Below are 144,179 nucleotides of genomic sequence, written 5' to 3'. Positions count from 1 at the left end.
TGAAAAGCCAATCAAGCTGAAAGCCAAATCAAGCATTAAATGTGTGCACACAAACACACACTGTTCTAATGTTCGTGTTTGTGGACACTCCTGAGCTCTAGTGTGTGTGTGTGTGTGTGTGTGTGTGTGTGTGTGTGTGTGTGTGTGTGTGTGTGGTGGTCTTGGATCAGAGGAGGGAAATGTAATTCGGAGTGAGCAGCGTTTAATTGTTTTAGCACTCCTGTCTCTTCAGGGAACTCTTCGAGTCCTCTCATGCAGATAAACACACTGCATAAACAATAACAGGCCTAACGCGTTGGCTTACAGCACTCAGGGAAATTCTGCATCGATGCGGGTGTCAGGGAGGGAGTTCTTCTTAAATTGCATTAAGCATTTGTTCTTTCTTTTAATGTCTCGGGTTCAAAGCACAATTACTCTGTGGCAGTACTGTTGGAGTGTCTGCTTTTACCACCTGCAGTCATGGGGTCATATGGCATCTAAGTAGCAAAAAATGCACCTTTGTGGGCTCGACATGCAAATGGAAGTGCGTGTACACAGCATACACACACACACATAAGCGTACAAATACACACAATGAAATGCAAGGTTTGTGGTCTATGCATGCATAATTGAGGTGTACCTTGCTTTGGGAGAGTGGCTGTCATCTCTGGATGCTCATGCCACATTCCAGCAGAAAGCATCTTTGAATAATGAAGAGCAGCAACATGCATGCAAAATGCAGAAGGAAAAGAATCGCAGGGAGAAGCGAGTGTGGTATACTGAAGCTTTCCCTTTTAAACGGCACAGCTCAAACATCGCTTTAAAATATCATAAACACATTATATTATCACCATAATTATATATTAATTTTATACATTTATTAAAAGCTTATTCACATGAAGCACACTGATTAACTTCATAATATTACTAAAATTAAATAAATACTGCATTCAACACTCCAAAAATGAACTTATGATGCGGTTCACTTTATTTAAGCAATTCATATTGATTTAACACCATTATATCAGGTTTCTGGTTCAAATGTAATTGATTCATGTTAAACTGACTTAAAACTGTTACTCTTTGACATAACTTGATTTGTTTATTTTGAAATAACATGATTGAATCAAGTAAGCTGAACAAACAGGACTTTCACTTCCCATCATGCTTTGCAAATAGGCTGAATTTGGAGAGTAAATGTTTAAATAAAGTGCTATTTTATGCATTTCTAATGAGATGAGAAAATGGAGAGACTTTTTAATGTTTTGTTTTGTTGTTATTTAAAAGTTTGTGTTATGTTAGTGTTTTTGGACGTTACCATTGTGGTGAAGTGTAGAGCATGTGCTTGGGCTGAGGATCTGCTAATAACAATTAAAGATGTTTTAAAAAAAAAAAACAGCTACTTTGGGCATGCCATGGATGTAACAAAACCATCTAGCCAATACAATCTTGTAATGTAAAAGGTTTTTTAAATGTTGTAAAAAATAGCATTTCACTAAATAAAAGTAATCAATTAAACTGGATTACTTGTTTTGTTTTTTTATATTCATTTCAGAATAATCAAATGTAATAGTTTTGGACAAAATTAAGAATGTTAACCTGATTTAACTTAACTTATATGTTCATGTTTAATGAACACAAATATTTAAAGCTGGTTGAACATCATCCATTGTTGTTAAGAACCACTGTCCACGATGAAATCATGTTCAACCAATGTGCTATTTTTTTGAGTGAAGTTCAAATAAATATTTTCAGGGTGTTGTGGCATCATTATATAGATGGGTAAATTAAATTTGAAACAATCATGATTTTTTGAATTTGTTTTTAAACATTTTAACATCTTTTGTTTTCCTTTACAAATGCAGTTTTTTTACCCCTGTGGAAACACTATAGGCCTAATGTAATTGCAACAACATTTTGTCTACCCATTTCTATATGTTTTATTCTGAAATGGTTATTTCTAATGTAGTTATCTCAGTAGGCTAAAGGCAGTTGCCCGTATAACCTTGACCTTGAATAGATGGCATATTCTTACTAAATAAAAAATACAAAAATATTCCTGAAATTAAATGGACACAGGACAATATTTATATTGCTCTAAACAAGCTATCAGTGTGTGTTTTTTTTTTTTTTTTTTTTGGTTAGCACAGTAATCATAAAGTTAACCACACATAAAGGATGCTTTAAATATTTGCATAATTCAGATTTCCTCTTCTGATATCCACCAATAGGCAGCAGGTCCATGTGTAGCTTCCTGTGTTTCAGGTGTGTTTTACGTTACTTCCCTCTGTTCGGGGAAGTCAAATCAATGTGTATCGTCAAAGATAAAACAAGCTGAAAACAAAAGGCTAGTATTCATGTTTTTCCTTTTTTTTCTGTCCATCTCCTTCCCTCACTTTAAAGGACCACTGGCCATACAAAAGATTAAATAATAAATTAGAGGGTGGTCATAGAGCACACCGGTCAGAGTGGGCTTCACAGCCAGACTCACTGAGGAATCAATTATTTAGAGACAGGGCTGAGATTAAACAAACGCTCTAGCCATGAGACAAACTCCTCCACGCTAGGGCCCGGGAATCATGCGTGTTTGTGTGTAACAGAGTGTATTTGGTGAGAGTGTGTGTACCGTGAGCAATTCTAAAGGGAAGGGGAGGCAAGGGAGCGTAGGGCTCATAGCTGAGGGAGACGTGGCCATGAATTAGTAAAGTGCAAAAGTAGCTAACCGTGTTCAGAGGCCAACTTTCAGAGATAACAGTATGTACCTGGATGTTTAGTCTGTGTGTGTGTGTGTGTGTGTGTGTGTGTGTGTGTGTGTGTGTGTGTGTGTGTGTGTGTGTGTGTGTGTGTGTGTGTGTGTGTGTGTGTGTGTGTGTGTGTGTGTGTGTGTGTCTGCGTCTGCGCAATTGTGTGTCCCGTAGACATTAACCCTTGTGTGTTTTGTGTGCACTGAGAGACTTCATCCTGGTAGAAGTGCCACGATTCCTTTTTTCCCCAATGTGATCTTTCACCTCCATGTCTTTCCAAACATGTGTGTCTTTTTTTTGGCTATACAGTAAAAGTCAACGGGGTCCAATTTCACTTTGGATTTGAACCCCATTGATTCTCATTGTATGGATAAAAGCAGCTGAAACAATGTCTTTTATTGTTGTTTTGGAACATTATAAGTGATGACAGAGTTTGGGGGGAACTGTCCTTTTATTGAGTTTTTGCACATGCATATCGTACCTTTCTTTTTCAGTGGTGCTTAAAGGGATAGTTCGCCCAAAAATGAATTCGAATTCAAATTAGACACCATTGACATGCATTATAAGAGTATTGTTTACAGTTAAAAATCTTCATTTGTGTTCTACTGAAGAAACAAACATACCTACATCGTGGATGTAAGCATCAAATTTTCATTTTTGGGTGAACTATCCCTTTAAATGCAGAGCTGTGAAAACTCATTATTGTCTTACCATTTAAAGTCTAGAATGATCTAAATTAGAAGCCGAATGCAAGTGGGACTAATTTCATGCATTTAATAATAAACTCGAGCATCACAGCCAGTGTCAACAGCGGCTTTATCCTGAGCATTTTGAGGCTGAGGAGGACCCTGGTGGGGAAGACAGTTGTAAAATGGCATGTGTGGCATCATGTCTTGCTGGTTTAAACTCGTGTCAGTGTTGCTGGGACAAGTAAATGACAGAGTGGCTGTGGTCTCAGCTGTGGGTGAGATATTTTAACTCACGGGGGAATGGCAGTGTAAAATGTGCCATTTGATTTCATTTTACACGGGGTGCTGAGTGTCCATGAAGGGGGGAAATGCTACTCTCCCCAGGCCCCTTGCCCAGCACGGCCCAATATCGTACCTAATTAAGTTTAGAGCAGTGTTTTCATTTGTTAATCACTTAAGTGCTTCCAGGATAACCTGATCTTCAAAGGTCTGGTCCCAGTAGCCCCCAATGTCAAAATGCAATTATATGCATGATTAGCTTGACCTGTTTCCAGACCCCCACCCTGTCCCTCTCCTCCTTCTCTCTCTGTCTCTGTCAGTCTCGGCTCTCTTTCTCTCCTTCTATCCTCCTCTCCCTCTCTCGGCTGATTTGCATGTTGAGAATAGTTGTGTAGGTGAGCGAGTGACCTTGTGTGCGTGCGTGCGTGCGTGCGTGCGTGTGTGTGTGTGTGTGTGCACGCATCTCACTATATGTGCAGCAGGGCACCCCCGTCTGGTGGCAGCAGGAAATGATGCGCTGTGTGTCTGTGACCCTTCAGGCGGATCATATGTCGGCAGAAAGTTGTTAGGAGACAGTCATAGATAAAGGTAAGGCAATCTTGAAAATCAGCTTCAGTGAGTTAAAAAGAGAAAATAAATAAATAAGAATAAAACAATTTATGCTGCTTAAAGGATAATACGATCAGGAATATTAATCAAATCATCTTGATCCTTGCTGCGTGTGCGCTGCAGTGCTTAGCAACGCTTCAATCCCTCTCTAATCTGATTGTGTGTAGATAAGACGGCTTTAGTGACGCCATTGTGCTTGTGCCATTCAACTATGCACATATGTACACACATACTGATCAGTGTCTTTGAGAGTTAAGAAACACACACACAGTCATCATACATATAGAAGGATGCTACTTGGCATTTGCAGCTATTTCTTGAAATCTATAATAATAATAACTACCATTTTTGTATGAGGGATTATGATTTCCCCCCACCATAATTAAATGCCTGAAAGCAATTAAACTGGTGAACTTGTTTGTCATCATTAATAATTTATAATAAATATTAGTATTATATGTAGTGCTGCATGTGCAATCGATTAATTGTGATTAATCGCATCCAAAATAAAAAATAAAAATTGTGTTTACATACTATGTGCGTGTGTATAATTAGAAAAGTGTACACATGCATGCATGTATATATTTATTATATATAAGATAAATTATATATACAGTATATACATGCAAATATTTCTTAAATATATAAATGAAAGAGTGTATATTTATATATAATAATTATACACAGTACACACACATATATTTTGTAAACACAAACTTTTATTTTGGATGTGATCAATCTATTGCCCAGCACTATATTTAATTATAATTATTATAAACTATTCAAAAAAAAATATTGAAATGTAGATGAATATTTAAGGAAAACGTCTCGGTTACGTATGTAACCCTAGTTCCCTGAGGGAACGAGACGCTGCGTCGAAACGCTGTGAGAACGCCTCTGTTCAAATGCGTCGTGAAGCGCCTGTAGAACCATTCCATCGGAAAAAAGATCGATCGTCGGCGTGATGACGTCATCGACCGGAAGCTATAAAACGTCCGTGAAAACAAACAGGAACTAACTTCTGATAAAGCCTGAAGTAAGTGATCACGGACACGCCGGGAGTATGGCAAAGCGACGCAGCGTCTCGTTCCCTCAGGGAACTAGGGTTACATACGTAACCGAGACGTTCCCTTTCGGGGAACTCGAGCTGCGTCGAAACGCTGTGAGAACGCTTATACCCACATCGCCATAGGACCAAGTGTCTCGTATGTGTGAAGCCGAAGCGCACACGGTTACGAGAGTACCTGTGCCCCTACAGTAGATGCCAGGTCTAGTTCGTAGAACCTGACAAAGGTAGAAGGAGACGACCAACCGGCCGCATTACAGATATCATGGAGGGAAGCCCCCGACAAAAGTGCTTTAGAAGCAGCCATACCCCTGGTTGAGTGCGCCCGGACAGCCAGTGGAGACGGCTGCCCGGTAGCTTCATAAGCAAGTGAGATGGCCTCGACCACCCACTTGCTCATCCTCTGCTTGGACACTGGGGCCCCCTTCTTAGGGGGTCCAAAGCAAACAAACAATTGTTCAGTTTTTCTCCACAGGGCAGCTCTGTGGACATAAGTATCTAGTGCCCTCACAGGACACAGCAGATTTAATCTTTCCTGGTCTGACGTCATAAATGGAGGAGGACAGAAGGCTTGTAGAGTGATGGGGCCCCGTGGGCTCGAAGGAACCTTGGGGACATAACCCGGCCTGGGATGCAGAAATGCTTTCACCATCCCTGGCGCAAACTCTAGACATGAGGGCTCTACCGACAGAGACTGAATATCTCCTATCCTTTTAAGAGACGAAATGGCCAAAAGGAAGATGGTTTTTAGAGTGAGGAACTTATCCGAAACCTCCTCCAGAGGTTCGAACGGAGGTCCGGACAAGCCCCTCAAAACAATGGCCAAGTCCCATGCCGGGACCCTCGAGTGCATAACTGGCCTCAACCTTAATGTGCCACGAAGGAAGCGTGTAATTAGAGGGTGTCTTCCCAAAGACACTCCACTGCAAGGGACGTGGACAGCACCCAAGGCCGCCACGTACACCTTAAGTGTGGAGGGGGTCAACCCTGCAGAGAACCTCTCCTGCAGGAACTCCAGCACTGTACCAACCGGGCAGTTAACTGGATCCCACTGGCGTTCTCTGCACCATGCTGAGAAAAGTCTCCATTTCAAAGCGTACAGCTTCCTTGTGGACGGAGCTCTGGAGTGTAGGATGGTCTCTACGACCTCGGCCGAGAGACCCTCCTCTATGAGCCTGGCCCCCTCAGAGGCCAGGCCCACAGTTTCCACATCTCTGGGCGTGGGTGCAGGAATCTCCCGCCCGCCTGAGAGAGTAGATCCCTCCTGGTCGGAATCTCCATCGGAGAGCCTTCCAGGAGAGATATCAGGTCCGCAAACCACACTCGGGTCGGCCAGTTCGGAGCCACTAGAAGTACCTGGGCCCCGTCCCGGCGTACCCTCTCCAGAACTCCTGGAAGCAGGACAATCGGGGGGAAGGCGTACAGAGGCAGCCTCGGCCACTCCTGTACCATGGCATCCAGCCCCAGCGGGGCCGGATGGGTCAGAGAAAACCACTGCGGGCAGTGAGAATTCTCCGCCGAAGCGAACAGGTCTATCTCTGCCTTCCCATAAACCTTCCAAAGGAGCTCCACCACCTCTGGATGGAGTCTCCATTCCCCGGGCCTCGGCCCCTGTCTCGACAGGCTGTCTGCTTCCTGATTCAGGGCCCCCGGGATATATACTGCCCTGACTGACAGCAATTTCCCTTGGGCCCACAGGAGGATCCGATGTGCCAATTTGTCCAACGGACGAGACTTCAGACCCCCCTGGTGGTTTATGTAGGCCACCACGGACGTGTTGTCTGTTCTGACTAGTACATGGTGGCCCCTGAGGTCGGGCAGGAACTGTTTCAATGCAAGAAACACTGCGAGCATCTCTAGCCGATTTATGTGCCAGTGCCGCTGATGCTCCTGCCATAGACCCTGGGACGAGCGACCACTCATGGTCGCCCCCCAGCCCGTGAGAGAGGCGTCTGTCGTTAGCGTTACGCGACGAACAAGAGCCCCCAACACGGGACCCTGAGATAAAAACCCCGGGTTTTTCCACATGACCAGAGCACGTAGGCATCGCCGCGTGACTTTGATCGTGCGGAGCGGATTTCCCCTCGGGGAGAACCCTTTTGTCTTGAGCCACCACTGCAGTGGCCTCATGTACAGTAGGCCAAAAGGTATCACGTTGGACGCTGCTGCCATGAGACCTAACAGTTTCTGGAACTGTTTCACAGTGACGGCTTGGCCTAGCTTCTGTTCTTTGGCGGCTGCCAGGATCGATGCTATGCGTGTTGGCGATAATTGCGCCCGCATAATTACCGAGTCCCAGTTCACACCCAGAAAAGTGGTTCTCTGAGCCGGAGAAAGCACACTCTTCTTGGCGTTCAGCCTCAACCCCAGCTTCGACATATGGGCGAGAACAGCATCTCGATGCTGAACCGCCATCTGCTCTGTATTCGCTAGAATCAGCCAGTCGTCGATATAGTTCAATATGCGGATGCCCTGTAGACGCAGCGGCGCCAGAGCTGCATCCACACACTTGGTGAACGTGCGGGGTGACAGTGCTAGACCGAAGGGAAGTACACGATATTGGTATGCCTCTCCCCCGAAGGCAAACCTCAGGAACTTCCTGTGATGTGGAAAGATGGAGACATGAAAATACGCATCTTTGAGGTCTATGGTGACAAACCAATCCTCCGATTTGACCTGCGCTACAATCTGTCTGAGTGTAAGCATCTTGAATTTGAGCTTGGCCACCGAGCGATTCAATAGCCGCAGATCTAATATCGGGCGTAAGCCCCCATCCTTCTTCGGCACGATGAAGTAACGGCTGTAAAAGCCAGACTCCCTGCTGGGAGGGGGAACCCTCTCTATAGCCCCTTTTTGCAGGAGTGTCTCTACTTCCTGTGCCATTACCAGAGCCTGCTCCGGGCCCACCTCTGTAGGCAGGACACCGGAGAAAGGAGGTGGACGACTTCCGAATTGAATGGCGTACCCCCTTTCTATTATCTGCAGGACCCAACGAGATATATTTGGTAGACGTTTCCACTCGTCTAGAAAATCTACTAAGGGAACCAGCCTCTCGAGGCTGGCCTCTGGTGTATTTTGAGCAACAAGCACAGTGCCCTGAAGCGGCGGACCGGCAGGGAACAACTGACTTGACTGCTCGGGGACCCCCCGAAGGGGGTGCGGACCACCCTCGGGTGGCCCGCGGAGACCGACTGCGCCCCGGCATTGCGGCAGGGTTGGCAGCGCGGCCCCCCGAGGGTGCCGTAGGGAAACGGGTACCGTAGGCAGGGGTAAGCACCGTTTCCCTACGGGGGGAACCACCCTCAGCGTCCTGACGCTTCTGGCGTCAGGAACGCTTCGACGAGGCCTTCTTGGCGATCAGGACTGTCCGCAGATCAGCCCTGCCCCTCGAAGGCCTCGTCTGAGAGCGCCGCCCCTCGTCCCCACGCTGAGGGGGAGCTCGGGCAGCGACGCTCTGTTTCTGCTGAGCCCTGTAGGAGGAGCTCGTACTCGGCTTGGGCTGCTTGGTGGTATCAGCAGCAGCCCCAGGGACCTGGACCCGGAGAGGGAGGAACTGCTTGAGCGCCGCAGCTTGCTTTTTCGACTCCTGGAACCTCTCGGTGACAGTGTGAACTGCGTCACCGAAGAGGCCTCCAGGAGAAAGCGGCGCATCGAGCAGAAAGGCTTTCTCCCTCTCCTTGATGTCTGTGGGGTTTAGCCATAGATGCCTCTCCGTAGCCACCAATGCTGCCATGGAGCGGCCAACACATCTGGCCGTCTCCTTGGTGGCCCGGAGAGCTAGATCGGCTGACGATCTTAATTCAGCGATAATATCACCCCCCACAGCATCACTACCGTCCAAATCCCTCAGCAGGTCAGCCTGGTATGCCTGCACGATAGCCATCGTGTGCAGGCATGCAGCCGCTTGACCCGCCGCCGAGTACGCTTTACCCACCATAGCCGACGTTGTTTTTAGAGGTCTGGTGGGTAAAGTCGGGGCCTTCAGGGACGATGCCGAGGAAGGCGAGAGATGGCTCGCAAGCGTCTCTTCAACCTTTGGCATCGCCCCATAACCATACTGTCTCAGCCCGCAAATGTTGCTGTAGACCGAAGTCTGCGGGCTGAAGACACGATATGAAGCCGGTCTCTTCCACGATCTTGCCACCTCGGTGTGCAAATCGTGGAAGAACGGCAGGCCCCGTCGCTGAGGTTCTGAGGCGCGAGACGGCAGGAAGCGTTCGTCTAGCTTACTATGACGTTTTCTTCCTGCCTCAGATCTTTCAGTGGGCCAGTCGATGTTTAACCTGGCCACTGCTCGCGTCAAAACCTCAACTAGCTCCTCACTAGCAGGGGACTGAAGTGGCGAATCTTCAGTATCGATACTTTCAACGTCCACCTCCTCAGAGCTGGACAGATGAAGTACCGGCGGCTCTCTCGGGGGGGAAGAAACCGCCATGCGTGCTTCCATGCCCCGAGAAGAACCGCTGGATGGAGCAGGTGAGGGCAGAGATAAGGCAGCGCCCGTCTCTAACCCCTCTGCAACATCCAATTGTGATCCCCACGACTGCAGCCTCCGCTCCGCCTCGGCGGCAGCGGGACCAGAGCCGCGGGGAACACGAGCCGAGGCACCCTCCTCGAAGAGTGCCCGGCGGAAGCGCAGCGTTCTCAGTGGCATACGCTCACAGTGCTCGCAAGCAGCCCCCTCGAGGGCTGCCTGGGCATGCTGCGCTCCCAAGCATGCAACACAGAGAAGATGTGTGTCCCCGCCCGTGATGTAGCGTGGGCAGGGAGGAACACACTTTCTGAAATTGCTGCTTTCACTCGCCATTCTATCTATCTTATTTTCTCTTTTTTCTGTTAATATATTGAATATTTAACAAAAAGGGTGGAAAATCTCTGCTTTCTAGTATAATAGACAGACAAAAACACCAAATAGACAGACAGGTTCACACAGATCGCTTGCTGAAGGCTCAGAAGCTAGTTCCTGTTTGTTTTCACGGACGTTTTATAGCTTCCGGTCGATGACGTCATCACGCCGACGATCGATCTTTTTTCCGATGGAATGGTTCTACAGGCGCTTCACGACGCATTTGAACAGAGGCGTTCTCACAGCGTTTCGACGCAGCTCGAGTTCCCCGAAAGGGAAGTTGAATATGTTAGTCTCATACAACGAAAGTGAGTGGGGTCTGACTTTCATTATATGGAGAAAAAAAAATTATATATATATATATATATATATATATATATATATATATATATATATATATATATATATATATATATATATATATATATATATATATATATATATATATATATATATATATATATATATATATATATATATATATATATATATTTAATATCTACTTTTGAAGAAGGAAAGAAAGTAATACAGGTTTGGAATGACATGATGGGGAGTAGCTGTAATTACATGCTTTCTCTTTAAATTATACATTTTAATCATCCATTTTAAAGATTTTTTTCCCCCACATCCAGTGTTGTACATTCCATGTTTACAATGATTATATAGTTTTAATGTTGTGCCAGATTTCACACCAGTGGTGCTCATTTTCATGATCTCGTCCAGGGCCCTACAAACACACAGGCCAGCCCTGCTAAAAAAAGACAGAAGTAGGACGGAAGTTAAGGTTAAATATATGGTTTGAGTAGATTGAAAATAAAACTATACTGGCTCGTAATCTTTTAAGCTCAGAGGCCCATCATCCTACAGGAGAACTAATGAGAATAAAATAGATAGAAAGGTGCAGGTGCTTTGCTGACGACTCTCTATATGCACAAATGCATCTTCAAGCAAGCGCACTGTTCACGTGCTTCTTTCCCTTTTATTATTCTCTGTTCTATCCTCACGTTGTCGAAAGCCTGTGTCGGTGTGTAATTGGTGAGAATGAGGGGGAGGAGTTAATTACATTTAAAGGAATATGTGAATAGGAGGTCTCATGTGCTGTCTGACATGCAGTCACCCTCATACACTCAATGTGCGTCTCTCAGGAGGGACACTACGGTCCCTAGGTGCTCCATTAGACAGATTCACAATGAGAGAAGTTGAAGAAGGAGGGGTGATGGGGGACGTTGGCAAAGACAGGATGTATGCAAGTCCTAGAATATTCACTGTGCCCTCTGTCTGTGTGTGTGTGTGTGTGTGTTTGTGTGTGTTATTCTCAATACAAATGCACACATATGCACATTCAAACTCATTAAAACAAAACAAAACAAAATGAAAACAAAGGCTGTGCTCCAGCTACTGACTTTCCCTTTTGTTTTCTGTCTATTGTGAATTTTAGATGCTCTGTTTGGTAGAGCAGTCACACAGAACACTAATAAAACATCTTTATGCATGTCCTTCTCTGTGTTTTGCTCTATTTCTCTCACATATACACGCACTCTGAACCCGCTGTTCCCAGCGATGTAGGTTGTTTCAGGTTTCACTGTCCTTGTAGGAATATTTGGACTCCATAATGTAGGCAAAACCTGATCCACACAGGCCGATCCATACATTCAAAAAAGCATGCATGAATCAAAAATATTCCCACCTGCGTATCAAGAGATGTCTGTAACATGTTATGGCAAATCGTTCTCAGTGACATCGCCCTATAACCTCTAACTGCGGCATGACAAACCGTAATAGCGCAGACACACTTTTTCATCAGTGCTATATCAACTGTTGGTTTGATGCGTTCTGCTGTAGTGTGGTTTTGGAAAAAAGTCTTTGTACTGAATTCAGTAGAAAAATGTTTTATTAATTGCCATATGTTTATTGACTTCTCTTTCATGTCTGTTCTTTTGTTCTTTCTTTGTAGTGGCAAAAGATCCCTGTGCATCATAGTTTGGGAGCGATCTGAAATGTCAAAGGTGTCCTTTTGATGTCAAGTGTGGGCCTCATGCAAGGCAGCACCTGTGTGGGACGCCGTCTGTGTGTGTGTGTGTGTGTGTGCGTGTGTGTACGTGTGTGTGTGTGTGTGTGTGTGTGTGTGTGTGTGTGTGTGTGTGTGTGTGTGTGTGTGTGTGTGTGTGTGTGTGTGTGTGTGTGTGTGTGTGTGTGTGTGTGTGTGTGTGTGTCATATTCACATCCAAACTGTCAGGCTGCTCCTGTGGGAACAAGGGATAGTAAAGAGACGAAAAGAAACCTGCTTGTGCAATCACCTGCTTTCTCTCTTACACTCTCTCTCTCTTTCTCTCTCTGTTTCTCTTTCTCTCATTTAGTAAGTGAGTGATTGTAATAGTTTGTAATAGAATGTAGATAGAATGAGTATTGAATGTTTAAGATGTATCTCTTTGATCCTGATACGGTACAATCTGGCTTACACCGAAGCCCTTCCCACTGTGTGCTGCAATGCCTGTTTTACTATCAGTCCAACCATCAAAGTCCTTTCTATACTGTGTGTGTGTGTGTGTGTGTGTGTGTGTGTGTGTGTGTGTGTGTGTGTGTGTGTGTGTGTGTGTGTGTGTGTGTGTGTGTGTGTGTGTGCCCTTGTTTATATTACATTGTGGAGACCAAATGTCCCCATAAGGATAGTAAAACCTGAGATCGCCTACATTGTGGGAACCAGCCAGCGGTCCCCACTTTTCAAAAGGCTTATAAAGCATACAGGATTCGCTTTTTTAGAAAGTAAAAATGCAGAATGTGTCCTGTGATGGGTAGGTTTAGGGGCAAGGGCAGTGTAGGGGGATAGAAAATACGGTTTGTACAGTATAAAAACCATTACGCCTATGGAGAGTCCCCACAAAGAACCAGACGTGTGTGTGTGTGTGTGTGTGTGTGTGTGTGTGTGTGTGTGTGTGTGTGTGTGTGTGTGTGTGGGTTTCAGCTGCCGTAACATGTTGCGAATCTAAATCTGAACTTATATCCACTCCATCTGCTGGTCAATAAGATGAACACACAGCAATAAGCTAATAACCGTTACAGTCTCACAGATTAGTCTTTTCACATTTTTGAACAAAGCTAGCTTGTTTGTATGAAACAGTAGTACAAACAAGTAAAATGCAAATTGGAAATACAAAATAAAACATACAAATGAGCTTTTAATCCATTGCCATTGGTTTTACTCTCTTATAAGCCAGTCCAACAAACAAGTGAAAAATACCTGAAGGAATTGTATTAATGTTCTTAATGAAAACAACCAGCAGCAAAACAAACATGTTGTTAATTCTCTAGGTCTTCGTTGTGTTTTATAACAGTTCTAGCACTACACATGCGTTTCCACACAGTGTCTGTGGAGAGTTCTATAAAAAGTGAATGTTAAGAGTGTGTGTTGGAGGAATAGGGAGAAGAGAGCGGTGGACTGGTCTGTGTGTCTCTTGAGGAAGGATTTCAGCTGAAGCAGTGGCATAGACATTTTTTTTTTGTGACCTTTTTGCAGTCTTTTTTAAATTACAGCAATAGATATAGTTCTATAATAGGTCATTAAGCTTTCACAGTGGTTGTGTTAAAGTTTGGGTTAAATACACACTGCTTGTCATCTCTGTTTATCATAGCCAGCATGCAAGGCTTTGGCCTATTGTAGTCTGAATAATGTCTATAAGTACACTAGCGTTGATCCCATTATCTGCCTGTTAGAGGGGCGATGAATTGAGAAAACAGATTTCCCTTGAGCCTTTGACATATATAATAGTTCATCATGATATAAGAATATCCTGTAAGTTTTTGGAGCTGAAAACGTCCTTGTTAGTCAAAGAAAAGCTTTATTGACACCAGGCCCAGAAAACACTCAATCTCAGAATATGTCAACCCTTGACGTCATTGTGTGGTGAAACACCGCCTCGACAGATAAATATGTATGCTTCTGTAGCCCCCCCACCAACTCGTGGAGCTAAACGGATCGCCCTAATGAGCAATAAACATGCTCATTGCAAACAAAGCAAGATATATTACGCTGTGCCTGGTTGCGGAAGAACAGTCGCTGCATAAACTTCCTTCGGATTCTAAGATTAGGAATGACTGGTTGAACTTTCACACTTACGCAGTTCATTTGCATAAGACATTGCACGCTTGTTCGCTTCATTTTGCTGTGGAAACATTTGTAAACAAGACACAGGTCAATACTGGATTTGCAGACATATAGAGATTAAAACACAATTCTGTGCCTTCTATATTGGATCAGACATGAATGGTGCAACACACTTATGTGAGTAAAACATGTATAATATATATATATATATATATATATATATATATATATATATATATATATATATATATATATATATATATATATATATATATATATATATATATATATATATATATATATATATATATATATATATATATATATATATATATATATATATATATATATATATATATATATATATATATATATACACATTAGAAATAAACCAAGGATAACTTACCAAGCTGTCACAGGCTATAATATCCTTTCTATATGAGGTGTTTTTGGTTCATTGTCCTGCGATTCAGGATCAGACTCTGGGTCGAACATGTTTGGGCAAATCATTACATTTGCCATTTTTTCCACTTTGGACGTTTTCAAAAAGATTCCCCACGTGTGCTGACAGGGGAGTCGAAACTCATTATAATGTACTGTTATCCAATCATAGCAGTGGGCGTTTACTTCCAAGTCTTCAGTGCGGAATAAGAACCGATTGTTCAGGAGAGAGGCTCAAAACCAAGCCTATTACTTATTCATTATGATGTTTTTGAATGTAAAAACCATGCAAATGTAATAAGTTGACCTCAGACAACAGTATAAAAATGAATAAATAAAAAAGCCAGTTCATGACCCCTTTAAGGTATGGTCACATTTATAGTTGTTTGGCTACATTTCTACATTACATTTTACGTTTCAATAGGAATCCACACGATTGGAAATGACGGTGAAGGATTTCCCCCACAAATGGTTTCAAAGTTGGTCACGCTGCATTGAAATCTGCTTGGTTTGAAAAATAATTCAGTATGAGTTGTGCTTCATATAACGCTACACACCGACATAGACAATAGACCCTTTTCCCATAAAATTTTGCCACAATTTTGCTAATGCGACCCATCTTTTGTCTAACTTTACTTTGTCAGACAGTCAAAGTATTGTTTTTTGGTTGTTTTTTCTTGTAAAAAGATAAATTGTTTAATTCAGACTGAAATGCACGTAAATCTACTGCACGTGAATGTACTTACTGAGAGAGTGATGGCAGTGGGACACGACACACTAGTATGTAGTTTGCTAATTGATAGCATCAGGATTAATTAACTGTGATGAAATCACTGACTCCTAACAATAGTTTACATCTTGGGAGAAATCAAACAAGAGACAGATGAAACTAAGGGGATCTCTCTCTCTCTCTCTCTCTCTCTCTCTCTCTCTCTCTCTCTCTCTCTCTCTCTCTCTCTCTCTCTCTCTCTCTCTCTCTCTCTCTCTCTCTCTCTCTCTCTCTCAAAAATCAGTTTGCTGGTGGCAGTTAGCTGACATCTTTGTTAATAGATCCCTAGATGAGAGGGATTGTTCTGTGTTTTACTATGAGATGGCATCAGTCAGTAATGGGAATATGGATAATTACTTTTTCATTTATCCTTCTTGTTTCAACATGTAAACCCTCCTGATGATTAAATACCGTACAGATCTGTAGCACACTGCATACTTGCTTTGTTTGGCCCATTTTTCCCTTTTGTACCTGTGTCTTAAAGCACTGGTGTCTAACCAACACCCATCCCTCTTTGTTGTTTCCTTTGATTATTTTCTGTGTTTACATGTTAGTCATTTGTTTTTATTGAAAGTAGTGCCAAAGTTATTTGGACTCAGTTTGTGGACACACACAAATGCTCTCCATCACTTTGCTTGTTCTTTTTCTAAACATCTCTAGGCAAAACACATTTCAATGGCTAAATTTGTTTGCATGTGCACGCTGTTTATCAGTATGAAAGAGTGCTGTTAGATTAGGATAAATGACCAGAGGTGAGAGGTCAAAGAGAGGGGCTGTTTGAACCTTTGTCTCTTTGAAGGTCAGAATAAGCTTTGCTCTGAGAGACATGTATGACAGCAGGAGGAATAAACATAAACTGATAGTCCTACTGTATTTGATTAACATGACTCAACCCAAACAAGTCACAGAGGTCATTTGCATTTGAGGAGTTGTGAATTTTTATTGTAAAAAAAAAAAAAAAAAAAAAAAAAATCTGTCATATTAATGCTGTCATATTTGAGTTTCTTTATGTGAGTATTTATGACACTTAGCATCACCCTGTATCACACTTTCTGATTACTGAGGATTTATTAAACAAAACAGAGACAGTTAACGATTTTGCAAGGGATTTGTGACTGCATAAATGATTAAACAGCACGTCGTATGTATGGAATTGGGATAACATGCGTTTCATGTCTCTGTCATTTGGATCCTGAAGCTGAGGAGCTGCAGCTGTGTCTTAATTCATCAATATTTCATAGTTAATTATTTTCTCAAGATTCTGAAATTCATTAGTTTTGGAGGAATGGGAATGACTTTTGTTTATCTTTTTCCTTCATTTTTTCTTGATTTTCTGTGTGCAGATATGAAATAAAATCGCACGTTCTTTTATTATAAGGAATAATTGATGACGGGCCGTTGAGTTATAAGAAAATAACGCACAGCCGAGGTGGTAATACGGCCACGAAGTGTGAGCGTTATTTTCTAATAATTAAACTGCCCAGAGTCAATTATTCCACTTATACTAGCTACCACACCTCAAGACATTGTTCAGATGTTGTATTTCAAAATCTTTGTCAGGGTTTTGTGCCTAAAATGCTCTTGTGTGTAGGAATAATTTCTTACACATCTAATCACAAACCTTTGCTGCTGATTTCAAAATTTTAGAGCTAGTAATGGCCACTGATAGCAGACTAATGCAGTTATTAATGAGAGAGAGAGAGAGAGAGAGAGAGAGAGAGAGAGAGAGAGAGAGAGAGAGAGGGGGGGGGGAGATTAAGCAAGTGGGTCTGTTGCTTATCTCTCAACAATATTCAGTGGCATGGTTTCTACTAATAATGAAACTGTAAGTTTATCTGCTTCAACAACAGCATCTTTATTACTTTGCTAGTGAGAAATGGCATGTAGCTTTTAAGTTGTTAAACTGTTTGCTGATAAAATCATAAGGGCAGCGCATACCATGTGTTTCTGTGCGAGTGCGTGTGTCTGTACTGTATGTGTGTGTGTGTGTGTGTGTGTGTGTGTGTGTGTGTGTGTGTGTGTGTGTGTGTGTGTGTGTGTGTATGTTTGAGTGGGAGAGAGAGAGAGGGAGAAAGAGAGTTTGTGCTTTCCATACATAATTAAACGTCCTTTTGTGGCAAAAAAAATCAAACAAACATAATTTGTCGTTTTATTTACTATATATTTGTATATAGGTAGCATATTTAAAGTGTGATTTAACACACATGCAAAGCTTTTGTTCATTGATTATTATACATTGTACTTAATTAGTGCATTACTCATAATATTTATTTAACTTTTGCACACTTTTTAAACTAACAATTTTATATTTTACATTTCTTTTACTTTTTCAAACGTCATTTGTTGCAACACACATTATCTTTAGATAATGCCCTAGAAAATGCTTGTAAATTTCAATGTTATGCCAAAATGATCTCTGACCTCGAAAACTGTCTGAATAAAAACACCACAGCTGTGTTTTTTTTAAAGAGCCTTTTAAACGTCCTCATCAATGGCATGAACGTGGTAATTGACTGACAGATACAATCTGAGCAATAATCTATCACTAGCAGACTGTATTGCTTTTTTGGGAGGAGCTGATGGTCCTTGTCACTAATGGCCATAATCTGAGCGATGACAAAACAGCCGGAGTATGTGTTGTGTTTTGCCTGGTGTTAATAGCCTGATTGTGTGTGGGCGGTGGGGTTAATAAGATGATGAAGGTGTTGGGGAGTTCAGGGGCCAGGAGGGAGCCAGCTGCAGGCCCGAAGGCCTCAGTGGCCGTCCCAGACAAGGGCTAGTGACCAAAAAAAAAGCCTGAGGCCACCAGTGTCACTCCAAGACCCTGCCTGCTCCTGCTAGAGGAGTGATGGATACTCAGCCCAGAGGGGAAATGACCCCAAAACAGCCAGCTATGAAAACACTGGGACACAATATTGCATGTTTGAACCCTGTTCCAGCTTTGTCGTAGAGAATAGATAGAGTATTGTATGAATAGAGAACAGTCTGGATGGATGGATCATTGGCACTCGTGATGAATCACTGAGCATGCAGAGATGTTTAGTCCACTATTGTAAGTGTCTTCTTAACAAAGGAAATCATGAGGATGCCTAAGGCCACTTACGTTCCTCCCCGCTGCTCCTTCATCTGTGCTATCCGTCTATTAAACTAACACTAATTAAAATTGTGCCTGAAAGATAAACTCAGACCTCCAGCGCTGCAAACATTGTTTAACCCTCATGTTCAGTTTAGGTTCTGAGAGACCCCAAGGACATTTTAATAGCTCAAAAAATACTTAAATAGAAAAATACTTAAATCTTAAATACACGGTTTATTTGTCATGATTGTTAATGATAATATAACATAACATGGAAAAACATGCTTTAACTGTCCTCCATGAATAATTTAACATTACTTACAGTATGTGAGGGGTCTAAATGAATTTCACATGATAAAGAATAGTCTGTGATAAAAACGCCCAATGTTCTGTGTTAATATTTTCCCAATTTATTTTTTACTGGTGTTGGACCCATGTTTTGAATTCCACATTGCACTTTGTTTTAGGGTTAAAGGAAATGTCTGTTAACTTACCAATAAAGGAAATGTCTAGGTCCTCCGCTAGTACTCCTTTCCCTAATTTAATTTTTTTTTCTTTCTTTCAATGGTCACTACCATTCAAAACGTTGAGGTCTGTAATTTATAAGATTTAAAAAAATTTTTTTAAAAAGAAGTCTCGGTTACAGTTTATTTGAATGTGTCCTTATTACAGTGTAATTATATATTTAAGTATTGAGTAATAATAATTAACAACATGTACGTATTATATTGTTAGGATCAGGATTTGGTTTAGTTTAGTTGCATGTAATTACGCATAATTACTACAGTAAGTATAGGTTACATGTAACAAAGACACTAAAATAGTTTTACCAAAGTCTCATATGCTCACTAAAGCTGCGTTTATTTAATCAAAAATATACAGTAATGTTGTGAAATATTACAATTTAAAATAACCCAAAATACCCTAAACAACTGCCCAGAAACCACCCAGAATGCCAAAGCAACTGCCTAGCAACACCCTAGCGACCATCTAGAAAACACTCGGAACACCCTAGCAACCACCTGGAAACACCCCAGCGACCACCCAGAACACCCAAGTAACTGCATAGGTAGACTATCTATCTAAAATTCTAGCTCTTAAAATTACTAAATTAAAATAACTGCTTTAATCTTTCTGGCTTTCTCAAAGATAAAAAGTTTGTCTGCATTCCTGCGATGGCAAAGTTGAATTTTAAGAGTAAGTCACATGATGCTTCAGAAATCATTCTAATATGTTCTGAAATATTTCTTATTATCATCAGTTGTGCTGCTTAAATTTTTTGTCTTTGCTCTGCTGTCACTTTTGCTCAATAATGCATCCTATACACACACACACACACACACACACACACACACACACACACACACACACACACACACACACACACACACACTATTATTTGTATATTTAAACTATTGGGGTCTCTGTGAACAAACATTAAAATCAGTGAGTCAATCTCAACAGAACACGAAGCTTAAGGGGAATAAAGTCCATGACAGAAGGAGGAGAGCACTGCTCTTCTCTAATATATAATCACACACATTATCATACCAGCAGTGTACTTATACTCTCTTTAATATCAATATTCGTCTCCCTTAAAGCCTTTAACACTGGGAGGTATGTCTGCTCATTGGAACGTCTGAGCTGTAAATGCTGTAGTTTTAACACACCCGGTAATTATGCCATCGTGTTGCAGTGAAGATTTGCATTATTACAGATGTCAAAGAAAGGGGGTGGGGGGGGGTGAAGTGCTATTATCATTATTTAACCTCAGCGTGTTGCCCAATGCATAACTGTATCATTATCATTACATTTTAATCATCTGTGCAACCACCTTCAGTGTGTGTGTGTGCGCATGTAAGTACATGTTTTCGCAATCCTGCTGAGCTCCCTTTAATCGTCTGGCCCTCTTAATCGTAGACATGCTTGAAAGAGACAACTCTTAAAGACTGTGTGGCATACTTGATTACATTCTCCTTACTAATGAAAGAATGTGATAGAGGCAGACCGTGATCCAGAGAGGCAGCGGGGGGGAAGAGATGAACCGCCGATCACATGACCACTGAGGACTGAGTGTGAGCCGCTTGGGTGAGGAGACGTAGAGAAGACACCTTCAGACTCTCGATCTCAAGTCCGCTTTGAAGTATTTTTGTATATGTAGAGAATTCGCACAAAACAAAATTTAGATCCCGCAGACATAAACATCCAGCCTCTATTACAAACTGTTTAGCGTTGGATTCGTTTCAGGATGGTTTTGCTGTGGCTTCCGTTTCTCTCGCGTTCCTAACCCCCGTCATGTGTTTCCAGAACACAAACAGCACCACACCGCAGAGCAAAAGGGAAAATAAATCTAACACTTGCTAAAGGAAGTGTAGCATGAGGCACGTCAGGTGAGCTTTCAAAAGTGACAGCAAAATTTCAAAGCGGGGGGCGAGGAGGGAGCAGCGACAGTCAAAAAGGCAAACCTGTGCCGGGACATTTTCCTCTACAAAGGTGTACAGATGAACAAATTAAAGACTAGAGAATGACAATGCGACTACAGATGTTTGCTCTCCCCGCATCTCTTTTTGCATAATCCCAGATAAGGAGTAGGTAGAGACCGAGTGCGGTAAAAAGTCCAGGTTTTCAGAGAACAGTGGGTTGCTTATTAGAGAAGCTTTGATCGTGGAGCCTTTGATATCTCAGTGCTCATCAAGAATTCACTTTCAGCCATAAATATAGGTAGCTCAGAGAAGAGTTATGACACACACACTTACTCTCTCACAGCCACTTTAAGTTATCAAAAACATCGCAAAATATGAAGGGAACTATGAGGGGGGGGGGGGGTCTAAAAGAAAATGGGGGGAAGCGAAAGACAGAGAGTTGTGTGGCAGGATATTTTTTAATTTATTTGTATTATTCAGAACCAATAACTAATATCATATACTTGTAATGACCTATTTAATGTAAACAGTTTGTGTATTTTGATCCATATGCAGACATTACATGAGCTCAAGAAAATAAGAAACATCTTTGAATGAGGTGCCTAGGGCAGTATGAATGTGAATGATGGGACAGAGTCTATATATGACACATGCGTGACTTCTGATCTGACCCTGACCATTGGTGTGTTTATGTAGGCAGGTCACGACTATAAGAGTACTCTGTCATACGGACACATAAAGGAAATAATAACAAAATCAAGCACAGAGTTCATTTGAATGCGCTCGCATCGAATAGTGAACATCTTCTCTCTGGCTTTTCTCACAGAAGCCCGCACACACACACACGCACACGCGCTTTAAGCTACATATCGTACACATCCACATGTTTAGTGGAATTTTGTCCTCAAGATAAAAACAACAAACAGACCTCAACACAACAAGAAAAGACAGATATTCTCAGCTCAAGTAAAAGTTTCCTTAATTGGCCTTGTAATCCTATCGGTGTCAAAAACATAGCAATACCAAAAAAAAACCCTGTCCTCATTAAAAAGTACAACCCTGCTTTTGAAAGCTCACACACAGAATTGATTAGAAAGGTAACGCTGGGTGTGATATTCATTTCTTTCATTGTTCTATACTGCCAGCTCAATGAGACAGGATTTTTCTCCCTGCATCCCAATTACAGCATTGTAGATCAAGCAAGGTGCAAGATTAACTAGAGAAACCTCACTAACACAAAGAGAATTCCTAACTTAACAAGGTGTCATTCCTCATTGATAGAACCCTACACCGTCTGTCCCAGAGTAATTATGAGAACTGCATTTGAATGTAAATACATGCACACGGACCTCTAAAAACAGCAGTGCTGTATTTAAGATACCCTTTCTCGCTAGGAAGCCGTAGATTTCCCCCAATAAACTCAGTTACATATTGTGGGTATGTCATTATTTTTTCTCAGAAATAGAAAATTTTGAGAGCATATTGAAGTTTTAAAGTTTAAACCCTAGTTGAAATTATAGAACTCACTTTGATCAAAGGGATCAGAGAGACTGATCAGAGAGAGAGTGGCAGGATCTCAAAGTTCGTCGGCTGAATACTTAAGCGCAGTTTCTCTGGGAGGAGGAAACGCACGGCAATGTCCATGGCAGCCATACCTCCTCATCCCTTCCTTCTTATCTATATTCGCCTGCTTAAGCGCTATAAAGAGTCGTTTTTCATAGTTTCCAGCGCTAAACACACAATTTTCTTTTTTGATATACTGTACTGTCGCCTATAGCTGAAACTACATACACAGCAGCATGCGAATAAGTAGTTGCTCTCTGACTACCTTCTGAATACCTTCATAGATTCCCCCCCCCCCCTAAATTCATATTAAAGATGACTTTTTTAGATGTGAGTATGACTATCTTCATTAACCTCACTTTAGTCTCTAATGCTCATGCTTTTCATCATTGCTGGATATTTTATGCAATTAATCCCTGAAGCTATATTTGTATAGAGAACGCAGAGTGGGGGGAAAAAAGGCACAGACACACACACACACACACACACACACACACACACACACACACACACACACACACACACACACACACACACACACACACACATACAACACCACATCCGTAAGCACACTGTGGGAGAAGATTAATCTTTCTATTTCTGTATTCAGAAGCAGCTCATAAACTATTTAGACTTTTCAGCCCTAATGGAGATTCTGGAGGCACAGTGGGGCATCTTTTATACATCAATAAGGCCAATTATCTGTTTAACTGGGAGAGGCCACGTTGCCAGATTTGCCCTTCCCTACTGTTTACATTCATTCTTTGCTTCCTCAACACCAGAGGGCAGCCCTGGCACACTGGCCCCCACAACTCCATATACCCCCCCCCCCCCCCCCCCCACACACACACACACCCAATCGCAACATACCCCATATATGGTGGGAAAGGGGCTCAGTCTTTATACCCTAGCTCCCCTGTTTGTGTGCCCTGGCAAGACTGGCATGGCAACATTGCACAGCACAGCTGGCAGTATTATAAGACTAAGTCTGGGTGAGAACGCATCACATGCACACAGCAACAGTCAACCATACAGTTTCTCTGAGATGTGGATTTAAGAGAGAAACGAGGATAAGAGAATGTGAGAAACTAACATTTTTTTTTCTTGTGTGATTAATTTAAGACGATTAACATGTAATTAATATTTGTAAAATTGTATAATATGTCTACATTATATTTTAAGTTATATTTATATTAGGGATGCTAATATATATTGCTATCGTCACTTATTGGCTGATGTGATTTTGTTCAATTGTGCCCTTTTTAATTTAGATTAACTTTGCCATCATCTTACAGTCACTTTTAAAACACTAAGAACACTGGTAAATGTAATCTTTAACATATTTTTATTTTGTGATGCCTAAATTAACTTGCATTTAAAATGACTGATTAAAAAAAATTATGTTTGTCATTTATGTTATCAATATAAAAATAATTATCAGCATATTGTATTAGTCAGAATGGTGAGTCCATATCCCTAAGTCGTACTCAACAACTCAACTTTGAATTCGACAAACTCTTTGAAGGTTCCGAGTAATGATTCTAGAGAAACTAGTGATAGACTGCAGAAAGTCAAACATTGGCTGACCTACTCGTATGCTTCTCTTCCAGACAGGGGCTTGTCAGGGCCCTTTTATCCATTGTAGCCATTCCAAGGCTAGGCTTGCATTGCCTGCCCCAGTCTCCCTCATCCCAAAAGCCAAAACACAGCCATCCAGCTGAAGCTTTGCCCTGTCTCTTCTTTATTCCAGAATCCTGCCTCATCGCTCCACGGTTGACATGCCAACCTTCACCATCCCTGGCCGTGCTCAAACTCTATCTTCATGTGCTCTGTGTTCTAATCAGGTTCCAGAAGCACAGACAGGTTTTTGAGCACATCCGGAGCTGTGTGTCTGTCCTGGCCCAAACCTTTAGCATTACATTCCCACAGTCCAAAGAATTACTTCACAACATGGAGGATTCATACAGCCCAGGGCTTTGTGTTTGTAACCCACACCAGCGTGACCACGGCTGGTCCATCAGCAGGCCTCATTAGCTCTATACCCAGAGAATGTGCGGCCTGCCTGGCTCCAGATGGGTTCGAGCCAAGCTTTTGCTGCCAAAAATGGCCTGCCAAGCAGTTGTTCTGACAGTGGAAGATGGGAGGAAAAGAGGTTTGCCGGATTTGTATATTTCTAGCTGGTGTGACTTCAGTGTTATATGAACTGTGTTTTATGAAGAGGGGCACAGATGGATCGCAATATGGTGTTTATATAGTCAATGACCATCCGACTGCCAAAATAAGAGCCACTCAAAGGCATGTTCTTCTCAAATTGGCTTGGGTTTAACATATTCATAAATGTCAAACAACAGTTCTTGACTGGAATGCACCATAAGAATGGTATAAGAATTCAAACAATGTGATAATTAAGGAAAACATGGTGTGTCAATCCTCAGTGGCAGTGTATAATTACAGTGCAGAAAGTCTGTGCTGACGGATTCGACCTCACCACTTGCCACAACAACTTGACAATTCTGATTTCCTCATGCTGCTCCATGTTCAGGACAGATTAAATGCAGCTAAACATCATCTGCCGGACTCTTGAGAACCCCGTCTTCGTGTATATGTGTGTAGCTTGGCATCTAAACTAGGAAAAGAGCGGGAAAGTACGTTCTTCAGTGCCAGTCCAAACTTAGACTAAACCGGCACAGCCACTTGGGGTTTTGGGTCAACCAGTGATGGTTTCTCTGCGGTGTTCTCCATAGGGGTGAATTAATGTAAGAGTTTTTTTTTTCTTTCGTCTAAATAACATGTGGCCGCAAGTAGGTATCACTCATGGCTGTCCTCTGGTTAGAAGCCCGAGAAAGCCACAGGCTGGTTAAAGCTGGCGGGGTGGATCAGTAGCCCGCTCTGACTGCACAGAGAGAGAATAACTGCTGCTGACACTTGCCGCTCCTGCTGGACAGATGATGTCATTTTATGGCCCCTTAAACATATGATCCTAAATGCTTTTTAAAGCCGGGGATGATCTCAGAGGCATTGTATATGCTTAACCTTTGAGTTATTCCTAATGTGTTTTATTATTTAACTGGGGCTCTAAAGTATTTTTGCTTTGGCCAATGAAAAGTCCTTCACATGAAGCTGTGGTGAATTAAGCTTACGATGGGACATGTGTGGGTAAAGTCTGAAGGCCATAAAAATAGCATGATTAGACAGGCACTCACTCACCACCTGCTCTTTACACTGGACGGCTACGGCATCATTGTACAGAACGCAGATGCCACAGTGACACCTGTGGACCCATTTTGCTTATTGAAACACGAGCAGAATGAACGCCTGCGCAAAAAGTTCATAAATCCATTCACACATAAATTGTCCCTGTTGAATTGAAAGCTTCATTTTATGTAAGCAAGGCTTTAAGCATGATTTACACAGAAATTTGTTATGCCCATGTTTTATGGATAAGGCCCATTCTATCAACCATGGCTGTAATTACCCTATACTCTCACACATAAAGAGATTTTGATGGATTTTGGAAGGGAACATTTAATGTGTGTATGGAAGCACGACTGGCAGTTTGTCCCCACCGACCTAGTTTACGTCTCTCCCAGCCTTTGTAGCTCGTCCAAACTTTGACCAGAGAGTCATCCGAAGCCCAGGACTCTCAGCCTGCTGCAGAGCCTCAGATTTGAGACTGAGTGAATGAGATCAGGTTACAGCAGAGATAATCCTTCCAAAGCTGTTTTCTTCTACCACTGTAGCACAGAATATTACTCTGGCAATAAGTGATTTTAATTGGTTGTCTCACATGACATGCAGACAGGCGCGTGCCTTTGAGTAATTCCTCTTTCTCTATTGCCCACTTTGTCTGCCTCACTGTTCAAATTAGAATGACTGTGCAGTAATGGTTTTGTAAGGGTGCCGGTTGGTAAGCTGATGTCCGGGGACTTAGGGCTGCTGATTACAGTTACATGCACAGTCACCGTCTGGCCTTTTGTTTAATTTGCCTCCTCATTGTCTGGCTTGTGGGTCTGGTATTCTGGACAGTGATAGTCTGGCTATCCACTAATTGAGTGCCAGTCTCCCAAAATGTTTTTGGATCGCTTGGTAAGAATTGTAGTCTTGCCCATGATTGTTTTGGATAGTTGCAATTCCAGTCAACGGCAGGACAGCTGCCTAGAGCTTTTACACACTGAAACCTGGGCTGGGTATGGCTCTTGACTTTTCAGTCATGAAAAAGATTTCTAAGAGCCAGGAAGCTGTCGATTTAACGCACTTATTTGATTATGGGGGGAAAATTATTAACACATTTAATGCAACCACCCTTAGACCTATAGGTCATCTTACATTTCAATTGATTTTTGATTGGTTGATTGATGATGTACACGAAGCAGAGCAACAACTACAAAGCCTATAGAATGCAGCCATTCTATAGAATTACCCTAAAATTCAAGATATCCAAGTCAAAAAATGCCCCTGTATGAGTTGTCTCATTTTTTTTTATCATGATATAGTTAAGCAATATCTCATGAGTACCAAGCACAATATCATACGAGTGATGCTTTTGACCCGAATAGCATGAGTGAAAATGTGACATTGATTTTATACAAGAGTTCAATAAAGGATTGAATAGTGTGTTCGATATCTTAGACGTAAGCTTTTGCTTAGTTTTACCAACAAAAAATATTACCTATAAACTAAGCCAGAGCAGAACTGTTGTGAGTCTCCGAGCAAAACACAACAGTGCTTCGTTTTTGAATGAATCCGCATTTTGTGTGTATCAGTTGGAAGAACCAATGATTTAATGGCCCATTCATTTACTTCAAAGAGAGTAATTTACTTCATTTCTGAATGAATCAACCGTTAGAACAAATTGAATGAATGAATGAATGAATGAATGAATGAATGAATGAATGAATGAATGAATGAATGAATGAATGAATGAATGAATGAATGAATGAATGAATGAATGAATGAATGAATGAATCACTCACTGGCTCCATCCGAAATGGCGTTCTCCCTTATACTATATAGTATGCAAAAGATTATGTGACAAAATAAGTATGTCTGAAATCACAATACTCATAAATTGTAGGCAAATAACTTTACTATCCCATGAGGCAACGGAACACAATTAATGAATGGCAGTGAAGCAACTTAACTGACACCAGCTGGTCACATGATAATGACAACATGGCGAATTAGATTATACTTATACTACACACATTAATACTATATGGAAAATATATATATATATTTTTAGCAGCCATGAAGTAATTACTTATTCAAAACATGGATCTAAGCAAGAAAGTAATTTCGGACGCAGTCAATGACTTCAGATATTTACTGCCACCTACTGGCAGTTTCAGTTTCTTATTTAAAGTAGCCTATCATTTAATTAAAATAATTATTACATTTTTCGATATAATTTTTTTTTTCTAAAAGATCCCATTAAATGTTTTATTTTTCAAAAATTATGTTCTGTTCAATCCCACCCTCATGGCTGTCGAATAATAAAGGTTTGTGTAATAAATGATATGTGCATACATTTCTAATTTAACACAATAATCACATTCATTTATCTTTTGGGGGCAACTTATCAGCCAACATAATTATTATAAATAACTTAAACCCCCAAGATATAAAGTAGTTCAACCTGAACTAATTAAATGAACAGACTAAGAAAATGATTTAATATGGTGCCTTATATATATATAAGTATAGTTTTAAAGCTGTAAAGATCATTGGAAAACTTTTGTCTGGTAATTTGTATATTCCCAAATGTCAGGGTGGCACAACTGCAAACATGTCTCTTATATTATGAACTGATAAGGTAATAACAGTAAACATGATAACAGCAAACTTTGTATCTCTCTCAAATACTGGTAAAAACTGCTGATTTCAAGTAGGTTGGTACAGTACATATAATGTGAAGCTTTACCAACAATTAAATATAGCAAAACATGTTTGTGCCTAAAAAAATCCCCTTATCCTTTTTTCAATAATTGTATTTTCCTGAGGTTAATCATTGTGAAATGTCTAACACATGCAAAAAAGGTAATCAATTAGCTAATCGGTTTAATTTAAAACAATTTTAATGAAAACGTACTGTACTTCTTTTATGTATACTACATAAAAGAAGTAAAGTCAACTTTTCCTTTATGTTTGATAATAATGTCAAGATGTAAATATGCATAAAAAACATATCAGCTTTTTTTGGGGGGAAAAAAAACTGGGAATGCTTATCAACTAGTTGCATTAGAATATTTTATTTTGTAGATCTTTTGTGTTCCTTCATCTCCCTGTCACTGTTTATTGTGATTTCACTGCACTGCCAGAGCAAAATCTCAAAACAAACCAAAACCAAGAATGAGAGCAGAAGTAGGACACCACACACAGTTTGGCGAGGACTGGTAAAAAGAGAGAGAGAGAGAGAGAAAACCCCAATAAAAATGCAGATTTTGTTGTTTCTCTACCCCTCTTCTCCACAACAAATGTCCTCAGAGCATTGGTTTGACATGATTTCACCTGATGCTTAGAGAGCCAGTTTAAGTGCTGGAATTCACTTGGGGGCTCATTACCAAAACAATAGGCCTTAAATTATTTTTACAATATTTGCATGACTTGGGCGAAGAAGCTAACGGGGATGGAAGAGAAAGGCGCATGTACAGGTCTCTCGTTCCATCAGGGACTCTGCCTCTGGAGTTCTGGAGGGAAGGAGGAGCCGCACTAGTCTCTCTCCCCTGGGACACGCCTCCTAATATGGGTTCTCCTCCCCCTTAGTCACCCTTTGGCCCTGAGGGCCCTGTGGAGCCTGGACTAACTCTGGCACTTTTACAGCCTCATCATTACTGAGATCATAGACTGACACAACCACTAACGAGATTCTGTATAACTGCCGGAGAGAGATCCAGACACTCTGCCACTGTAGGCAGGACTGAGGGTGGAGAGCAGGCCTGCTCTCAAGAGCAGTTTCCTTCTCAAATGATGACAGATACACTCTGTGTTCCACCTAATTTGAGGTGAGATGTACAAAAGTGTACTTTAAACTCTTCCCGTAGCCTTTGGTTTTGCGTAACAAAAAACGATACAGTTAAATGTACACTCCGAGTCAACAGCGGCAACAGAAAAACACATTTTTACAATATTAACTCAACATGTCTTGAGGGTGGAGTTCGTTGGCTGCGCCAAGTTACATGGGGAACAATTGAAGAGATGGAAGTAGTTTGGGATAAAAGTCTCATGAACAGCTGCTCGAGCAATGGAGATATAACAGCATGTGATATGCAGTCTCCTGACTTCCTCTGTGATTTCTGCAGATGCCAGTTCTCCGATTTCAAAGGGAATACCCAAATGGTGATATCACGTTAAATCAAGACAAAGCTAAGGCGTGACTTTTATATGTCGAATGCCACTTTCATCCACGTTTGAGCTATTTTGATCTTGACTAAAATCAAGAATGTAAAGAACTGGGGAATACATGTCACCGCGCAGAAAATGATAGCACAGACAGATGGCGCTCATTAGGCCTGTATTGAAGGGAAAGAATGGCATTAAATGAGATCATCTTCCATCTTGAGTCCATCCTTTGTCATTTTATGCTAAACTTCATTTTTTTTTTCTTGATTGCAAGCAAAAATAATAGAGAGATCACAACATATGACTGAAATGTGACATCATATCCCCTTCTTTCACAGACATCATTCAAAGCCTTGACAAGATGATTGGTGTAATTAGCATAAGTAGCTATAGCAGTACAACAATATGGTGAGTTTATTCTTTCCTTCTTGTGTGCCCATGTTTTACATTTCCATTCATGTATAGGCAGTCTTTCACATTCCTTTAAATAAATGGCTGTTGTAACTATTAAAGCCAAAGCAAAATATCAAAATATTATCTAAAAAGATAAACTTTAAAATGGTTAATGTTAGTTTTTAACAATGCCAGTTCTCCATGAAGTTGGGAATGCATTCCCAGAATCTCCCAAATGTTTCCAACTATTTGTAAATTGTGAGAAAATCGCTATTTTAACCAAGGTAGTCGCCTGTTAATTGCGTCATGTCTGCGTTACCCTCGGTTTCGGTTTTATTCTGCAGAAATGCTTTACTCTTAGCAGTGTGCAACAGGTGTCACAGCAGCCACTGAGCGAACCATAGACCGTAAAAAATATGGATGATGCGACTTTTCCGTTTCCGCTGGCCAGAGTTAAAGCATTTAGACACCCCGCACGGCGCTGACATCTTGGGACCATAGTCTGCGCAGTAGAGACCAGGAAGTACAGTCGCGATATCAAAAGCCCGCCCACACTGTCACAGATGCAGAATAATTAATTATGTTGTTGTGAAATAAACAGTTATGGAAATTTAGAAATTAAAGCTAAAGCTAAAAAAGTCGTTAGTGCCTCAGTGACAACTCTCAGAGAAGACGTCAATATCAGTTGTCAATCATGACGTCACACACCCGTTTTTATAGCATCAAACAACTAACTAAAACTAAACTCATTTAAAAAACGAACACTTAAAAAATGAAATCGTTGTGATGAGAACTGCCTACAATGACATAAACTAACTGTGGGGAAAAATATTTGAAATGTAATTGCATTTTTAGTTTGCCTCCCTCGCGTCCATTAGAAAACACAGAGGGACCTATACTGGGACCGGTCAACTGGGGGTGATGGAGGCTCAGTTTCTGTGCTGAAGAGGAGTGCTGAAGGCTTGGAGCGAACTTACAGAGTAACATCATAACATCATTTTAAACACACTTAAATGTATCTAATATATGATAAACAGAGCTGTGTTACCTCATACAGGAAAAGTGGAAATGGCTCAGGTGACCAGGTGTACTGTCATAATAAAAGTATCGCCGCTCGTGAGCCGTGTGTTGTGTAACAAACGCTCCAGCGTTCTTGCTCTGATTCTTCAGCATTTGGTTCTTAATAACCACATCTATGAACATGATTTCTGCCCGATCCCTATCGCGATTCTTTTCCCCTGGTTGTGAGGTGAAGACCACGTCCCAAAATTCTGAGCTCAAACTTGGCATCATCAAACTATGCTTTTGTTTTGAATAGGTGCCCTCTAGCGGACGGAAAAGTTACATAGTGTAGATGTAAGCCAGGATTAGGCCTTAGTTAAATTAGGAAATTTAGCTTTTAAAAACGTTTCTTAGAAGAAGAAGAAGAAGAAGAAGAAGAAGAAGAAGAAGAAGAAGAAGAAGAAGAAGAAGAAGAAGAAGAAGAAGAAGAAGAAGAAGAAGAAAAAAACATTTTTGTGTGCGAAAAGACAAAACAATGAAATTACATATTTTAAGATTTGTCAGTGCAAGTTGTTTTCAGTTAAAATAGCTCAGTAGGATAATTATAAATATTTTCCTTTTCACTCAAATTAACTTAATTTAATTTAATTAGTGCTGTAGTCTGGAGTCATTGGGTGGTTTGACATCCAGCTTCAGACCCTTGCTCAAATGACCCACTCAGTCATTTTCCAAGAAGCATGTTCAGGGAATGATTTACTTCTGATTAACAGCCTTATAAGGCTCCATAAAACAGCCTGTTGTATCTCTGATATCTTCTTTTCATTGCCCATTGCTTCCCAATAGGCTGTAGGCCATGTGTAAAATAACCAAACTCCACTGCAGCCTGCACACTGTTCACCTTCCTCCAGCGACCATTTCTGCATATTGGACTGTTTTTGGCTCCTCATAGCATTGGATCAATGGGTGTTCTCATCTGCTATCAATGTGAATGCTTCAGACGGTCACTGCAGTGATGCCTGAGGATCATGCCTAGGACGTAGGCCTTAACTTCATCCCACCAGTGACGTGATTTGTTTTTTGCCAGATGTATGCACTTATTTTGGGTGTCACTGCAGTGTCAAATCTTAGGCTCTATAAAATATTATTAATATTCGTTTTTGCCATGTTTTATGGATTATTTTATGCACATGTTTTTCCATATAATTTTGCACTGTCCTTCATTATGACTTGAACGCTGTCAAAATAATGTGTAGCAGAAGTTCCGTTCTTATTAGGAGTAATAACTCTGAAACCTAATAGATAGTGAGAGAAAATGAGAAAGAGAATGCAAAAAAAAAAAAAAGACAGCAAGCAAGACAGAGAGATGGGTAGGGTGGTATCAGATAAAGGGAAGCTGGGAGAGGAAGTGCGAGAGCTTCAGTACTTTGGCTTGTCTTCCTTTATCGCATGAGGATCTGAGTGGTGGAAAAGAGGGGAGGAAGAATCACTGCGCCACAGACAGAATAAATAAGAGGCTTCTCTTGAAAGCTCTCACTTGATCTCATCGCTGTGTTAGTTCACTGGCTCCTCAGCATGGCCGCCGATGTGCTGAGGAAAGAGAGAGAGGTCTTTGAAGGGAAATGTGGGTGTGAGTGTGGGCTCCAGCATTGTTCCAGACCCTCCCAGGGATGCCTACCACCCTAACCCCCGCTGTCACTGCTCGATAAGGGGAAAGGAGGGGGAAGGGAGGCCTAGTACCCGGCAATCTGTCAAACAGAGGGTTTTCATAAAGGTGAGCGTGAAGGCAGGGAGGGGAGGATGAGAGAGAGAGAGATCGAATGGAACTGTGACAGGGAGATGAAGATGAGACTTGACAGTTCTCTCTGGGTTTCTGTGATTAATTGGGATCAGGTCACCTCTCCAGTGTCTGGACAGTAATCATATGCAGTTTCATATGGCGATTTACATAGACACCCTCTGTCTCCCTCACTGGGGGGAATCTTGTGAAACACACAATGCTCTGTAGCTCGCTTGTCACCTTATTTATATTACCGCTATGAATGTGAAGAACGCGACCCGAAATAAAAACGCAGGATTCTCTGTGCTTAATTTGTATGCTGTGTTGTTGTGGAATTTTTATTTAAGGCCGTATTTGGATAGTAATCTTAAATAATACATCCGCTTTATTTATTTTTTTATTTATTTATTCATCTTTCCCAGACTCGGCTTGGATGTGCAAGGTAGTGCAGGATATCTTTTGCAAGTACTGCTGCTTAGAAGGTGGTTGTCATCGCTGCTCTAACTTTCCCTTTCACAAACTCTGTCTCAAAGCAAAAGGCCTTTCAGAAGCCTGGATGGGTACCTAGACAATGGAGGTGCAGGTAGTGAGAAAAGACACAGGATGGTGAATAATTTATGGCAGAGAAAATCTAAAGGAAAGCATGTGAAGCAAGAGAGTGTAGACAGTGGTGACATATCAAGCAACAATAAAGACATAGACAGAGAAGAGGAGAGAAGACACCGGCGAAAAAAAAAACACTTCAGAGTTTGTTGCTGTCGAAAGGCATGGCCACTTTTTAAAGTTGTGATTCTGTAAGTTGTTTACGAGACGCCGCACAGCCCTAACAGGTAGAAGTTCTGCTATGAATCAACTTTTTTTCCCACCTTTTTTTTGATACCAGGCTTTGGCTTGTACAGACACATGTATAGCCGTGCAGAGCAATGCTTGACATTGCTGTATTTTAAAGGAGAAAAGATGGAGCTGCATTAAGCATGCATTGGCTCCAGATCCCTTCTCCTCATTTAAAGAAAAGAAAATCTCTTGTTTATACACAAAACTTTTCAAATGTTGAAGTTCCTGATGCAGTGTGCACAATCCCAAGAGGAATATGTTCTCAGTGAGCAGTGTTGGATGAAACTTTTTCAGTATTGTATGTTTTTTTTCCTCCATCCTAATTGTTTCGATACATACTGTACATAAAAAAATAAAAATAAAAACACTCTTTTAAAGGTTTAAAATTTAAATGAAGACTTTTCAAGATGAGAGATCTGGTCAGTTTTAAAGAACATGAAATTAAATTAAAGGAATATTCCGCTTTCAAAACAGTTTAAGCTCAAACGACCGCTCTTGAGACAATGTTAATATTCTCAAAAAAATCTTTCCCCCCAAATCCTGGGTTACAGTGGGGCACTACACAGGAAACTTTGCTGCCATGAGAACATTATATGATGCCAGAAAATTTTCTTTCCTTTTTTTATATAAAATCATAAGCTTCACATTTCTGCTTTTAAATTCCCCAGACATTGGCCCTTTTTACTTCTTTTGTAAGTGCCTCACCATAACTTTTTTTGTTAAAGAAAAGGGGGAAAAAGTCTATATAATTTTTTGAGGTAATCAACATTATGCTGCAAATAGTACAGACAGACCTAAATACGTGGAAACACAGCTGAGTGTGACTTTTCATTTGAAATGGCCAGGTGTCACCCGTGCTGCAGAAGCCAAAGTGTTCATGTTGGTGCTCAGATCAGTAACAGCATGTCATTACGGGGGTTGCACAGCGGGCAGAACAGGTGAACCAGACGTACGTCTGACACTCAGGCCCCAGAGATCCTGTCCCACAGACAGCTGCCCAGACGGCCAGCGAATCCCCGACCTGCCAGTCCAGTTCCATCGCCGATTCTACTGGTGATGGCTGTGACACACAAGAAAACTGTCCGTGCCGAAATCCGTCACTTCCTTGCTACTTTCATCCCCCGCGCACTTCAAAACGTGACATGTGTCATCTGTAAGAAGCTTAGAGATGCTGAATTCCCCCCCCATCTGACGCTTTGATGGTGATTCTGCCCAAGGCGTTTGTCATACATAACTTAGCCTGTAACAATGAGGAACGGAGGCTGGTTGAAGGATGGGGATAGAAAAACTGTGTAAGAATGCATATATTGTAAAATCCCTACTATCACCATGGGGCAGGAAATCAAAGTATGCCGTGCGAGAGTGGAAGTGTGTATCACAGGCTTGTCATCGTTCCTCTTGTTCGCCCGTGATTTCGGTGGCTGCCTCTGGTCTTACGGAAGAACGTGGCTGTCAAAGACTCCGTAGAGATTGTCGGGCATCTGTGTCCCAATTTTACTGCAGCAAATCTTTCTATCCCATTGATACCCGATGAACTACACAGCAGTCAACCACTTTGTCAGGGACACTCTGCTTATGGATGGGTGAAATGCTTTACATTACATTGACTGATGTCTTCCAATATATAATTCTGGATTAGAGTAAATATGCCAATTCATGTCTTAGGCCTTTAGATGTTAAATTAACAGTAAGAAGTTACAAATTATGACTATAACCTAAATATGGAACACAGGCCTGTGGCAGAAGAGCAAATATGACTATGTTCTTGGCAGAAGATGCCTATGTTTGTGGTTCAGCTAATGTGTCCCTCTTTGGTTTGGACGCCTGCACTCATTTTCAATCTCTCTGTGTGTTTTGTGCTTTAAATGTTAACCTTTGGCTAAACCAGTCCCTGAGCTAACATCTGTGTGATTGAGATGGCTGAACTCCGGAGAGCTGAGGACAGAGCTGCTCCTGTCTCTCCAAATTAAGACAGCCTCTATGAATGTATCAATTAAAGGGCCTTTTAAGATTGCCTCCACAAATATGCATGTATCCGATTAACACTGGTAGCCCACATGACCTCATCTGTAAACAATTAGTCGTTTCCTTTACAGTTTCCTTGATTAATTCTAACTTCTTATTTTTGTAATGATTTTGAAATCACATTGAAACATACTGGTCTCAGACTGATCTCATGAAATGGCGTATGTATGACACGCCAATTCGTATGCCATTTTGGCGTGCTATAAAGACGCATAATCGCTTTTTAGTGTGTTTATCAACGCCGTTTCTTTCTACCCCCCTACACTGACCCTACCCCTAAACCTACCCATCACACACACACAGCCCTTAAACCTGCCCATCATATACACACAGCCCCTAAACCTATACCCATCACACACACACAGCCCTTAAAGCTGCCCATCATATACACACAGCCCCTAAACCTACCCATCATATACACACAGCCCCTAAACCTACCCATCACAAGAAACATTCTGCATTTTTACATTTTCAAAAAAACATAATTTAGTATGTTTATAAATCCATTTACCTTGTGGACACATATTCAGACACATTTTGAACGCGTAACTCAAACGCTTCCCTAAACCTACCCATTTGTGAAGAAGAAGAGACGTCAGGTCAGCTTTGACAGCATTGGCTGTCGTGTGTCTCGTGACCAATTGCGTCATTACGTCAGCTTTGATTGTAAAATGCCATTGGCTCTCGTGTGTCTCTTGACCGATCGCATCATTCTCATCATTCTCGCCTCGTGTATCATTTGAATCAGAAATATTAACGAGTGCGCATGTGTTCTGTTCACAAAGGTACGCGATCATCATTTCAATGACTAAAACATTAATATCAACTCTGTTCTTCACATGGAGATATCGTATGACTTCAGAAGACCTGGAATGCAACATGAGTTAACACTTTTATACTATTTTTGGTCCGTTTTTGCAATAAATACACTAATAAAAACAACTTGTAGGATTTACTTGATAAAATCTTTGTAACAATTTGCACTCAATTTTTCTTAGTAAATTTTACTGCTGTAATATCAAGTACACATTACTTGCCAGTATCAAGTAAAATGTACTTAACTATAAATGTAACATTTGCTAAGACATTTAGTAAATGCTACTTAATTATATGTAACTTAGCAGGTTGTATTTATTAAAAGTAATCAAGTAAATTAAAATTTAAACGGTGACATGCTTCATGCCACAATGCATTCGGGAATTTTGCATGATGCACCCAGAATGCATTGTGGCATGAAGCATGTCACCATTGTTGAGATTCTTAGGCTGAATCTTGATATCTGTGTGTGAGAAAAGCTTGCAGGTGTTCAAAGTGCTTAGTGTACAGTCTGTTATACAATGTATTCAACTTTTCTGGTTAAAACTGTGCTGGATCTTTTCTAGAATAAAACAAGGTTAATAGTATATTGCTCATATTCACGTATAAGATTGGTGAATTAAGCCACTACACAATGATCAAATTCTGATCATCAAGCGGCCAAAAGCATCTGATCATGTTTTCTCTGCTTTTCTTGCCATAGCAAACTCAGTCACAGCAGTGAGAGAAACACTAACATTAAAACGTCGCCAAACTGCCCAACTAAAGAAAACACTAATCGCCATAATGGTGACATAAAAAAACTCTATTAATTCTCAATAAGAACTTATGTAGCGTTGGCTACCGTTATTGTGATTAAAACTCACGTTCAATGAAAAGTTAAAACTTATTGAGAATAAGTCAGCCACATAAAAGCAACATCCCAAAATGACCATCTCTGCCACCACTGAACAAGTTGGATCTTTGCGAAAAATCTGTGCGCATTTTCAAATGCACTTTGCATTTCAGATTAAAATTTACTTAATATTTTAGGTGAATGTGCTGTGACTATAAAACATTAAATATTATTTGTAAGTATATGATAAAACACGCGTAGATGTAAATACATGATAGAACACGCGTAGATGATGGTGCGTTTAGGCGTACACGCGGAATCACACGGCGTTGACATACACGCAGAATCACACGGCGTAGACATACACGCGGAGATGATGGTTCATTTAGGCGTACACGCGGAATCACACAGCTTACACATACACCCGGATAGCTCAAAATGCGTATAGATAACACGCCACTTGCCTTTAGAAAGTGGCGTGTATGTTTACGCAAAGTCATGATGTCATGTTGCAGGTCTTGTAGTTATATATACATGAAAATCAATTTACTGTGCCAGCTAAGTACAAACCCAATTCCAAAAATGTTGGGACTCTGTACAAATTGTGAATAAAAAAGGAATGCAATAATTAAAAAATCTTACGTCATTTGTATAATATTTGTCATGGCAAATATTGGCTCATTTTGGATTTCATGAGAGCTACACATTCCAAAAAAGTTGGGACAGGTAGCAACAAGAGGCTGGGAAGTGAAATGTATATAAAAGGAACAGCTGGAGGACCAATTTGTAACTTATTGGGTCAGTTGGTAACATGATTGGGTATAAAAAGTGCCTCTTAGAGTGACAGTGTCTCTCAGAAGTCAAGATGGGCAGAGGATCAACAATTCCCTGTCTCTTTCAGGGAAGACCTTGCATTGCTGCGGAAAAAAATAGTGGAGCAATATCGGAAAGGAAAAAAAGAAAAAAAGAGCTTGAAAAAGAGTTTGAAGTTATCATCTACAGTGCATAATATCATCCAAAGATTCAGAGAATCTGGAACAATCTCTGTGCATAAGGGTCAAGGCCTGAAAACCATACTGGATTCGGGCACTTAGACGGCACAGCATCACATACAGGAATGCTACTGCAGTGGAAATCACAACATGGGCTCAGGAATACTTCCAGAAATCCACTGTGCCATTCGCCATTGATTGCTAAAACTCTATAGGTAAAAAAATAAGCCATATCTATGATCCAGAAGCGCAGGCGTTTTCTCTGGGCCTAAGGCTTATTTAAAATCGACTGTGGCAAAGTAGAAAACTGTTTTGTGGTCAGAAGAATCCAAATTTGAAGTTCTTTTTCGAAAACTGGGACGCCCTGTCATCCGGACTAAAGAGGACAAGAACAAAGTTGTAATCCGGGCTCAGTTCAGAAGCCTGCATCTCTGATGGTATGGGGTTACATGAGTGTGTGTGGCATGGGCAGCTTACACATCTGGAAAGGCAACATCAATGCTGGAAAGTATATCCAAGTTCTAGAACATCATAAGCTCCCATCCAGACGTCGTCTCTTTCAGGGAAGACCTTGCATTTTCCAACATGACAATGCCAGACCACATACTGTATCAATTGTAACATCATGCATGGCTGGATAAAAGAAAGATCCGTGTCCTGAAATGGCCAGACTGCAGTCCAGATCTTTTACCCATATAACATTTGGCGTATCATAAAGAGGAAGATGGGACAACATTCCTATTCCTCCTAAACTTGAGCAACTTGTCTCATCAGACTCCAGACAACTTTTTTGAGATGTGTTGATGCCATGAAATTTAACTAATTTAAAAGGGTGATGAATTGAGAAATCAACTTTCCCTTGAGCTTGGGAAATACTTCGTTACTTTACTTAAGTACATTTTTCACGTATCTGTACTTTACTTAAGTAGATAGTCATCAATAGTGCATACTTTTTACTTTTACTTCGTTACATTTTGCAGCAAATATTTTGCTTTCTACTCCACTACATTTCTACAGCGTTTCGTTACATTTTCGTTACATTTTCTGATCAGTTTCAGGGCTGATCAATACCATCACGACTGAAAATGTGACACTGATTTCAAGACAGTTTCCAAGATCAGATCATTTTTCCACATCAGAACCCCAACGCATCTCACAGGAATAGTGTGTTAATGAATGATTCAGCGTTTGAATGAAACGGTTGAATCAAAGATTCAATGACCTGTTCGTAAACGACTGCCTCATTCATGAACGAATCAGCCGCTTGAACGAACCGACTCAATGACTCACTCATTAATACCTAATAAGACATTGACATTCTGAAACACAGTTGTACTAATAAACATATTAGGGATATTATAACAGGTGAAACAGCTACTCATAAAAGTTTATTATGGAACAGTGTATTTAGGAATATAAACTGGAATAAAGCTTGGTGTATTTGTGAAGCATACTGCTTAAATAATAAAGTAAAAGAAGTTACATTTAAAATTTTACATGGTATATATCCAGCTAAAAATGTATTAGAGAGGTTTAATTTAGATATTGATTATTGATTGAATAGAAAAATAATCTATTATTGATCTCTTTGTGATTGTATATACACAAAGATTTTTTGGGTGGACATTGAAAATTTCATTAGAAGGAAAACAAATGTTATATTTAAATTAAATAATTTTGATATATGTATATATAATTCCAATGAACGTGATAATAATAACTTCACCTTTATTGTACAACTTTTTATTATTTTGGGAAAATTTCATATACACAAGAAGAAATGGATCCAAGCCACATTTTATTCATTTTCTTCATTCGTATGTATAATACGCCATAAAATGCGTCTCATATGCACGCGAACAGTCATTTTGGCAATAAAAACAAAACAAAAAACAAAGATTAACTGCACAATGTGTGTAAACCTCCAATACATCTATAAAGTAATCATTCCATCACAATTCACAAATAAATCTCTCAACCAAGTGACTGTGTCTATCTATAGTATTAAACACAAATTTTACACAACATTAAAATATTATTTTCAAATAAACATTTATATTTATTATTATTTTAAATTATTATTGCCCCTGGTTCAGTAATAAACTCTTATAATAAAGTAGCAGTGGCTGGGACAGATTCACCTCAAGATGTAATCTAATCCTGTTTACATTAAAGGGCGGGTGAAACACTCAGTTTCAGTCAATCTCATGTCAATCTTGAGTACCTATAGACTAGTATTGCATCCTTCATATCTCCGAAAAGTCTTTAGTTTTATCATATTTATAAAAGAAATATGGGCTGTACCGAGTCTTTCCGGAAAAAACCGAGCGCCTGGAGGCGTATCTTGTGGGCGGAGCTAAAGAATGACGAATGTGCACAAAGCGGTGACATCCTCAAGCGTGGAGAAACCCATGGCTATCTCAGCTAATACAGATAATGATCCACAATCAAATCTGAGGCTGAAATAAATTGAACAGGAGAAACGGCAACATCAGGATGTCCGTCTCTGTGGTATGTACTGTATTTAGGGGCCTTTGTGTGTCTTTACGCGCAGTTTATGAGGACATGATTTGGTTTATGGACTATTGTATGTGACTAACGTTAGACCTTAGAGGTAGCAAGCAAAACGGTTTTGCACGTCAGAGTCAGAATAGTTTAACGTTATACAGAACAACAATGGAGTAACCGTTAGCGCATTTGAATGACGAAGCACGCGATCGTATCGTTTACTGATGTTTACTCATGCGACGGTAGCCAATAGCAGAGACATTTGAAGTTGATCTACTCACCGGCTGCTTCCAAGGACCGAACCTTTATCGCTGGGACCGCTCTGTCAAAAACACACTTCTTTGGTATGATTTGGTGAAGTCCTGTGACAGCAGTGACCGTGGAAATCCACTTTGCGACGCGACTGAAGCGATGCCTTGAAGCTTCCCGTCATTTCTGCGTTCAAATCGGTTCAAATGCAGCGCTGCCTTCCCGGAATGCTGTGCTGAAGCGTTGAAGTCGCTCGACGTCACCCATATAGGAATAAAGTGGAGCGCGGCGCGTCATAAGTGTTCACGGACTACTGGATCTGCACCTGAGAGACTGTTTACGCCGTGCATTTCCTCTCTCTCCCTCTAGTTACGCGCACGCGCACCCTACCGGGAGAAGAGCCCGTACGGCCCATACAAGGACCTTCCGATCTATTTAACGTCAAGTAGACCCATACTCGGAAAAAACTCGCCGAAACTTATGAGAAACCGGAAGGAGTATTTTTAACACAGAAATACTCCATCAAACGTCCAACATTAGTTTTTGAAACTTTGTCTATGTTTAGGATGGGAATCCAAGTCTTTAAAGGTGTAAAAAGCTCAGTATGCATGAAACAGCATTTCACCCCCCCTTTAAATAAGCCTGCTCACAAGCAGGTTTAAGCTAACCGACCTGTTGCTATGACAGCAAGACCAGGATGAGCTTCGAAGAACCAAACAATCCGAGATCAAGCCAAATCGTCAACAATTAAATCCAGCTAACTGAGTTAGCGACGTACGAAGAACAGGCCCCTTATTCACTTATTTCACCGCGGGATCGTTTGTAAACAAATCTCACAGTCACAATGCTATTCTTCTATATTGGATCCGACAGGAGGAATCTTGCAACACACTTATGTGAGTAAAACGTGTTCTTTTTAATATATGTAATAGTATTGCATTGTTATAGATCGTTTTGCTTATGTGTACTTGTCTTACAGAGCATAAGTTACCTTTAGCACGCTGGACTCAGACACGTATTCGCCAGGGCTCGCAAAGCCAAACGTCTCAGAGCTGTGCGTTTTCTACAAAACAAAAGCCCGTCGGCCAGCCGATGAATCTCCTAATATATTCCTTTTGTTCTGCTGTTCTCTCTCGACGTGACATTTGAAGGCCACGCTCGTGCATGTGTAGGCCTATGTGTGTGCGCGCGGTTTGCGCTTATATCGGCCGATCGTGCGGGCCATGTAATACAAAAATAATAGTCCAATCAATCGCGGGTAGATGAGAAATAAATCATTGTGTTTGTTTGATAAAGACGAAATCAGTCCGGTTACCGCTTTCAAATAACCCCTCCCTCATGTGAACTGAACTGACAGGGGCTATGACAGCGTAGTTGAGCTCATTAAATATGCAAATCTTAGCCAATCCTAGCCGTGGGCGTTTACTTCCAAGTCTCCAGTGCGTCACGCCCATCAAAACCCAGCGTTTAGAAGACAGCCTCAAAACAGTGTAGAAAATAGTCTATTACTTATTAATGTTTGATCAGGGCTTGACATTAAGCATGTTCATGTGCTTGTCCTTCTAACAAGTAAATCATTCATTCACTTGTCCGAGTAAAAAAATTGCTTGTCCGGAAAAAGTTCGATTTTTTTTTATTTTGCGTGTGTGTGTGTGTGTGTGTGTGTGTGTTTTAACTATAATTTATTCTGAAGCAATATTCTCACCAGTGTTCAATCAGCTTTGACATATTTAAATCTGCATATTTGTGAATTTTTACTGAATCATTTCAAATTTTGTGATATTTTTACCTTTTATAAAGGTCATTTCCCCCCTAATCTTATTAAATATAGGCTATGCTTCAGGTTTAATTGTATATTGTTAAATTTGATCAATACATTAAATTACATTAAGACACTATAAGGGCTGTTAACAATAAAATTAAATAATTTACACTGAAAAATTACAACTGCATTAAATTATGTTGATTTTGTAGTTTTGAATACACATAAGAAATGTTGGAAAGTATGTTTAAACATGAAACTAAACCTCCAGAAGGTGGCAGCAGGTGGCCATCTTAATGAGTCAGCCATTGAGTCGTTCATTCAAACGATTCATTCAAACACTGAATCATTCAGGAACACACTTGTTGCTGTGAGGCGCATTACGGTTCTGTGTGTGAACGATTTTCGCTGCTGAAATCGAACATAAGCTCTCAATATTGCATCTAAAATGTAAATGGCTTTAAGTGAATGTAAATGTAAGTGAATGTTAATTAATTGTTTATGAAACTGTCATATGGTATTCAGGAAACAGCTTAAACGCTCTAGAGTTGTAATTTCTCCTCGAGAGGCTGCACGAGCGTCAACAGTGCTACCTTGTTATCGTCAGTTCATCATATATTATTATCCACCACTATCAATCGCCATAATGGATTCTTGCATTTTGGTGATTTGCTAGTTATTTTTTGTTTTAATAAGGCTCTTGTCCGTCGGGCAAGTAAAATTCTTTTTCACTTCTCCCTTCAAAAAATCCACTTGTCCCGGACAAGCGGACAAGCATTAATGTCGACCCCTGTTTGATGATGTTTTGGAATGCAAAACACACACAAACGTCATTAGTTGACCTCAGACAACAGTATAAAAAAATTAAAAAGCCAGTTCATGACACCTTTAAATTGATTTACTTGTTTTTCCCTTAAAGTTGTACATTTTCTTAGCTTAAACATTTGATGTCATCTATATTGTATTCTGAAAAAAAAGATTGAAATTTGAAACCTCCACATCATTGCATTCTGTTTTTTATTCTAAGTTACAATACAGTACAGGTCAGTACAGTACGCAATTATTACCATTTTGATTGTCAAAAGTTGTGAATGGTACCAAAATACTGAATAATACCGAACCACTTTTTTGAGACCCTTCCTTTGGGGTACCTAGCAAAGTAGCCTGGTACCTAAAGCGTGGAGCTAGATTCATTTCAGAACGGTGAATGTTTGACAGAGAATCGTCACTTGAATGCAACAAGGGAAATTATAAAATGAGGCACATTTTTTTTTATATACAGTTGAAACAATACCGTTGGAAAACTGTTTTTTTGTCTTGTGACAAACAGCCACATGCTAAGAAGCAAGAAAAAGATTTGCTGTATGTCCCCCATTATTGTTGCTGTTGTTTACTGTGTTGCTTTCTTTGCGCAAGAATGACTTTGATCATTACTTTCCGGCATACATCACGCCTATCAAGTAAGAGTACTGTTACCAGTGGAAACACAAGCCAGATTAGGGTTTACTCACTTTACTGTTCCGGCTGCTCACATTGACATCATCTGCCACACTGGAAGCCAGTATCAAATGCCTAGTGACTGGCGGCCATGAAGTGAAGAAGCTCAGCCAGTGACCCTCAAGGACTGAACATTTGGATTGGATTGAAAATTATTATTGAGTTTATGGCAGTAAAAGTCAAACGAGATTGAAGTCCGGAAAGTCTGGGTGATACGCCATGTCCAAAAAGTTTCTGGTGTGGTCCTCAAAGATGCTTTGACGAAGCTGGATTAAACAGACTGCTGGATCCATCGTCTAAGTCTTTTGACATGTAACTGCTCTGAAACACACAGGTTAAGGATCCAAACGCAGTCATTTATTAAGGAGTAATCCAGAATTGTAAATCCAATTAGAACAGGACAAGGTAGTGATTATAGGTACCGAAACCTGGTGCCAATATAGCCACATAACCAGTATTTACCAGACCGAATCAAAACTCAGATTTCGGTTCCTCATTTCAGTGCCATCAAATGTGCTTTCACGCTATGGCTGGCGCTAAGCCAGAGACAGAAGCACTCGTCACATATCACAACTATTCAGTGTTTTCAACCACGTCATGTTTATTTTAGGTTTCAGAAATTGAAATGCACAGAAGTAGCTGCAAAAACACGCTGATGTCTATAGAATTGGCAATAACACCTTTCTGACACCTTGGCAATAACACCTTTCTGTTATAATTTGACTGCGTTTTATCAGACACACATTAAATAAGTTACTATATAGTTTACTCTATTCTTCTCTGAGTCAACCAGTCACTTACTTTCATGTATTTCGTGAGATGAGGATGAATTTATGTTATGTAACTAACATGGCGGCGCCCATCGCACATTATAGATCAACTAACATGATCATTATGGCAAAACACATTCACTTACTCATATTTGAAAATCAGAATATCAGATAGCTCATGACATTGGTAACAAGTTTGTAAATATATTTAAAATAAAAATGAAAAAAAAACTAGTGCTGCAACTGTTATTTAGTGTTAAATTAGGCCTATTGTAGTTGGGTTAGGTGGCTTAGCTTTTACTGTGAATTTAAGTAAATTGTGTTTTGTATCTATTTATATATTTAAGAATACTTTAAACTTTTAATAAATCGTTTAATTTAAAGAATTTAAAAAAATCTACAAAAAGCAATTATTTAATGTCATCCACCGTCGTTTTGTTGCTCTTTTTTTTTAAAGTATCGGTTCAGGCACTGTTTAATCGTAAAAAACCCAAATGATACCCAACTCTAGTAGTAATGTTAACTTCTTGAACAAATCATTCTTTTGAGCCGGTTCTCAGCAAGTAACCGGTTGAGCCGGTTCATTAATCCAAGTGAATCGAACTTTAGTTCCAGGTTGATGATGAAGAAAAAAGCCGAAGTAGCACGTCCGACTAAAATAGAACGGAAAGAGCCGGTTCAACCAGCTGTCGAAGTTTGCAGAGGATTACTGAGGCTTCAAAAGGACACGAACAAGCCGGTTCAAACATCTGTTGAAGTTTGCAGAGGATTCTGATAATTGAGTTGGTGATGCAAGTCAGCAATGTAGGCTACTGGAAATGTATGACTAGCTACTCTTATTAAATAACATTTTATTAAAACCGGCAAAAACCTTTCTGAGAGATTAAAATACATTTTACTGTAGTTTATTGTGCATGCAGATTATATTTTAAAGGGATACTTCACCGTTTTTTCATATTAAACTATGTTATTCCCTTAACTAAAATGAGTTGATACATACCTCTTTCATCTTAGTGCGTCATGATGTCATGTTGGACGAGCGGTGACGATCTGATAGCATTTAGCTTAGCCCATTAAGCCCAGTTCATTCACTATGGTACCAAACAGAGATCAAGTTAGAAGCGACCAAACACCTCCACGTTTTCCCTATTTAAATACAGCTACACGAATAGTTGATGACCTAGTATGGTGACATAAAATAAAACGTGGGATTTTTCTTAGCGGGTTAAATAGGAGAACTATAATGTATGGCGGAATAGCACTACTGAGAGTACTTTGACTCGGCGCAGTAAAAAGTCACGCCTGAAAAATCCTCCCTCACATCTACCCCTCCCCCCTATTGACAGAAATGAGAGGGTGAGGGTTTTACACGTGCAAATTATATTATAAATCAAGGAGTTGTTCTATGGTATACTTTAGACATAAAGCACATATATTTGTTGATCAATGCCTGTAATGTGTGCTGTAGTTTGCAATTTTCTGTTGAATCCAACGTGAAGGATAAATGGATTAACAGAACAAACACTATTAACTTAAGTGAATAAAAGGCAATAATGAGGAAAAGGCACTCATGCAAATAACTTTATTTAAATTTTTTCAATATGCATTGACACAGAATACTTTATTTGAATGTTTCCAACAGGCAGGAAACAGAGGCAGACAGGGTAATCCAAATAACCAGACAAAGAAGTCAAAACCATATACTAGTGATGTTACGTATGACCGTAGCTGTGTCTCATTTCAGAAGGCTGCGTCTTCCGGAGGTCGCATTTGAAGGGTGCATACGTCATAAGGCCATCTCATTTAAAAAAAAGTGAGTAGGACACTCCAAATGCGACCTTTGAAATGCGTCCTTCTTTCACAGGAATTCGGAGTGTGCATGAGGTGTATCCTTCACGGCTGGAGATAACCAAGGGGGTAATCTAGCGCTCGGAAAGCGTTCCACCCATAGGGGCTGCCATTGCTAACCAAGCCATCACCTGCTGTTAGCATCCCATTGACTCCCATTCATTTTTGAGTCACTTTGACAGTGAATAACTTTACATCAGAGGCGTTTAAAGACTCCATTTGTCCATTGTTTATTTATAAAGAAACACGACAATGTATAAAAGGCTCCATTACCTTGTATCTTACACTATCGCCCCGCAGAAGCTGTTTTTGTAAAAATAGGCTAACTATTGCGTCATAACCAACGCGACTCTGTCGCACTGTTGAGAAATTACCGTATAGACCTGAGGGGACGCTCGCAGACAATCTTTTACTGTCTATGAGACAGTCGGGGGGACGTGGAGACATAAAGTCTGATAAAGTCAAGGGAGAAGAATGGGGAGAAGCCCATAGTGAGCCAAAAGCAACGGGAGAAAATATTTAAACAACGTGATTCAGATTTCACTTTCCACAACTACTAGAAGACCTACAGCTGTCAGACAGGTTGCTCACGTCACATCTACATCGTCAAGCTCAGTCTGAGCCTGCGCAGTTCGCTCAGCCATCAGGAAGTGAGTGCTCCTTTACTGACATCACTTGCCGCCGTTGAAGTCAATGGGATAGCTCTGTCCATTTCTTTTACTGTCTATGGAGATCACCCACAATTCTTTGCGTCTTTGTTAACAACCATCATATTTTTTATATTATATGAAAAAACGGCACCACCACCGCCAGTAGGTGTGGTGTTTAAATTAAGTAGTTCAAGCTTTTTTTTTTTTTAAGCTCTATTACCTCAAACAGATAGTTGTGGTAAACAGGATTACAACAGTTTGGTGCATTTTAAACGTTTAGAACAGTACATTGCTGTCAAGACAAGAAACATTTCATAGTCATTTTCAAGTTATAAATAATTTTCATTCATATATTCCGGCGTGAGTGCAATGAGACGGAACTTGTTGGCATAGTGTAACCCTGGTTAAATAATTATTTTATAAATATTATTTATTTATATGATTGCTTGAATATAACATTATTATTATTCATACTTGTGAAATTATAGAAGACTAATACATAAAAATATGTATATATAAACATATATGCATTTGGAATTAGTTCAAGAAATGAGAAACAGCCAATCGGAGCGTTGATTTGTTGGCTCCGCCCCCTTGCTCACAGATCGCGCGTTGCGCAGGCTGGACAAATAAAGAATGACAGGAAAATCCGATCTGACAGGAGAGTTGAAAATGGAAAAATAGCAATCTTAAACTGTTTAAAGTTCACTTAAACTGAAAGAATCAGTGTGTAAATTCAAGATATTGGATGATCCAGTGTGATTGTGTCGATCAAGCACTTCAGAGCTACATTTTGAATCGGTGAGTTTACTAATGTTATAATTAGCCTTAAAAACGAATGACAACACATTTCATGTGATAGTGTTTTATTTGTTTCATGCATTGGTGACAAAATAGTGTTATATTGCGATGTAGTATGGTTCGGATTGTTAATTTGCGGTGTGGTTAAGTTCAGACCGCATGGTGTATTGAGTGTTCACTGCCGTTCGCTGACGCCATTTTGGTTTGCGCGTGCCTGTGGAAAAAAAGAGAAACACGTGAATTGACGTGAAAGTAAATGATTATAATGTCATTTGCTCTGATAATGCTATGCATATGTGTATTTAATTTGTTCCCGGTGTAATATATTTAATTGTAGATCATTATTGATATACAATATTGAATGCATATTCTGGCCTGTGATCAGATTGTGTGTGAACATTTTTTTTTCCAAGTTGGATTTCCATAATTGATGGCGAGCCTCCCACTTCGACCCTGAAAGGATCACGAATCTAGAGGAAAGGACAATTTTCCATTTATTCTTTTCTACAGACAAGTAAGAGAACACTTCTCAGAGACTGGTTCTGTATAGCTTTGTTTATGGGACTGAAATATCTCAGGAGCACAATAGGAGAAAGTTAAGACTGATCATTCTTCCAATTGACACAAAGTTGAACTTGAAAGACTTTGTGAGTTTCATGTGATATCACCAGTGATTGTGATTTAATTTGTGTTTAATAACAGTGATTGTGATTACTGTTGACTGAATAGGGTATACATTTATTGTTATTGTAATTTCTCTGTTATTCTTTGGGTATGTGATTCATGTCGAAAAAGAAAATATTCAAGGAAAGTAAAACTAAAAACACTACAGTAAAGTAAAGGCCTATATTTCAACTTGCCTTCTATCTCTGCCTGTTAGTCAGTATCACCGCCGCCTTCCTACATGTCCCAAGCAGTCTTCTGATCATTATTATCTGGCCCATTAGTAAGTGAGTTCAGACCCACTACAATAGCAATGAGATACTTCCTGCCTGTGTGTCCTACGAAGGACATCTCGTTTAATTCTGATTGAGGACACTCCGTATACTGCATCCTACACTGGATGTCTCCTCCAGAGGACGCAGCCTTCGAAATTTAACGAAATGAGACACAGTTACTGAAGCTTTGATGCGCGTATTGCACATGCGAGACCATTTCAAGTGAAGCTCCATATTGGGGTGTGTATTGGTTTCTAAGAGTCACGTAATCGATGACAAATGAAGCCTCACTTTCTTTCCAATCACGTGCGCTATTTGCTTTGCGTCTCAGAATGTTCGAACTCCAGATCGAGTTGTTGGCTCAGTCAGTCTGGTTGATGTATTTTGAGGAGAGGGTTGTACTTTAAAAGTTAATCAATAAATTACATTTAGATTACCAAAATGTATTTGTCCCTATTTATTTATTTGCATTTTTTTTTAGGTAATTTGGTGTTTAGGTAGTGTAATAGGGTGTAAGTGTTTGTATAGCGTAATGGGGGAAAAAGAGTAATGGCCTTTCCCTACCTGGGAATATGTTGAGTTTATAGCTTCCAATGTGTGTATTCTTTACAAAAGGAATAAATGGGGAACTAGGGTTGTTCTGATTGACGATAGTATCGTGTATTGACGATAGGCAGAGAGATCGCCGAAAGCTGAAGCTGTTAGCGATTTCAAGATGATATGATTATAATATAAAAATATTATAATCATAGTTATTATTATCATCATTACATTAATTGCACTTATTCTGCTAGCCTAATTCAAATCACCATCAAAGCGCGTGGTGTTGGACTCGCATGCTATGTGCTGCATGCCAGTGCAACACCACGCACTTTTAAAATTTAAAAAGAAGTTACTCTTCAGTGAAAAAAATTTTTTTTTTTAAAGATTACAAAACTATGTGTAGTTTCAGATTTTAATTGCAAGGTGATCAACCTAGCCCTACAGTCACAAATTCACATGAGCCATGGCGAAAACGGCATCATCATCAGGCTAAAGCAATTTTTTTTTCTTCATAAATGTAAATTTATTTTATACTTATAGGCTAATAATACAATGACAAATTGCTATATTATAATAATAGGCTATATCCGAACAGAACAATCAGTCAAAAAGTAGGCTAAAAGCAGCTTTATTTCTTAACTGAACAACAATGAACAAAAAATATTGCACATAGGCCTTTAAAGTAAGATTTCTTGTTAAAGTGCAGTGATACTTAAATGTCAGCAGACAATGTATTTTTATAATAAAAATAATTATTTTAGCCCTTGCCCGCTGTATGGGCTACAAAAATAAATAGTCCATTAAAATAATATTAAAATATTAAAATAAACAAATAATAAAAAATTAAAATAATAAATAACAAAATAGGCTTTAATAAAAGAAAAAACACAATGAAAACACTAAAACGAAACGGCAAAAAGAATCACCTCAATTGTAGGATACTCGAATAAACTTATTGCTAAAACAAGGCCAGAAACAATTAAAACAACAATTATTTTTATGCAATTCAGGCATCCATGCCTACAGATTTTTTGATAAGAAAACCAGCTGGTTTACTCTCTCAGGTTTGAGAAGGTTGCGGTGGGGAGTTACTATGTTGCCCACTGCACTGAACACGCTGCACCGATGGAGTGCTGGTTGCGGTAATGCACAGGTATTTTCTAGCCATGTTTGCCATTAAAGGAAAGCGGCTTCCGTTTTCTTTCCACCATTCTAGTGGCTTGTCATCCCCATCAATGACTTCCTCTTGCAAGTAGGATGTGATCTCCAATTTTGCTCGCTGGTCTGCGGGTATTGTGGAAGTAGACTGCTTTATTTTGCCCAGAAGACGTCCCAGTGTTTTGGGCCGCTTAGCCGGCTGCATCTCAGCTGCTGCTGCACCATCTACTTCTTTTTCGTCGTCCTCCTCCTCCTCCACTCTGATGCGTACAGGTGGCTTGTTTTTTTCTTTCCAGAATGTTACCATTTCAATCTCAAGCTGACTTTTGAGCACATCAAGGTGTTCAATATGGCATTAATATGGCATCAATATGGTCCACCTTATAGCGTGGGTCAAGGAGGGTGGCTTTGCGCAACAACTGAAGTGTGCTGTCATCATATTTCGACTGAAGTTTCTGCAAGATTCCACTTTTAATTTCTGCCGTCATCTTTACATCAGTCGTCTCCTCTTACAGAATATTCGTCATTAGACACAGCATCGGCTGCAGAGATGATACGGTCACGTAATTCTCAGCTGATAAAATATCAGTAAATTCTGCTACAGGCTTCAAACCATCTTTGACAGCCTCTAGTACCGCAATGTCCTGCCAAGTTACGTTTGGGAGTGTGGGACGACTCTTGTCATCAGCAAAAACCCGTTTGATTGCAGGGAGTTCCAGGATTTTTATTATCATGGCATATGTTGATCCCCAACGAGTTGCACAATCCTACAATAATAATAACAATAATATAATTTTAATAATAAAGAAGAAGAATTAATCTAGCTATTAAAGTTTTCATTATTTAGTCTATCAAAGGATTAGGCTATTTATTATGGTATTACTAGGAAAACATTAAACCAATGAATTAAGATTTGTTCGTTGACGTACCGTTATCAGCAGAGTTTGAGGTAGATTGAGCTGTTCCTGCACCTTGCGGAGTTCTCGTCTTCTCTGCCAGCTGTGAGAGAGTGCTCCATTTATTGAACGACAGATGCCAAAAGCACGATCAGTTTTTGGTTTTTCCTTTTGTAGTGAATAATTCACTACCACATTCAAGTTATGGCCAAAACAGTTTAGCCATGGCCATTTGAGGTCTCTTACGGCCGCAACAATATTGGCCCCGTTGTCAGTGGTGATGCAGGAAATTTTACTTTCTTCTATGTCCCAATCGAGCGCAACCTCTTTAAGCGCCTCGGACAGTACACCTGCAGTGTGGTTCTCCAGGATGAATGTTGTTTCGAGACATTTTGCGTGCAGTTTTTCAGTCCTCAGAAATATAATGGACTGTAACAGCCATGTAGGGGGTCTATTTATGCTTGACCACATGTCTGTTGTCAAAGCGACAAAATCAACCACTTTCAAATCTTTTGCGATGACCTCCCTCGTTTTATGGTACAGATCAGGGATGGCAGTTTTAGCAAAGTACTTGCGGCCCGGCAACTCGTACTGTTTGTCAAATGTCTGAAGTAGTTCTTTAAAACTTTGCTGACCGTTACTGCAGCAGCTTCTTTTGGGGCTAGTTTAGCAGCCTCGGTGGGGTGGTGAGTTCGCAAATGTACGAACAAGTTTTTCGTTTGAGACTGTTACAGACACAACCTTCATGCAAACTTTGCAGATTGCTTGCGTTATGTCCTTGGGCTCTCCTTTCTCATCTGGTTTAAATCCAAAAAACTGCCAAATAGGTGATGTCACGTTTTTCTTGTTAACCAACTCCATCTTTGCTATTAGCACTTTTGTGAACAACAATTAGTCTACAATTTCCGGTCTGTCAATTCCCAAGATAAAAAGTAATGTAAATATATATTAAATATATAAATAGGCCTAGTAAATTATAAAAAAAAAAGTAAAAGATGCAGACAAGTAAATAAACAAGTTGATGAATTATTAAATAAATTAGCAAATAAGTTAACTGATTGCTCCGCCCCAACGCGATAAGATCGTGTATCAGCGATCTCACAGGCTGACGAAATGGCGTTTGGAAAATTAGGCATATCGCCCAACACTGGGGAACTACTGTCTAAAGCCCTATTCGGACTGGATAAGATTATCATGGGGACGTGGGGGTAAAGTAATTATTACCAGAAATTCTCGGTGATTTTAGTCCCGTCCGAATGTGCCATCTCGGTAATCATTACGGACAATGTCAGATTACCAAGACTTTTACCTTCAGTAAAAAGGTCCGGAAAAATGACCTGGGGTAATACTAATCCTGTTCGAATAGACCCGCTGTTAAAAATGTGAGCTAAAATTCCATAATTTCCTTTATAAAAGTAAAAAAAAAAAACTTTGAGCTTTGAGGCGCTTGAAGCATTCGGTTGCGTTGTAGGTGGAGGGACAACTCTGTGGCAAACGTCCAGTATTTTCCGCATATATCATTTAAAACAAAAAGATCAAAAGCACTTATTAGAGGCACAACACTTATTTTAGCTCTAGGAAAGTGTCTATTACCAACACAATCCAATCAGAATTGTTAGACTGAATCTAACTGTTTATTAAAACAAACATTATATTGTAGACAGAGTTCAGACTGGTGCTCATGTGTGTTTGCTCACGTGATAACAGCAACGTCATTCGCACATGAAGACACGGAGGTTACTGTGGTCTGTAAAGCGATTTACTCCTCCCACTTCTGCTAATTTTACTTAGATGTCTTAATCCCGTGCGAATTGGCCATTAATATTACAGATGTCCTGAGGTAAAATTACTTTACCCCGACGTCCCCATGTTAATCTAATCCTGTCCGAATAGGGCTTATGAGGAGAAATAGACTCCCCAACACTGTAAAACAGCTTTTATGTCATAATAAAAATAATTCAAAACTTGAACACTTTTCTGTCATTCACTGTACACAAGCATTATCATTGCTAAGTGTCATAAGCACATTTAATGATCATATCACACAATGGCCTTATTCACTGTGTGTATGGACAATATGCCTACATTAGATCTTCTTAAATCACATATATAGCTCATATTTTATTGTCACACTTTAATTGGTAAATTCATTTATTTAATGGACAAATTAAACACAAACATGTAAGGCTTTTATTTGTACACACAGCATTGAAACGATGGAGTGTGTTGTGATTGCTTGATCGGACAGAGATTCGATCTTGCCTGCTTTATTTTAAATAAGCACCAGATGGCGCTGTTCTTGACAATCGCGATACCTTGAATCTTTTCCCGAAACAGTCAGGGTAGCCTCACTGCTTCATGAGCCTTCATTTCCCCATCCCTAACATATACACAGGAAACCAAAATAGCTCTCAGAATTGCAGTATGACAACAAAAAAGACTTAACAAAGAATAACTGAAAACACAGGGCTTATAAAGGCAGACTTAACCAGGTAAATGACACACAGGTGGAAGTGATCAAACACTAGCGAGTCCAGGCAATGGGTTATGGGAATTGAAGTTCATGATGTGAAAGCAAGGGAGACGGGAGGAGTGCCCTCTGGTGGCGATTATGGGCATTATGGGGAGAGAAAGCAGAATCCCGGTAAAAGAGATTAATCTAAAAGGATTTTTTTTTTTCTGTCACTTATATAGGCATATGAGTATTTACATTTGTAACTGCCCATAATTGAAGATACTATGTCATAATAGTAACACTATGAATGCAAAGTGAATGATTTCACTCAACTAACCTATAAGTTTTAATGAAAGGACATTTATGGAAAATACTGAATAATAAGCCCATTAATTACAATAATTATGACATTTAAAATAACACAAGTAACAACATGCAACTTTGGGCCGTATGTGCCAGTTCTGCCAATTCAAATTCAACATTAATTAAAACAGACACACTTTAATATTCAACATAATAAATACAATTCCAGGTCACTAATTTCCAGAGACACAAAATTCAATCAATTAACCTCAAAACTGTTTTGCCAGACTTAATCGCACAGATTTTGATATTCAGATGAAATGACAAAATTAAAAATAGCATTGCCATTCATCAAAAGTGCTGATGAGATTGTCATCTATGGCTATAGGAGAAAAAATGAAGGTGGGGTGGGGGGCGGTTTGGTGTTTATCTTACCTCCATTACATTTTAGGTTCCCCAAAAGAACCTTCCATGGAACAGTTCTTAAAAGAACATATTTCTAAGCATGATCTCTAATCTGAAGAATTTATTTCCGCATTTTCCATGGATGTTTAAGGTTCTTCTTGGAACCTTAGTTCCCAATTAAGAACCTTTGTTTTTATCTTTCTACCAAGGGTAGCATCGTTGCCAATAATTTGCTAATATTTTTCAAAATGTATTCCTGAGTCGCATATAATGTAATCTTTAAATGTTAAAATTTATTTTTTTAACACTGTACAATCTCAATTTTCTTTCTTCTCCCTGTCTCTTGCACCATACATCTGTTCATTTTATTTTCTTCTACACCATGCACTCACTCTTTCATTAATAAATCACTGTCATATGATTAGAGGTATCCCATATTGAAAAAGGCATCAGAGAGAGAGATAGAGGATGCATTATGCAAAATAAGATAAACACTGAGGGATAGAAAAAGAGAGATTTCATTCGCATAATTAATATTTAAACTATTTTATGGATGCCTGTGACCCAAACAAAGTGCATATCAGAGATAACACCGTTTTGTACAGGGAACACATTTCTAAAATGATTTTAAAAGCAAACCAAGACCAATATTAATATTTCTTTCTGCTTGTACATCTTTAGGAGATCCAAGTTTCATTCTTAGTGCTGTCACATTTTCAGTTCACATTTGATCGAGTGGTGTGATAAACAAAAACAGCTCTCTAATTCAAAGATTTTCTGGTAACTGTCAAACAGTTTCACTCTCACAGATGACAGGGAATTCCAAATGGAAATGGAAACAAGGGTTTGTATTATCGGAGTGTTATCCAATACAGGAATTCAAGCACACTTGAATGACAGCTCTCCCACTGAGTTCACTCTCTCCAAGTTGAGCTGTTCAGTCCAAACGTCACTTTCCCAAACAGCTAATCAAGTTCATGGGGAGTCCAGGAGAATGCTCACTTGAAACCCACAGGCCAGCACGCTGATAAAATAAAAGACATCCACAGCACATACTCGAATTTGAGTTAGGGGTATGATGACATTCCTACAGAGAGAGAGAGAGAGAGAGAGAGATGGAAAGAAAGCATACAAATAAAATAATGATATTGTCTAAGACCTTTTTTTGTTCACTTTTTGATTAAGACTTGATCTAAAACAATTTATTTTGATCAGAAGCACCTCATATATATGAGCGGAGTTCACAATTCTATAAAAAAATAAAAATAAAAAAATAAAAAAATAAATATATATATATATATATATATATATATATATATATATATATATATATATATATATATATATATAATTATTTGATTTCTCTAAAATGTCAGTTGTTTGCTGTTCTCCAAACCAACAAATATCATAATGTTTTGCAAGAGCTGTTGGGTAAAGGAGTAAATATACCAAAACCACACTCAATAATTATCAATAAAATTCAGACAGCTTTCAAATAAAGGTACATTTGTAAATCAATTTATAATACTGTTGAACGCACGCACGCACACACACACACACACATAGTGTCTCTGGAAAAGTTACAGTTGATCTTGTGAAGAATAATAAAACATTGCCAAATGTGGGAATCCGTATGCCATTCCATTATTTTGAAATCCAGTCTGGTGCTACTTTGAACTCCATGCTAACATTTAATGCGGATAACATTTAATCGCAAATTAATCAGACCTGCATTTCCAGACAGATTTCTTCCCGTTTCAGCTCTATACTGAAAATCAATCAACATGCAGTTAGACTAAAGTTGAAACGTTGTCCATTCATTAAGCTCTGATTTTACAAATCTCCCCACGTTTTTGAGTTCTGCACAGGAGCACGTGGCTTGGAGGAAACACTGGCTAGGCCGTTATAGGTGAACCAACACAGAACTGTAAAGTAGGCCTAAAAAATAGTCATAGTAAACATGAAACTGTTGATATTGCCAATCTAGGCTCAAGAATGCTCAATGGCATATCAATTGCCTGGGCCGCCTCAAAATGCTGCTACATGGCAAGCACGTTCTGGTCCGTACGGACAGCACTGTGGTTGTTGCGTACACTAACAAACAGAGTGGTCTACGCTTCTGTCGCATATCACAACTCTCCCGCCATCTCCCTATGGAGTCAGAAGCGTCTGCGGTCGATTTATGCCATTTAACATTTCGGGCCTGCTCAATCATGCGGCTGAAAAGCTCTCGCGACAGCCAGTGCTCCTGGGAGAGTGGATACTCAATCCCCAGGTGGTCCAGCTGCTATTCGCTTTGGGACAGCACAGGTGGACCTATTTGCCACCCCCGACACGGCCCATTGCCAGTTGTTCTATTCACTGACTGAGGAGACCCTCAGCTCGGATGCCCTGGCACATAGCTGGCCCCGGGGCCTATGCAAGTATGCATTTCCCCCAGTGAGCCTTCTCACACAGACACTGTGCAATGTCAGGGAGGATGAGGATGAGGTCCTGTTGGTCGCTCCTTATTGGCTAAACAGGGCTTGGTTCCTGGAACTGGTGCTCCTCGCAACAGCACCTCCTTGGCCCATTCCTCTGAGAAAGGACCTCTGGAAACTCCATGTCTGGTCCCTGGACAGGATGTGGAAATTCTTGGTGGCCTACCACAGGCTGTGGTAGACACCCTTACTTACGCTAGAGCAACTCGTACTTGTGTTAGGCTGTGTTTCATATGTTGTGACCCCCATGGCAGTCCCATATGTGTATTCTTTCACGGTATTCTTTCCCTGACCAAAACAGACGGGGTTTGAGGGGCTTTTGCGGGGCACTGGAAGTGGTAGTAACTGTGGGGTTTTACAAAGGGATCCCAATTCACCAAAAAGGAACGGAGACGTACATCCTGTCGCCACAGTTGCTGTACCATCACTGCAGGCCAAGTCACTAGTTTGGCTAAAAAAACAACAATAGTGCGTTACAATCGCTTCCGCCTTATGCTTGCGCTGCAGGGCGGAGCATGAGATGCAAGTCTCGCACGGCAATAGTCATTGGCCCATTCTCTATATCTCGAAGCTGATAGGGGGTCCCAGAAGTGCATCCAATTTGTCGATGACTTCTGAGGTACGTCTCCGTTTCCTCCTTCAGGGAAGGACCCACCCATCTTTAAGAAATGTTTTGGTTTTGCTAAAATCTTTTTTCAGCATATTGTATAATGAATCTCCCTGATCAATTTAATTCTGTCATAAGTTAAATGTTATAAATGGATGAAATGCTAGAGAGCGAGTTGTTGCAGTTTGTAGTGTTGGAAGTGTATGGGATAAGTGTTTATGTATGTGACCCGAATGAGGAGGCTCTGGCACTTAATGCCTTTTAAAACCAAAATCTGTCAGTCAGAACAGATTTAACAGTTTAAAAGCAGGAAAAATGGTTAGCGGGCCCGGCCCATGGTCTATAGCCCAGGACACACTGCACGATTTTTGGCTTTCCCAGAGGAAAGATTTGCCATTGTGAAACAATCGTGGTGATTTCTGTGATCATGGCTCCCTATGTCATACAGTGAGAGAGGTTTAAATATGGACGTCTTCACAATCTTGCGACCAAAAATGGCCTACGATCAGTTTCTGACAGTGTCAGAAATTCAGCATGATCAGCGCACAATGTGTTTGCTAAATCTAAATCTACTGAACAGCCGATAAAAATACAACATGAAAAACCGGGAGCTCCTGGCGATTAAGCTCGCCCTGGAGGAGTGGAGACACTGGCTGGAGGGAGCAGAACACCCATTTGAGGTCATCACCGACCATCATAACCTAGAATACCGTCATGACGCCAAGCGTTTGAATCACCGTCAGGCCCGCTGGGCCCTCTTCTTCACCAGATTCAATTTCAAGGTGACGCACCGTCCAGGGGACCAAAACAACCGGGCAGACGCCCTTTCCCACCTATACCAAGCCGACCCGGAACCCGAGCACCTTGAAACTATCCTCCCTCCAGCCATGGTCGTCAGCCCGATCCAGTGGGCCCTCCACGAACAGATCCAACAGGAGAACGCCCAACAGCCTCCTCTGCCGGGAGGTCCAGAGGGGCGTCTCTACGTCCCGCCTCACTATCGCCTGCCCCTTCTGGACCTAGCTCATTCATCACCGGGCTCTGGACACCCAGGCAGGAGAAGGACCCTGTCGCTCCTCCGTCACAGCTACTGGTGGCCCGCCATGCCTCGGGACGTCTCCCGATTCGTCAAGGGATGTTGAGTCTGTGCCATTGCAAATACTTCTAGGAGACTCCCAGAGGGCAAGCTGGTTCCCATTCCGATCCCCAAGCGTCCCTGGAGCCATCTGGGGATCGATTTCATGACCGACCTACCTTCTTCCCAGGCATTCACCTGCGTCCTAGTAGTCGTCGACCGAGTTTCCAAATCCTGCAAGCTAATCCCCTTTAAAGGCTTACCTACCGCATTGGAAACTGCAGAGGCACTCTTTACCCAAGTCTTCCGACACGTTGTGCTTCCTGAAGACATAGTATCGGACCGAGTACCCCAATTCATCTCTCGAGTGTGGACTGCATTCTTCCGTCTCCTAGGGGTATCCGTCAGCCTCTCCTCAGGTTACCATCCTCAGACCAATGACCAGACTGAACGGAAGATCCAGGAGATCGGGAGATTCCTGAGGGTCTACTGCCACCAGAACCAGGAGGGCTGGAGCCAGTACCTGCCCTGGGCCGAATACGCCCAGAATTCCCTCCGGCAGTCCACCATAGGGCACCCCATTCCAATGTGTCCTCGGCTACCAACCACCACTCTTCCCCTGGATGGGTGAGCCCTCGGAGGTCCCAGCGGTGGATTACTGGTTCCGCTAGAGCGAGAGGGTCTGGGACTCAGCTCACGTGCAACTCCAGCAGGCAGTCCGGAGACACAAGCACCAGGCTTACGTCAAGCGAGGACCCATGCCGCAGTACCAGCCGGGCCAAAAAGTTTGGCTCTCCACGCGGGACATCCGTCTCCGGCTGCCATGCCGTAAGCTGAGTCCCTGGTACATCGGACCGTTTACCATTGACAGGCAGTTGAACGAAGTCACATACCGTCTTCACCTTCCCCCTTCATGTAAGATATCACCTTTCCATGTTTTCCTGTTAAAACCCTTCACTGACCCTATATCTTCTTAACCCACAGATCCTGATGATGGTGCCGTACCTCCTCCTCCTCCTCCTCCTCCTCCTCCTACCATCGACGAGGACCCAAATGTCTACCGGGTGAGAGCCATCCTCGACTCGCGGTGACGGGGGTCTCGGATGGAGTACTTGGAGTACCCCAACCTTCTGACTCAGTTCCATCAAGACCACCCTGACCGACCCGCACCTCGGGGCTGTGGCAGACCCCATCGCCGCCCCTCCCAGCCTTCAGGAACTGCCCGTGGAGGAGGGGGTACTGTCACGCCCTCACAACCATCGGACACAGCCACGCCCACTCGTTCACCATCACCCGAATTCTGAACACCTGGGCACCATCACCAGCCACACTATATAGACACTCCTCACCTTCCCATTCACCATCTGGTCTCGCACCGATCTACCCACGACTACCTGTCCTTCCAAGAAGCACTCATCGTCATCCTTCCTCGCCATCTTCATTGTCATCGTCTTCCTCATCGTCCTTGTCTTCACCATCCACGTCCATCGTCTGAGTGTCACCAACTATTCTAAGTATCACCTGTGTCCGTACCTCTGTCAATAAACTTTGCACTATCACTTATCCATCTGTGTCCTCGTCTGTCTGACAGTTTGCTTTGAGTTTAGTAAGGCTTGTATTTTTTATATATTTTTTTTTTCTGTTTCCGCTTAATTTCAGTTTTCTCTGCCTTAATTATCAGCAGATGTGGTTAAATATACTTATTTATTAATGCTAATGTGCCAGATTTGTTTTCAGCAAAATTCAGCAGATGTGCTTTTCTTTTTTTTTCCTTTCTTTTTCCCCCCTTTTTTTTAAATATTAGTTCAAAACTAGGATTACTCTACAAATGACTTGGATATAAAATATTGGATGACCTGTAATGTTTCCAACTAAACTATCCAATTAAATTCAGATAAGTCTGAGGTAGCTATTACACTGTAAAAAATAAAAAAAATAATCCAATTGAAGTATTTTCTGGTGACTGATCACATCTACATTTTTTAGTTTGCCGAATTGAAATTCTATGAATTGATACATTTTTCAGTTGGCCAAATTGAAATTCAATGAATTGATGCAATTTAACTCACAGAAATTAAATTCGGCCAACTGAAAAATTTAGATGTGATCAGTTACTTTGGTCTGATCACATCTAGTCTATTGGAGATCACTCCATTGGAGACCTGATTTTTTAAAAAAAAATTTACAGTGTACTTATTGGACCAAAAACTTTTACACAGAATCTCTTGGAATATAATATGCATTTAGAAGGATGTACTGTTACTTCATCCTAGTTAAAGACCTGGGTGTTATATTAGATAGCATTCATGACCTCTAGACTAGATTATTGTAATGCATTGTCCTGCATCCTCAATAAACAAGCTACAATTAGTCCAAAATTCAGCTGAGTTCTTACTGGGTCAAGAAAATATGATCATATAACAACAGTATTATCATCTCTACACTGGTTGCCTATTAAATTCTGTATAAATGATAAACTATTGCTACTGACCTATATGGCCCTAAACGTTTTAACTCCTGGCTTCTGGTACCTAGGATATCTAAGTCCACTAAAGTATGAAGAACGTTTTCACATTTGCCTTCTAAACTCTGGAATAGCCTTCCTGATAACGTCCGGGGGTCAGACTCACTCTCCCAGTTTAAGACGCATCTCTTTTGTCAAGCATTCACATAATGCATCTCATAACCTTGCACTCCACTTATATCAGTGCACATGATTGTCTTTTCTTAATGCTTTGAGCAGCAGCTACGCTTATTATTTTCCTGTTCAGTTTTTTCTTGCGACGCCGAGGTAATTAGAGGCTGTCAGCTCCAGTCTGGATCCAGCCTCTTATGAAGACTTCAGATGACCATCACCTATGAAAAGACGACTCCAACTCCTGAGAGGACTTCAGATGACACAGCTCTGCATCCTCATGCACCCATGCTCAAATTTCTATATACCCTAATCATGGTTAACAACATTGTATTTACTTCACTGAGCACTGTCACTGCACCAGTGGTGATAACTCACGAAGACGAAGAAGAAGAAGAACTTGGAACAGGACTTTAATAGACAACTCTTTCATAGAATACTCACACACTGATTTACATAGACGTATATGGGGATGTGGATGGAGACCGGTCTATAGACGTCGACGGAAAAAGACAGAGTGACACTGAGGAACTAAATACACACACTGATGATAGACATAACGAGGGGGACAGGTGACACAGGTGATGAATAATAAAAACACAGCTGGACTGGATGAAACAAATAATGGTGGCAATAGACATACATGTGACAAGCACATTGTTTGTGTCTTTAATTATTACATTGATTAATAATACATTGTTAGCTAACTGTGTGCTTTGTATACTTTTACACAGTCTCCTCTGATAAAAATCACTTTAAATTTTAATGTAGACGCATGCATTTTCTATCTCCAATATTGTGAAAAGTGCTATACAAATAAATGTGAGTTCAACTGAATATGGATATGTTTTTGTTATATATTGCTATTTATTGTTATATGCTGACGGTGTTCGTTGAACCTCTAGAACAATTGCTTTATAGAGGAGGCAGAGGTATCTGAGAGTGGAGGAATTTCACCAATAACACATGAAAGTCACAAAAAAAACCACAGTGCAGAATTTAACACCATCCAGAGACTGCTGTCCAAACTGTAGGAAGTAATCAGATGTCGGATTAAATGACTTAGAGCAAAAAGGCTGGTGCTATTTTGACTTTATATGTAAAAAGAGGCATTGAGGAGAAGTGTTGTGTACACAGATGCAGTATTTTTGCTTGTTTTTAGCTCATAAACCAGAGTGGATGCATAGAGCTTGTTGCCATCACACTAGAACAAGTCAACACTGATTGTTTCTTGTTTCTTTGCTCGCGTAGACGATGTCAGGATTCTTTTTGAAGTGGGTCTATTGTGTCCAGTTCCTGGGCTTTTGTTCCAGATGAAAGAGATTCTGTATAGTGAGGATTGGGTCTGTGTTCTCCATGGAGAAACCTGTTTTCATACACGACTCACTGTAGCACAGACATGCGAGCTGCTCTCTTTTGCTTTTGCTCAGAAATTTCAAATTTAATTTTAGGGAAGTGTGTCCAGGCAAAAATCGTTTACCCCCATAGGCCTCAGACTGCAGTCAGATGCTTCAAAAGGCATGTTGGCGAGTTTGTTCTTTCTTTGTTTATTTCCAGTATTGAAAATAATAGACTGGACATGTGTGAGAGGATTTGAAGAGGAGCAGTTTCTGTGTATGACAACTGTCATATTTAGAAAGAGCAACTATATTTCAACTGAAAGTAAAAGCTAATTCTCTTGTGAGATGTTTGGTCTTACTTCAAGTCTGTTTTACCAGAGATGCAAACATATGTTCTCTCAGGTAGAGCCTTTATCTGTGGTGTGGATCCTCTAAGGGTACAGCAGGCCTAGGGGTAGTGTTCTTGTGTATGTGACACTGGATTCGGAACACACATCTCTCTCTCTCTCTCACACACACACACACACACACACACACACGCACGCACATACTCCAGGCTGTGGCACTGTATATCATTTCTTACACTCTGTATTCCAGATCTTCAGATTTTAGCAAGGCTAATGCTAAGACAGCAAACACACACACACACACACACACACACACACACACACACACACACACACACACACACACACACACACACACACACACACACACACCCTTGCTCTCTCAGAGAGCTAGGGTCCTTGGATTCTCTCCCCTCAGAAGAGTTTGGATCTGTGTCTGTGCAGTAGACAGGCAGAATGTTCAGAGCTCCTCCAGCTCGTTTCTCTTCCGGGAATACTTGTCCAGAATTTTTAAGAGATTCCTGCTCCTCTTCCTTTGCTCCTCTTCCAGATGTGAGCCTAATTCAAAGTCATGCATGTCTTTATCCACATACTGGGCACGGAATAGTTCAGTGAGCGAACGCTGGAATATGTGGCAAGTCTTCTGTGGTTTTCGAGGAAGTTATCAGACAAGTTTGGTGTAGCATAGTGTATGTTCGTGCGTGCGTGTGTTTTTTTTTTTTTTGTCAGCACTCTAATTTTTACAGTGTTGTTGGCTAATGAAGTATTAAGGCATTGGGAAGTGTTGCACCAAGCTTTATTAGAAGCGTACTTCTTACGGAATCAGATAAAGCTCTGATAATGAGCGGGGAGAACAAACAGGACCTGCTGCACCCCTGAGATTGCTTGCTGCATATAAAACAGTAAAAGCATCCTAATATGAAGCCTCTTAATTTTTCAGTGGACCTGATGAAGTGAATTTTTGACTGATGTTTTCTGAAAGTGGCAACACATGTCCCCTATTTACACCCCCAGTGCCCTCCACCAGCCCCCCTCTCCCCTTACGCCGCTCCGACTCGAATCGGGTAGATGTGTCGCTTGATGTTCCTGTCAAATGGCACCGAACCGCTTAATAAAATATCACTCCCCCTCCATCAGCCTGCTTTAATTGAGTCCCTTGTCAGTTTTATCAAACTGTGTGTTATCGTTGCTTTTTTCCTCTTCCTCTGTTTCTTCTTTCTCTTTATCAGCCCCTCTCTCTCACTCTCTCGCTCTTACGGAATAGACTAGCAGACGGATCCTTAGTAACTTTGTTTAACGGAGCGAGAGGAGTGATCCTCAAAGGCAGGCTTGTCATTGGATCCATAATTCAGACCCCGTGATTTTCATTTCCCTCAGTTCTTTCAAAGGAAAGTTGGGTTTTTGGAGGCAGGCTGATCATTAGCAGGCGAACAGCATAGTGGATTAGGAGAGGTGTAGCGCCAGGACGTTAAGCAATACGCGGCCGACATGGAGATGTGCCAGAATGAAAGTGACAACATCAGCATGAGGAAAAAGCTGCTTGCTCTCTCTCAAACGGACGCGGGAAAAACAGATGCGCACACGCATCTGAACGTTGTTTACAAATGGAAAGAGTAGATGTGTTTTTGCACGGGTTGCGAAACAGACTTGGAATGTGATGCTACATAATAGGGTGCTCACAAAAAAAAAAAAAAAAGATATCGCCTGTTTCCTCGCTCGCTCTCACCCGTACACATTCTTCATGAATAACTTATGTGTCACCGGCAGACAGCAGCATAAAGCAGCATGGTCTGATCAGACTGTTCTTACTCCTTAAATCTCCAAGCTGAGTCTGACATTTCCCTGTCCCAACCTCGCTGGTCCCAGCGATGGCAGTTCTGGTAGTACTAGAAGCACTAGTGTACTGGTGTGACTGGAAACTTCAAACACAGACTGTCGCCAGGTCCCCAGTGAGGCCGTGCTCTGATTGGCTGTGCAGGCGAGAGCTCTTCTGCCTGTGCCACTGTCCCCATGGAGAAACTCAAGTCCCGCCTCTTCCTTTGAAGTCACAGGAAACTCCACTCACAGCAGTGGGATGTTTTGATGTTAGTCGTATTTCTTCTTTTTCTTCTCTTGTTTTCTTTTCTCTCTCTCTCTCTCTCTCTCTCTCTCTCTCTCTCTCTCTCTCTCTCTCTCTCTCTCTCTCTCTCTCTCTCTCTCTCTCTCTCTCTCTCTCTCTCTCTCTCTCTCTCTCTCTCTCTCTCTCTCTCTCTCTCTCTCTCTCTCTCTTTCTCTCTCTGTAAAGCCGAGGGTCTAGTGGTTACAGGATTCTGCCGCACCACTGTACATTTCAACATTGCATTTGATCTTTAATTTATCACAGTTCCAGCAGTTTGTTTGACAGGTGCAAGTGCTTTCATCTCGAAGCTACACGGCTAGTGCACACTCCTCTCACTCTCTCTCTGTGTTTGTCTCTTTGCGACCTCTATGGGATTTATTGATTCTTTTTTTCTTCTTCTTTTCTTTCACTCTGATGTACATTGAATATGTTACATGCTGCATTCATGGCCCCCTATATGTTGTTGTCCGAAGATGGTAGTTTAGCAGGTGTTGATTAAAATGGGGACTGCTGTAAGATTTGGAACTGTTGTTGTCAGGGTTGATCCAAATATTAGCAACACTAATGATCAATCAAAATCTTTGAACACTCAACTATGAGCACTTTTGTTGTGAGGACTTGGAGGAAATAAACTCTCCTAGAACACTAGTACTACTGTTACTATTTAATTTTTCCACTAAAAATGTCGAACATATGCATCCATCACAGGAAAAACTTTTTTTAAAAGTCATGAAATTTTTTTTTTTTATTCGCAATATCAAATTTCTTGATCAATTTGACACTGTCCTGCAAGCAATAGCCTTCATGTCACCGTCTCGGTTAACTATAGACCCGATATAGTCCGGCTATGAGTAACCCACTTCTAGCCAAAATAAACTTGAATTTAGTTACACGTAGTTTTTGCCAAAATAATATCCCGTCATGTATGCAAAGTCAGCAATGATTATAAAGTGTTTGGTTGAATTTCTTTGACATGTTAATGTTCTAGATGACTATTCTATTTTTGGGCTTTGGTTAGATGTCTATTACATTTTCAGCCAAAATCTTGTCATGTTTTAGCCTAGATGTCAGGGCTGTGTTTGTATGGCTATTAGACAATCTTTTAAACACAAAAATTGCTTGCTGGGTGTTGTTTCACTGGTAATAATGTACACTAACTTTAGACAAAATATTATTGGGGTAAAATGTTTCATTTGTGGTGGAAATAATACCACCCTACACTGTAAAAAAGGCAAATTTTGAACATTTGCAGTACAATCGACTTGGATGTTTGGAAGTTATTTTGACTTAAATTAAACTGACTTTAAGAAAATGAGTTACTTCTTGTATAACTAATAAAAAAGTTTAACATTTCTTAACTTATTTTGATGAGTTAAAACAATGTAAAGACATATGTTGTCATAACTTATTGATCATATAATTTTTTACAGTGTAGTAGCACTAAAATGCACAGTTGCAATTTGTCATTAAATGATAAATCCTTTTACAGAATATGGCTTATTTCACTTCTTGTTTAGATTAGCAGGCATGGTTATATATATAGGAATATTGATTTATATAGTAAAAGTAATTTAGCCCCTTTGATAACTGATTTCTAGTGGGCAGATTTCTAATTTCTATGTTTCTAATTCTTGACTGCCAAAATCATTGGACAACATAGTTAGTTCTGTAAATTGAGTTCCTCTTCCGTAGCCACATAGGTTTCAGTAAAACTCATTTTCTCCTCTCTCTCCATGTCTCTCTCTATGTCTCTCTCTCTTTCACTCTTATTTCCCTCTCAGGGATCAAGCCTCACCAAGGCACCTCTTAAAACAGGAACTTCCACAACTATTTTGGCATCAAAGCTTGGCACGAGGGGCTAACCTTCTGAAGCAAACTTGTGAGGAAAGAAGTCAGAGGAGGAGAGGGGGAAAAGAGGAGGAGAGCAGGCCTGTGTGTGTGCTTTAAGTCTATAGGGGGGCAGTTGAGAGAGTGAGCGAGGGCTGTTCTAAAGGGAAGGAGGCTCTCTCTGGGCTCTTGGAATCAAATCCTCCCCTGGTGCCTCAACCAGAATGGAAATGTGCAGCTTCAGATGATTTGCTGAAGCTAATAACAAGGCATAGTACTACAGTTTCTTTAAGGTTGAAGCTTCTGTCTGACTGAGTCAAACTTTTTGAGATGATGGAGCTGATGCGGTTGTCTATACTTGTTTATGCTAGATTTTGGATTGATAACTCAATGGAGGGTTCATTATGTCGAACTGAACATTTAAAGATGCATTTGTATGCAAGGCGCATAGTGTAAGCCCAAGTTGGTACGACCTATAACCGAGATTCCCTTCCAGCTGGAATGGATCGACATTTTGCTTTTTATGAGAGGCACTCTCATATTTGATGGTCTATGGCTGTTTTCACACTTTGATTGGTTGCTTAGTCCGAGTCTGATCCATTTATTAAAGTTTTTTTTTAAATCCCTTAATTTAGGTCTTTGTGCAGTGTTTAATTAAATATTATCTCTTATTTTCTTTTAAGCTACAAAAATCAGGGTTTTTATTAATTAAGTTTTATTTTATTTTAATTTATTTTGTATTATTAAATTTTAATTTACATTTTTATTTTATTTTAAATGTCTTCACATGTGAGACATCCTAAGAGAGACGTACCAATCTTTGGAATAACCTACAGCGAGTATATCTAATTTAAACAAAAGTCAGCCAAGAATATATTGAAGTTATCTACGTGTGAGATCTAAAGTGATCTAAGTGTGTATGTAGTCATAAAGACAGATTTTTCAACGTGACTGGTGTTGATTAAAAGTTGACATTTCAACACTTGGCAGCCATGATGAAACAGAACCTTGAGATCAAACGCGTACAGTGATAATCGCCCACTGGCTCCTGTCTGCAAACACCTAAAAAACACATGAACGTTTAACTGAGCATGAGAGTGATACGGCTCACCACAAAATGTCGTCAACACAAAAATGCAGCTGTTCATTTCATCTGCTGCCAACTCCTTTAAGTTATTCATCTGGAAAAAAAATGCATTCATCATTATATTTTTAATCACAGAGACGAGATAGAGAAAAGGAATGCCTTCGGGAGGGTGGGGGGTGTACACTATTCCCATAACTGATCCGGCATTGTTGCCCGCTTCGCCAAACATTCCGCAAATTGACTTTGAATGAATTTATTTTTAATGTGAAGTTGATGCTGCTTCTGCAGAAAGTGCAGAGCACGAGTTAAAAATTGTGTGTGTGTAGAAGAAAAATCGAGAGAGAGATTCAATGAGAGCTAAAAGTCAAGAAAAAATGACCTGTAGTTTTCTGTAGTGTGGCCTTTGAGTTGATATGGTGCATTGAATAATGTGTTTAGTTTTCTACATTTATGCTTACCCTGATATGTATGTACAATATGCATGCATATTCATGTGTGTACAGTTTTCTGATCTATGATGCATATATAATGGTCCAGTAAGAAATGGACAATTCTCTGTCCTTCCAGATTTCAGAGGCTTCTTCACTTTTTCTGGTTCTCTCTGTCTCTTTGTTCTTTCCCTCTCTGTCGCTGTCAGTCCGGCCCATACAAAGCAGCTCTCTCATCACAACATCCTGCTCCAATTGTAATTATTAATAAATTAATTATCAGCCCTTCTCTGTTCCAGACTAATTGAGTCCCATTGCAGGTCTTAAGTAGGACACGCTCCTATCAGACAAATGGAATGATATCTAGGGCTCGTTCCTCAGGGTATGAGTCTTGGCTTCATCCCACAGAATGCACAGTGCTTAGTAGCATTTCAACTGTCATACAAGAAGAGTGAGATGTAAACAAAAATGACTTTGTTCTAGAAAGTGGCGGGGACGGTTGCGTCCAGGGGGGTCATGTTATTGATATTCATCATGCTAATAATGGTGTAAATTCATGTCCTGTCCTGATTGGCTTCATGCCAGTTTGTCACTAAGAGAAAATATCAGACAGATTTATGTTTGACCAAACATGAATTAACATTTTCTTAATGTGTTACCAACTATGATGGAGAGAAACATCATGTATCAAAATGAATGAAGGAGTGAAGATGCATACCTCTGTTCCAAAATAGTTTTTTCTATCATCACACCATAGACAAGCTGTCAGTGTTCAAAAGAGTGTGAGTGATGGATTCTTATGTGGCAAAGATTCATATCTATGCAGCAAACTTTAAAACAAATTTTTTGGCAAGATAGGTGAGCAGGTGGTCCATTATGTTGTTATTTGAGATTCAGGATAATGCATTAGTGTTTGCAAGGGCTGTGTGATTAATCATAATTGATTTTCTATTTTGATTTGGGCTTCCGACGATTATGAAAACAAGGGTTGTGTTCAAATAGGCATAATATCATACTATTATTATTTCTGCAGCATCCAGTACTGTGCGTAGTATGCACATTTTTCTGTACATGCAATACCCGGATAACCTACAATACTTACCAGCATCTTAAATACAACTCAAGAACACAAAAATCAGTGGTTGGAATGGCATACTACCATACAACTCCCAACTATTTTTCAATATGCAATGTGTATACAATGGTATAAATGGAGTCACTTTTCTGTAAATTCCCAGATTACCTACTGCATTTGCTGAAATCTGATGTTCGTTTGCATCCGAGGGCAATGGATGGCGTTCCGTTTCCCACATTGCAACATGCACCTCGTGACGTTTTATCTTTGTGAAAAATGCATATTATTATAAATTTAACATTTAACACATATACATATGTGCTTTTGTAAAGTACAAACCAGCTGTGCTACTGAAAACAACATCATTACATAAATTGGACTTTATGGAAAGAAAAAATAATGATTGAATGATGCAAACAGAATTCAGTGCTTCAACAGAGCTAAAAATAAAAGATAAAAATATCGTTTAATTGTTCCACTAAAGTCCGTTTAGTGTTGAATCAAATCTCTTTGAATCAATTGACCCTTTGTAAATTAACGATAGCCATTACGTTCAATTATTCTTCTGATTTTTGTGTTCTTATAATTTGCAGCGCAATGCACTTTTTTGGACATTTATTTGTAAGGTAAGCTGGACAGATATGGTAAATTAATTTTGAATATTTGTCATGTGACAACACTGTAGCATACTACTCTGAAACATTATTTGTTGCATACTATATACTATTTTACACACTATTCTTAAAAAAAGAAGAAAAATGCAGGCAGTATGCACTGTGTATGGGTCTAAAGCAGACACATTCCAAACACATGATAATCGAGGTAAAACAATTATTATGCCACTACCACATTCTGTCCAGCGCACCTTGCTTTTCTTTCAGAGCAGTAGACTTTTGTTCCCCCCCAAAAGCACAAACTTAACATCCAAATAAATGGGTGTTGTAAAATGCAATCTACTTTTGCTAAACCACGAATGTGTAAATAAAGAAATCACGTGTATAACAGTATACTAGATCTGTGCAGCTCTTAAAGTGACATCTTCTGCAATCTGTCATTAATGATAATCAAACAGTTAATGATCCGTCATTGATCTTGAATGAATAACTCAGGTAGCTTTAAAATCATGAATCTATATTTAATGTACAGTAAGACAGTGTTATATACAGTGTTATCTTACATTTGATTAGGTGTTTTTTTTTCTCATAGGATATTACTTCTCTGAATACCACTAAAACACTGTTTATTTAATTCGTATTTTCATTCTGTTGTGTTTATTTGGCAACTCCCACGCTTCGGGGCTGGATTAGTTTGACAGGTCATCACCCTAAACAATACTTGTGTAATTACACTGGCATTTAAAATGACTCATATGCTGACTTTGATCATTTCTCCCACCAATAGTCGTGTTAAATAATAATGATTTCTATATTGACCGAATTAATCGTGATTACGATTTTTGCCAGAATCAAGCAGATATAGTGTGTTTACACTACAAAAGTGATGTATGTGATGTGATGTAGCCATTTGACAACCACCAAAAATAGTTTGATTAATCAGATCACAATACACCTGACCCATTTAAACCTTTATGCAATCTTTGATTGGTCGCCTGAGATGGATGTTAATATCAGCTGCTTACACTTCCTCCTGGCCGTCCAACACCACTGGGGTGCACACCCAGCTCAAGAGCAGAAACAGTTCTTTGGAAATGTTTTGAGGTGTAGCCTTCTGAAGAGAACGACTTCTAAAAACCATGTTGTGTATCAGGATATACTAGTTCTGGCCCTGGATGGGATTTGGCAGCTGTTCTATGATGTTCATACATTGATCATTACCTCAGAAGAACGGGCCTAAGAAGAAAAAAAGATTTGGTTGTAACTTTTGTTGATCTAATATTTTCTCTACTATGGTTAGAAAAATGAGGTGTGGACAAAAAATGGTGGCATTGCTAAAGAAGGGCTTTATTATTCACTCTAATGAATAGGCCGTTGAATAAGTGAATTTGCTGGCTTGGGTTTTTAAGGGTGGTGCAATTTGGGGTGTGGAGTGAGTTTAGAGATATGGAAGAGGGTTATGAGAGAAAATTGGATTGGAAGAAATTAATGTGGAATAAAAAGGGTGGGTTGATTTGTCCCAGTCATGGAGGTCGACGTGGTTGAGCAGGGGAAGGTGGAGGAAGGAAGCCTATAGCCTAATGCAATCACATTAAATTTTAAATAATGTTATGCAGATAAGAAATGACAGGAGATGATCTCTTTGGGATGCTGAAAGAAAATCGCTCAATTATAATTCCAATACCCGCTTTTTGCATTTGCGTGCAAACCTGGCAAAGCTAAAGAAAACATAAAGAAAAACAAAAATAGAAGGCGAAAATGGGTTGGTTTGAAGGTGTTGATGGAGACAATTTCTCAATAAGAATCATTCAGTGGTTAAATTTCATAAAGCTTTCCATTATGTCATGATGAAAAATAATAATAATTATAAAACTAAGGTTCCGAAGACTCATTCGTTCTCTCTGGCATAAATAATGAAAGAAATGTTAAGAAATGCACCAGAATCAAAGCCATTACAACCTCTCTCGAAACCTCCTGCTTTGGAGGGATTTTAATTCGGTGGCCATTTGAAGACAACATTGATTTTCCCTTGTGGCAAAATGTTAATGAAACGGGAAAACTCCTACACTTATGAGCTTTTCAATTAATACTCTTCTTTCTTCCATTGCCCAGAAGTGAGAGTGTGTGCTTAGTCGGTTTCCTTCAATTTCACCGAGGGCAAGACTCAGGCATTGAGTGCAAAGGTGCCAACTTCCATATTTAGTTAGTGAAGAGGCCATCCATTATTGAGCAAACAGAGAGCTGTCTGTCTCACTGCTTTGGGCCAACAATTAAATATATCAGGCACCATGTGGAGGTGGGGTGTGGATGGGTGGAGGAGAGGCTCAGAAGAACAGGGCAGATGCAATATTGATGTCTTTAATTGAGGCTTTAAGTTGTACATGGTCAGTATTTCTGTGTGTCTTTTTGTCTGGGGTGGTTTGGAAAGGTTGTGTAAATTACATGTCCTACATTGGTAAATGTGTGTAAGGCCATGTTTTGGCTAGATTTAGAGAGATGCATAGCCAGGCACAAAGGAAGTTCAGTTAGCGATACAGGGGATTATACAGAATACATTATTGAAAACCCTGGGTTTGGATACAGTCTGTAATGCATTTCAGGTTTCGCCCTTCATTCGCATATTCATTTTGTTGGGTAATATCTTGTTTTCTGTCTACAATGTATTGTGTCAAAATGCAATAATAACACGATTATTAAATGGGTAGTGCTTGTTGGACACACACATACACACATGTTGTGTTTTTGTGGATTATGGGGACTTTCCATAGGCGTACTAGTTTTAATATAATATATACCTGTACACACACACACACACACACACACACACACACACACACACACACACACACACACACACACACACACACACACACACACACACAGACACACACTCGTTTGTTTTTGTGACTTATGGGGACTTTCCATAGGCGTAATGGTTTTTATACCGTACAAACTGTATTTTCTATCCCCCTACACTGCCCCTGCCCCTAAACCTACCCATCACAGGAAACATTCTGCATTTTTACTTTCTCAAAAACCTCATCCTGTATGATTTATAAGCATTTTGAAAAGTGTGGACATGGCCAATGTCCTCATATTTCACCCTCTCTTTGTAATACCTGTCATACCCATGTCATTATACACATTTGTGTCCTCATATGTCACAAAACATGGCCACACACACACACACACACACACACACACACACACACACCCCATCACCATCTATTTTGGTTTATAATATATGCCATAATATAATTTCACCTCCCCTTTCCATCTGTCTGTTGTCTTTCTCTGTAGCCTCCCCTTTTCTCTTCACTTGCATGGTGTAAGCACTCTGCATAAGGTGGTTTTAATTTGGTGAGATAAAAACAAGTTGAGAATATTGATTTCAAAAGTCTGCCTCTGCCTTTAAACGCAGCCGCATGGCATCCTGCAGCCTTCAATTGAGGCTGAGCATGTAGGTGTGGGTGTTCTCATTCAGGCTCCGTGTTCACACAAAATGATACATTAAAGGCTGTGTTTTACTTCAGTCAGACTGAGAGAAAATAAACGAACACAAGAGATGTCTGTTCACAGGTACACAGGCACACAAGCCAGACAGAAAGGCCTAATTTATCTGATCATTATATATGTGTTTCATTTCCTTGAACAGTTTACTGACTGCTTGAGGACCACCTTTCTGAGGTTTGAGCAAAATGTAGAATTGAAGAACTGACGCACTGTCACTTTGTGACTTTACATTGGCCACATCTCACAGGAAGTTTAATTGGAATTAGGGGTGGGTGATATGACCAAATTCTATAAGAAATTTTATTCCACAATAACAATATATGTCACAATATAGTTATTTTAGTGTTATTTTATCTAAATAAGAAAAAAAAAGCAAATTACAAACAATATGACAAATACAATTTAACAAAAATATGATTTAAAGTTTTTTCGGGTACAATAAGTTTATTTATTGTAGTTATTAGTACAGCAATGTTATAATCAAATGTAAAAATAAAATATTATATACCTCATTAATTAAATATACATGTGTTTTTATTAAAGTAAAAAAAAGTTATTCAGTCAAATTCAAATTCACATGAATGACAGAGCAGCAGGTTTAAGCTGCTGTCACTTTAAGACCAAACGCACAGATCCATTATACTAATACACATTTGGTTTATGCCCAACTCTTTACTGTCACTTGAGACAAAATCACCTGTGTTTACATGAATACTCCACATGATGGGCATTTTGAATTCAACCATTCAAATGCAATAAGACATGAAAGAGAGCTGAATTTATGACTGCATGCTGAGAGACACGGCTTTCTCTCTGCATGAGCACCGCATTGAGTTCCTTTTCAGGATATATTGCATTTATAACTCTTTAACATCAAGCATGCTCTTTATATTTCTCATTCATGCATTTCATCACTCTTGGCATTAGTGCTATACTGTATACTTACACACCGCAATAAACACGATATAGCAAAATCTCTAACGATAGATGTTTTATACCATATATATCATTATAATGCTCAGCCCTAATTGGAATGAAGAAAAGTGGTGGGGCCTGGCCCAAAAAAGTTTTTTTTTTTTTTTTTTTTTTTTTAAGTTCTTGAAAGAAGTTTACCAAGGTGAACGTTTATTTGTTGTTTATTTGTTCAGACATACAGTAAAAATTGTAATATTGTCAAATATTATTACAATGTAAAATAATTGTTTTCTGTTTAGATATATTTTAAACCGTACTTTATTCCTGTGATGGCAAAGCGGAATTTTCACCATTACTACTAGACTTCAGTGTCACACGATCCCTTAAAAATCATTCAGTAATGCTTAGTTGGTGCTCAAAAAACATTTAATCAAAATAACTTTTTTAAGAAGCACTTGAAACTTTTAAACTTATACCTTATAACTTCTACTTATAACATTTGATGGATGTTTGTCCTGTTTTTAGTTGCATGATGATGATAATGATGATTATTATTATTACTATTATTATTATTATTATTATTATTATTATTATTATTATTATTAAAATTGGACCCACTTTATATTAGGTGGCCTTAACTACTATGTACTAACATTTTAATTAATCATTTGATACAATGCACTTATTGTGTACATACATGTTTTTACATTGTACTTACATTTAAAAAAAATTTAAAACGTCTGTAATTAATTTCTGTAGTTACATTTGTAATTACACGATTGGCACTTCCCTTACACCTAACCCTACCCTTAAACTTACCCACACCACCACACCTGTCCCTAACTCTACCCGTATCTCACGTCAAAATCAGCAAAGGTGTTTTTCAATACAATTTGAACACAGTAAGTATATTGTACTTATTTTTGATGTAAGTACACAGTACTTAAGGCCACCTAATATAAAGTGGGGCCTTATTATTTTTATTTGTTTTAATCAATCATCATGCTTAAATTCACAATGTTTCTGTTATAGTTGACATCCTTATTCATAGCCCCTTGAGTAGATTTATTTAAAGTCTCTCTATAAACATCTTAAACTTTTCCTCTTACAGACCCATTACACCTCTTTAATATCTTCATCTCAGTTTTTCCTGGCTTTGCCTTCTCTTTTCACTCAGGAACAAGCTAACCACAGGTTGTGTGTATACATATCCCACAAATCTCTTGCTGCACTAGCTCTGATCTGTGGATTACGCTCAGAATACTCCTCACTGAGAAGATGGCACATGTAGAATTGAAACACATACACTTGCTTTCTCTCTCTCTCTCTCTCTCTCTCTCTCTCTCTCTCTCTCTCTCTCTCTCTCTCTCTCTCTCTCTCTCTCTCTCTCTCTCTCACACACACACACACACACACACACACACACACACACACACACACACACACACACAGACAATCATTCCCACAAAAAAAAAAAAAGAGCATGTGTGCCCTACAATCCCTGTAGCTTTAAGAAGACAAGTCTCTAATACAGACATTACTAAACCCCTGCCATCATAGCCACAGAATGACACCACAGGACGTTGAGCGCTAACGCCTACAAAGCGCTTAAATATCTTAACATATTTAATGCATAATGAAAGAAGTTTCTGCACTTTGGGTGAAGTATTCTCAGGCGGTATTTATGCATTAAATAGCATCTATCTGGTGGGAAACCTCACTCTTATTCACTGCTTAAAACAAGGTAAAGTTAGAGTCAAGGGGTTTGGAGAGACAGATAGAAAGCTTTCTGCTGCACATCTAATGGAAAAAAAAAAAACACTGTACACTGACAGTCATTTGTTTGAGATACATGTTCATCATATAGTCACATGCTGTGAGTGTTTGTTTTTAGGAAATGTCAGTGGGCTGAAGAGTGCCTCTAGTGGTGAGCATGTGTGCATGCTTTTTCTTTTTTAAGCGCAAGGCCTCCTTATGCCATGATCATTGAGGATATATGATTGTTCTACATAGTCATCTCATAATTTGATTTAATGATTTATTTGTTGCGTGTGTGTGAAAGGAAATCACTTTAATAAAGTAGTAATTAAAAATATGTCTAAACCATAAGGCTGTGAATGAGGTGCGGTGAGGGCGGCGTGAGTGTTCTGGACTCTATTTCTACCAGCCTCAGGATCTATCAAGTGTAATTCAGCTGATTGAGATGTTCAAGTCTCCTTGGAGTTGTGTTTGTTGTTGTACTCACAGGTCTGGACTGAAGCAGTGGGAAAGATCAGGGCAGAGCACCCAACAGCGAATAGATTCTTTGTTTCACAAGGTGATTTATCAACACACTTGTCTGTTTGACTGTTCTTTTCATACGTGGAGAAAACCAGAGGACAGCACAAGGAGTTTTTGGGCACTAGGTCAATGCACCTTTTAATTTCTGTAGTGATGCACCAATGTTAAAATTCACTAACAGTAAAAAAAAAGAAGAAGGGGGTTTTAAAATAAGGTATCACCACATTGTAGTGCACAGTTTGAAAAATTTATATCCATTATGAGATTTGCTAAAGATTACATTCAATTGGGAGTTTCAACCCGTTTCAAACCTGTTTGTCTTTCTTTTGTGCAACATATTTAAGTGTTTGTTTGTTTGTTTCTTGTCCATTCAATGGAAATTAATGGTCACCAAAATGGTGTGTATACCAACATTCTTCGAAATCTATTGATGTTACACAGAAGAAAAAAAGTCATACAGGTTTGGAAAGACATGAAGGTGAGTAACTGATGGCAGAATGGAATTTTTTAGGTGTACTGTCACTTTAAAAGTGTTATGACATTATTTTTATTTGACTCTAATATAGCCAAATAACCATTATAATAACGATATGTTGTGTGTGTCCGCTTATAAATGTCTAAAATGCATCCCTTGGCATCATCTGCTGATTTTCTGTATACAAGATATCCTGAATGAAGAAAGTGCATGTGCTTGTTTTAAGCCTGTGTTTATGGGCCACAGAGGCCTCTGCTTTTTCGCTCCTCACAGGAAGTAATTTTTCTCCCGTAGCGTAGCCGATGATAAGGCCATGATTCCTGCTTATCTGTCCCCCTTTAATTTCTCCTGATCTTTAAGTGTTCTTAAAAGGGGCCTCTGAGGGTGGTGATGAGCTCGCTCTAAATTGATTACCTGTTTCAGTGAACGCGCCGTTGCCTGCAGATTCTATCAGCTCTGCTGTCAGGACCCTCGCTATTTCAATTTGATCGGATTTAATGAGGGGGAGGATGGGAGCTGTGTGTCTCTACGTGTGTTTACGTTTAAGTGTGTGTATATGCGCGCTGGTGCCTCGACACAATCGCATTTGTCAGCATGATCCTTTTTAAGTGCATTTCAATTAGAGAACGATTCACTTGATTCTATTACTCCTAACTCTGGTTGCCCTAATGTGTGCCACTGCTGGAACAAGCCACGTCTAATGTACACTATTTAATTTCCTTAATTGAGCTAACGTGCTTTTCATATCCTAATTCCTCGAATAATCTTTGATTTGTGCACCACACATGCTGGGATGTAATGAAAGGGGGCAGCCGAAAAACATCTGTTAGAGCTGTGATTGAATCAGCTCAGTAACATCTGCAGTTATGAGGGCGTTAGCAGCCAGCCTGGCCCTTTTATCTACTTACGCCAATTATCCTCAATGACGGCTGACTGAACCGATATTAATATGGATGTATTTGAGGATCTGGTTTCCTGAGCCGTTGTCAGGCATTGTATAATGAGTTGGATGTTCGTTACGTTCTTTGATTATGTTCTTAAATCCTGAATAATTTCCACCTAACAGTAGTAGTTCATTGATTTCTCATGCAGTGACGCATCCATAATTGCAGTAGCCTACACGCATATGCTTAGGACTGGTTTACACAAAGCATTTTGCGCTGCTGTGCTTTTTTTGATTTATATACACATTACGTTTTTTAAAGTTGTTTTTGGCCTTTTTGTGCCTTTATTGGATAAGTTGGTAGAGATTTTGACAGGAAAGCGTGGGGGGGGGAGAGAGGGGAATGGGCAAGAGGGCAGAGATGACAACAGCCAATGCCATAGTTAAGGAGAAATGCTAAGATAAGGTCATAGAGATAAAAATGGATCTATAGACAAGGAGAGAAAGATTCTTTGAAGGCCAAATTTATATAAAACTAGTAAAAGAGAGACTAGGCTTAGTACTTTAGACTAATTTGAAAGTCTATACCAGAGGTGTCCAATCTGGCCGGAATCGGCAAAGGATCTCGAGCTGGGAATCGAACTCTGGTCGCCGGAGGTGCTGTTTCGCTATATGTAGGCGCTAACCACTATCCGCGGTGACAATACTCACCGTTTTTGAAAAAAGGGCCCACCGGTATGACATTTAATTGATAGAAATACATTAAAAATAATAATATCATGAAATTATATTACAATTTAAAATACCATTTCTATTTCAATAGGTTCATTCCTCATTCTGGATATGTTATCATATCATCCTATCTGTATCAAATAATCAAATAGCAGCAGCCTTGTTGAGCGTAAGAGAAAAACATGTAATCCTAATTATTCCAAACTTTTGACCAGCAGTGTATGTGGAATCAAAAACTTCTGTATTTGAAAATGCATTTCAATTAATTTTCAGTTCTGCTGTTCAGCTTTTGTAAGTCGGCATCGCTTGTAATCAAGACCTGCAACAAAATTACCTCATAGGAGGTCATAGAGAGCCCCTTTGGTTACTGGACTCAGCCCAGGTCCCTGAACAATGAACCCATTTTTCCTATTTGTCGATGGGCAAGACTTACCCAACAAACAAACATAAAGCAATTAGTCCATCAGCATTCTGTGGGTGTAGACCAGGAGTGTCCAAACTCAGTCCTGGAGGGCCACTGTCCTTCAGAGTTTAGCTCCAATTTGCGTAAGCACACCTGCCTAGAGGTTTCTAGCAAATACGAATTACACTGTACTGTACTCTGTATCTCTTACCATTGGAGAAAATTTAACGATTAACTTGGATCACATGAGGCACCTCAGCCTATCGTGTAATGGCAGTGATGTCAGTGCCCACTGTTAAATATTTTTGGACAGTCAGTGACAGTTTGTTAATCAATTTGTTGTTGATTAGTGCGTTAGTCATGTGAATAGATGTTTTATATTTGGTGTTATAACGCTAGTAAAAGTGCGGTAGGACTGCATTGTTTGTCAAGAAAGAGTGAATATCTCTATTAGCTGCGAACTACAAGTCACTGCAGGGCGATTAAAACTACATTTAAGAGCACACTAAAATCATAACTGTAATTTAATTAATTTTATATTTTGTTTACTGGGACTAGATATTACAATCCCTAACGATTCAGCACTACCAAAGTTCATATTGAAGGAATCTTCTTTGGTTGGTTGAGCAGTTGTGTACCACCGATTCACTGGATGTTTCAGCCTTTTTTCAGAAGACATCCTCAGCAGAGGCAAGCCCACCACAGGCTGATCAGACCTGGGTGTGTGTCGCATGGTGACTATATTGATAATTTGGCAGCCCACACTGTCGCCTTTCTTTTCAGCCACAGCCAGTTCCTTTGGCGACAGTGGCAAATTCTTTAATTACTTTCCGCTGGGCCTGTCCTCTGATACCCACTTCCTTCAGCAGCCTTCTGGTGGAACTGGCGACAAAGCCCCTGTAGCCCACCTCCACTGATGCACCTTCACCACCACCCCGCTTCTCTGCTTCAGCTGCCAGTGTGGCATACCGCAGCTTCTTCCTTTCATAAGCCTCCTCGATACCCTCCTCCCAAGGGCCTGTCACAATGAAGACACAATGACAGGAGTTAGACCAGAAGACCTGGTTGGTCATCACAATTTCGAGTAGAAAGGTTAGTCTCTGGTTTAAGTCAAAATGTGTGTCGCGATCAGTCCCTATCTATATTCAAGTATACATATTTAATTAATTAAAATGATGTGTATGCATTTTTTTTTTCATTCATTAAAAAGCGTTATATCATCACAGGCACATATCAGTCATAAATCATTATAATACAAGACTAACCTGGCAGTGATAGAAAGAACAATTTTTTTTATATATATTTTTTTAAATTAAATAACATACAACACAATAATACATTTTTTTCTTTATTTATTAAAATGCATAATATCAGTGTCGTATACATGCAGAAAATTACATTACATCAATGTAATTGTGATAATTCAGATAGAGATAGTTTGATTATATCCGACAGACATGATTACATAAAGCTTTCTCAATGTAGTAATTGTGTGTGGAAATTTGCCACATTATTAATATACATTCACCTGATGAGGGAATAGTAATCATTACAATTCAAGTAATATCAGAACTGGTAAAACCTTGTACTGTTGTACTGTTCCCTGATTCTCCTGTACTTACCTTACTGCGTGGAAGTATGGGGAAATAATTATACAAACGTAATACAATCACTATTTATCTTACAAAAAAGGGCTATACGTACCATACTCAAGGCCGAATACTTAGAACACTCTAATTCACTTTTTTTTAAATTTTATTAAAAATATTAAAAATATATGACCTTGTTAAATTTAATACAGCACAATTTTGATTTAAAGCATTTTTTTTATTTTTTTTTAACTTATTACCTGCTAACATACAAAGGTTATTCACACAGAGAGAGCAGTTATAGTATAGTTATATAGTTCTGTATGGTATAAAAAAGTTTCTGTGTCTGTATGTGGAGTTAAGTTATGGAATATGGGGCTCGAACATAAACAATGTAACAGTATTCATCAGTTTAAAGCACCGTATAAACAGAAGGTCTTGTCTTATTACAAGGAGTGTGTGGTTTAATTGTGTGGCGTAAAATCTAGTGTCACAGACACGCCAGGCTCCAACGTCACCCACTCACAACACACACCCTCTCCCGAATTCTAATCACGCACACCTGATCCTCATCACTATCCCAATCTACCAGAGCACAAAAGACACACACACCCCATCAGTCACTGTCCAGTCTCGTCTATGAGAAGGTACTAACGCTCTTTGCTTTACCTCAGGACTCACTCGAAGTATCCCTGTGATCTTCTATGTCTCTTGTCAGAATCTCCTTGTGTTTCCCTGTCTGGTGTGTGTGTCTCCAGCGAACTCTCCAGCAAAGTCTCCATTGATTATCTCCAGCGATCTCTCCAACGATTCCCACTACCCTCCCGAAAACTCACATTCACCTGCCCACCTGCACTTCACTTCAGTTTCACTCTCTGGTGCTCAATAAACTTAGCTAACTAACACCTTTGTCTCCTGCAGTCTCTGTACCCGTGACAGAAGACCACACCGACACTACGAGCACCAGATGAGTTCCCCAGATCCCTTCCAGGAGCTGGTGGATGCGGTGCGCCGCTCGCTGCCCTCACCTCCACCGGCGCCCGCTTCCGCAACCGCCAGCACACCTGCCTCAGCACCGCTGATCGCCAGTCCAATGGCCAAACCAGCTCCCTTCTCTGGATCGGCGGAGGACTGCAAACGGTATTCTTCTGCAGTGCTCGCTGGTCCTGGAGATGCAACTGCACCTATTCCCTACTGAGCGAACATGAGTGCCTTTCATCATCTCCCAGCTGAGCGGCAAGGCACTACGATGGGTGGAAACCTTGTATGCTCAAGAAAATGAGAGTCTCGATTCCCTCTCCAGCTTTACGGCTCACTTCAAGGAAGAATTCGGTAACCCAGCATGGGATTCTTCGGTTGGTGAGCAACAAAACAATATGTCTGTACATGAGTATGCCTCGCAGTCTCGCACATTGGCAACCGCCAGCGGATGAAATGAACGAGCCCTTTTGACCACCTATCGGCAAGGATTAGATCCCCGTGTGCGGTTGCATCTCGCTGCATACGAGGATTCCATCGGGCTTGAAGGTTTCATCCAACTCTCCATCCGGTTCGCCACCCGTATGCATGCGTGCCTCGAAGAGCACCAGGACCAGTGTCTGAGCCTGCCGTACCTCCGTCGAACAGAGCCCATCAGCCCTTCAGAACCAGTCCACGAACCCATGCAACTGGACCATCACCGATTAACCCCAGCGGAACGGAGAAGACGGTTGGCAAACGGCCTGTGCTTATACTGTGGGGCTGCCGACCATTACATCTCCAAGTGTCCTACACGTCCATCCAGGCCTTTGGTGAGTGTGATCTGTCCAGCTACATATAAGAGCCCTCCTCGATTCCGGTTCCGCTGGGAACTTCATCTTTGGCGCCCTCTGTCGTCAGCTCCGCCTCCCAACGACCCGTACCCCGACAAACTTTCAAATTGAGTCCATCACCGGCAAGCCGTTAAGCAGACGGTACGTCAGCCTCCTGGCTGGTCCATTGAAGCTTCAGGTTGGGCTTTTTCACGTGGAAGAGACTTAGGGTGCGTTTACACTTGTAGTTCGGTTAGTTTGGTTCGTTTGGTCCGAACCAAAAAACAAAACATATAGTCCTGGTCCGCTTAGCGTTCACACTGGCATTTTTAACAGCGAACCTAAAGTTACTGAACCAAAGGCATAGGGAGATGGTCACAACCTGATTGATCGGCTTATATGACGTAGGAGCTTGCCTACCGAACATTCAAAACAATGCTGTGTGCTGCATTAAACGCGATCATTTTATGCATATAGGCTACATATGGCATTATTTTTACCAGCTGAGAACTCATGAAGAGCTCATAAAATGTTCAAAACAATGCTGTGTGCTGGATTAAACGCAATCATTTTATGCGTGTACATATGGCATTATTTTTACCCGTTGAGAACTCATGAAGAGCTCATAAAATGTTCAAAACATTCAAAACAGCAGCAGCATTTCCTCTGTTGTATGCAGAAAAGAGACAGCCGTCTCTTATGCAAAAGAGATGGCGCAGTTCTGTCGTCTGTACCGACTAATGGGCAACACGGGTCCTTTCATGAGAAGAACCAGGTATGCTTTTTGTGTGCGTTTCTTCTAGCATTTACGAAACATGCTCGTCAGACCAAATATTAATGAGGCACTTCCTTGTTGCTCTACGTTTGCCCTCTAACGTACATTATTCATTTTGGATACACTGATCTTTCCGCGTCTTCAAATCAGCTGACTATGCGTTGCATCTTATGACATTACGTCCGGTTTTTGGTCCGTTTACATGTCTTTGGTCCGTGTTGCATTCATATATCAATCAAACCGCACCAGAGTTCGTTTGGAAGCGGACCGAGACCCATCTTTTTAGCGGTCTCGGTCCGCTTGTTTAGTGCACACCAGGGTTCGGATGGCAGCGTTCACATATGTTCAAATGAACCGCACTAAATGAGCAATCGCACCAGGGTTCGTTTTAATCGAACCAAACATGACAAGTGTGAACACACCCTCATTTACTGGTTCTGGAGGAATCCACCGCTGACGTGGTACTAGGGCGTCCGTGGTTGGAGCAGCACAGTCCTGTCATCTCGTGGAAGTCCGGTGAGGTCCTCAAATGGGGAGAAAGTTGTTTTAATGGATGTCTTTCTGCTCTGCCTGTCTCAATTTCGTCTCATTCCAGAAAAATCGCTGTCTGTGCCACCTCTGTAGAAAGCCCCGTGGATCAGCGATCTGTTTACATTCCCGACTGTTATTCAGACTTCCAAGATGTCGTCTGTCCTCACCGGGCTTCCAAGCTGCCTCCCCACCGGCCATGGGACTGCGCCATCGACCTGCTTCCGGGTGAGCCAGTGCCCAGGGGAAAGATTTATCCCCTTTCCCTACCGGAGGAGAAGGCCATGGAGAATTACATCAAGGAAGCACTCGACCAGGGCTACATTCGACCATCCACGTCCCCTGCTGCTTCCAGCTTTTTCTTTGTTGCCAAGAAGGATGGAGGCTTGCGGCCCTGCTTCGATTACCGAGCTCGGAATAAAATAACAGTTAAGTTCAGATTTCCCCTTCTTCTCGTCCCATCCGTGCTAGAACATCTCCGGGGTGCCACTGTCTTCACCAAGTTGGACCTCCGCAGCGCGTACAACCTCATCCGAATACGTGAGGGGGACGAGTGGAAGACCGTCAACACCCTCAAAGAAGCCTTCACCACCGCTCCCCTCCTGGTCCATCCCGACCCCAGCAAGCCCTTCATCGTGGAAGTGGACGCCTCCACCACCGGAGCGGGAACAGTGTTGTCGCAGCAGCAGGGGACGCCAAGTAAGCTCCATCCATGCGCCTTCTTCTCCCGGAAGTTCAGCCCGGCGGAGTTCAACCTTGAATCGGGAAAGTTACTGGCCATCAAGCTCGCCCTAGAGGAGTGGAGACTTTGGTTGGAGAGCGCCCAACACCCTTTCCTGGTCCTCACCAGGAAAATCTAGAATATCTGAGAGACACCAAGCGACTGAACCCACGCCAAGACCGTTTGGCTCTCTTCTTTACCCGGTTTAACTTTACCATCTCCTACCGTCCGGGCCCCAAGAAAGTGAAGGCGGATGCTCTCTCATGCCTGTACACTTCAGAGGAGCACCCCGTGCACACCGAACCCATCCTACCCAGTAAGCTTTTCATGAGTCCCATTTCCTGGTCCGAGGATACCTTGCCTTCCTCCAATGCCTCCACCAACGCCCCGTCGGGCTGTCCCCCTTACCTCCACTACATGCCACGAGCACGGCGAACCCCCCTCATTCACTCCGCTCACACTTCATTGGGCACTGGCCACCATGGGGTCAATGAAACCCTCTCGTTGCTGCGAGATCGCTTCTGGTGGCCCAACATGGGAGGTGATGTCAGAAGGTACGTGAGAGGGTGTCGGGAGTGCACCATGTCCAAGAGCTCCCGGCCCCTCCCTGTAGGAAATCCTCCCTTTAGGATTTCATCACTGACCTTCCCGTCTCCGATGGTAATACCTGCATCCTAGTAGTAGTGGACCGTTTTTCTAAGTTCTGTCATCTTATCCCTCTGAGGGGCCTGCCCATAGGCCTAGAGACAGCAGAGGTACTATTCCACGCCATCGTCCGATATTATGGGATTCCTGAAGACATGGTGTCGGATCGAGGCCCACAGTTCACTTCCCGGGTATGGAAGGCTTTCTTCACGCTCCTAGGTGTGACCGTGAGTCTGTCTTCAGGATACCCCCCACAGATTGTGGTTCCGGGAGAGCGAGAGGGTCTGGGACTCAGCACACCACCAACTCCAGCGAGCCTTGTGCAGGCGCAAGATGCAGCCGACCTTCGGAGGTCCGACACCCCCACCTTCCAGCCAGGACAGAAGGTCTGGCTGTCCACTTGGGACATCAGGATAAGCTATTTCCAAAAAAAGGTCTCCTTCCCTGCGAACTAGTGTTAGCATAATCTGTTATACTTTTTTGGCTAAAGCTTACAGGCTTGGCTTCCAGTGGCTTTGTTTCTACTATGCCTAGTAAGAGTTTGATTTGCTGTTGAGTTTATTTAGGGTTGGAGCTGAACTCTGCAGGACAGTGGCCCTATCAATTTCTATCTCTATGACCTTATCTTCAGGTTTCTCCTCAAATATGGCATTGGCTGCTGTTATCACTGTCCTCTTGCCTAGATCAAGTAGCACAGTGCAGTACTTTTACATGTAAATCTGTATGTATTCTGTAAAAAATGATGCTGCAAATATGGGAAAGACTCTGCTGTACATTTCTTTTGTGAATAGAATATGCTATAGACATCACGTTGCACATTAATAAAGTGATCGAAATGTATTGGCAAAAAACTCAAAGAAAAACTCCCTACCAAAGGAAAAAAAATGCTCTTGTGGGATAGCCACTCAGTTTGTCTTCAAGTTTGCAAGTTCACTTTGGAAATAGAACCAGTGGAACAGAGGACTCACCACCACGGTTTATTTTATTGTAGCTCACAAATGTCATTCATTATCCCGGTGCGGGAAGCAGCCCTGGTGCTCTTCTACATGCACCCCAGCTTTGGCTAATCACTTCTATTCCCATCATCTGTAAATCCACACTTGTGGGTGCATAGCTAAGTAGCCGAAGAATAAAACTCATATGTGTCTACACTGGCATGTGCTTCATGTGGCAAATGCGAGATTTGTTTCTGTTTATGAGACATAATTGTGTTTTTCTCTCTGCTTCTTTACTGGGCCTGTCTCTCTGTTTGGGTTTGTGTTTCTACATGGCAAGTTAAGCTGATTCAAGTGTGCGGTGGAACCAAGAAGGTTTGCGTTCCCATTCATCTCAGTGACTGCTGTCATGGGCCTTCCTGGATGTATTCGTACACCTTTGATTTATCTATGTAAAACATTATATTTTTGTAAAAATGTATTTAAAATGTATATTAAAAATATCTTTAAAATGTTTATACAAATATTAGTATGAAAAAAAGCATCTACTATAATATATTTGCAATGTTAATCATTTTAAAAAGTCAGATATTTTAAAGTCCTCATGAAATCAAAATGTACCCTATTTACTTTGTTAGCACATAATGATTAATTGTAAACATTAATTGTTACGGTGAACAATTAATCCGTGCAAGTTAATACACAGAATTTTTTTTATCAAAATCTGAAAAGTAACTTCCGGTCTGGAAATGGTGTTCCTTCTCAGATGACAGCAGTTTGACAGCTTGGGTTTGAAAATGCTTACCCACTCCCCTCCAATTGTTAGTCTGCTATGAGTGAGAGATGGAGAAGAGGAACGCTGAAGTAAAACACTGCCCTTAATTCAATATTCTGTTTCACTTGGAAATACGTCACAGCATTGAAAAAAAAACCTCAATTGATAATTCCAGTTCACTGGGACTTCAATAGAAAAATGCCTTCAATAGAAAAACCTGCTGTTTAGATAAAAGCCTGAAATGCCCTAATATATTTCAAACAACTATCAGACAACATATGGGTGAGATGTAATTTCGGACATAATCTTGTTCATATTATCACGTTTTCTTAATCTTTTTGCATCGCTGTATTTGTGTGTGTGTGTTTTCAGTAAGTTACTGAGCCTTAACGAAGGAATGCTAACTAAATAACCCCATGGGTGAGAGTTGTTCTACTATTTAGAAATTGTGGGATTGGGTATATATAATTTTCTATTCAAAGAATAAAGGAATGGATAGTGGAGTGTATGTGCTACATTTGCAGTATCAGTTTATGCAGAAGCAATACATACAGCAGTACATGAAGGTCTTGTCCTATGTCCGATAGTATTGAGTCTGTGCTACTTGATCTGGGTAAGAGGGCAGTGAAAACAGCAGGTGATGCCAGTGAATGATATTTGAGGAGAAAGCCAAAGTCTGCATGGTACCAAGCCGACATGATATAGATTTAAAATAACTTCAAAGGTGTCTACATTGCTCACCCCTTGCATGATTATTAAATCGTTGGGCTAAATTTGAATGAGCAATAAAAGCTCTATTTAACACACTTTATATATGATCAATTTAGCAGATATTCCCCCTAAAATCAGTGCCGAAAATGTGAGGAAAAAGTTTACACTCTCTCTCTCTCTCTCTCTCTCTCTCTCTCTCTCTCTCTCTCTCTCTCTCTCTCTCTCTCTCTCTCTCTCTCTCTCTCTCTCTCTCTCTCTCTCTCTCTCTCTCTCTCTCTCTCTCACTCTCTCTCTCTCACTCTCTCTCTCTCACTCTCTCTCTCTCTCTCTCTCTCTCTCTCTCTCTCCTCTCTCTCTCTCTCTCTCTCTCCCTCCCCTCTCCCTCTCTCTCTCCCTCCTGGACTTGAATAAATGGGTATCGCTTGCTTGAATCCAATCTGAACATATAAACAAGTTGAATTTAGCTCCCTCTCCTGTTTAATACTCCACCAAACTTCTTTGATCCACTCAAAGGGAATTATTTTCCCCCTTCCATCTATATGTAGCCTACGTTTCTCCCAGTGAAAAGGAGAAAGGCAGAGACTTAATTCATTTAGGGAGTCTCTAGAGGCAGAGCTGGTGTCTAGACAGGCCTTTACTTTAATGTGTAAAATGGTCTTTCTCTCTTCCTCCAGCTCTCTGTGACACCTGTGCAAAGTCCCCACCCAACCACCCCATCCTCAATCTCTAGCTCTCTATCTCTCTCTCTTGCTACACTCTCTCTACACTCTGGACACGGCTCTTTCTTCACGCAGAGGACGGGAGCGTGGGCTGAATCCTTGACCCTGCATTGAGCTGTCCTCTCTGGGCAATCTGGCCAGCGCTCTCCCCTGCCTGACATGCCCGAGTACTTTCTGTTGTGCTATTATCAGCTGAGTGTTATTACCCCTCTTTGCACAGGAAAATCTGCCCTGATTTTCATTGACCCGTCCTGAATCAATGCTTTTAAAAATCTTAGACACCTTTTACTTAAGAGCAAAAGCATGCATTTTATGTTTTGACATGGTAGTATTGATCCGACGGGCGGCAGAGGAAAGAGGGGTGGGGGCTGGGCTAGTATGACAGCGCTCTCCTTCCTCTGTCTTTTTGTCTACTTTCTCTTCCTCTCTGGCTTTTCTGTTTGTCTTTTCTTCACTTTTTCAACCCCCCCCATCTTCCTCCTCCTCCTTCTCCTCCTCCTCCTCCTCCTCTCCGTGTCTGGTAACATTGCCATCCTTAATGGCTTTCTCATGCTGGCTCTCTTGGTGTCCCCAGTGTTCCTCTAGACTTCTTATCTCTGATCAATACACCCCCCCCCCCCCATTTGCCCTCTGATAAATTATGGATGTAGCTCTCACATCACATATAAAATTTCTATTGTGTTTGTCAATGGCTGATCGATATTCCACCTCCGCTCATCCTCAAAGCCCCCTTTTCCCCACTTCTAGCTCGCCGTCTTTCATCTCTTTTGCCATCCAGGTTTGTTAGCGTGCCTGTGTATGTTTGTTTATGATTTCTGTCTTTTTTTTTTTAAATCTGAGGTCTCCTGGGCTAAAGGCAGAGCTGCAATATGTAGCAGACAACAGAGACAGTAATGTTCAAATACGAGTATCCACCTTCTCGCTCCCTCTGCGCATTCCTTCACCCTCCATCCTTTCTTTCCATCCTTTCTTCTCCCTGAAACGTCGTTAACATGTGTAGACATCAGTTTCAGACAAAATACTAAGGTTTGGAGATGCATGCGGCTTTTCTCGGGGTGTGTGGATGAGGGGTCCCATTTGACATGAACCACAGCTCTCTCTCATCCCTGCAGGCAGCGCTCCGGCTCAGCCCACCGCCAGGAGAGACTGCTGCCCCAAATAAACAGCTACAGGAGAGATGAAATAAAAGAGTGGATTACAGCGAAGGGAAAACAGGTAAACTTGCTCAGAGCTGTTGTTTGTGGGAGAGGCCACAGTTTGATTCTCTTAGATCTAAGATCTTGTGGTTGTTAAAAAAAATGGAGAAGGAGAATGTCAAAAGAGAGTGTATGGCTAATGTAATTTATTTATGTCTGTATTTCTACATATGCAGTACATACCATGTTGCATACGCCAAATTTTTGTTGAGGAGAATTATCGAAAATGGCCCTAGAAATTTGCATAATTGGATGAAAAATCATTTTGACCCATGATCAAAAGTAAATGAATGCTTTTTTTTCATCTTCTTCTGGAAATGCCACAATTTTTGTGTTACAGTCAGTCTATACTAATTATATTTAGCTTTATTAAAATAAATTATTAGGGTAATTCCATGTATCTTTATGTTTAAAAAATAAAAATAATAATTACTCGTATATAGATATCTGAGACTAACACTATTTTTTTTTCACTGGATTCACACCAATGACGTTAACAATAACTACAAAGTTGTAATGATAGTTCTAATTCTATGAGAATATATAGTCCACACCACAGTTATAACAATAACGATTGTTATGATAATATGATAATCGTTGATAAATGATAATCATTTAGAGCCAATCAAAATCCACACAATTTTAAAGAGCTAGAGCATGTAAAGTGCAGGTGTAGAGTGGACTTTAATATTGTTTATTGTTCTTGGTATGAACAAGCCTGTAGATGCTGTCAAGGACATTTTCTTAAAGGGACAGTTTCTCCCAGAATTGAAAATTGTCATACTTTACTCACTCTCATGTCGTTCCATTTCTATATGACTTTCTTTATTTTGATAAACACAAAATAAGATATTTCAAAAAATGTTTTTATCCATATTAACGTCAACGTCAAATATCATTCAAATATTATATCAAATATTGTAATTGTCAAACCTCATAGTTTCCTACACATTTGACTTTTTGTCACCATATTTTATATAGAGTCTGTATATGGGTGTTTTGGTTGACAAATTAATTTGAGAGTGCGTAAAGAATTACATTTCTATTTGTTAATCTCACAGAGTGATTGTTTTAATTCAGAAGACTTTACCAGCTGAGCCATACATTTGATTCATTTAATGCTTTTTTTTGGTCCTTTTTTGAGGACTTGAATATTTTTGACCCCTTTTGTAATATGGACAAGCAGCTGAATCATTCTTCAAAATATAATCTTTTGTATTCCTTATTAGAAGGAAAATCATTACAGAATATACATTTTTGCATGAAATATTTTAAATTGAATAAATTGTGCTGTTTACCTTTGTAAATATTCCCAATGCTAACATGGTGTTAAAAATTCAATATACTATTTTTTATCCTTTTAAAGTTAGTCCACTTTTATGTAATGCGTTTACTTTTTATGAGTATTTTTAGGCAACTGGCAGGCATTTGGAAGAGATATGAAATAGGGTATAAGAAAATATTAGGATTTGTATCCAAACAATTTGCCTTTTTCAAACAGAGAGTTAATGCCATTTTTTTCCCGCTTCCATGAGATATCTGTATGGATTGTGTTTGGATGCTGTTTCAGAGAGTTCTTTGGCAGGGATACAGAGAGAGTGATGTGATGAGCTAAAGAGACTGGGTGACGCTCAGAGGACTTTCACATTTTGCTCTCCAAAGTGCTGGTGAGGTGAGAGGTCACTGATGTGAAGTACAGAGGAGCAGACAGACAAAACACATGCACGCATACTTGCTCACAAACAACTTATTATAATTCACCTTCTCTTTCCCCCTTCTGGTTTACGATTCCATGGCAGCCCTTTGTAATGTGACTATTGTTTTCAGTTAAAGTTTTATTGAATCATGACATTTCTGTGAAATCCTTTGCGAGTGTTTTTGTCATTCACAGTCTGCTTCTGTTCACATTGTTGTGTAGTCGAGAGCCTAATTTCAGAGGGAAACATAAATGCAGTTAAATCCTTAGTGTTGGCCTGCCGTCCTGCCTCGTAGCCATGATGAATAATTCAGAGAGAGATCCTCTCCGCTGGAGGAGAGGGACAGTTACACACATTCCTGCTGGCAGAAAATCCATACTCACTGACATCTTGCTTCAAACTGCAATTAATACAGACTGAAGCCGGATCTGTTTGAGCCGGTAATTGTTTTTAAGGTGAAGTGTTAAATGTGTAATTGTGGTTGAAGGTTAATTTCTGGAGAAGTAGAATGAAAAACGGAACTAAAAAAGGATGAGTGTGGTGTGTGGTAGCCAACGTAAAAAAGTGAAGGTGAATTTTTCAGGACCAAGCTAGAGGTTTTCATTTTTCTTTCTCCGTCTATTAGCCAAACGCACAAACGGAAAGGTTGGACTTCATTCACACAATATTTGTATGTCAGCTCCTTTAGCAGTGCATGTGTCATTATAGGGGATAAACAATATATTGATAACTTATTGGCTATCTGCCTGTATTATGGATTTTTATTTATTTATTTATTACTCTCGTCAATTTTGGACACTTAATTGTACAAGCTATTTTCCTCTATTTTTTACATTTTATTATTGCCATCCTCTAATACACTTAAAGGGGGTAAAACACTCAGTTAAAGTCAATCTCATGCCAATTTTGAGTACCTATAGAGTAGTATTGTATCCTGTATATCTCCGAAAAGTGTTTAGTTTTACCATATTTATAAAATAAACAGGAGCGGAAGCAATGCTTACAGCAGGATGCCTATGTAACGTTAGCCTAACTTACTAAAACTGTATTTGCTTAGCAGCTCGTCATGCACAAGTTTTTACAACATTTGTGTGTGGTTACTCATGGTTTACGATGAGATGATTTGGTTTATGGACTACTGTATGCGATTTAACGTTAGCAGTAGCAAGTGGAGCGGTTAGTGTATGTTTACATAAAAAAATCGAATAGTAGCGTATTTGAATGAAGAAGCTAATTTTATTTAAACATCCTCTAGGTTCAATATGAAATAACATTGCATGATCCATTGATAAATTAACTATACGTGATCGTGTTGTTTAGTGATGGGCACTTACGTGATAGATAACAAGAAGTTTTGCTCAACGCCCGAGTGTGAACCTTCATCGTTGGGGCCGCTCCATCTTTTAGCTACAAATCCGGTGTTGAACTGGGCCTCGTCTATAAAAACAGTCGCAAAATTCAGGGAACAAACAAAAACACTTGCACCGCTGCTGCTCTGGAAAAATAAACTCCATCCATTGTCCCATCAACGTAAAGCTCCATCGTCCCAGCAAGTTAAAGCTGTTTGGAAAGCTGTCTTGCCCTGACAACCAAAAAAACACTTAATTGGTGACATTGTTGATTTGGTAAAGTCCTGTGACTGCAGCGCAGCTGACGACTTCCCTAAAGCTGAGCAAAGCGCGTTAATGGTTGTGCATTTGCTCTGGCTCAGTGTTGCGTTCCACTCCAGCTGGGTAAAAAGATGCATTGGTGGAGGAAGTACTGAATCTCAGTACTTAAGTAAAAGTACAAATAACATATTTATTTTCAGAGCCATATTTACTTAAGTAAAAGTAGAAGTACTACAACGACAATCCTACTTAAGTAAAAGTAAAAAAGTACTTGATTTTAAATGTACTTTTAGTATTAAAAGTAAAAGTACTTGATTTTAAATGTACTTTTAGTATTAAAAGTAAAAGTACTTGTATAACAATTTATTCTCTTAAGGTCTATACAAAGAAGAAAACAGTAAGGGCTGTTGCGTTTTAGTTAAGTTAGTTTTGGCTTAATGTAGGCTAATTGTGCTTATCATCTGTTGCCCAGTTTACATTCTGACTCACAATATCAGGGTGATCTGCAGAGTTAAATATCAATATTCAGAAATAACATTTTCATCAGCTTTGATGTATTTAAATCTTCATATTTATGAGGATTAATCCTAAATGCTTCAGCTTTCCTTTTATATTCTTCAATTTGATCAATAAATTAAATTAGAATAACGCTATAGGGTTGTTAAATAAAATAATTTACGCTGACAAATTACAACTGCATTAAATAATGTTATGAGTTTGTTTTAACTAGGCCTATATATTTTTAATACAATAAGAAACGTTGGAAAGAATGTTTAAACATGAAACTAAACTACCAGTAGGTGGCGGCAGGTCTTAATGAGTGAGTCATTGAGTAGGTTCGTTCAAATGGCTGATTCGTTCATGAATGAGGCAGTCGTTTACGAACAGGTCATTGAATCTTTGATTCAACCGATTCATTCAAATGCTGAATCATTCATTAACACACTATTGCTGTGAGATGCATTGTGGTTCTGATGTGGAAATACGATCTGATCTTGGAAATATTTTTGCTGCTGTAATAGAGCAAAAGCAGTTTATATTGCATCTAAAATGTAAGTGACTAATTTTAATGAATTGTTTATGGAACTGTCATGAAATCAGTGTCACATTTTCAGTCGTGATGGTATTCAGGAAAACAGCACTGTAATACAGTTCGTAGATGAAGGAAGGAAGAGGACAAAGGGGTCGGCTTTGGACTGCTGACGTCTTTTATTAAAACTCAAATAATAACGTGCACACTTCAGTGTGACTCTTTTCTTCATTCACTCAATAACAGTTTCACTTCCGGGTCTCGGCACTTCCGGCTTCCGGGTCAACTCAGAGTCTCAGGGGGTGCGTCAGCAGTCCGTCTCTCTCCCCCATGCTTCCGATTCTGCCAGCGTTTTAAGCTCTCACCACGCCCATTACTGGAATAAGAGACAGGTGTTATCAATCTGCGTCCAACCCACTCACTTACCGCTCGTCCCGCGGCTCTCTCTCCCGCTGCAGACCTCGCTGAACCACGCCCCCCTTGCCACAAGCACTCTTGGTTGTGTCATGTGATGTTTTTTAACTGTATTATATGTTATAAAATATAAAAACCTTCACATTTTGAATATTTACTGCAGTATGTTACTGAGTTTCTCTGTATGAGCAGCTTTGGTTTTGTTTCCATTTTTCCTTGAGAGTCTGCGCGATTGTCAACAGCGCAACGGTCAGTTCATACATTAGCCTATTATTATCCATTAATTAGCCGAACAAACCTTAATCTCAAGCCCTGAAACTGATCCCAAAATGTAACGAAAATGTAACGAAACTTTGTAGAAATGTAGTGGAGTAGAAAGTAAAATATTTGCTGCAAAATGTAGTAGTATCAAAATGCACTATTGATTCTACTTAAGTAAAGTACAGATACGTGAAAAATGTACTTAAGTAAAGTAACGAAGTATTTGTACTTCGTTACATTCCACCACTGAAAAGATGGCATCCAAAAGTTACATTTGCTGGTCAAATTGTGTGTAAAGATATGTTTATTTTATTTTATTTTATTATTAATATCTTTCACTCCTGATGTCATTTCTAGCAAGAAATTACTAATGTAGTAATTAAATATTTGTTTAGTTCTGACCAAAGCGCTCTCTATTTTGCTGCAGATCATTGAACTGTTAAACTGCCTCAGATGTCTGTCCGAAATTAATTTTGTAAAATGCCTTCACGCACAAAACGCTGCCTTACAAGCCATTGCTTCATAAGGCAGCAAGGCAATGAGTCAGCTGACTAGGTTTTTGGACACAGCCATAGAAACACACTTGCGAAATTCCCTAAGCACTTCCCCTTGGGGGAATCCTCGTCGCCATTTTGAAGTGCATTCCTCTGCGTGAAGTGGACAAGGGAAGTTTATCTGGACAGATCCTTGCTCCCTCAATTTTGACCAAGGGAGCAAGTCTACTTCATATGTACTCTTCAGGCAGCTTCATTTATAACAATTTATAACAAATTAACAATTTTGTAAAGGAAAAAAAATAATAAAATAAATCATATCCAAAATGTATTCCAAGTGATCAAGGGCTTAGGACGTTCCAGTTCAGTCCATTGTTAAGGTTCTGCTGTAGTGGGCACTCATACAACGTAAGCAAAGCATACACTGTAAAAAATTATATGTTCAATAAGTTATGACAACATATGTTTTTACATTGTTTTAACTCATCAAAATAGGTTAAGAAATGTTAAACTTTTTTTATTAGTTATACAAGATGTAACTAATTTTTTAAAGTCAGTTTAACATAATTTAAGTTGAAATGACTTCCAAGTCGATTGTACTGCAAATGTTAAAAATGTGCCTTTTTTTACAGTCTAGAAATACTCCATTAAATGTCCAACTTATTTTTTTTGAGACTTTGTCCATGTTTTGCCTAGGACTCCAAGTCTTTAACAGTGTAAAAAGCTCAGTATGCATGAAATACCCCCCAGAAATACCCATCAGACGTACATTTTCACAACTTCTGACTAATCTGTTTCATACATTTGAGCATTGTTTAGGCCCTCAAAAATGCATTTCATTTCGGAGAAGAAGAATAGAACGAACAATTCCAATAGAGTCCTGACACCAGCAGTGCTCTGGCCCTAATAATTATTGGCATATTTTTATTGGACGGAATTTTAAAATTGGTGTATTCCTGTTTTGTTTTTATTATTATTTTTATGCACTGTAATCCATTCTCCCCTAACCACATTAATCATTGATTTTATTTTTATTTTATTTAGACAAAATAGTATAACTTTTTTATATAGACTAACTGCATATGCTCTGAACTGCATGGCAAAGGCAAAACCCTGACACTAAAAGAAAATGAGAGGGGGAAATACAGTTTAAAATGTGGGGCGTTATTTATTGTGCCACTGGTGTTTGCCCCTTTTCTCCGAGGCAATGTTCTGTGCCTTTCCAAGGATCTTGTGTGACGCACCTCACTGTCGTGCCAACACAACGCAAGCTCAGCACTGAATTCTCCTTCACCCACACAAACACATTGATGCTGATTCCTCTACACACTAAAACCTGACACTGTCCCAAGTCCCATCCGTAACTTTAGAGAAACGAGATCTGAAGTGTCATAATCACTTCACACGTGCCAGATGAGAGAGGAGCCAGTGAGGATCTATATGACTGTGTATGAAGTAAAAACCGCAGACAAATATAGACATTTGAATGCATAATGACTCACACAAACATGTACATGAGCACTAAATGGACAGCAAATGGCGACTTTTGCTTAAGTCATCTTGTTTAAAAGGCCCTAGTAATCTCACATGTGTCTCCTCTAGAGTTTCAGAAGAGATCTCTTACACTGCCGTCTAATGACAAGACCAGCACCGTCCGTTTCAGATGAAGGATGAGAGGTTCATGTAAGCCCTGCTAAGCCACAAAACTCTAAATTTGTTTGTCCAGCAAACAAATGACTTAATGTGAATTTTGTTTAACTTAATGTGGTGTCTGGATATCCTGGGATATACACACAAAAACCACTGCTTTCAAATGCAGCATATTGCACACACTCACATACTGACATCCAAGCCCTTTTCCTAAAGACATATTGACCAATATAATTAGTCCATGTTCCTTCCTGACTCCCTCTGAGTGTCTGGTTGTCTCCTTCCTTTTGGCTTCTAAAAGAGTTACCGAATTAACAGCAAGATTATTTTTCCAGTTCCAAAGCCTTCTTTAGCACACTAAGGATAATGATATGTTACCATTCTGAGACATTAGATACACGCAACTTATCACGCAGATACACAGTCACACATCCAGATCTGTGCATTTACAATGTGTGTGAGGTTGCCCTCATTTCCACTCTGCTATGGGAAGATTGGTTTACTTTCTGAATGGTTTATGTCAGCTGGAGCACTTGATGTATAATGAATTTTCACTTGTGTGTGTTTTCTTTTAAAATATTTTATGGCTGTTTAATATTGAGCATTCAGAGTTCGTCTTTATGACAGAATGAAAGTGGTACAGCAATGATCAAACACTCACTCTTGTTCCAGGTCAGAGTAGAGATGAGTCTGTGGTAGTGCGACTCCTGAGAGAGATCAAATGAGAGAGAGAGATCAGAACGCAGTAGGGCTGAGGGACTCGCAAAAAAACAGTCCAGCCTTTTCTGTTTTTGTCACTAATTGTTCACAACATGTCAAAACTTTTTGCTTTCTAAATGTAGAACGACTTGCCTTTGATGTGGAGAAGTGTTTTTGAAACGGCAAGATACTTTTATTAATTCCTTGGTCATTTAACAATAGCTTTTATTTTAATGTAATCACCTCAGAAAAGCCAAAAGGTTTCTTCAAAATTGTATTGTATTGCAGTTCTTTAATATTTATGATAATTCGTATTTGTCCTATATTATTCCTATATTAGCAATAAAGGGTTAGTTCACCCAAAAATGAAAATTCTGTCATTAATTACTTACCCTAATGTCGTTCGACACCCGTAAGAATTCTGTTCATCTTTGGAACACAAATTAAGATATTTTTGTTAAAATCCGATGGCTCAGACAGGCCTAAATTGACATCAGTGTCATTTCCTCTCTCACGACCCAAAACCGCTTAAATTCCAAGACCATTTTTTTGGGATTTACACCTGGATTTGGCCTACCCAAATTGAAAGGCCTCCCATACACGCATACAGTGGTCTAAGTTCAAAATGTTGTTGTTATTTTACAGGAGCCATAAAAATGTAAGTATATGGTTTCTAAGCTGTTATAATCCCCAAAAAAGTAGGCGCCTTGTTTGTTTTTTTTTTTTTTTTTTTTTTATAAATTAATTTTTGAAAGTGTGTAACTCAGGCCCTGTGAGCTCTAGAACCCTGCAGACAGTTTGGGCTGTTTCCACTAAATTTCAGAAAATAGTGGGAAAAAATAAGTTTGTCTGTGTCATGTTGTATGCCAGATTTATTCAAATTGGTCTGAAGGGATGACCCCCCTTTTCCCCCTCCCCAAACCCTGCTACCCCCCTCCACCACAGTTATAACAGCTTAGACAACATATACTTACATATGTATCGCGTTTAGCAGTGTTTTATGTAACTTCAAAGGGTTCCTGTAAAATGACACCAACATTTTGAACTTAGACCACTGTATGCGAGGCTTTTCAATTTGGGTAGGCCAAATCCAGGCGGAATGGGTAACATGCAGAGTAATTTAGTGTAAATATACATTACTTGGTCTAAAACAAATCCCAAAGTGATGCATTTCTCCAAAAAGTAGAAAGTAGAGACTCTAAACTTTTAAATGGTACCACATATGACATCATAGCTCCTACACAGACATTTAAAAAAATTGAAAGTATATACATCACAATGTCTTTCTCGACCCTGTACAGTGACCCTGAGTTTAAGTGGATAAAATCAACCCATTCTCATTCCCAAGGCATCAAAATCCGAAGCATGGTCAAGTGCCTTCTGCGTCACAATGAAGACGCTAAAGGTGCCCCTTGGCGTCATTTTTCAACGCGCTGGGTGCTCCATTCATTTCAATGAGAAAGATTTGGCGTCATGCACATACGCACTGGGTACGGGAATGTTATCGTCATGGTGAAATTTTATTGGTTTATAATTTTGCCATTATGACATGTTGGAGTGTGATTCTCAATTTAATCAGCAAACATAATTTAATTTACATTTATTTTATTTACGCTATTTAGACACGTTTTAACATGTAACCCAACCCCACCCCATCCCTAAACCTACCCATTTGTGTTAACATGATATAAAACTCAGGATATAACATATGACTGCATCCACGAGTTATTCAAAAAAGTTAAATAATCCAAGTTTTCTGAGGCCAAACGATTGATTTGTATGAAGAAACTCCCCAAAAGCGATCAGCATCTCCATCCGGCGAAGATCATGAACACATTAAATTTCAAATATTGCCGCCCGTTACATCAGATTTCATAGTGAATTTGCATTGGCTCTCGTATGTCTTGTGACCAATTGCGTCATTACGTCAGCATTGATTGTAAAATGTCATTGGCTCGTCTTGTGACCGATTGCGTCATGCTCAAGAGTCTTTTGAATTATTTGAATGAGATGATGAATAAATACTTGTGACTGTACATTTATTTGCCTGTTATGTGTTTTATATTGTTTAGATGTGGGTAGGTTTAGGGTAGGAGTTTGGTTAGTTGCTCCAAAATATAAAAGTAGCCTTTAAATATTAATAAAATCATGGAAGAAAAAAAGTGTCCTGGGTGCAAGGAGTTAGAAAAGGATTATTTGAAGGTGCTCTTTGGGGTCGGGAATTCAGTATAATATAGTAGAAGGAAATCCAAGGCACTCTTCTTTAGAAAATTATAAAAAGCCTTTATTAAACTGGCTATTTCATGATAGAAAGTATAAAAGACATGGCGGAAAAAAAACAACCCACGCGTAGCGGCCCAAACAGCCTTCTTCTGGGTTTGTATTACAATCAAACAATTTACTCTTTTATAGATATTGATTAGAAACACCTGAATGACAAATCATATGCACATACAGACAAGGTCCACAAGGAGGTTACATAGCAACAAAAGGCATATCACAAAAAGGGGCTGAAAATTAATGAATTAATTAAAACTAAAAAAATAATAAAATCATGTTTGCTTTTACAAACGGAAAAAATTAAATGCATCTGTGTCGGTCTATGGTATGTGTATGACGGCAAATGTTTCTCACTGAAATGAATGGAGCACCCAGCGCGTCGAAAAATGACGCCAAGGAGCACCTTTAGTGTCTTCATTGTATCGCGGAAGGCACTTGACCATGCTTCGGATTTTGACGCCTTGGGAGTGAGAACGGATTGATAAAAGGCACTAAAGATGTCATTGCAAAGCCCATCTCAGTACAGTGGTTCTACAATAATTTTATGAAGCGGCTAGAATAGTATTTTGTGCGCAAAAAAACAAAAAACAAAATAACGACTTGTATAGTGATGGGTTGTTTTCAAAACAAAGTTTCAAACCGTTATGAATCACCGTATATTGATTCATGATTCGGATCGCATGTCAAACTGCCAAACTGCTGAAATCACGTGCCATTGGCGATTTGAATTCTAAATCGATAAGCTGATTCATAACGGTTCGAAACTTTGTTTTGAAATCGGCCCATCACTATATAAGTTGTTATTTAAATTTAAACTATTCTCGTCGCTTCATAAAATATTGTAGAACCACTGTAGTGAGATGGACTTTGTAATGATGTCTTTAGTGCCTTTTATGGGTCTTGAGAGAGGAAATGACATTGATTTCACTGAAGGCCTGTCTGAGGCATCGGATTTCAACAAAAATATCTTCATTTGTGTTCCGAAGATGAACAGAGGTCTTACGGGTGTCGAACGACATTAGGGCAAGTAATTATTGACAGTATTTTTATTTTTGGGTGAACTAACCCTTTAAACTTAATCATATACAAAAATACCACTTTACTAGCGAAACAATATTTTCTGTTCTATGCTGCCTATCGTTTTTGTGCACTGGACAAAACTTTCAGACGCTTTATCAGGAGTATGACAGAAAATGCTATATATGCCCTCTCTAAAAAAGTGTCATGGCAAGGAAAACTTTGCTACTTTTCTCCGTGTGACCAACTCAATTTCCTTGGCAGGAAGCACCGCTCTCTTTTCCTGTTGCACTTCCATGGGGCTTAGTCTGCATGTGAGCTTCTGTTCTGATGTTCCAGTTCCGGGTGTGATGTATAGACCTGTCGATGCTGCACTCAGCCTAAGACAGGCTCACTCCAGGGTTCCTATTTCAGTGTCTTTCCCTGAGCTGCACGACCACTGATATGAGTGCTGTCTTAGGGTGCGGGGCTTGATTCTCTTCCTCATACCCCTATTGAGAGGCTCAGAGTGCAAGGCTACTAGAGTGACAGACAGCACAGGTAACTGCTGTCTGCTCACACCTGTAATAGGTGAGATCAAGAGTAGTGTATTAGTGTCACCGCTGTCGCCCACAGGATTTGCGCGCACACACCTGCACTGAGTGTCTTTCTGAGAAGCTTGTGGGTGAGGCATGTCAGATGCATGAGGGTGATTGTCATCAAGTGTTGAGTTTAATCTCTGAAACTTCTGCACTGTGTGGATGTTTCACCGTATCATTGTGGCTCACTCAGCTCGGAGGTGGGCTTGATAGTCACACAAAATGCCATTACATATGGGTTTTACACATGTACATGCATATGGTACATAATTTAATTATATTATTGATGTAAAAAAAAAATTATCTATGTTGCTGATTATTTTAGGTCATTGTGAATTTATACAGTATATTATTGCTTATAAATTAGTGTTCATTCATAATACTTAAATGTCAATTAATACAACAAAATGTAAAGAAAAATCATAACATTTAAATTAATCAAGAAAATTGTTAGTTCATAATATTTATTGTTAAACAAATATAAAAGAAATGTCAAATAAACAAATAAACATCCATATCATAGTAATTGTATTAATCATATTACAAAAACATATTGTACTTGTCACAGGTACATGCAGGAAGATGAATCAAGTTCTAAACTTAGTTTAATCACAAACAGTCTCAAGGCAGGCAGACAGGTAACGGTAGCAACACATCTAAACACAATGGTGACCAGACAAAGACTGAGCGAAAAGGGAAGAACTTAAAGGGTTAGTTCACCCAAAAATGAAAATTCTGTCATTAATTTATTACCCTAGTATCGTTCAACCCCCGTAAGACCTCCGTTCATCTTCTGAACACAAATTAAAATAATTTTGTTAAAATCTGATGGCTCAGACAGGCCTTCATTGACACTAATGTCATTACCTCAGCGTATCGATTCATGATTCGGATTGTCTGTCAAACTGCTGAAATCACGTGACATTGGCGATCCGAATCATGAATCGATACACTGATTAATAACTTTCGAAACTTTGTTTTGAAATCAGCCCATCACTATATAAGTCGTTATTTAAAGCTGCAGTCCGTAACTTTTTGCGCTCTAGCGGTTAATAAACAGAACCGCACGTGTCTTGCGGAAGAACATTGTAGCTGGAGCTACTTCTCTCTGTTTATGTATATGGCGAGTCACACAAGGACCGTGCACCTCCGCACCAGTCTGGCCTGAAATAGTCCCAATATAAACACTTATTATAAATGTACCATAATAATTCAGGGTAAGACAAAAACACAGTTTGGAAAATGGATTCATTTTGTACGTTCTCATTATATCATTTTTGTAAATCTTGATCACAAAAAAAGTTTTTTTTTTCAAAAAGCAGCTTTAATTTTTTTTTTTGCGCACAAAATCTAATCTCGTCACTTCATAAAATGATTTTAGAACCCCTGTAGTGAGATGGGCTTTATAACGACATCTTCAGTGCCTTTTATGGGTCTTGAGAGAGGAAATTACATTGATGTTAATGTAGGCCAGTCTGAGCCGTTGGATTTTACCAAAAATATCTTTTGTTTTTCCGAAGATGAACAGAGGTCTTACGGGTGTCGAATGACATTAGGGTAAGTAATTAATGACATCATTTTAATTTCTGTGAGAACTAACCCTTTAAGTAGCAACACTAATGAGACACACAGCTGACACATATGAACTAATAATGACGTAACTAAACGAAAACAAACTGAAAGTCTATGAACAAAACTGAACAGAATTGTGACAGAATCTATTTTGTGCGCCCTGGACAGACTGCTGTATTTGTGTGTCATATGCTTTGCTTTTTCTCTCTTTATTATAGTAATTACAGTCCATGTTCTCATGCAGGTTATAAAGATGTGGACTTAAACTCATTACATAAACGTGAAGATGTTGGTGCCATTTCATAGGTAATTGTCCCTTCTGGGCCAGGATGCTGAGAGTCTTGGAGGAGCCTAAGCTCAAGATCATGGCAAGTGCTAATCTTCTTATACTTAAGGTATCAGGTTCCCCTTTGATGTTTCTAAACATGTTGACTCCTATCTCGCCCAAGAAGGCAATCCAGACACAGCCTTGAGGAACATGCTTTCTTTCTTGCTTTCTTGCTTGCATTACCTTTCCTGAATTTGATTAATGTTGCACAAAAACACACACAAAAACAGCAGTTTTAATAATGAATGTTAGGAGAAGTGTAATTCCTCATCATCATTGTTGTAATTATCTTTAGTATGCTACACATTTTGAAGATTTCACAGTCACAATTATTTTAGCTTGACTTTGTTTGCATTTTGTCTGAGGAGCTGGAAATCTTTGTCGTGGGGACACCATCAACTCAATGAGGCGATTTATTCTCAGGACAGCCTATGTGCCATAGCCCACAGGTAAACGTGTAGGATGACTTATCAATCAATTTCAAGAATCAATCAAACTGTCATAGATTTTTCCCCCTTGGAAGCGATCATAAAAGGCCTGGATGAAAGGCGTATATGGGTGAGATGGAGAAGAAATGTTGGGTGTTGGTCATTCATAAGAGTAAACCAGCTGAGATAACTGACAAGCTCATGTTCTCTAAATCCCTCTTGAATATAAACACATTCACCACTGAATGCGAGTCTACTTCCTGTATAATTACTAAGCGTCTGACATGTACACTTAAGTCTTCTCACACACTAGCAGTATAGTTCTCCAGTCAATGCAATCAGAGCCTAATGTCTGCTGCATGACCTGGAGGGATTCCTCTAAAACGCATCCTGGATGCTTTATGTGTGAGTTTAAGTCACAATTGTTTGGATCTGTAAAAGGCTATAGACAGGTGTGGAGCAAGGGCATGTTTTATCATTTTGACTGTCTCTATCTGAATTAGAAGCATTGTGTGGAAGGATGTGTTATTTTATGTTAAGACCCACAAAGTATTTGAACTGTCAACTTGTCTAAGGATAAGAATGCTGCTTTGCTATCTCAATAGATTCAAGATAGCACAAACATATTGAGTAGTTTGTTGTATTTGTAGATTGACTTGCCAATGTAATTGAGAAACGGTATGATTTGTATGTTCAGCATTTGGTGTCAAAGGTCACATCTTCCCAATCATGCGCAGGTGTCCATTCTAAATTTTAACCCATAAATAGTGATTTGTATGAGCAATAAAACTGATCAATACAGCATCAGTGTAAGTAATTTTGCATGCATATCAGTATTCTATGGAATTGATAGAAACTAACAAATGGGGTTGTGCACCGTTCAGAATTGAATTGAGAATGCTTGTTAAATTGAATCCCTGAACTCGAAATGAGGTTACAAATAGTGATCATGCAGAATTGCAATTAAAATTTTATTGTAAAGTAGTAAAATAAAAATTAAATGAACTTTAATTCAAATAAATTATTGCCTTTACTAGAAAACCAAAGGTTTTGAAAAGAGAAAAAAAGAAAATTTAAAAAGCCTTGGTGTTTGTAGGCCATAATAATCAGCGTTTGAAATGCAACATTTAGAATTTGCTTATATTTTATATTTATATCTGTATATATTTTGTCATATTTAATACATTAATTCTCTCCCCAGAGTGCTTTAACTGTTGACTTTCTTTTGGTTTTAAATTCTGTAAATTCCAATTCAATAAAAAAATCTGAATTTTGCCCAAACCTGCTGAGAAAGGAACAAACCTGAATCCCTCAGAAGCTAAATGTTGCTATTAATTAATTTTTTAAATATTTGAACTTCGAGTATTTTAAAACTGCTAAATTAACTTAAGCGGCTAGACGTTTTCTATATTGCATTACATTTGTTCCTCAAGTATTGAGAAAGTGTTATTATTAAAATACTATCAATGCTAGTCCAATTCCCACTTTCAAAATCAAAAATTGCTACGAGTTTGGACCCACTAGGGCTTTGCGTTCTCTGTAGCATCTTCCCTGGGGTCACAGCACAACTGGCAGAGTACGCCTTTAAAGCCAGACACTTTGAGCACATTAGCATAGCATTAGCTTGGTAATGACAGATTTACCAAGCTGAGTCACCATGTAGCTACATGATGCTGGTCTCATGTAGAGAGCTGAAGCGCTAGATTATATTCAGAGAAACAAATAGCTCTCCTCCCTGAAGAGAACTTGTCATTATGGAGAGAGGGAAAATAAGTTAGAGTAGGATAAAGCCCTGCTGAATGAACTTAAATGGCATAACGTAAACCTTTAGAAAAGCCCAGTAATGGTTTGAGGCAAGACTTAAGTGCTCCAGGTTTGATGCTATCTAAAACTTGTGAATAGTATTGGGGGAAAGTCATGAAGTATAAAAGAGACGTGTGTGTGTGTGTGTGTGTGTGTGTGTGTGTGTGTGTGTGTGTGTGTGTGTGTGTGTGTGGTTTTACAATCTAACCACGGTCTCTGTGCAATTGCATTATGTTATGTATTTATGTTGCTATCTACAGTCCGTGTGTGCATTTTAGAGCAAATCTTTCTGCAAGCGCTATGCTTTTTAGTGTGTGTTTCTGTGTGTTTTGAGTGATCTTGCTGAGAGCCCTGTGCTGTTGTGGTGTGTGTGTAAACTCTGTGGTCTGGTCTGTTTTCTTACTCCGGTTTCAGAGCGCAGCCTGAAAACGTTCATATTTTTCATGGCAGCTAAGAGAGAACCATAAATTCACAGCGTGCGTTTGTATTTTTATCCATTTTACATAATGAAAGTTCCAGAGTGTGTGTGTGAGAGAGAAAGAACGAGGCGGGGAGAAGGGTGGGGTGTGAGTTTAGAGCTTTGGGATAGCGTGAAAGGGTGGATGTCACAAGTAAAACAAAACTAACTCTTGTGGCAATTTAAGTGGCTGTTAAAAATTTGGCACTTGTGAAAGCTCACATGAAACAGAATCAAGGTTTAGGCTTCAGCGCTCCGAACCAAAAAAAAAAAAACCCTGAATAGACTCCGACTTTCAACCACACATTACATGCCTCGTGACAGCTCTTATTGTGTAGCGCTCCTTCGAACAAGGCCGAGGTAAACTTTTCCGGCACCATCACAAAGTCTCTGGAGCCAGTCAGTCCAGACACTTTGCTAGTGCCACCTGTTGCCACGTTGCTCTGTAACACACACCTGCTCTGCAGGTAACACACACTTGAAGCAGATACCTGAGAGGCAGGGCAGCAGACCCATATGGCCACAGGGTGGTGGGCAAGTCTAAGGCTCCCATCGCACACACTTAAGAGATATTGTGAGTACAGTATAAGAGAGATTTAAGGGGGATTACGGTGTTGCCTTTAACTGCAAGGCTAAACTTTGACTGCCTCAGTAACTGATACTTACTGATCCACCTTTCATCTCACTGAGTCCCTGATAGCACATCAACTCCTGTTATATAACAGCACAGCCCTTTGTGTGCAAATGAAGGTCTTATCTCAACAGCCCATAAATGTTTATATGCACCTACAATGTTCCATTTCAGTCAGACTATAAAAATAATTTGTCCTTTTTAAATACTCTAGCCCAGTCGAAATTGTACCAGTCTTTTTTTTTGTGAGGTCAAACTAACAGACCTTGATACAGTAATGTGATTGTACATGTTAATGAGACTGGCCTCTGCCTGTGCATTTGCTCCATAAACTCCAAAAATAAATATTTTTGATATGTAAAATGTCCACCCCTGTAGCTTCATCAAAGACAAATGCAAAAATACTAACTTTTAAAGACAACCCCATCTGCCACTTTCTGGTAGTTCTGCACCAATGCTATTGTTGCTATAGTCAGACTGCTCAAACAAACAAATTAATTAAAGCAAATTCATTTTTACACTTCATTTTTTTTTTTTTTTCAATTGAAGTTGAGATTGCTGTAAATATACACTACCAGGCAAAATATGGAGGTCAGTAAGATTATTTATATATATATATATATATATATATATATATATATATATATATATATATATATATATATATATATATATATATATATATATATATATATATAATTTTTTTAATTATTTTTTTTTAAAGAAATTGATCATTTTATTCAGTTGATAAATTGATCAAAAGTGACAGTTAAGACCTTCGACAGTAAAGGACATCACCCTTCACAAAAAACAAAAACAAGTCATAAAATAACATAAAATAAAATAAAATAAAAAATTTGTTTCCACAAATCAAATTCCATAAAAAGCCCAACTTTCAACATTGGTTTAAAAAAAAAAAAAAAAAAAAAAAAGCATATTAAATTTATTTCTGAAGGATTGTGTGACACTGAAGACTCGAGTAATGATGCTGAAAATTTTGCCTTGCCATCACAGGAATAAATTACATTTTAATATTTTAAATAGTAATAATATTGTAACAATATTATAGTTTTAACTGTATTTTGACCATAAAAAATATTACTCCAAATAATGTTTATACTGATTTAAATTCATTTTGTACATATTTTGAGGAACACTATATTTTATTCATATGCTCATCCATGCCTCCATGGAGAGAGAAAGAGAGAGCGAGAGGGAAAGAAGCTCCTGTGTAGAATGATTTCTGTGGTGGAGGAAAGTGGAACCAAGCCTCTTAAAACATGAAAACATTCCCCCTCAAACCACCATGACTTAAGCGATTAGGCTGCATCCATAGCAAAACACTCCTATTTCCCGAAGATATTTGGGGCGTTAAATTCTTAAACAATATTGCTTGGTGTGCGGTGTCTCTCCCTTTTTTGCAAGTGCTTTTTATTGCTATTCTCATTGTAGTCGCTTGAGTAAAGCAAATGAGTGGTGTAGTGAGGTCCCGACTGAATAGATTTACAATAGCCTCCATTTAATTATTTCCACAGCCGTTTCTGTTATGTCAACACACATTAAAGGCAGGAAATAGGGAGAAGGAGGGCAGGAGCATGGATGATACTCCTTGCGAGCGTGGCACGCATGTGCGGCGGTGGCAGACAGTGACATAGGATGGTATGCATATTTTATACACTGCATGCATTTTTTACTGGGTGGATTCTATGAGTGCTGTGGCTTTGTACTGTGTCTGTCACCGTGGCTTTGGGTGTGAACGAAACTCTGCCGTGTACAATTTCACTGCAGTGTATGCTAGGAAAGCGTTTGTATTCTGTCCCGCTCTGTGGAGGCTAGTCAGGGGAATCAGCGATAATGAGGTTGCCAATTGAAAAATTGTACTTTGGTTTCTTTTCAGTCTGTGGTGAACACATACATGGAAAGCCACCATTTGACAGACAGTCAGTCTGTTGTAAAAGGATATTTTGGAGGATTAGGCCAATGGCAGCAGCTCAATACCTGGGAATCTTTTCCCATGGTGCCGCCTAAACGCTAATATCGTTGATGGATTGGTACCACACGGGCAATTTACAAACACAGACACTCTTTTAAAATATAATATATTGATGTTTAATTCAGCTGGGTATCGGCATCATAGTAGGCCTGTCCTCTCTGGCAATTTCCTGTGGTAGTGTTCCCAGACTGCGGTTCGATGTCTGATTATACTCTTCTCCAACTTTTTTTGTAGTTTTTTTAATATATGCCTTCACCAACGACATGAGAACCAGCAGCAATCAAACATGCAAACGATCAGCAGGCAGATACTGTTTGGGTTAATGTAGGGGTTGACAGAGCCGCAGTGTTTCCAGCATAAGCCTGGAGAGAACCACATTCACTGTAATGATTGGCAGGGTTTTTAAGCTGGAATTTATCAGCGGGAGGGGGAAGCCGTGGGCACCAGACGGGTATCTAGTGTTCTGTCGTACAATTGCCCAAATTTGAAAGGTTACACTCTTCCTCTCCCTCCTTTCTTACCACAGACAACGTCTCTGGAGCGGCCCAGACTGTATCAGTCTGCTTTAATTGTCTGGTTTGTGTTGGAGTTGGTAATGGCAGAGTGCTACTGTGGTGTGAGGTGTCTCTGCCTTGTTTTCAGCCTTTGAAAAGTTTACACATAAACACTGGGACAGTGGAATTCACTCAAACTTTGACCTGCCCTGCAGACAGAAATCAGTCTGCTTAATGTTAGGACTGGGTGGAACTTGAGACTGTTGACAAGTCGAAACACAGGTGAGTGTGTGTATGTGTGCGTGCGTGCGTACATGCGTGCGTGTATGAAAGAGAGATTGTTGCTTTGTAAAAATGGTAAAAAATAAATAAATAAATAAATATATAATTGATTCTGTCATTATCAGGACTGCGTAAAAAAATATTGATTCTCTGTTTAATTCAGAAATGTAGTCTGGTTCATGAACAAATTACTCTTTTTATTTATTCAAAAGGATTTAGGAGATAAGCCCTAATGTTTTGGAGTTACCATTTGAATCAGCTTGATGAATCCTTCACTAAATTAACTCACTGAATCCATCAGGGCTGCATTTCCCAAAAGCATCGTAGTAGATTATAGAGACCATTGATGCCAATGGTTTTTATTATCTACTTGGATTTACTTTGCTTTTTGTAAACAAAGCCCAGAATGGCTTATAAATCAATATTAAGTTATCCTTAATTTAAAGCGCTCTGTAGAGCATTATCTTACATGCAAACAAACAGACTTTACAACTGAAATATACACAAATGAACAAATATGTTATAATGGTGTCGCATATTTTCACTGTTTTGAGATCACCAACAGGACCACATAAGATCTTTTTAGATATTACGTTTGTAGGAATAAAAAAAAGAAACATTTGTATTGTTAACAAACTTCCATTATTTGCCTCACAGCAATAGGAAGCAGCAGGAGTTGGCTCATAGTGAAGTGAATTTCTGAACGTAAAAGGGCCTCAACTCTGATCCAAGCAACATAAGAGTGGTGTGAATAACTAACAGGTCATGACCTGAGTGTGAGTTTACTAAAGAAGCTAGTAAGCTTAAACTAATCTCTCTCTCTTTCCCTTTCTCTGATGTGTTCCTTATTGATTACACAGCATTGGCTGCTAATAGGTCCCCCAGCAGCCATGTCTAACATAGAGAGAGAGAAAACGAGAGATGCACAATGGCACATACAATCGTAATACATGTTAATATAATAGGATGATTAAAATATCTCCTTTTCCACCTGCAATCATTATGAAGTAGCCCTGCAAAAACCCGAAAGAACCCGGATCACATTACATGGTCCTGTATTTTCAAAACAGTTTGAGTACTTTGTGCCTTTTCCTCTGAGACGTTGCTCTCTCTTATCCTCTTCTTCATCTGTGTAAAAGTCTAGTCGGATTGGGAGGGAACATAGAGGTGTCATTCTTGTTGTGTCTGTCAAAAACTCACTCAGTGAAACAATCAAAACATGCAGCAGATGTGAAAAGTGTGTGTGATGTAAAGGAATTTTCCAGAGGGCTTCCCTGTTCAGGCCTATCTCCTCCAAAGCCACATCATCCTGCAGACATTCATGCTGGCTTCATTGAATATTAATTATTCTGACAGCCAAGCTTATTAATCATGCTTCAAGCGGTATAGCCTTAGAAAACCACACAATATGTCTTCACAGTCTTACCAGGTGGTTTTGATCTTTTAGATTAGGAGCCACATGCATGTGTTTAAAGTCAAAACTTTATTGTGTATTCATTTTTTAAGCAGCTTTTTGTAGCAAATTTATAATTTTGTCTTTTTCTTTTAAGTTATAAAATAGTTATAAAAGAGTTATAAAATAATTATTGTTGGTTTAACTTATTTGAGTTAATACAATGAAGGAGATTGATTTCATAAATAGAAACTCAAATACTGTTACCTGAACCGCATTAATTAGGTTATAACAAATCATAAAAAAAAAAATTCAGTGTGATGAAAAAAAATGCTATTGTTAGTAATCTAATTTTGTTTCTTTGTTTTTTGTAATCATGAGAAAATCTTGAGAAAATATTTTTTTATGTTATATGCTTTGCCTTATTACGTATGAAACAAACTTATTTGCAGTGTTACCATGAGAGATTGCAATCATATTGGAAAAGCTGTTGAATGCACGTCTCTGCACATGTTGTTTCTTGAAGGATGCCCTTGGGGAGACACCAAGAGTCAGACAGATTTGAACATCGTCTGCATTAAAAAACAAACTGTCTCATAGTTTGTGAGACAGACACCCAGACAATCCCGGTGTGTGTGGCCTTTGTAAACACTGGCAGTGTTTACATGAATTGCAAAAAACTGACTACTGATTTTTTTTTTTTTTATGCACATATATGCTGAGATGCTTACTTGGGTTGTCATTCATATTCTGTTAAGTTGCAGTGACCGCAAAAGTGTTTAAGCACATTTAAAAGTGTATTAATGTCAAAAGGGAAATTTCAATCCAATTAGCATCTATTTTTAAAGAAAGATTACAATTAAATATATATTGTTCTAGAGGCACATTTTTGAGGTCAGGCACTGATGTTGGACAAGAAGGCCTGGCTCATCCCAAAGGTATTCTATCGGTTTGAGGTCAGGACTCTGTGCAGGTTAGTCAAGATTCTACACACCAAACTCGCTCGTCCATGTCTTCATGGATCTTGCTTTGTGCACTGGTACGCAGTCATGTTAAAACATGAAGGGCCCATCCCAAAACTGTTCCCACAAAGATGGGAGCATGAAATTGTCCAAAATGTATTGGTATGCTGAAGCATTAAGAGTGTCTTTCAGCAAAACTAAGGGGCCAGGCCCAACCCCCAAAAAACAACCCCACACCATAATACCTCCTCCACCAAACTTTACTCTTGCAGTAAAGCAAAAAAACTTTATCACAATGCAGTCAGATAAGTACCATTCTTCTGGAAGCCGCAGACCCAGACTCGTCCATCAGATTTCCAGACAGAGAAGTGTGATTTGTCACTCCAGAGAACACATCTCCACAGCTCTTGAGTCCAGGGGTGGCATGCTTTACAGCACTGCATCGAACACTTTGCATTGCACTTGGGGATATAAGACTTGGATGCAGCTGCTCGGCCATGGAAACCCATTCCATGAAGCTCTCTATGCACTGTTCTTGAGATAATGTGAAGGCTACATGAAGTTTGGAAGTCCGCTATTGCCGCTGCAGAATGTCTGTCCCCTTTGCGCCTCAGCATGCTCTGACCCCATTCTGATTTTTACGTGGCTTACGAGTTGCTTTTGTTCCCAATTGCTTCCATTTTGATATAATACCACTAACAGTTGACCATGGAATATTTAGTAGTGAGGAAATTTCACGAATAGACTAATTGCACAGGTGGCAACCTATCACATCAACGGACCTATCACTATTAATTCCATGAGCTTCTGAAAGTGACCCATTTTTCCCCCACATGTTTGTAGAAGCAAGTCTGCATGCCTAAGATGCTTGATTTTATACATTGTGGCCATTGGCAAACCTAAATTCATTGATTGTCTCAATACTTTTGGCAGAATGGTGTATATATTTTATTCAGGGAACAGTGATGTATTTTTTGTGGGTTTCCATAACTGAAAATGCATCTATCCTCTATAGTTCATTAAATAATATTTGTTCAGTGGGCCCTAGAGTATTTATAACAAAACAGTGATGAAACTTTGAATATTTAAATTAAACAATATCATATACAATAATCATTTTATAGTTTAGTAATAGTTGATATAGTTGCAGTGATAGTTTAAGTGTATTTTCTTTGCTTCCCTGTAAATTGCCATTGGTTTACATTACAATCGTGTTCCCTGAAGTGGTCAGATGTGTTACTCTGGCAACAAGTTTTGGAATTCTACTTTTGAAAAAGACTATTACAATTTTCCTTTTTAATTGAACATTTTCTGTATCTAAGGGTTAAAATGAATGTATTCTTGTCCCTTGTCTCTATATCCTTCTCTAATGTAGGTGACATTACCAAAGCTCCTTCAGTGAAGGGCAATGACTCCTGTATCAGATCGATGACCAGCGACATACAAATCATATATATTGATCATCGTAATCATTGTTAAGAATATAGGGCAGACACTAAAATCATGCGCTCTTAGTCTTAATAGCCCACATCAAAGCAATTATGCACCCAAACTAAAACCGACTCACCATATGCATATTACACAGCCTAATACATGTTCAGTGATTTACCCCGACAATCCAGTCCATAAATCAGGCAAAACCTGCACGGTATTGAGCTGTTCCACTGATAGGGATTGTGCGCATGTGTTATGATGGAGATCTTCATAGGCACTAGGCCCTCTAAGTGTATGACATCTATGGGTTTTTATATGTGTGTGTCAATACTTGTGATGTATAAACTAATGTCAAGCAGAAACTCTAACGACGAGCTTCATTTGGGCTGAGTCAGTCCACAGGTCAAGGACAGGGGAAAGATGTCATTATTTCTGGAAGTAATGGATTGTGTGTGAGTGTGTGTGTTTGGGGCTTTAATCTAAATCAAGACAAAATTAAATATAGTGATTAAGATTTATAGTCTCAAATATTATATACTGTGTGTATTTACATAATAAAAATTAGCTACAATTTATAGACATCAAAATTACAAATTAAAATACAGCATCCTAATTTTTCAGCAGAGAATTGGACCCTTCTATGAGAGCTACATTGTATTAGAAGTTGCTGTGAGTTTTGATACAGTTACAGCAGAAGAGACGCACAGCATTAAATAATGCTGTTCATATTCTCGCTGTTTGGAAAATTGAAATGGATTTTCAAGCATAAAGCTCGCTTAAAAAGATCATTTTTAACGCTTTGTCTCAGTCTGACAATTCAATCTTTAATAGCCACCCCCCTTTAGTCAGATTATGATGTTTATTAACAATTTATTTAAATTGTCTGCTTCTTCCGATTCCCCTGATTAGGTTTCTGTCACTATGTGAATAAAAGTGAAAGAATGAAAGCAATATCAGTCTGCGCTTAGTAAATCTTAATGTTTTCTTTCTTCTTCCTAACTTTCTCTTTCTCCACCTCTCTCATACTTGACAAATGCGTTTTATATCCACCACCATCACTGTGAATGAGGTTATCATGATCACAATCCTCTGCCCGTCTTTCTCTTGTAGCGCGTCAGAGTAAAAGGCCCAGACTCTGGAGCAAATTCATATTTGAAATGCTGTAAGTAACATTTAACATTGAATTCAACCGTCTGTGAAGTTAGGTCAATGTAGATTAGATTTACGGAGAAGCTTCTTCCTGTCAGTTCATGGTTGAAATTGTTTGATTGTTCTGTTAAACCATCCCATTGTAATTGCCAGCTTGACAGATTGATGACACAGATTTTGGAAAATAGCACGTCATAATCGGTGTCTTGGTTCCTGTGACTCTTTTCTTGTTGACCCTATGCAGTATCATATTTTACACCCTTGCAATACTTGCATATTCTATACAATGGCTTCTGTAATTGCATTTGCTGTTTAACGCTGCACCAATCTAATTCATTTTATTTGTAGAAAAAGAGGGAGAGAAAGAATAAGAGACAAAAAAGAAGGGGGAGCCAGAGGACCGGGAGAAATATGTGCCAATGCATTCTTTTGTGCCTTGGTAGAAGGAAAACATGAGGTGTGTGTGTGTGCGTGCGTGCGTGCCCTTGAGCTTTGGAATTTTATTATTATTATTATTATTATTATTATTATTATTATTATTATTATTATTATTATTATTATTAACATTATATTAGTATAACACCAGCTCTGATTTGTGGAAGAGTTGATAACGCAGGTCAGGAAGGGTGAAGCGAATATTTAAGGAATATGCCCAAATGCTTTTGACCCCATGGCGACCCTTTACATACCCCTTGAAGGTCATTAATCATTGTTGGGTTTCTGGCTGATTGAGTAAATAGGCTAATGGAACATTTCTTATAATATCCCCTTTTAATTTCACAACATGGCATTTTGTTTGTTTGGGGGTTTTGTTTTGTTGACTTCTCTTGGATTTTGTGGTGACATTTTGCCTCCTTGTCTTTTGGGGATGGGGGTGGTTGGCAGAAAAAAGAACGAGGGTGAAGATAAGTGAGAAAGAAAGAGGGGTGGATATCTGATTACTTCTGTCTTTTCCCACACACTGATCAGAGACTGAAAGTTGAGAGCATGTGTCCCTCAAAGCAAGGAGTTCACTCCTGTTTCCAGTTTAACCTCCTATTAAACTGTCCTTTGTCTTGCTTCTCCACTGGCGCAGGCTCAGTTCCACGCATGCTGACCTGGGGTCAGATAGGTTAAGGGGGGTAAAAACTAGACCCACTGCCCATCCGAGAATGACGACAGATATGTGCAATGTGTTATCGGAAAATAAGTACTACCACTGTTTGATGATCAGTGGAGCAATAAATTCATTTATCATCATTTTATGCCTCATCAAACAAGTTGCCAACCCCTGCATGGGAGTAGCAGAAATTAGCTAGTGAAAAAGTGTTCATTTTAGTTGGGGTTAGGTAAGTGCTTTTTGATTGCCTTCTCCAACAATGCTTACACTGACAAGCTAATAAATCAGATCCATACAAAATCTGAAGTGCTGCTCTAAGGGTGAACAACAGCAACACATAAAAACACTGAGATGTTCTCAGTAATAGCTACTTAGAAACACACTGTTGTTTTTCTTTATTCTTTAAAGGCACAGTTCACGCAAAAATGTAAACTTTCATTTACTCTCCCTCATGTTTTTCCAAACATGTATGTCTTCTGTCAAACAAGTTAAGAAGAAAGTTCATACAATGAAATTCATTTAGGTCAAAAAGAGGACCCATTCACTTTCATTGTATGCAAATACATTTATTTTATCATTACAATTACAATTTTGGGGTGATTGTATCCCTTTAATGGCAAGTCAAACCCAGTTATTGTATGTAATAGTGCTGTTAGCCTGAAAACAACAAAAACCTTTAAGAGCACTGGTTTTGTTTTGTGACCGTCAGGGCTTACCTGAATGGTAATCAGAATGAAATGAGCTTGTGTTGAAATCTCTCCTGTGTTCTGTAGCACAATGTTGTACTGTGGCCCCTTTGCTCTGTGTTTGGCAGGCAGGTGAAATCATGCCATGCTACACCTATCTTGCCCAGATGGCTCTGGCAATCTCAGCCAGAGAATTACTTCTCAGACTGGAAATGGCGCCTTCACTGAAAATGAGGTCAATCGATTATTTGAGCTTGGGCTGAGACTTGCCCCCTTTCCTGCAGTGTAACAGGTATTAATGTATTTGGCAGGATTCTGTCAGGGGGGGTTCGTGCAGACGAGCCCCAGCATGGGAGGTTGAAAGAAAGCCACAGTTGGCGTTTATCAGTTGAAAAAGCCTCGCTGATGAGATTACCTATTCTGCTTGGCTGTAAAGCTCACTGCTAATCAGAGAGCTAGCCAACACTCTCAGCTGGCCCGCAACCAGAACACTTGGTTTAGAAGGTGCTTATCAAACTAAATAATACAAATAATAAAAAATAATTAAAACAAAGATACTTAGTTGTCAGTAAGACAAGTGATGTGATGTATAAAGAGACAGAACAAGATCTATTTAAAAAATGTAAATTGCCATTTGCTCACAAGTAGTCATTGCAAACCTATATTCGGATGTCTTTTTTTTTGCATGCAGTGAAAGTCAAGGGGGTTCAGTGTTGTTTTGGACTACAATGGCTTTATATGGACACAAATTCTAAATATTTTTCAAAATGTCTGCAAGAAAGTCATATAGGTTTGGACTGACATGAGGGTGAGTAACTGATAACAGATTTACAGTTTTGGCTCAAGTATCCATTTAAAGAAAGTTATTTTCTGAAACTGTATTACTTGTTTCTTGAATGAAAATGAAAATTGTGGTCTAATATTTGATAATTGCTGGTTGTACTTCATCAGCAAGTGGCTTTACCTAATTGGCGTGTGTGGGAGTTCAACACCCTGCGAAGTGCCTGAAAGGAAACAGTCACAGGGCAGTGCCTTCTTCTCATTTGGTGTGTGAATGTGTACAGTATAGGTCCAGGCACACAGTGTTGTGACTGAGTAAAGCGTTTCTCAACTCCTTCTCATTAATGTTGCCTAAACACACACGCACACACACACACACACACACACACACACACACACACACACACACACACACATAGAGACACACTGCTGTCTTCACATAGCTCAAAATAACCCCAGTAAAGCAGCAGCCATTTATCTGTATCTGGGGAACTGATCCAATTACAGAGCTTACATTTGCATCCATCAGCCTGAGAGGGGGACATTTCTCTGTGAAAAAAAAAAAAACTGGTCAGCTTCCTCCAAAAAAAAAAAAATTATTAAAAAAAATTATTTCAGAAAAAAAAAAAAAAAAAATAGATGATTGCCCCTCATTCTCCTGCATAACTTCCATCATCAGGCATGGCTTTCTTCCCCAGGTGGGCTGTAGATAATGGCCGCTTGCTCCTGCTATCTCACAGAGCAGCGCATCAGAACAGCCATTACGCTAAATATCAGTGTCATAATGTGGAACAGATGTCTAGAAGAAAGGGATCATTTAAAAGGCCAAATGAAAATAAACAGGCAGCTTGTAGACCTCCCTTCATCCCCTCTTTCCTCCCCCCCCCCCCCCCCCCCGTTCTAGTGGACCCTGTGTAGTGCCCAAAAGAAAACAGTTCATCAATCTTAATCTGAACCATTAAGAATGTAATAATACTAGCCGCTTATCTAGGCAAAGTGGTGCTGTGGGACTCTTAGGACTTGAGCCTAATGTGTTGAAAACTGTCCCTGTATTTTTTTTTTTTTTCTTGCAGTAAAAAAAGTGTTTATATCTTTATTAAAATCCTTGTGCGGATTTGCCTTTCTTTCAATTGAGCTGATATTTCATAGTAGCCTGCATGTGCTTATAATTAATTGTAGTGACATTGTAAATGTCTAGAAGCTTATAATTAATTGTAGTGACATTGTAAACATCTAATTAAACATTCACTGTAATGGAGAATATAATATTTATTAACAGACAAATGCCATTTCACAGAAAATATAATTAATGGATCTTTTAGATATAAGCTATTTTATGAAAGATCTGATGTGGCTTAATCTTAAATAATATTATTAGTTAGGTTAAAGTGTTTTAATTTAATGTTTTATTTAATTAAATTCACAAAATACAATTATGCTTTAATTTAATTCGATTCAAAGCAATGTTAGCTTTAACAGAACAAAAAATGAAAATACGACTATGTGGTTTTACTTCCACGCCTATACACTAAAGCCTTTGATGTCATACTCTGAATTGATTGACTATTGTTTTATCCTTTACGTAATATTTTGTCAAAAACCCGCTCAGTAATCATTCTTCGTTAATGTTTTCCTTCTTTAGTAAAAAAAATGTGTATGGAGGTTTCACTTAAAACATCAGAAAGCTGAAAATGACACGTGTAATCTCTCCCCAGAGAGCCGCACGCGGGCAATAGGAAAACAGTGGGTGAAGTCTAGGCTAAAGTGGGGGTAAATAGCAGTAAATCACAGCCTGTCACTTCATCTGCCTCAACTTACAATGTACGTCTGCCTATCTAAAATGTTCCTTTAACACGAACGATTTATAAGTGTCGAATGGGCCGTGACTTTGCCGAAAAGCCGCCCTTTACTTCTCCGTCCCCCCTTCGTCTACGAGCAGTTAGCGCCTGCGAAATGATATAGCCTACGTCAGAGCAGCCCTGACAGGAGCTCGATTTTTGGGGGAGAAAATGGGCTAATTTGTGAAAATTACGCCCCATGGCCGCGTCACACTCTTCGCCCCGGAGTGAAGAGAGAGTACGAGAGAAACAGCTGGTGTGAATTTTTAGCACCCATAATTAATTAAGAGGTTCCTCAGTGGGATTGGATGATTAAATAAAAGGGAGGAGGTATTCCCAGCATGCCGTGCTGAATAGACCACTCCACTCCAGTTTCTTTATTGAAGATTTGGGGGTGAGGAGGAGGATGTTTTGAGAATATTATTCACAATAGCTTACAACTTTTGCGATCATTTTCCCCGTATAGCCTATTCTGGTTATTCTGGTTTTTATCTCCCCTCAAAACGCATTTCCCCCCAACCGAGGTCCTAAGCAGTTCTCGTCTTTTTATATATTTTTATAAAGTGACTAAAGCGCTAATCGACATATTGTTCACTTCAAGGAGAGAAAGAGCGAAAGAGACGGGGGGAAAAAAGTTCTGAATTTGGCCACACTTGCTCTGCTGCCTCGCGCAGATGTCCCAGCCTATTTTATAAGCAGGTCAAATAAAAGGGTGTCCTTTTACACATTCGAGCTGAATTTGATTCGGCTCAGCTGGAGTCGTTTCGGTGTGGAGGGATCAAGTATTGACTGTTATCAGGTGGACTGTCGATATTACGCAGAAATCCGTTTTGGAACACTTGGTCCAGTACATTTTAACGGCGATTTAGCGATTATTTTTATCAACAGGTTTTGATTACGCCGTAGAAGTTACCTGTTTTATGGCGAGGCCCCGTCGCTCACCGCTCGATTACGTGGCAGGTGTAATTTTACGCGTGAATGTTTTAAGATCAAATTTTCTGTTTTAAATAAGGTATTAAGCAGGGGTGCAACATAATCGTGCACAAGGATTCTTTCTTTTTCTTTTTCTTTTTTTGGGCTTGGATTTTTGGGCTTATTGAGCGTGGAAAGGCTTGTTGAATGATATGCAAACACGTTTAGGAAACCACCAGAGGATATTTAGTAGGCTATACACTGAATTTTAGAGGATCGGTTCTGCATTTTTTTTATTTGCAATTTTACTAACATTTCATGTGAGGTTTAGAACTGTAGGCCTAAAAAAAAATACTAGATTTAAAATGCGTCAGATAAAATGTCCTACTTCAAAAATACACGTGTATGAATATTAGTCTAACTTATCCTATATGTATATGCAGGCCTACAATATAATGCAATAAGGCGTTATATTTCTCGATTCATGTAAATGTGCATAAAAGTCTGCTGGTTTGTTTTTGTCTCACTTATTCTGACTTGTGTTGGTCCAGTTTTTCCCCCTGCTGCGTGAATTGATGTCACGTTTCTAATGAAAGCAAATAGTTGTTAGCAAGGGGCCTGCGAGACTCACCTTTTCAATATATTTTGAACAGCACGGGAATGGTTTTAATAAATGCTCTTTTATACAGTGATTTCGTTATAATTTCGTTTTCCCCTATCAATGTTCGATATTATTAAAAAAGACGCGAAATCGTGGATGAAGATGTTTCGGTTCACTTGGCTTTTTTAAGCTACTCTCTTCCTTTTATTAATTTTACTGCCGTGATAGCCGTGTCTTCGCAGTGAATACTGAATTTACATTTTGAAATCTTATTTTAATATGTACTTTCTTTATTTAGCCTATCAGTTAGATTCGTCTCAGTCTCTCTTTTTTTACACGTGGGAACTGTCTTGCTCCCACTTGACATGCACACACAGTGACTGTGGATCTCCCGAACAATGAGTCTGAGACCCATTCAACAGAGAGAGAGAGAGAGAGAGAGAGAGAGAGAGAGAGAGAGAGAGAGAGAGAGAGAGAGAGAGAGAGAGAGAGAAAGTTGAGCAAAGTCGTGTGGGATCATTAACGGAGTTTGCGCGGTTATTCATTCTCACAAAAGCACGGACCGAACGACCCGAGAACGAAAGCTTACTGGTTTAATAGATCGTATCACATTGTGTTACGTTGAAGATAATTGATGCCTGTGTTTAGAAATATAGGCCACATAGACTATAGCCTTTGCGATTACAATATATATAGCGTATAGCTTAAAACTATTAATGATAGTTGCAAATAACAAAATCCCATGTGCCTTTCGTTATCATCAAATAGCCATACCCATAAAACAGCAAATTTAACTATGCAATAACTGATTTCATTCACGTTTTAGTAGGCATTTTATTTAAATGAGGGTCACACGACCTTTATAGAATTGTTGGGCATCTTTAGTGTATTAAAACGGTTTTCTCTGTTGTGTCTGGCGTTGAAATCAGCTTTCAGACAATCCCCGTCTTACCCATTGAAATATCCAATTGATTTTCATCATGCGTAAAATGAGATCGTAAATTATTATCGATATTTCAATATTTAAGCCTGGCATGCCAGGATTAGAAGAGAGGAGATTTTGTTTAAAAAAATAAAAAAGTGACAATTCAGATGAATGAATGTTGATGATATTAATTCGGGATAAAAATGTAACCATCTGTCTTCGAGAATATAAATTGCTGCTTTTTAAACTTCTCGGGCTTATGCACACACGGGGCATTGCATCGAATGCTTCAACTCCTAGAGGGATCAGCAAAGAAAAACATAATTATGCTATTTAGCCGGCTGATGTGGTGCAGTGGCAGCTCCATCCCACTCCGAGAGATTAAATATAGCTGCCCCCCTCACCCGCTCTGCTGCCGGAGAAGGACATTAGAGCCAGGGGAATTAAATGAAACCCAGGGGACTTTTCAACTGGAGTGCGCAAAGTAAACTATAGAGATTAATGACACGACCTCCGACTGAATCAAGTCGCTTCTTGTCCTCACGTCTATTATTATTATTATTATTATTATTATTATTATTATTATTATTATTATTATTATTATTATTATACATTTCAGAATATAATTCAAGAAATGCTGAAAATGTAGAGGATGTGGTTAAAAATGATAATTGTCTGTGTTTGTTTTAATAAATAGGCCATCGATATTGAATGTCAATTAAACTAATTAATATCTTATAATACTGATATTTAATATTTAACCATGTTCAATAATACACCTCCTTTAAACATATAACGAATGATCAACATTATATATATATATATATATATATATATATATATATATATATATATATATATATATATATATATATATATATATATATATATACAAAGGATTTACGGTGTTCCAATTACATAATTAGCTAAGATGTTCACTAAAAGACGGTTAAAAATGAGATGTGTTGTCCTGTATTTGTCCAGTGTTGTCCTTTATTTAAGTGTGTAAATAAAACAATTGAAGTTTTTCTTTAATTTTAATCTCTGCGTATGATTTTGTACCTTCATGACTCTTTTAGTAATTGCTAAAGCACATAAACAGTTTATATTACTCCTTTATTCCAGGTTATCTGCGACACTTGAAGAAGATTCACTCTCTGTCTCCTAAAGAGCCAGGCCTCGAAATTAAGAGCAAGTGTGACACCTACCTGCGGGTGAGGGTAGAGGTGCAGGACAGTAGGCTACTAAGGGACAGGCCATGCCAGGGGGACATTTGCTTGTCACGGCACCTTGGCTACACTCTTGAAAGCCATCAGCGTCTATAATCCAAAGCACTATTAAGCCTATCCTACCATTTAATGATATAACAGAGCAGTATGCTCCCAGACCCACTCCGCATCGCCGCGCGCCTCTAACCACTTTGCCACGCCTAGGAAATAGTAATGAGGTCTAAATTTGGCATAAAATCGAACTCATTACTGGAGTTCGCCACCTGATTGCTTTGCATATAACACGACGCGGTTGGAATGTAATTGGGTTAAATGACTGCTCGACACTTTTGCCGGTGTTGTCATATCAATATTCATCCGTCGAGCCATCTCTCTGTTTGCAAAAGAGGCGAGCACTGCCCCGACCGATGGCTATCGAGAGAAAAAAAAAAAAAAAAAACTTCCGTTAAAACCCAACAGCAACGAACAGACAAATAAAGCCTCGTCTTCATGGCTTTTCCCAAACCGCCTGAGTTTCAATATGTGCCGCCCCTGTTTGTTTTTAGAGGTAAATCCTTAAACGGTATGTAGGCCCATAGGCTACCTGCTAATTTCAAGTAGTCTCACGCTGCTTTTACTTCAAGGCATTTCAGGGTCTAGCAGTAATACTTGTCCTGGGCATGTCATTTATCTTCAAGTAAACATATCGCTTTAAATTGTGCAGCTATCAAATTCTGGTTCACATGAATGCAAATTCCCAAATCAGTCGCTGCACACATTTTCTTTTCCATAATTTACTTCAAAGATAGTGTATTGTCCATTTTAAATACAAAATGCTACATTAAATATACATATTAGTCTTTAATACAAATAGACTCAGGCGGCTGCAGCGTTTAAGACAATTCTTAGAAGTTACATCCTCTTGATTAACAATTCAGAAACTAAGATTTTGAGGATAAGCATTTACTCAGAAAATAATTGTCCTCGGGATATTTTTTTTATTAATTTTTTTAATCAGAATGCGTCTTCTTTTGCTTCTTCTTTATGCAACCACAAATAATAAATAAATGTCCGTGTGATTGGCGATGAATCCGGTATTAAATGTTTGACATACCTTTCTTTAGCTCATAAGGTGAGTCTTTACAAAGATCTACCTGTGTTTGGCTTCTTACTTTGCTCTCTCTTACCAGAGCCTCAGCTCTGTTTAAAACAGTCTGGCTTAATCCATTGAAATGTGCCGTTGAGCTGGTGTTGGTGCCGTGGCTGCTGTGGAGGTGTCCGAAAGTGCTATAGTTCGTGTAGCCCGGGTAAAAAGGGGACGTGTAGTAAATAGGCCGTGAAAGGACAGTGTTATTAGGGAGAGGGCACTGGGGGGAAGAACGGCTCGGCGAGGCAGCGCTGGCTATGACTGTGCTTTGACCCAGCCCCGCGGCCTGTGGAGCCTCACTGCTCCCTTTGCACCTGTCCGAAGACGTGGCGATCTCGGCCAGAGACCAGAGTTTGGGTTTGGGCGCCGAAGGGGGGGAATGAATAACAGACGTTACGTTGCTGTTCCCCGTGCTCGTGGCGTGGCCCGGTTCTGGGGGCTTTTCTTGCGTAATGAGATCATTCCCTCTCTGTAGGACTGGGGGAGAGGAGGTGGTGGGTTTCACTTGCTCGGCGAGCAAATCCGTCCGCTCCTCTGTGTCTTTTAATTCCGAGTCTGTCAAAGGTGGATCAAGATCTTTAGCATGAGTCTCGTCTTTAAATCTGTCGCATGGTATCTCCCCTGGGTTGATGAGTTTATGATCTGAAAACAAAAAAACAAAAAAAGAGAGAGAGCGAGAGAGAGAGAGAGAGAGATCTGATTTAAGCAAGACTGGTCGACAATAACATGGTGAAACAAATATCTGCTGCTAATTTTAAACTATTGTACATGACTATTTTACTGTAAAAAAATAAATACAAAATAAATAAATTTAAATAAAAAAAATGTAAACCTATTTCCGTGCAAAGTTGTTTAATATTTGACATGTATGTATTTATGTATATTATTATTATTATTATTATTATTATTATTATTATTATTATTATTATTATTATTATAAAGAGGCTGCTGTTATTATAGCTATAAATGAGATGCCGTGCGCCAGCTGTGTCCTTATTATGCAGCTCGAGATAAATGAAGTGCAAAACACCATACGTCACCAGCAATTCTCAGTCCATAAGAAGTCAAATTAGAGGAGTTCAAGGTGATTATTATTTAAAGCAATTCTCCCATTATAAATAATATACCACCATTAACCAGCAATCAATTTTGCGCCCGGAGTGGAAACGACTGCGATGAAAAATTGATGATTTTTCCACAGACCTGCCTCTGTGTCTGTAGAGTCCCCCTTGTCCGTGGGCTTGTTTGGCTCGTCGTCGTCGTTTTTCTCCAGATCAATGTTTTCATCCTCTTCCTCGTCCTCGCTCCGGTTCCGTGGGGTCCAGGTCATCTTGTTCTCCTTCTTTAGCCTCCTTCTGGCGTTGGCGAACCAGGTGGACACTTGAGTCAGGGTCATTTTAGTGATGATAGCCAGCATGATCTTCTCGCCTTTGGTGGGGTACGGGTTTTTCCGGTGCTCGTTAAGCCAAGCTTTCAAAGTGGCTGTGGCGTCCCGGGTAGCATTCTTGCGGTAAGCTGGGTCTCCATACGGGTACGAGCCTAGGGGAGCAGCGTAAGGATGATACCCTATAGATCCGGCCATGCCTGTCGTGTGGTCATACGGGGAACTCTGCAAGGAGCCAAACCAATTGTTTTATTAGCAAAATATCACTTTATGGACACCTTCGCATAATGTAGGATCGGTTACAGATCACTTACGCAAACACACCATAAACAAACACTAAACACACATGCATACCACATGACATGTAGCCTACACACTTTAAATCTAATTAATCAAAATAAGCGCAAGGCCGCAGGGCCACGTATTCTGTCGTTTAATTTTGTTCGGTTGCCTCATTCCCTCCAGCAGAAATGATTGTGAAATGGAATTTCACAACGTTATTTTCAAAATCCCTTCTCTGTTAGTGATAATACATTTTTATTCGACAGTGATGCTGACTTTTCACAATGTTTATTTTCAGATTAGTCGGCTAATTAGAAGTTGCAGCGTTATGTTGGGTCATCTGACAGTGTTGTACACGCATTGACCAGCGCTGGCCTATGTGCAGGCAATTTACATTTAAATAGTCGGTAGAACATTTCCTTTAAGTTGCCTATTTGACTAAATACACGTTTAAGACAAATTGGGAGCAACTGATAATATATTCACTTTGATATCTAAAATATTACTCAGCTGCTGCCCACAGAACCGATGAAATATATTATAGTGTTGCCACAGATTAACGCAAAACAATAAAATATAAAATGTATTGAAAAAAAATATAGGCCTATATTTTTTTTTCATTCATTAAATATGTGAAAATGTTTGTTTTTCTGTCTGCATTTACTGAATTCGACATTAACTGCTACGTTTTCTGTGTATACACTAGGCTATCAAAGTCTATTTGTTCTAATGTTTATTTTAGCACTAATTTATAGCTAGTTGTTTTAAAATATTGTTCTGCAATTATTTAAAGTGTCATAAAACCTAACCACATTCCGCGAAATCATATTTGATTGTTATAACCGCAGATCTTGCGCAAATGATTATAGTGTGTCTCATTCTTGCAACACAATATGCATTACAGCAAAGCGTAACAATTTATCCACCCAACTTTCCAAAAGTAGAAAAATAAACAGCACCGTGAATAAAGCGCACTCACCACATAAGAAGTGAAAGTGGCGGCGGCGGCTGCATCAGCAGCACTGTACGGGAGATGAGAATTGTAGCCTGGCGAGGCGCTGGTGAACGCTGTAGATCCGGCATAGGGAGCGAAAGCTGAGCCAGAGGAAGATCTCCCCAGCTCCTCTGTCCGGGGTCCCGATATCACGCTTGTACTGTAGGCAGGACACGAATAGAGTGCCAAAGAGGCGGATGGCTGATACAAGTAGCCCTGAGGGTACGCCATGGTGAAGATCCAAATATAAGCTTCTCACTCGAGTTCTTCTCCCTCAAACTCTCACGCGCTCTCCGCGCTCGCTCATAGAGTTCCGAGTAAACAGACCTCCGTCCCGTCCTCCTCACGTAGACAGCAGTGATGGAAATTAAAGAGGACGACGAATGCATAGACTTTACACTCGTTAATCAGTCGTTGTCAGACTCACACGCGGATTTTCGAGGCGCTCTCTCACCCTCTGCGCGCGCTGTGACTCTCATGCCGAGCGCGCGGGACAAGTTTTTTGCTCTCGGACGGGGCTTTGCTTCGGAGAGTGTCCTGCCAGGATGCTAAGTTGGAAATTGAGGATTCTGACGCCTACTATGAGCCTCTCGCTCCTCCTCTCGGGGTGTAGTCATCGAAGGAAAGGCAAAGCTGTAGCTGGGTTACACAGCCTGAATCGATTCTCTCTCTCTCTCTCTCTCTCTCTCTCTCTCTCTCTCTCTCTCTCTCTCTCTCTCTCTCTCTCTCTCTCTGCACATTCGTACCATGGCACTCACTAACAATCTCCCCTGCTATCCTCCTATTTTTGTCTCTAACAAGCCTCATTGCCTTAGACTGAGCAGCTACAGCCCCTGGATGGCGGTCTCACGCGAGCCAGTACATCAACTTCAACTTTGCTCATTTTCTAAATACACGAAGCCTTCATTTTCACACATGATTAATAACAAATGGACTGTTATCTTCCTGGGACGGCTTGCTAAATACGACAGGAGACGCTACAAGTACTGTTTGCAGTTATTTATCCTCCTTGGTTTTGTGTGTTCTCGGCGCTAATTTTAAGCTTGTAGAAATGTATTTTTTCATTCTTATTTTTTCAAAAATACGCGACAGTCGGTGATCCATCTTGCCTTAAGTCAGCTGAACACGGACCTGTTTTGACGTTGCAGTCAAACCGACATGCGTTTGGGAGAGGTTTTATATATTGTCTCTATTGCCTAAAAAATAGTTTTTCAAAGCTTTCCCCACCATTTTACAGACACAATGCGGCGAAAGTGAGTGCGCGCTTGGATCAAATCTCAGTGGTAAGAAAGTGAAGAAGTAACTTCTGACAGGCGTTAACTGATTTGTCCGCTAGACAGTTTTCGCCTCAGATCCCGGAACAAACTAGATCTTCTTCTCCTTTACACCAAAGCCCCAAGCGCAGACAGATTAAGACCATATGAACCACGGCAAATCCACCACGACCAGGGGCTCTAAGCCCTTTTGATTCAAATAGATATATTATGCGGAGGATATCCTCATGTATTTTGTTCTATTTGCTCGTAGACTAGGCTATATTGTGTGCATCTATAGCATACTCAAAATGTATAGCCATATAGCCTATCATTTAGGTAAATATGCTACCTAATTGCATTAATGTCAAATAGATTTTTTTTTAACTTTATCTACAAATCACGACAACAATAAAATAGCCTAAATAGAAATCAATAGCCTAATACAAATTAGGCTCAATGCAATGATTATCATAATTTAATTTCATAATTTAAGTGTCGTAACTATACAAACAAACGCACACAAATAATTAGTTAAAAAAATAGGCTATTACAAAAATCTCCTTTACAAACTGCATGTGAACTGATAAGTAGGGTAGCCTAGCCTATATATCCGATGTTGACGATGAATAAAAAGGCAAACCCTAAACAAACAAAAACATAAGTAGCCTAGTGGCTGAGGAGCTTCGCATGAGTCAGTGGACTGGCTCACTTGTTAAAGTCTCTCTGAGCCGAAAGGGATCGCTGTAGGCGCTGCTACAGAGTGTGTGCATGAGGTCACGTGTACTGCACTCTCAAGAGTAAAGAAGGATGACGCTCAAACTCAGTGGACCAATACTAAGTTCAAAGCAAAACAAACTGAAGACATACGAAATTGCCGACTGTGATAGTGAAGACGTTTTTATTATCTCTGCACCACTCGTGAATGTTGGCTATATCAATGAACGAAATATAGTTGAGAAACATGAACGAGAATGACAACAGCCTGCTTATTTCTTGATGTCAATTATGAGGGGAAAAGGCATACACGTTTTTATTGTAATTTTTCATTTCGAATCGATTGCATATAGCCTAACATAAAAAACATGCACATGGCATAAAATCCCTAAACTCATTAAATATCCAGTTTATTGTTTGTTTGTTTTTTCTTTCTTTCTGAAACACAGTTGAAGTTGCACGGTCAGCTTTAATAGCGTAGCCTATCGGTTTCCAAGGATACCCGGGAGTAGCATTTAAATGACGTCAATATTCATTGATAGAGTATTATCGGCAGTAATGACTTCCTCTTCACCAATAGGATTCGATAAGCAGTCTGTTTAGCCATAGTGGAGGGGTGAATGAAAGAGAAATGCAGCAGTCACATTCTTCACGCGCTGGCAGAAAGGTAGGAAAATGCTTATTTAACTTAAATACAATTCTCTATATTAAAGCCTCGACAAAGCAGTCGTGCAAGTTGACGAACTTTTGAACATGATGTTTTAGCAAAGAGGGTCTTATAATGAAATAGTTCGTGCCTTATTTTTCCGAAATGCTCCCGTGAACTCCCAGACTGGACGGCAAGGGGAGGTGTAGGCTTATGTTAGGATACTTGCTCCCACTGATGTGTCAGTTTAGGCTACTTGTTTTATGACGAACGCTTATGTTTCCAATTATGCATGTTTGTAATATGACGAGCAGATAGGAAAGATTCGGAATCTTTGCACAATAATGCAATATGTCAAACGAAGTATAACAGGGACGATGTAAAAAATAATAATAAAGTAAGGGTAGCCTAACGTATAGGGGGGTATGTAGGCTATTTCAAATGGTGCTTTCCACCAAAATGCCTGGGGGAAACGACGTAATTTAATTTGGATTTAAAAACTATTATTAGAAAGCATTATCTATTGTAGCAGACTAATTGCTTCTTGCGTTCGAGTACAGAACGGGCTGGTAAAACAAAGTTGGTTAACGTGAAATGCATGACAGGTTTGCTCGAGGCACAAGGTTAGGCGTGTCTCTCCCGACAGCAATGGGCAGCCGGTAACGTGTACCTCTCTCTGTGTCCCCTCAAACGGATTTTAGCCACTTCAAATCTGCCCTAAACCGATTAGTTGACGCCAAATATTCTTTGATGTATTAGCTAAGGGGTTTTGCCACTTGGAAGCCAATTGAAATTCTAAACAGTCCGTCGCTAATGCTTTGGGGAGATCCGTAGCGAATAATGGATGTGATTTATTTTTGACCTTGCCATTTTTATGAAATGATTAAACACATGTGCACGAGTAAACCCTATCCCCCAAGCCTCACTGCAACATTACTACTACTAATAATAATAATAACAACAACAACAATAATGCTTATTATTATTATTATTATTATTATTAATTATTGTAAAAAAACAACAACATCATATTTTATTTATATTCCCTATTAGGAATTATACAACTAGTAGGCTATGATACACTTTATCAGTGCAAATTTGAGCAAAAAAAAAATTTCTTTACCGTTCATTTTTTAAAAAAATTTTTTAGTTAGTTTATTTCATTTATTTATTTATTTATTTATTTATTTATTTATTTATTTATTTATTTATTTGATGCTTTGAAGCAACTTAATTCTTACCAAAGCTACCTGTCACCTATCAAATGCAGGTGTTCACTCATAACAATGCTGTTTGTAATGGAGCTCTTCTAACCATGATCCAAATATCTATGTAACTAGGGCACAAGATCAAAAGGGGCAATGCTGATCCTTTAAAAGAGCAATCTAGATCTGTCAGTACTCTATAGGTTTGCCGAATACCTTTTATTGAAACCACTAGATTGTTGATGCAGGAGCTCATTTATTTTAAACATGATTACCCTTGTATTTTTTTCTGCCCCCTGGAACAGGTGTGAAAATACCATGAGGGAGTTCTAGCAGATTTAATCGACTCTCTGATTCTCATCATGATAGCCTTTACCATCCGAGTCAATTTTAAAGTGTTCATATGGCAGAGATAGACAGGGTCCCTGGGTCCCCCGGCTGTGGCTCCATATTCCCGGTAGTCTTCCTCAGAGGCCCCTGGTGACTGACAGGCCGTTAGCCAGGCTAAATGATGTGATGATGAGCTTTTTATGAGAATGGATTTAGAATTGAGAGATTTCAGACAAAGATTGTGTGCATTTTTCTCTCTCGTTCTTTCTGTCTCTCTCTCTCATCTGCCTCCCCCGTCTCTCTCTCTTTCCTCTGCCAGCCGGCTAGATTATGATTGATTTGGTTGAAATGGATTGTAGGAAGCAGGCATTGATTTTTCAATGACTTCTCACCAAAAAATATTTAAAGTTGTATCCACAATGTAGAAATCTCAGTATCCAACATTTTCTCTCCTCTCTGTGTCACTCTGCTCTGGAGCAAGAAAGCACCATAATACATTCTAGTCAACGATGAGACAAATGACCTGTAATGTTATTTTGAAATGAGTCAGTAAGCTGAGGGACTAAAGGAGTATTGATTGAGCCTAATGAGGATTGAGTGTTGGGAAAACAAGCTTTTCAGGGTTTTGCCGACGCATCTCTTATCAGCACACAACGATATAATGCACTCTCTACTACAGCAGTAATACTGCAGATGCCTGCGTCTTGGAGGGCTCATTTGCTGTCTTATAATATTAAATCAGACATGCAAACACTGTTATGATCAAATAGTTGCAGGAAAACTACTAAAAAGTAATCTGACAACATATTTTATCAGTGAAGGAAACAGGGTTTAGGCATCATGCTTGCATATTTTAAACAATTTTCTAAGTTATGTGTATGATGTACACAGCAAAAGACGGGCATTGCAGCCATTAAAACAGAACTGAAATGTCGGTGTATCATCCACTGTTTTTAAGCAGGATTAGCTTTGTGTGCAATGACAGAATGAATCTTGTCATAGATGTTAGCAACTTCTAAATCTGATGAAATCTGAAGCAGCCTTGCCAAATCTTGATAGGGATTTATGCACAATTTAGAGGGTCTTTACATTGACAAACTTGAGTAGATTAGATCATTTAGGCTGTTAATTTCAAGTATGGGTTTGTTTGAACGATAAAATGTATTTTACATGTCTTTTATCCTTGGAAACCAAAAAACAAATCAAATTAAAATGAAACTAAATGTCGTATACAGCCAATAGTAAGAATGAACCAGCTTTCTAGCCACAAGAGCGCAATGATTATAATGAATTCTACATATTCTTAGCTTAATCCACACTAGAGGTGTACAGACAGTTAATCAACTGCTGTAGAACAGTGTATATTGGTTTTAGATTTTATTTACAAGGCATAGTCTTTCTTAACAGTCTTAATCTATCTAATCTACCCTGATCTATCAAAATGCCCTTTAATTGGTGTGAGAAAACAAGTTGTTTTAGAAATGTTTACCTGGAGTGTTTATATATATATATATATATATTTATATATATACATACATACACAGCCCCAAACTGCTTTATGTCACTGCAGTAGCATCCTTGTTTTGCTAAGATCTCACCATTCGGTACACTCTTTCATCCACAGACCGTTTTCTTTTTAAGCGAAGTGCTCCTGCCGTCCCATTGGTCAGAGTTGTGCCACGCCCACTGTGGATCTAGACAGATGGTTCCCGGGCCTGAGGTTCGAGTGAGTCGTTTAGAGGCCCCCGGTCGCAGGTAATCAGCTGAAGCTGCTGCATAATTCTTAGGAGGGGTTGTGTTCTGCTCTCCCCTTCCGTGAGCAGCGGTGTGTTGTTGTTTTGTTTTCTCTGAGCAGCCCTTTGATGCCATATCCTCTTACAGTTGCTCAATCCCAGCAGCCATGTTTCATAAACATCCAACGGAAAACATCCTCTGCATTTGAAATGTAGATGGCTTTCTCTGCCTGCCTCTCTGCATACCGTACTCGCCCTCTCACATTTTCTCCCCATTGCGTTCTCGCAGCAGAGGTGTTGGGTTTCTCTCTACTGCCTTTGATACGTTCGAACAGCTACCCGATCAAGCCTCAGCGTTTTGGGTGTCAGGTGTAATCTGTGGCAACAACAATGCGAGCGAGGCCTCATTCCCCATTTGCTCCTCATTAGGATGATATCACTTAGGTGCCGGATCCAAATTAGCTGTTTTGTTATGCTGCGATAGCACGATACGGCCTCTCGTATACATAAGCGAAGCTTTGGAGAACGCCAACCAGTACTATAGAAATATACATTCTTAGTTGTTTGTTATTTTTAATTGTAATGCTTTGTTAATACTCCTTAATAGTAATTATATAGAGATCATAATGCAATATGTGTTAAATGAGCACAGCCTGAGAGTGAAATTCTCCATAAGCATTTTCTGTTAGAGTCTTTTAGAGTCTGTTTCCCCACACCTGGCCAGGCGTTCGAGATAATTTTTCTTTATAGGTTTCCATCCATATGCCTCTGAGGTACTTCGCCATTGTGTTTGTTTGAGTCTATTTCCCCATCGTAGCATTCAAGCATTTGACTTTTGTTGCTTAGGGCCCAAGCATTATTTGCTGATGATCTGTTTGCATAACCCTCTTCCTTGCCTCTCTTCTCCCTCAGGGAGGATGTATTTTAGTGTGACACACTGGTATCTGCGGGTGTGCTCACCTTTCATTTCCCAGAAGCATCTGTAGCCCAGAGAAATGTGGTTCCACCCTAGCAATAAAAATATTGCATTGAGATCAAAGAGACACTCGTCTCACCTTTGCTCACTTTTTAGTTCCATCACTACAAAACCAGGAAGATGTCACCAGAGCTCCACTGTAACTGTACTTAAACAGATAGTTCACCCAGAAATGAAAATTCTGTCACTTAAGGCCTGTTTACACCAGCGACAATACCGATAGCAATAATGATAAATATATAGTTCTAAAAATTGTTCTAAATATAAAAGAATAGTCCAAACCATATAACGATAAGGGCACAGATAAATCGCTGGAATCACTTTTTTTTTCAGTTGATGAATAATAAAAACATTGACAGCCAATCAGAATCCATTCTGCTTTAAAGAGCTTGAGCATTTAAAGTGCTAGACAACATATGGTAACTGCATCGTGAGCTTAAACAGAACAATATTGTCTGCTGGTTTGGATGCTAAAGTTATTGTTTGTAGTTATCATTATTGGTGTGAATGAGCGTCACCCCACGTCATTTCAAACCTGTATGACTTTCTTTCTTTTGCTAAATACAAAAAAAATATAAATATTTTGAGGAGTTTTTTTTTTTTGTATCCATACAATGAAAGTAGGGATTTGTTTTGCTCATTGTATAGACAAATAAAAAAACATTTTTAAAAATATCCTTTGTATTCCATAGGAGCATGTAACTCAGGTTTGGAATGACATGAGGATGAGTAAATTATATCTGCTGGTTAATTTTTGTGTGAAATATCTTTTAAATTATAGGCATCTTCATTTTATGATTGTGCTAAAATAATTTCAGATTTTTTTTATGATTAAAGGATATATCAGTCTGTTTTATTGCTCAGTGAATGTTTCCTTTCAATGAGCAATACTGTTTTTTAGTATTATAATAATTAAGCACATGCAGCAACCCCCTATCAAAACATTTCTCGTCGTCTCAGACATATTTGTTTCCCTGTAGCCTGTTAATGAAGGCAAAGGAAGCAATGTGTGTGCAGACAGTGTAACCCATGAAGTGTGTCTCTATGCAGATGAGATGCTCTTCAGACAACATCAGCGTGTGAGCAGCACACCGTGTAATGACTGTGGCAGAAGCCTCGGTTCTCATAGCTTAACATGCCGCACTCACCATACGGCTATATTTGCCAACGCTAGGAGAATCTGTTGAAAAGCAAAGTCTTCTTCTGAATATTTTGAGTGAGGGGTAAGGAGGGAAAGTTAAGAGGGCCGTCCATGCGGGAGACAGTAGAGGTGCGCAGAGGTGAAGGCTGTGCTTCCGTCCTTGAGGGAGCCCATTTAAAAAAGCGCTTTGAAAGTGAAGCTAGACCGCACCAGGAGTCATCTCGCTGAGTGGTGCTGTGAGCGAGAGAGTGTAGAGAAAGAGAAAGATTGAGGTGGTTTCTTGTGTTTTCACAGGCCGAATTTCCTGTTGTAAATATTCACCAAATGCTCATTTTCCTTACCTTTCCTTCTGTGTGTTCCTTTTGTGTGTGTTTTTCTTTCTCTCACACAGGTCCTGATGGAGAGAGAGGGAGTGGGAGAGAGACAGAGCTAGAGAGAGGACGAGGGAAAGCCTATAATGCTGTAATGCCCATTAGCAAGATTTCACGCACTCTCTCTGATCTGACTCACTGACAGAAGCCTCTAAGAGACTATAATGAGAATGTTTGGCAGGATTCTCTCTCTCTCTCTCTCTCTCTCTCTCTCTCTCTCTCTCTCTCTCTCTCTCTCTCTCTCTCTCTCTCTGTTGTATCATTGTCTAGGTGAATGCAGTTTTTATGTGCACCACTCTGTGACAGAAAATATTTGATATGATTCATGCACCCACACACATTCCCCTCACACATTATTATTCTTTGACATTTTTCACCATGTTTTTTTTTTCAAAACTCAAACACATTAAGGCTGATTTCAGGAATAGGTATGATGGCCAAAATCAATAAGCTGATAATTTTTTTATGTTATGCTTTAAATATAAAAGATTATTTATATTGCCCAAGTAAATTAAAATAATTGTAAATGCATCCCAACAATCCAATTATTTACAGAATATTACATTTAGATGTGTTATTAGATTATTAGCGGTCTTAGCATTAGATAATGACAAAGGTAATCTAAAAATTAAAATAGCTGAAAATGAGCATGCACAAATAAATATCCAATAAAAAGCACCTCTAGTTAAGTTACTCTTGTGTATGTACATTATGACCACTAAAAAGAATCAAACTGCCTGTGAATAGATCTAGACCGACCTATTATACTCATTACCATTTTTAACACATTTAAACCATGTGTCAGATTGCTGTCAGGTGATATGTCTGTCCTTATTATGAAATATTAACAGTCTGCTCCTTTAACTCCTTAAGTGGCAAAAATGACTAAAAACAACCATCCGCTGCTTTCTCCCTCTCACATGCTCTCTCATTTTATTTTACACAAATTAGCTTTGGTCCTGGAGGGCAAAATGACAAGAGGTTACTGGGAGACTATGTGTTTAATTAATTGAAAAATGCTCAAATTGCTTTTACAGTTGTTATTGGAGGTGAAAAAATGGAATCCATGTTGCCAGTACTCAGACGTAATTAGCTCCTGGGGGAGTTGGATATTTAGCATTAGCAATGTTGCTGCACTTAGGACACAAATTTCTATTTTGATAATGAAGGGCCGGGGCTGTCGTTGAGGACAGCTGTAGTTTGAGGGGGTGGGGGTGGGGGTGTTGAGGGTTTAGAGGTCCTGTGCAAAGCAGAGAGACACCCTGTCTGCTCTCTCTCTCTCTCTCTCTCCCTCTCTCTCTCTCTCTCTCTCTCTCTCTCTCTCTCTCTCTCTCTCTCTCTCTCTCTCTCTCTCTCTCTCTCTCTCTCTCTCTCTCTCTCTCTCTCTCTCTCTCTCTTCCTCCCTCTCTGTATGTGTGTCTGTGAAATGGCAGCAAGGGCTCCCAGGGGCCACACATTACCCAAAGTATTTAAGTTTCCAATTAAACCGAGAACCAGCTACCACTGCAACAAGCTTGGAAAGAGCCAATGAGATTCCACACACATCTCAGGGAAGTGGAGGAAAGGACGAAGGATGGGGATTACATAGTAGAAAATCCTTTGTTTATTCAGACTTTAACTTTATTTAGACTACTTTTTTTCTGTACGGAGATGGTTGGGAGGGAGAGGAGGCAAGAGGGAGTGTGAAGAGAAAGAGAGAAGGGAGAATACAAGACTTTAATGATCTGCTGTGGAGAATCAGTGTGGAGTCCTTGGAGACTACTGGGCTAGTTTGAAGCAGCATGGTCTCATTTGGTTTGGACTGAGTGTGGCAGTCCTACTGAGCTCTTATACCATGCTGTCTAAATGCCTGCCTGCTACCGCATCTAACTGCCTGCCTGCCTGTGTGTGTGTGTGTGTGGAGACATATGTCATGTGGATTGCATACATGACGTGTGAAAGAATGAGCCTGCTCTGTTAAGTTCCCTTGTTAAACCATAATAATTTCCACCTTAGTCAATTACACAATCCCCATGTGTTTAATAGTCGTTTCTCTCTCTGTCTATCCCTTCTGTTTGGCAGTGCAGAAAGTGCTCATACAATCTTTGCCTTTTCATTTTTGTTATTGTTAGACTAAACTAACAAAAAACTTTTTTCAAAGCATTGTTTATTTCTCCGTTCAGACATGTAACGTTACATAATACAAACGAGAATCTACAAAAACAGCAAGTCAGTGTCTTGCAGACTCTTTCCGTTGATTTCAATACAGGCGAAGTGAGAAGAATGACACAATACACTGCTAAGCGCAACTACAATTTGAGGTCAATTTTTTGTTTTGAAAAATATTTTTCAGTATTATTATTATTTTTGAACATCTTTCCGCTATCTATGAATATTTTTTTTTTCCTGACATTGTTGCAATGCTTTTGCGTCAGTAATACTGTGTGATTCCTACAGAGGCAGATTACAAGCTTATGGAACTGATGTAGTTTCACTGTAAAATGCTGGTATGTGATAGCTGTGCCTCAATAGGCATGCTGGCGTCTGACACTGAGGTTGCGGTCTTTAACCTTCATGAGAGCGCCGGACTCCCATGCCGACTATTGCTATATTGCTTGCAGAAGAATGGCCGGTTATTCATATAATATTTTGTAGTCTGCAGTTTGCCAATTGAGTATTCTTCCAAAGAATATATTTAAACATGATAATAATAATATATGAAATATGGCATTGGAAAAAATAGTAATAAAACGCATCACAATCATATAATTGAGGGATATTTCTCCCAGAAGTAAACATTGTCATTATTATTACTTGTGTCGTTCCAAATCTGGTATGACTTACTCTTCTGCAAAACATAATATTTGTCTTGTTGATATGAATGTTCATAGCCAAAGCATGTTGGTGACGATTTTGTTCCAGACATCCATCGTATGGAAAAAATAAAACAGTGAGACTTTTCTTTAAAAAAAAAAGTTTTCATGTTTTGAAAGAAAGTCATACAGTTTTGGAATGGGATTGAGTCAATAATGAAAGATTTTTCATCTTTATGAACTATGCCTTCAGTGGAGAAAATATAGTTAAATGACTGTCCTTTTAAAATCCTAGACACCATGCCCATTGTACAGAAAATATGCTAATTGGGGCAATGGGAGAAACTGAGACATGGGGTTATTTAATTTCCCAGGGTGCACTGGGCTTAGCGGAGATGACAGAGAGGCTGAGGCAGTGTAACGGGAGCTTCACTGCAGCAGCCCTGCTCTGGGCTTCCAACCGACAGAGGAGCACCGTGAGAAAGAGAGACGGAGAGAGAAAGAGAAAGAGAAGGAAAGTAGACCTCTGAGCCACGACTCTTGTTCTGTAAAGCGCACATCATTAAATGATATAATGTTACTGTCAGTTTGTCATGCAATAGTGTCAACGAAAAAACTTTATAAGACTGGTGCCAAAAATTAAGAGATTGAGAGCGAGAGACAAACAGGACCTTGCCAATCATTCATCATTGTCTCACTTCCTCTCTCTCCTCTCTTCACAGACTTGCTCTTTTTGTGTGCGCTACCCAGAATTCCTCGTGACATTTGTTGTGTGAAGATTACTCACTGGCCCGTAGCCTAGTGTAGCACAACAGTGATGGTTTTAAAGACACGGAGTTGGAGCTGTCCCAGCCTCGACACCTCACCCACAAACTGTGCCTCCTGTCAACCCCCACGGGCACCTATTGTGGTGAATCAGTGACCGTGCCATTCCTTCTTTCTGCTGTTCACCAACAAATGATAAACTAAGTGGGAAAAAAAGACAGAATGGAATGAAGAAGAAAAGAAGATCCAGAGCATGTTGCCTTTCGGCTGGAGTCGTTCAAGACAATGCAAGTGCTGGACCATCATTTTCAAATGCACTGAACAAGTGCAGTAGACCAGAGTACTGACAGGATTCATCAAACAAACGATTCATTTTTGGATTTCTTGCAACACCCTGGTTTAAAGAAAATGAATGTAATGTTTTAATAGAAGAGCAACATAATACCTAAATATTTGACAGCTCTAGAATTATAGATACAAATTATACAATAAATAAACAAAATAAATGTATACAACTATTAATATACAGACTTAAAATTAATCCTGTATTCCAAAGGAATCGTTTTAGGCCTATTATAATTTATGAAGTTGTGTATTGCTAATAGTATTATACTGTAGATATTTTACCAGGATGTTGTTTTTCAGTACGCACAAAAATATTGATCTCCTTGACACAGCAATTAAAAAAAAACAATCAGTATCTAACCAAAAAAAGGGTCTTGTTTGAACAGCTTAGTCTACATCGGATATCAAAAAAATGGACGATTTGCACTAATCCAGTGATACTCATGTAAAATATAGCTGTTTAGCAACAATTTTATATCATTTTCAATCACTCTTCAAAGCAATACAGAATAAAGAAAGAAGCAGTCGAATGAGTTTATCGTTTCTCATCTGGTCTAAATCTGTTGTAAACCTGTGGCTGGCTTGGGTGGTCTTGATCGTTTACAGTAAAGTGAGGTTATTTTGTGTGTGTTTGCTGAATAAATGACCAAGCACAGCTGTTTTAGCACTTTGCTAATTTTGTTCCGGACTTTGAGTGTGTTTGCATGGGTGTGTATGTGATTGTGCGTACGTTAACTCTTGACCTGCTCACACTGATCGAATAGTTGGGTGGATATTTTGCCTCTGTCTCGCACTGATACACACGGATCACGGTCTTGAATGCGAAGGTCCCCAACACTGAACAGATTTAACATGTGTAAAAAAACAATTAAACATAAGTCTCTCGATGCTTCTAAAAATCACCAAAGCAGCTATTTCAAGCAACAAATAATCAACAGAATCGTTCGATTGTATCGTGATGTTACAGATGCATGTTATTTGTACTGTTATTATGCGTTCATTCTTATTTTGAATTAAGTGTGTGTCTGTTTTTCTTTTTCACTGTTTGTCCTGAGTATGCGTTCTCATCTCCAACTCATCTCCAGACACAACGTTCATTTTCATTTCTATGCCGACGACCTCCAGATCTACCTTCCTGTGATACTGAGTAATCGGTCGGCACTGGATCCTCTCTATAATTGTCTTCAGGACATCAAACAGTGGCTTTCCCAGAATTTCCTTTATTTAAATGAAGAAAAGACTGAGTACATCCTGTTCAGCCCGGATTCATCCAGCAGTGCTTTTACCTTTGGACCTACGACACCTCAGTTTGCTCCGTCTGTACGTAACCTGGGCGTTATTTTGGACAAAAACATGCAGTATGATAAACAGATTGGTGCAGTAGTGAAGGCAAGTTTTTACCAGCTAAGACTTCTTAGTAAGGTCAAATATTTTTTGTCCCGAGCCGACCTTGAAAAAGCAATTCATGCCTTCATCAGCTCGAGGATCGACTACTGTAATGCCCTCTACACTGGACTAAATACATCACTTCTCAGTCGCCTTCAACTGGTACAAAACGCTGCCGCACGTCTTCTCTCTAACACATCTAAACGGTCACACATCACCCCTGTCCTCCGCTCACTTCACTGGCTCCCAGTGCAGTTTAGGGTGGAGTATAAAATCCTATTGTTTGTGTTTAAGGCCATCCATGGTTTGGCCCCAGTATACCTCACTGAACTAGTAAAAATATATCAGCCAGCCAGGACACTCCGTTCTTCTGATCAAATTTCTCTGGTTACCACAACATACAGGTATAAAAAGTTTGGAGGCCGGTCATTTAGTGTTCTAGGACCTAAGTTGTGGAATGCACTCCCTGTGCACCTTCGAAACATCACGGTGCTGAGTATTTTCAAAGCACATCTGAAAACACACTTTTTTAATCAAGCTTTTGACTTTTAGTCTTGTTCTTGTTTGTTTGTATTTGTCTTTATGTTGTTGTTTGATGTTTGTTCTGGAAAGCGCCTTGTGCACCTTTTGGCTGCTGTAAGGCGCTATATAAATAAATTATTGATTGATTGATTGATTGATTGAGTAGGATCCTTGAAGGCTCTGCCTGTCTTCATTGGACTGGATGGCTCTGACTGCGGCAGGTTTAAAACAATGGCTGAAATCAGAGTCGCCTCCTAAAGCCTCAATCACTATTCCCTAACGTTAGTTCACTAATACTATAACATTTGGGATTGGATGAGTGCACTCAATAACGTCCACCATGGTTTTGGACACCACTAAAAATGGCTGTCCAATCAAATAATGCCCTATTTGAGGGTATAGGGGGAGATTTTAGATTCAGTTGGTTGGTCGTACTTCTTCTGTCTCCCCACCAGCTGCCAGACCAACAATGTTATTGTTACATGATTGGTATATATTATAGGCAGTGTTGGGGTTCTTTGTAGAGGTAACCTGTCCTTTTTTGTGTGATAATATACACTATCAAAAACAAAGAGAATGGGGATGACTATTTTTTAAATCTTTTTTTAGGCCATAGGTCACCTTGATGTCTACACACACACTGGTCTTTTGTTTCTCTGAAACTTTATATCTTTTTCAACAGCATAATTAAATGTTTTTGTTTATGTGTATTTCTTTTCTCAGTCTGATGAGAACGGATGTAATGCACTAGTAATAGTGAACACTTGTCAGTGTTTGGCAAGGACATGGCCTGGCAGCGAGGACTGCAGAAGGATGGGCATGTATATCTGCTGTCTCTGTGTTAAAAAACTCAGTGTGTGTGTGTGTGTCGCTGCAAGACCAAGCGAGAGAAACAGATGGCTAAAAAGCATATTTGTGTTGGGTAGTTACTTCAGGTGGAAGTGAAACACTTGATGGGGGAGAAATTGTGATCACAAATCTACAGGGTGAGTGACAGACAATAGCTGCTGTAAAATTCTCTCACATCTCAGCTGCTTTGTATTCATGGCTCCTGTCTACTTTGTGACCCTCTCTCTCTTTTTCCACATCCTCTCAACTCCCTCAATCTCTTTCAACCTCTTCAGTGCTTCTCTTTCTTCCTGGAGTTTTTTTTTTTTGTGTGTGTGTGCTGTATTTTTTTTATTTCCCCCCTCTGTCTAAACTCTCTGATCAGGTGGGTTTGAGAAAGAACCTCACCTGACAACACACTCCGTTCTCCTCTTTATCCAGCCTAACATTTCACATGTCGTTTTCAGCCCGTTAGTCGCTCTAGCATATTGATGCAGTATGATCTCTCTTTTTTAGAATTAAACTCAAAGATCCTTGGAAAATGTAAGCATTTGTTTCAAAGTCACTGTGATAAGCAGTAACTCTAATCAGCGCTGTGTTCTTAATTAAGAAAAGACGGTTCATCGAAAATGTTTTTATTATTATTTCTGTTTTGTCCAAATCAGTCACTCAGCTGACAGTGTTTCGTATGTAAATCGATATGTGCACTAAAAGCATTGTGTGAAAGCTGCAAGCAGGTGTTGTTTGTCACTGTTGGTTTGGTTCTGGCAGATTTAGGCTCTTATCTTCCCGAATCTGTGTCATCTAATTTCTCTGGGAATTGTTTTGACAAAACAGGTTAGCATAAGGTGGGAGATGTCAGACAAAACAAAGACTCTTTCAATTTGTGTGGGTACGTGTGTGCATTTGCGTGTTTGTGTGTCTGTCTCTCCATGGGAAACATGTGTCAGTCATCCGCAAGGTGTTACACTGGATATGACATCATGGCCCTCTAGGGCTTGTGCTGGGAAGACGAGTTGTTTGATTCCGTGTAAAAGAACAGAGTCTGGAGCTAACTGTGAAGATCTGCTTCTATCTCAGCTGTTGTAAATGTCTTGCTAACACAAATACAGCTCACAGGTGCATGTCAAAACAAATGTACAGCCTTTTTGTTCCTGTTTATGGGTCTCGAATAAAGGCACATGAGCTCTGCGGCATCTAATTGGTAATGTTTTTTATTAGGCTGCATGATTACGCAGATAATTAGGAATCAGTATGTTTTCTTATTACACGATTTTCTGGAATACTCAATTCTGATTGGTCAGTCATGCCATCCAGTGACTTGATGCTTGAATATTCTCCGCTGTCCATGGCACTGCTTTCCGCAGACTCAGTTTCTCTCGTTTCATATAAAAAAAAAGTCAAATGTAGAAATTCGGCGTGACCTGATGCATTTCAGATTTGTAGTTCCTTCAAACTATTTCTTCAATTGTCCTAAATAACATGATTTTTTTGGACCTAACGAAAGGCCTTGTTCAGCTAATAAATGTATTGCTCTTCTTTTTTTTCTTCTTTTTTTTAATTAATTGATCAACTCTCAAACCTTTAACATTTCAGCAGTATTGTTCCGTTTGAAATTCTTTGAAATGAGTTTATTTTATTCAAACCGTGTTGAATAGTTGGGACAATGTGGGGGAATTCTGTTGGTTTCATTTGTTTTTTAGTTTGAAATATTCACATTTCTTAGCATTTGTGACTTAAAAGGTCACAACTTTTAAGTCTGAATGATGTAAAAAAACGGTCATCGATTGTTGTAAATGATTACAGAGGTCTTCAGTATTAATATTAGGCCTACTGTAATATTGTTGCTGTATTTGTCGACATTATAATAGAAAGTACACTAATGTTATATATACACAGGTAAAATTGTAAAATAACCTATTTTTAGGATTCATGTTGCAACATTTTGTTTTTGTTTTTATTTTAGATTCCGTCAGTAGATTGCTATTGCTATTAATTCATTAATTTCTACTTCCTGGCTGTCTTCTGATTGGCCAGTTTGAACTGTTCTTGTTGGAGCAGGTCATCTGATTGGCTGT

At 39.7% G+C, this 144,179-nt stretch overlaps 1 protein-coding gene and 1 long non-coding RNA gene across 4 annotated transcripts; one reads left to right on the top strand and one right to left on the bottom strand.

Annotated features, from left to right (window-relative positions):
• The first annotated feature begins 48,512 nt into the window (after positions 1-48,512).
• Positions 48,513-140,350, top strand: LOC137071977 (uncharacterized). 3 transcript variants are annotated; one of them, XR_010904568.1, is made up of 8 exons: positions 48,513-48,683; positions 49,097-49,197; positions 90,496-90,598; positions 104,126-104,249; positions 104,575-104,658; positions 132,867-132,997; positions 135,484-135,554; positions 138,630-140,350. It is a non-coding gene; the product is annotated as an uncharacterized lncRNA (long non-coding RNA). The 3 variants fall into 3 exon arrangements; XR_010904567.1 differs by lacking the exons at positions 48,513-48,683; positions 49,097-49,197; positions 90,496-90,598; positions 104,126-104,249; positions 104,575-104,658 and adding an exon at positions 127,819-128,074 and having other exon boundaries at positions 138,630-140,349; XR_010904570.1 differs by lacking the exons at positions 48,513-48,683; positions 49,097-49,197; positions 90,496-90,598; positions 104,126-104,249; positions 104,575-104,658 and adding an exon at positions 129,643-129,728 and having other exon boundaries at positions 138,630-140,349.
• Positions 124,079-127,635, bottom strand: irx5a (iroquois homeobox 5a). The gene is made up of 3 exons (XM_067440193.1): positions 127,077-127,635; positions 125,635-126,040; positions 124,079-125,073 (listed from the first exon to the last, which is right to left on the bottom strand). The coding sequence occupies exons 1-3, from the start codon at positions 127,320-127,322 to the stop codon at positions 124,382-124,384; spliced, it is 1,344 nt and encodes a 447-aa protein (XP_067296294.1). The 5' UTR covers positions 127,323-127,635; the 3' UTR covers positions 124,079-124,381.
• Positions 140,351-144,179: the final 3,829 nt, after the last annotated feature.

The sequence above is a fragment of the Pseudorasbora parva genome, chromosome 1, assembly GCF_024679245.1.
Source record: "Pseudorasbora parva isolate DD20220531a chromosome 1, ASM2467924v1, whole genome shotgun sequence".
In the NCBI taxonomy this organism is placed as follows: Eukaryota; Metazoa; Chordata; class Actinopteri; order Cypriniformes; family Gobionidae; genus Pseudorasbora; species Pseudorasbora parva.
The sequence above is the reverse complement of the archived record's forward strand: the minus strand, read 5'-3'. Positions and strand labels throughout refer to the sequence as shown.

Excerpts from the sequence above, each read along its gene's own strand:
- irx5a (XM_067440193.1), bottom strand. The coding sequence starts at position 127,322 with ATGGCGTACCCTCAGGGCTACTTGTATCAGCCATCCGCCTCTTTGGCA. Across the intron at positions 126,041-127,076 it reads CCACTTTCACTTCTTATGTG|AGTTCCCCGTATGACCACAC; the intron begins GTGAGTGCGCTT and ends GGCTCCTTGCAG. Across the intron at positions 125,074-125,634 it reads CTCTACAGACACAGAGGCAG|ATCATAAACTCATCAACCCA; the intron begins GTCTGTGGAAAA and ends TTTTGTTTTCAG.